This window comes from Dreissena polymorpha, chromosome 3, assembly GCF_020536995.1.
Source record: "Dreissena polymorpha isolate Duluth1 chromosome 3, UMN_Dpol_1.0, whole genome shotgun sequence".
In the NCBI taxonomy this organism is placed as follows: domain Eukaryota; kingdom Metazoa; phylum Mollusca; class Bivalvia; order Myida; family Dreissenidae; genus Dreissena; species Dreissena polymorpha.
In genome coordinates this window covers 24491892-24636070 of record NC_068357.1, presented here as the reverse complement: position 1 = coordinate 24636070, position 144179 = coordinate 24491892, and the positions used below count along the sequence as shown (strand labels likewise).

Sequence of the window (144179 nt, the reverse complement as noted above, 5' to 3'; positions counted from 1 at the left end):
ACTCATTGTTGTAAGAAGTAATTCGCAATTTTTACCGTTAAGTGATGTGGACATATCGTGAGTTACTCATCAACAAATTATCGTATAAAAGTATTTGCTTTCAAATACGATTCATACCTACGATGTATCTATTTTTTTCAATACTATTGAACTGGAACTTCATAACTGCTGTCTTTCTTAGATTATATTCACACGATTGTTTTATTTGACGTTAATTGTGTAAGAAAATACGGCGTTAACCTTTTTTTAAAAATATATGATATTGTTTATTAAAACAATATGAACTTTCAAATATAATAAACATAGATGCATTAAAAAATAAGAACATTGTTTCAAAAACATTTTTTCGAAAGAATAAATCAGTGAAATTTAAGGGGCATGTTCACAGTTTGGTTAAATGACAATTAATTTTATGTTTTTTAATTCACTTTATTACACTTAAGCTCGATTGGGATACATTGGTTGTAAAATAGCTTGACCTAACAGAGGTCCAGGGATCGAAATCCCGGGGACGGCAATATGTATTATTCAACTTTTCTTACTTTGTGTTTTAAGAAGTTAAGATCATCCGAATATTAATAGTTGGTACTGAATACAATAATTGACATTTTTTAAACAAGAAAATCTGGGAATGAGACCTTCGCATGGCTTGTTACTAAAAAAATTTAATTAAATACATTTTGCTCAAAACTATAAATAAAAACCATTCATTAGATTCATTTGTTTTAAGTTGGGGAAAGGCACGCGTTTCTACTGTGCGGAACTATTTTTAAAACATGACGCTCTTTCGTCATGTACATTTAATCACATGTATTCCAAACAGAGGTTATGTAAAATTTTACAATTCAGAATAAAAACATACAACGTGTTTTATGTTAATTGCATACAGAACGCCTTAGGCCATATACATTATATAAAATATAACACAAAAGGTAACTTAATATAATATTTTATTCGGAAATAGACCTTATTCGAAACTCATTTTATCTCTAGGTACAAACACATATTGGGATTTTATGCAGTTGTGCCACATACAATGCGATGATATTTATTTTTACAAAATGTAATTGAGCTGAAATCCAACGTGTTTTGAAACGCCGTTAGTCATAGTATGAAAGTCAATTCATTTTCTCAAAGAAACTATATTCCGTCAACCATCACGACGAGGGGATCCTGCTATCGGTTTTCTTCAGCTGTACGCATTGTTCTCACCACGTCCTTTCATTAACGCGGTGACGATCGGCGACGTCATAGCGCCTCAACTACTTTCTTTGCATAACTTACATGAATCTTGTTAGATAGAGGATATTTGTTGGATTCGGTGGAATATCGATTTTAATTTACTCGTGATCATAGACAAAAATATATTTTCTATACTCACTCGTGAATTAAAATCGATATTCCATTGAATCTAACAAATTTTCTTTTAATTTTATGTTTTTTTTTTCACAGTTTATATACATTGTTAAAGAGTTTAACGAAATAATTTCGTTGGGATAATGACTTCATTTCGTAAAAAAATTACGTCATTTCACAGTGAACATTATCGATAATGCTCACTGTTAATTTTCACTTTTTAAAACAGTGAAATTATCAGTTTTTATTCACTGATATTTCTCTATAAACCACTAGAAAGCATAAAATAAACCTTAGAAATTGCACCGCAACTTCACTAAGACCAAACAGCGTCTTCGTTGATTGCCTACAACTTTTATTCAGATTATATTCAAACAGTTTCAGTAATGTCTGTGCTTCAATATAAATACGTAATTAAATTTTAATTAAATTAACTAGGTCAACGTTATGTCAATTCTCTGGATCGTGATCGTGAAAGTCAAGACACCGAAGCCATGTCCTATAGGAGGCTTTGAAACGTACTCACAGTCTACTAACAGTGTCAGACATTTATTTAGCTCAACCAAGGAAGAGAATAATAAATAAACTACCTATTTCAAAATAAATCCAGATATGATTTGTCCTACCAAATCCAATTTTCTTTGAACAAATGTCGAATTCTAATGATTTGAACGATTAAAAGCTAACCGCATAGAAAACTTTACTATTTTGTCACATAACGATCCCACTTTTACAAACTAAGTTTAATTAAATCCCATTATAGGTTACAATTCATGGTCAGAGGTAAAAATGTTCAATTTCAGTTAAATAATATTACGTCGTCTGGAATAAAAGTTAGATTATTTCAACTCATAAAACAATTTGTTGAGTTCAAACTTTAAAATCGTGTAAGGTCAAGGTCAGATCATACGGACATTGTTGAGATTTGTTTTTAATTGAAGTAATTAGGTTGGCATGATAATCCATGTTAGGAAGACGACGAACAAGTTTGTGTTTAAAAGCTTCAGATATAAGTTCAGGACGTATGCTGTACTCTGTCTTACACTGCTTTTGCATCGATATATGCCCCGTGCTCACACATGCCCCTTGCTCACACGTGACGTCATGTACCAAACCTTAAAAAAACGGTTTTCCTTGAACAGTAGCAGCTCTCTTCATCAGGCTATTTTATATTAATTCTTCAGGCTGAAATTGTTATTACCTCAATATTGTTAACGAGAAATTAAGATAAACCATCAAATAGATGTTTGCGACTGCGAAGTTCGTTGTGACGTAGTTTTTGAACCATAACAAAAGTACACAACTCCATTTCAGTGTTCATAGCGATTTATTTCTATTGATTTAATTCTTACACAACGTTCTCCAATGTTCGTAAAATAGTCTGAACCACACGCTAAAGGAAGAGGCCTATCGGCCCCATAACAAATTGTGTGACCGCAATATCCGGCCGTGTGTCTGATACTGTCCTTTCTTAAGAAAACATACCAATTTATATTGACAGTTACATAAACATAAAACAACAGTAATTCTTTTCAATTCTATGATATGTTTGATTTGTCAATATAGCTTTGCCTTGGTACTTGTTAATTGTTGATTGGCCGACCGCTAATGTATTCACCCAATGACATGCCAGGAAATGTACTTTGACAAAATCATTCATGCTAAACCATTACAGTGGATGTTAATGATGGCTGAGCCAGATTACAATAAAAGGCAATACTCGAGGCAAAAAAACTGCAATTATTCCGACTTCTATTACATATTTTATGTGTTTGAACATGTGTTAAGTATACAGCCTTGAGGAACAAATTGGCCATTCAATAGTATCTACATCTCTGACCCTTCAAGTTACTGGTCTAAAACACTTTGCGATATATCTTAAACAAAATTATTTTATTTTATTTATACTTTAATATTCTTCATAATTAAACACTTATTAATAATTTTCACTGTCCGTGTATTCCATTTCTATTATTATGGCTAATATAATAAAAGATTTCTAATTAAATTTCCAAATTTCACTTATTTTATTACAATAAAATTATATGTATAACTTTCAAAATTCAAATATTTTCTTTATATATTCATATTAATTGTGATATAAAAATTAACTAAAATTTCTTAAATTTCGATTATTATATTTATTCAATAATGCCCCTAGTATTCGTTACCTTACATTCGTAAAAAAAATAATTATCAAAATTCTAACATTTTACTCGCTGATAGTTTCATGGACAAATTATAATATTAGAATTTTTCATTATTCATGAATAAAGCAATACTATAAGTCCAGAACATGAGCACAGAATAACATAAAGTAATTCCTAATTAAAATCACAAATATATACAATAGTGCCCCAGTCGAATTATTGTTTGCAGTATCGTTATTTATCGGACTTGTCAATGTGTGCTAGCGCAATCGCGGTTTGTTGCTAAAGATCAGAACTGCGAATCATTTTGTAATTGCCGATAAACAACGACAAGTTCAATACGTATTTTTAATTGAATAAAACATATAGTCAATGGTCTCCAAAAAACGGTTTGTCTGTTTAATCCAACAACTCTTTATAGATTGCTGTCATATTCGTAAAACAAAATAATATGACAATCCAAAGGCATCAACGGAATAATAAGTATGATTAATATCCTATAAGCTTTCACCATGTTTTATGTTTCAAAAACATCAATTCCTTAATTGAACAGCGAAATATCGGAAACGAACATATTTAAAAGATTGTTACTGATATTAGGTAAGTCATTATCAAAGCAACGTTACATCTCCACGTCTCTTATCAAGAGTATGCTACTGCACAATCCTGTTTTATCAACACTATTATTCGATGTTTGAACAAAGTGATATGGACTAAAATAAATTATAAATAAACAAACACATTAATCGTCGATGATTCAGCATGTGTTACGATTGTGTCGACGATAGATAACCACGCAAAATAAAAATTGTTTTTAGATAATTTATATTGCCCCCACAGGACTTAATTATGTTTATCTAAACATAAATATAAGCCTTTGAGGTTGCTTTGGGATTAATTAAAATCGAAATAGGATGATAAGCTTTATTTCTAAATATCGTCGGATTGGGAGGCTTTAAAAGCAAAATGTACTTAAAAGCATCTAAACCGTCGTAAAATAATTTCTATTTTCTGTACCGCGGAAAGAAATATTCACCATACAGAAACCATAAGTGCAAGCACACTTCAGTTAGTTATATTTCATACGAAAGGCTGCGACATAACCAAGCCCCACTTTTAAATGTGATACGAACAATAGCCTGAAAATACACAGAATAAGCTATTTTTTTAAGAATTTAAGCGTGTACATTGTGTCATATCGCCGTATTTTAAACAAATCCATCAACCCGAACGATGTTTGAATATGTAAGTTAAACGACAATAATTTGGAAATATCAAACCAAGAAAGGAGATCTAATATACAAGAAAACTAATAAATTGACTCTTTGGTGAAAAGATAACACGAACGTTTTATGGCACAGTTTGCACCTGGTGCTTACGATGTCGCGTATATCATACGAGGGACACCTGCAGAAAAAGTTTAATGTGTTTAAATAAGATTTAATAAATATGAAGTACGTTATTTAAACAAATAAACGAGTTTAAAATGCGTTAGAATAAAATAAGATTTATACATTAATATTTCTGGCACGGATATGATTGGTTGACGGAAGTCTTGTTTCTCTCCCAACATAATTGTTAAAGTCGTTCGAACATCTGAATGTTAAAGTTAAAGAATCTTAAGTCGGGAAACTTTTACACACAGGATACCTTATCGTTTAAGTCCTACATGGTGGCTATGGTTTGACTTAATTTCTTTACAGATAAGATTATCATGTAAAATTATTTGTGCTACAGTTTAAGAATCAAGTCCGTCTTCGTTTAGTATTAATACCAGTGTTCATGGAATTGAATGAGTGCCTTCGTTCGCCCAGCAACAACCAATTGTAAAACAACCACAGCAACCACTCCAACGATGTATTTATCAGTCATGATGATTTTGATATTGATGACAATTATGTACTGTGAACATTTTGATGACCCAAAACACATGTAGTTTATGCAAGAATTTTTAAAAACGACAAATCGTTTCTCTCTGCCTGCCTGCCTGCCTGCCTGTCCGCCCGCCCGCCCGCCCCCCCCCCTCTCTCTCTCTCTCTGTCTCTGTCTCTCTATCGCTGTCTCTGTCTCCTGTCTCTGGTCTCTCTGTCTGTCTGTGTCTGTCTGTCTGTCTGTCTGTCTGTCTGTCTGTCTGTCTGTTTCTCTCTCTGTCTCGCTGCAGATAGCATCGCGAGAAACGAGAGGAGAGAGATAGAGAGAGAGAGGAGAGGCGAAAGAGAGAGAGAGAGAGAGAGAGAGAGAGAGGGAGAGAGGGAGAGAGAGAGAGAGGAGAGAGAGAGAGAGAGGGAGAGAGAGAGAGAGAGAGAGAGCTAGAGAGAGAGAGAGAGAGAAGAGAAAGAGAGCGAGAAAGAAAGAGAGGAAAGAGAGCGAGAGAGAGAGAGAGGAGAGAAGATTTCTCTTTCTCTCTCTCTCTCTATCTCTCTCTCTCTCTCTCTCTCTCTCTCTCTCTCTCTCTCTCTCTCTCTCTCTCTCTCTCTCTCTCTCTCTCTATATATATATATATATATATATATATATATATATATATATAATTTGTTTATTGTGTTGTTTAATAAAAACAAAAGCAATACGCCATAATATACTGAATAATATTGCTTAACTGTTAATCTTTTTTTTTTTTGCAATCTTATAAAGTTCCTTTATATATTTGTCCGAAAGTTAAAGTTTAAAACGAAAGTACAAACATATTTTATACGAAGAAAACAATTGAAGTTTAATTAACTTGTGAAATAGTGTGTATGTAAGCACTTAGAAAGATACTTTACTAGGGATAGCCAACCTTTTATTTTAGTGTTGGAGATCGAATCGTTTGGATGTGTTATTTCCGTTATGATATAAGTTGCAAAAATGCATTACATGTAAAAATCCGCTTTAGAGTGTAATAATGATTAGCGGATGTGTCTTCGCCATTTGTAAAATGAACGATATCACAGTAACGATTGTGTTTCGTAAATTTATGTTTTCTCAGATGCTTCCGATTACGAAGGAACAGCGAGTATTGAGCATTATGGTTCTTTGTCATAGAGGTTATGAAGCCGTACATGCTGTCATTTTGATAAAATATAAAGAAGTGAAACTCCAGCTGCTGGAGCAGTATTGAATTTTCATTAAAAACAATTAGTAGGTCCTTTATTAAAGGCAAGTGACCGATTGCCCAAACAGTACAAAACAGCACAATACAGCACAATACAAACCAACATAAACACAAAATATGAATAAAGCTGGGGTCACAGCACTAATTGCATTAAAAGTGATGTATACACTTTTATAATATAGTTTCAATGGTATGTTTTTGAATTAACTGCAATAAGCAAAGGGAGATGTCTTCGCATTTAAGTACTTTCTAGCCATTAATCTTTTTGCCCATTTTTAGGCTAAAAATGTCAGCCCGATGCCGATAAACATCGGTCTGTTATCTCTAACGTATTTTTATAGTAACAACATATACATTTTTTTAATGGGGGTCTTTGAAATGGATATGGCCTTATCTTGCCAACCATATACGGTGATATATATGAACAGAACATTTTCAGAACACTCAAGCAAACATTGCAAACTTAATATGTAACGATTAAAGAATTTATTTGCGCATGTGTAGCCTCAATTTCAGCAAGTTTCCTTCCTGATTATGTTCCTGGAATTTGGTGTTTGTTTTACATAAATTTTCTTAACAGTTCAATATATTCACGATTTGATATGTAAAAAACAACAAATATAAACATTGAAGCTAGTAATGAAATTGATATTATTACAGTTGTATATAATCGGTAATCAGGCAATAATTTAACTGACTTATACTGACCTACATTGGCGTTACTTAACACACTTAATATTTGTGCTTATTTTTACAAATCTTCAGAACTACATTTTTATCTGTTATACTCAGTGTTTGGGCTAAAATAATTGATAATTTCAAGATATTCAAAAGTAATTTACAATGCACAGCCGACGCAAAGAAAATAACTTGTTATTGAGTATTTATAACATATCCCAAAGAACAAGGCCAACTTATCTCTGTAAATCGCCATGCATATAATTTTTACGCACTAGCTTTACGTCGGTCTGTTATTGCCAGCGGAAAAGCTCATTATGATTCAGGGTCGATAAGTTGGCTTACCTTTATTTTATTAAGTTATAAAGTTCGGTGCGGTGATCGAACAACATTGTTGATATAAATGGGATTTTAGAGACCGAGGTTCACATGTTATGCCTGATGCAGATGATCATACTTATATATTTTCAATTATAATAATAATGCGATTTTGATGAAGCTCATTTTATAGCATATCTTAAACACGATAGGTCGGACTATAACTAGTTTAAACGTGTTTTGGACTGCATTTTCAAAGACGCTTAACAACCATGACTATCAGGAATTTGCTGGATCTAAGTTATCCAATCAGAAAGCAGAAGTGTTGCATGCACACATCAACCTCGTGAAGTTGTTTTCTTACGCTGCTGGTTTTATTCGTTTTATCAATTAACGTGTTTTCGCAGAAACATTTAATGATCTTAACTCATTTTTGTAAACTCCTCCTTCGCAAATTTATTGTCTAATGTGACGATTCAATTTTGTGTTTCTATAAATCAAGAAATAAAATATACTTCTTAAGTATGCCTAAACTTAGAAGGTTGAAGATAAATATAAATATTAACGATTCGATTGTTTGTGTAATATTTATTATTGATTGTCAATCGTGTTTGTTTCTCACGCGGGAAAATCTGAGGGAATGCAAACGTTTGTTTATGTGTACCAAATATATGACATCTTAAACTTTAAGTTATACGTCATGAACGTTGTTTTAAATATTTTTTCCTGTGGAAAATATATAATGTTAATTGTAAATATTAACGATTCGATTGTTTGTGTAATATGTGTTATTGATTGTCAATCGTGTTTGTCTCATGCGGGAAAATCTGAGGGAATGCAAACGTTTGTTTATGTGTACCAACTATATGACATCTTAAACTTTAAGTTATATGTCATGAACGTTGTTTTAAATATTTATTTCCTGTGGAAAATATATAATGTTAATTGTAAATATTAACGATTCGATTGTTTGTGTAATATATGTTATTGATTGTCAATCGTGTTTGTCTCTGGTGGAAAAATCTGAGGGAATGCAAACGTTTGTTTATGTGTACCAACTATATGACATCTTAAACTTAAATTTATATGTCATGAACGTTGTTTTAGATATTTTTTCCTTTGAAATATATATAATTTTAATTGTAAATATTAACGATTCGATTGTTTGTGTAATATGTGTTATTGATTGTCAATCGAGTTTGTCTCACGCGGGAAAATATGAGGGAATGCAAACGTTTGTTTATGTGTACTAACTATATGACATCTTAAACTTTAAAGCGGGTATATACGATTTTTTATATGTGTTTAATTGTAATATATTGATAAAATATGTTACAATAACACAAAATAGGCAAGAAAAAATATACGTTAAAGCCGAATTTCATAAAATGCAGCAAAGACAAATTAGCGCCCCGAGCCGATAGTGACGTACATATTTTCCTACAATAACCGAAGCATTCGTCTTTGTATTAGGATCGGAGATAGTGTTCGTGTGTCGTATGAATAGATATCGTTGCAGGAATTCAAATAAACCGTTAAACTAAGTTTAGATGCACATCGTACATGTATGGTATACATGCTGGCGAATTCGGCTGTACAGCCGTTTTCAATTTCAGAATTAAATATCTGGCTTATTTCGCATTTTTCGGCACGTGTTCTTCTTAACTTTTATTTTAATTTATATTGAAATATATATATTATAAGTTTTTTATATAGTTTATATAAATTCATAAATATTTGACAAAATCGTATATACCCGCTTTAAGTTATATGTTATGAACGTTGTTTTAAATATGTATTCGTGTGGAATATATATATATAATGTTAATTGTGAAAGAAAATTAAATCTAAGTGAAACCAAGTATTTTTACTTTTTTACTTCAGATATAAAACAATCCCATTACTTTTCAAGAAATAGATTTTCGCCGCAAATTTTTTTTTTCATGTTTTCGTGAATCAAATCCGATTGTGAAACGGAAACATCAAATAATCGAACGTTAACTTGTTTTTTATTTTACAGCGAAATCGGTTGATTAAAGCCCCGTTTATTAAATTTCATCTATAATCAACGGCAAGGCTATAATCAATGGCACGAAATGACGTCATCAACTGCCGAACCGGGACTACTTTTTCCCACGCACCTCGTCACCTGTATTTGCCAAGTGCATCAATAATAAAGACAATCTCAAATGTTTGTCAATCTTAATGACCTTAAAACAAAGGAAAGTAGCAAAAAAACGTTTTTTTTTGTCATTTATTGTCATTTAAACCTAGTATTAGGTAAATTTAACACTATGCAAATAGGTTCTGTTGTTGTTGCTCCCCTTTGAAGAAGTCTGTTCGAGTTGCTCCCCTTTGACCGTAGAAAACAATCGTCTGGACCAAGAAATCCTGTGTTAATTTACAAGCTGTACTCGGATATGCGTCCATCTGATTTTTCTTCAAAGCATATTTTCTACCTGGCAATACGCACAAATGACACTGCATCCCGTTGATTCTTGCGTCAACAATTGGGTGTCAACAAGTTAGGTCAGATGGTGAAGGCCATGGCAAAAGACGCCGGCTTTCTCAAGCACAAGAGAATAACGAACCACTCAGTTCGCAAATTCCTGGTCCAAAAACTTCGAAATGCAAACATTCCACCCACTGAAACCATGGCCATAACAGGGCACAAAAAAGTCCAGTCCATAACCAATTATTCCACCATATCTGTTGAACAGCATCTAAAGTGTTCATTCTTGCTCAGTCCAGTAAATGTAACAATCCAACAGATTCCTCTTGTTCACCTTCACGCACCGAAACTATGGCCGAAATGCAGCCTAGACAACCACTGTCTACCGTCGAACAAGTTGATCTTGATGTTCGCCCCACCCAGTCACTTCACCAGCAAATGTCTTTCTCTAGTTCGAACAACTTTGCCTCACAATTCTTTGGTTTCACTTTCAACATTCAAAATGTTGATGTATATAATTAGCTTAAATCCAAGTAATCTTTGTTATTTCGTCACGAAATAACCACATATTATAACAAAGAAGCAAATATTGTGCACCTCGTGATCGACTCGATAGTTTGATATCGAAAGTGAATTGTGTGTGGTGTTAGGCTACGTTGTAAACAAATGTAGTTCCTTGAATATAACAACTTAATGTCATATTGATATCATAAAACTTAAAGATTTGCAATTCAATATGATTAAAATTGTAATTAATAACGCTCGACACTTTGTTACAGAACGATATTCTGATTTAAAAAAATTATTATTTGATCAGCGGTTATTTTTGGAACGCGGAGTAATACACTGACCTTGGTTACACTACAGTCATTATCAAAGTACGACAAACACTCATGAAAACTTATTTTGTTTAAATAAAAAAAGTTTACTTAATAAAAAGTGGGATAAATAGAATAATAGGTCAGTGTTGATTATAGATCAGGTTTATCATGCTCGGCACGAAAACGAAAAAGCACTCGCCAAGGCTCGTGCTTTTTGTTTTCTAAGCCTCGCATGATAAACCTGATCTATAATCAACACTAACCTATTATTCTCTATATAATATTTTTGCGAAAACGTGCATGTTAAACACTTTACGTAAATGGTTCAGGAGATAATGTATACGTTGTCATCGTAAAACAGCGTTTTTATCATCACTGTCACACATTATTAAATGGTTTATAGTAATAAACTAAACGTAGATGCAATGATATAGAACATATTGGCATATTTTCGAATAGTTTTTATAAAAGAATTGGATTTTAAAACTATGTGCAAATAAACAACATGACAATAAGTTTCTTGTTTTATCAATCGCCATAGAAATATAATTAGTTACACAGTGTAAAACATTGCTGTGTTTATGCCATCCGGTGACGTTATTCATCGATAAAAAGCACAAGCGTCAATATTAATCACGCATGATCCATGTAAGAAATAAGTTAGCGGTTCATATACTAATGATTTCCGGTACCGTAGTTAACTGAACTTCACCGGTCACACAGATACACATGAAATATCAAGAAATAAGTGTACTTGTAAATCCAGCACTCGTTTGGCTTTCATTTTGTTATTTCAAGTGTAACAATATTATGCATTGTATAGAGAAATTATCATATGCAATTATTACATATCTTACAGGCGTAGTAAATTATTTATTGCAAATAAAAGCTTAGAATATTGTGTTAATATATTTTAGAATGAATACGTACATGTACATTATATCATATTATATTTTGTCCTGTTCTTGTCGGCACTAGTTTTTTTTCGTTTTCGCGACATGTTCAACTCAGCTCGATTAACGAAATTTGTTCTCTCTATTCAAACATATTAAACATATTTTGATAAAATTAAAAGCACTATTATGAGGTTGGACAATCCTAATAATAAAACAGTGTTGTTATGAAACATGATTGAATTTTGTAATGTGCAAGTGATTGCAATATTTCTATATAACAGCATACAACTGTTGATGATGGAAGTTTATACTCAATTATGATTTGTTGAAAGTCGGATCAAGCTTCAAGCTCCATCATCCGGAGCTGTAATAATGCAATATAGCAGATATTGTAACCCTTAGGTACCTTAGGTACAATGCATTTAAATAGACATATAATTTATTCAGCTGCGTCTGTCTCGCGCCTAAAATGAGTTCAACGCATATGTAAAACGAGAATAAATATGTTCTATAAACCGTTAGCTCGTCCTTTGTTCGTGGTCAACAAATACGAATCCCTCTTGAATAATAATTCTTAAAGAGGTCAAGTCGACAAAAGGACAGCAAAGTGAGTGCTTAAAATGTGCATGTATAAACTATATTAACCTAGAAATAATAAGGAATTTCATCAGTTCCTTCGAAGATTTACGTGTACAGTATTACATTTCTCACACCTCTTAACTTTAAAAAGAACTCAAATTTAAAAGAATTAAATATATATCAGGAAATGCTGTAAGTACCGTTACTACTTACATATATTTTATTATTATACCTCACTTTTATTTACAATGCTAAACTCCCATAGGCCATCGTGACATAGAAATACTGTCAGACCCAGCGGGAATAAATTTACTGTCCAAAATATACTGTATCCCGCTGCCATAGCAATCACGTGCCACCAGCGGGAAAACATTTACTGACAAAAAAATACTGTATCCCGCTGCCTTAGCAATCACGTGCGGAATGTTCGAAAATTATACTGTCCCATTCGCGCATGCGCAGTACGCAGTTTTGCGTGTCCGTTGTATTTGGATAATTAAAATATCGATTGCAGCTGAAACTGTGCTGTAGAATAGATTAATGCCATTATTTTAGCTTCGACAGGAGTCAAAAAGAAAATCAATTTAGTATACTGTAAACGACACGCTTACCTCAAAGGCAACTTTAATCCAATGCTAATAACAATAAAGTAACAACGATATACACTTCCAGTGTCTGTTCTTAAGGTGTTATGCATGACAAACACACAATCCGAAATACGTTTTGGATTCGTTCGATGCTTTTAACAAATATTTTACTGTAATAAAAAAAACACCACGCCCATATTGTTGTCCCAAAATGTTTCGTCACCGAAATGACGTCACACAAGTACGTCATAAATTGCGTAATCAAGTGATGAAAATAAAATACGGAAAGCTGGTTCTGTAATAGATCTATATTGTTAAAGAAATAATTGACGACTAAGAAAATTGATTACTAGGTCGGTGCCGAATAAAGCGAAGTTCATTTTGCTCTGCCCGTAAATCTGAACCACTCAACATATTAATGGTTGTTCATTGCTGAAATTAAATTCAATTATTGAATATTAAAATTGTTCATGGTTCATATAAATTATTCATGTTTGAATACTTTATTCGGTATAATAAAATAAATATTACATGTCTGACAGGGTGACAGTAAATTTGTCAACTTTCGGAATAATACTGTCAACCTTGGCTTCGCCTCGGTTGACAGTATTTCCTCAAGTTGACAAATTTACTGTCACCCTGTCAGCCATGTAATATTTATATACTATCTAAGCATAGTTTGAAGACAGTACATTTAAAAAAGGCCTCCCCTCTTCAAGACTTCGGGCCTGCGTCAATGTGAGTATAACTGTTTGACTATGTCTCAAGGGTACATATTTAACCCACCAGGCATTGTAGGGTGTTTATTAACTATAATTGAAGACAATGTGCATGGTTTTGTTTTTCTTTCGCTTTGTATTTCACTTTAGGAACTTTACACTTTTCGTTTAACAGCATTATAAAACCGTTATACTGAAAAAAGTGAGTGAGAAACAGTTCTGTACTGCTAGTACCACCAATATCCTCATGTAAGAACCGCCTATCAACAAGTGTTTCGGCCCTTTAATCACAGGACACTCTCCAGGCGGCGGGCCCGCAGTGTTGATCAGACACTACGTGTTGGTGGTAGGCTTCCAGCTCCTCACCTCTCTCTTCATCCACAACCAACTGGATGCCCTTTCTGCTGCTATGCTCAGTTTGCCCACTGCTCTCTTCCTGTCTGCTCCTTTGATACCCAAGGCACTGAACATTCTTTACAGCGACTGTGCTGGGAATCATCTAGTGCCGATTCCCACAGGGTTGAGCCACACTCGCCATCCTTCCTCTCTGCACTGTTCTTGCAGATATGTATACTTAGCCCTTTTCCGTTCAAAGGCCTCTTCACAACGAGATTCCAAAGGAACTGTCAGTTCAACCATGATCAGACACTTATCTTTAGTAGACCAAAACACAATATCAGGCCTAAATGTTGTCTGGATAATGTTCGGGGAAACTAGCTCTTTCTTCAGGTCAACAGACAGTAACGACTGATCAGATTCATCTAATTCAGAACTGGTAGGCTGCAGTTTTTTAGGCGCCTTTTGTCCTTCCTTCACGAACTGAATCATTTGGGGTTTCTGTCTGGGCCTCTTCTTGGTCCTCTCACGTTCCAACTTGTCCGCGAGTTCCTGAAGAACACTGTCGTGTCTCCACCTGTAGCGTCATTGGGTGAGGGATGTGGTACACGATGACAGAATGTGTTCCATGGTTCTTGTCCTGTCACACAATTGGCACTTAGGGTGTCCCTGTAGGTTTGAGGGTGACGGTAGCAGGTCATAGACTGATCTGAGCAGGAATGCTATCCTCAGTGGTTCGTAGCTTCAAATATCAGCCCATGTCAGTTTTCTTTTTGTCGTTGTCCACTTCGTCCACGCACATGGGCACCCATAGCCACAGCTTTCGCTCTTCTGTCTTCTTCTTCTGCTGCTCTGACTTTATCTTGCACCATTCTCCTCCTTTCTATGTTTACAGCAGAGCTCAATAATGTAATCTTGGAACTGCCTAGCCCCTGTCTTCCTACAGCGGTGATGCCGATAATGTCTTTTTCCTGGAGTCTTTTTCCTGCTTGTTCGACTGCTTAGCTTGCTTACCACTTTCTTCCTGTCCTAGTTTCAATTCCAGCGTTGCGGTTTGAACTGTCCTGCGATTGCTTTAGCGTCACTACCAGTCGTGTCTTCGCAACTTTGAACTCCTCCACTAGTGATGATAGCGGAAAATGTAGCTGATTGGATCGCCCATACAATCCGATGCTGGTAAAGCTTAGTGGTACTCCCAGCCATCGGCGCAGGTGTCTGATGATCGTTCTCTCCAAGCTTTCCACAGAGGAAGTAGGTATTTCATATAGCATAAGGGGCCACATCAGTTTTGGGAGAAGCGCATTCTGGAAGTGCAATGCCTTGAACTTACCTGGTTTAGCGGACTTGTCGATTTGTTTCAGACCTTCCTGGAGCTGTGCTCTGATGCGCGCTACATTTCCTTTGTCACTAAGGCTCGAATCAAACCACTTGCCCAGGCACTTTATGGGACTGTCAATAATTGATGGTATGTCTTCGCCTTGGACTTGTAGGGTGAACCGTTTTGTGACTGATCCGCGCTTGATAACCAGACTTCTGGACCTCTTGGGTTTGAAATTTATTCTAGCCAATGTGCCTGCCTCTTCCAATGCCTTCAGTACCCATCTTGCTTGTATGTGTGTCTGTGTTGTCACTGTCAGATCGTCCATGAAGCCTCTGTTTGTTGGCAGGTTAAACCCTGTAGATGTCTTTGGCCCACTCGTTTCTTTGTTTGCAAGGTTGATTATGAGGTTCATGCCCATCACAAACAAGACAACTGAGATGGTACACCCGGTCACTATTCCCTTCGCCAGTCTCTGCCATGCTGTCATCGTTTCGCCAACCATGAAGCGCAGTTTCTTTCCGCTGAAGTGCGCATTGATCATCCCTTGTATGTGGTCAGGGATATGGTAGTACTGGCAGAGAAGTGCAGATGAATTTAATCAATTTTTAAGTGGCTATACATGTTACTCAAATATGAGGTTTTGTGGAAATAACGAGGCTCAGGGGGCGTCACAGTTTTTGTGCGGGATACGTTTAGTCAGCATTTTAAGCAAATATAGGATAAATTGATGATTGTGTAATATTAAATGTATCGAACGAGTTTCTATGCCTAATGCAGGATGTAATCTTGTACTTTACATACATTGCCCCAGAAAGATCACCAATTTACGAAGACATTACCACAAATGGCATTGGAAGTCTGCAGGATAAACTTCTTGTCATAGTATCAGACTTCCCATCAGCACACTTAGTAGTAGCCGGGGACCTAAACGCAAGGATTAGTGGCAAACTAGACTATATACCAAACGATGACGTCAATTATATATTCGGTGAAACTGCATATCCAAGTGACACGTTCTGTACGCCACGGAGAAATAAAGACGTTACGCTTAATAGGTTTGGTGTTGCTCTCTGTGAACTTTGCTCCGTTTTTTACATTCATGCATTAAACGGACGATCAGATGGTGACAAATTAGGCGAATTCACGTGTACTGCAAACGGCGGGAAAAGTGTAGTTGACTATATATTGTTCCCAACATCGCTTTTTGAGCATGTTAGTCACTTCGAGGTTGGAAGCGCAGACTTTTCGGATCACTTTCCGTTAAAACTGCATTTTAAGTGTAACAGCAAAAATACGCACCCAGTTGATCATTCAAACCTAAAAACTGCACACCATTTTAAATGGAATGAAGGCTGTCGTGAAACGTTTATGGAACTTATCGAAACGCATTATACCGCCTTTGAACGGCTGCCACCAAACGGAAACGCTTTTGACAAATTAAATGCATTCATGAATGTTTTTTAACAGGCAGGCGCATGTATGAAGAAGAAACGTTGCGGCCCGCATAACAGATCAAATAATGTTACTCAACCTGAATGGTGGGACACAGAATGTTCAAATCTTAAATACGAGAAGTATCGAGCTTTAAGGAAGTTCCGTACGACAAACACAAGTGGTGACTTCGAACAATATAAATTAAACAGAAATAAGTTTAAGCAAACGTGTAACACAAAAAGTCAGAGTTACAGCGATCGAAACGTGAACAGTTATGTAACAATAGCGCCAATCCAACGACATTCTGGGATCAATTAAAAAAGGCTAATATAAGTAGAAATGATTCGAGTGATTTGATTTCTGGTGATGATTGGTATAATTATTTCCGTAAATTATTTGACGATGCGGAAATGGATGATGGTGACCATATCGACGCACTTCCTGAACTAGCAAGGGAGATAAATGCCGATTATTTAAACCTAGATATAACGGATGAAGAGATTTGCAAGAGCTTAAAAGATCTAAAAAGCAATGCTGCAGCAGGTTACGATGGTCTCTGTATAGAAATGTTTAAGGTCACTGCTGAACGAATTGTGCCATTTTTGAAAAGAACTTTCAATCATATATTTGAAACGGGTGTATTTCCAGAAAACTGGAGTGACAGTATCAATACTCCCCTTCACAAAAAAGGATCAACCTTAGAGCCAAACAATTATAGGGCAATTTCGCTATCGAATAGTATAAGCAAACTGTTTGTCAATATTTTAACAAAAAGACTTATGTCATGGTGTGACGACAACATGGTTCTTGATGAATCACAGGCTGGTTTTAGGTCGGGATACTCAACTGTTGATAACATATTCAATTTACAAGCTATCACTCAAAAGTATATTACAAAACAAGGAGGCCGTTTCTACGTATTATATGTGGACTACCTTAAGGCTTTTGACAATTGTAATCATATGAAGATTTGGCAATGTCTATCGAGAAATGGTGTTAATGGTCGTTTTTTAAATATAGAGATAGATAGATTTATTTCAACATAAAATGCATAGATTTACATGGCAGCATGTTATATACACACAATAAGTAATAAAAAAACAACCTGCATGTATAAACAAAGCCATGTCAATCAACATTATACGTTAAGGATTGCACAATAAAGGGTTTGCAATTAAACCCTTATTTCCATTGTGGTCCTTTAGTTATAATATTGTATGACATAGGAGACAACGTTTTATAACACAGTATATAGTAATATCACAGTGAATAATAATGAAAGACATGTGACATATTTAAGTTACACTAGCCTAAATGCATAGAATATATTCTGATAAGTTCTAGACTAGACAATTATTAAGAAGTTATCACAATTTAAGTGTTTAAAAATTAACATAAAATTATTTGCCAAGCTAAAGAATAATCATACAGCAACTAGATAAGACACAATAAATCTATCTATATTGACATTCAAGTTAAATCAACAGTAAGAAATCTTAAAGAGATGCGCATTAAAAATCTATCTGGCTTAAAAAATGCTCCCTAACACTGTGTTTAAAAGATGGAATACTTTTGGCATCTCTGATATGCTGAGGAAGAGAGTTCCAGAGAGTACACCCATTGAAAGCAAATGACTTTTTGCCAGAACCCTTGACCCTTGGAATGGCAAACCTATTGCAATCATGCATGTTTAGATCAGTATTAGGAGAGTCTGACTGTGTTCTAACTCTGAACCTAGTATTCTTATTGTGAATATTACTGACTGGAGTAAAATTATCTTCCATATATAGCGGAGCCAACTTAGAGCTTATTTTAAAAACATGACAAAGTGTGATCTGGTTTACTCGACTTTCAATAGGCAACCAGTTAAGTCTAGTAAAATGTTCTTTACCAATGTGAGACCTAGGATGTAAATTTAATATGAACCTGATAAGTTTATTTTGGGTGACCTGTTACTTGTTTTTTAACATTTGAGTTAAACCAGTGTACCAAACAGAGCAACTGAAATCAAAGTGGCACTGAATTAAAGACATGACTAGAAGCCTTCTAGTATCTGTGGATAAAAATTCCTTTTTTCGATATAAAAACTTTAACCTTGCATTGGCCTTCTTGATGACTGACTCTGCCATAGAAGTAAAAGACAAATTTTGATCAATTGTAACCCCTAAATACTTGACTTATGATGTAGATGAAATGGGTGTTCCATCAGATGAAATATTTAGAAAGGATTGTGACCTGAGTTTCTGCCGTGAACCAAACAGAATTGATTCGGTCTTACCTAGGTGCAATGACAGTTTGTTGTCAATTAACCATTCACTGACTTGCTTTAGATCATCACTAAGCATCTTCTCAACCGTAGATATACTTTTATCCGAAACTAAAATGGCAGAATCATCAGCATACAAGAGTAATTTATGTTTAACAACAGCTGACATATCATTTACGTAGATTAAAAATAACAAGGGACCAAGAATGGAGCCCTGTGGGACACCACAGGAAATGTTTTCTGACGACGAAAAGGTGCCAGACACATCAACAAGCTGTTTCCTTTCAGACAAATATGACTGTAACCACATTGTTATATCATCTCCCAGACCAGAAGCACGGAGTTTCATTAAAAGTATCGAGTGGTCCACGGTATCAAAAGCCTTCTGTAAGTCTAAAAGAACCATGCCTACAACATTACCTTTATCATTTTCACCTCTAATGAAGTCAGATACAAACACAAAGCTTATCATTCTTCTTAAAAAGAGGGACAACTCTTGCAGACTTAAGATCATCAGGGACGACCCCTTGTATAAGTGACAAGTTAATGACATGAGCAAGGGGGGCAGCAATGATAGAAGACCCATCCTTTACAAACCTAGAAGGTATACCATCCAACCCAGTGGCCTTTTTAATACTAAGTGAATTTAAGTATTTCAAGACTATACTCTCAGTCACAAGTGAAAAGGAATAACTATTAGGATGAACCCCTTTACTACTGTAAAATGAAAAAATAAAACTACAACCATATGTGTATACCTTTTCTGGAAGTTTCTTAACAAGTTCAGAAGCAACTGTTGTGTAGTAGCTGTTAAATGTCTCAGCATTACATTTCTTTTCAAAACAAATACTGTCATTTATTTTTAAGCATATATTTGAATTAGGAGTAGAAGAACCTTTCTTTGAAGGCAAGCCAAGGGATTTAAGTATTTTCCATAGAGAATTAGAATTATTTTTGTTTTCTTCTAGGGTACTTTTGTAATAATTTTTCTTAGCACTAAGAATAAGACTTTGAACAGAATTTCTCAATTTCTTAAAAGTGTTATAACTTATTTCAGACTTATCAACTTTATATTTGTGAAAAGCTCTATCTCTTTCAGTTATAGCCTGCAAAATATCTGAGTCCATCCAAGGTTCAGTCTTTTGCTTTAATCTGACTTGTTTCACAGGAGCTATGTGAAAGGAAACAGGAAATATGTTAAAATCTATGTAAAGTCAAATGAAAGCATGTGTAAAAGTTAAAAATGGCTTGACAGACTTCTTTGACTGTAAAATAGGTACAAAACAAGGCTGTTTGTCGTCGCCGATTATTTTTGCCATGTTCATGAATGATCTGGTTAACTTTTTGAGATCAAAAGAAGGCGATGGAATATATGTCTGTCCTGAAATCGATAGATTATTTGTATTAATGTATGCTGATGATGTTTCGGGACTAGCAGATACAGCTGTGCAATTGCAGCGACTTATCAACAATATCGAAGTTTTCTGTGATAAAGTTGAAATGAAAGTTAATCTGGACAAGTCCAAGATCATGGTTTTTAGAAATGGTGGTCCTCTACGCCGATATGAACACTGGACATACACAAGAGCAAATGTAGAAGTCGTGTCTTTTTATAAGTATTTAGGTGCGTACTTTACACCGAAGTTATCATGGACAATGACGATGGAGACGCGAGCAAAACAAGCCATGAAAGATTTAGGAAGCATTTATAGGTACCAGAAACATTTTGGATATTTTAGCCCAAAACAAGCGTTCAAACTTTTAGACGCTATGATCACGCCGATTCTGTGCTACTCAGCCGAAATATGGGGCTTCCAATACGCAGATTGTATTGAACGTGTGCACATCAACTACTGTAAACGGCTTTGTGGTTTGAACAAACATGTGCCAAATTTCTTTGCTTTGTCTGAATGTGGACGGCTGCCTTTGTATGTGACATACACGGGTAAACTCATAGCATACTGGGTCAGGATTCTTCAGATGCCAACAAACAGATACCCGAGACAAATGTACATGCTTCTTCGAAACCTCGACTTATCAGGCAAAACCAATTGGGCTACACATATGGAAAGAGTACTTTTCGAGAATGGCTTTGGCTATATTTGGTTAGCAAACGAAGTCGGAAATGCTAAAATGTTCATGTTTTTATTCAAAAAAAGGCTTAAAGATTGTGCTATGCAAAATCTCCAAGCTCAAATGGATAGTTCTCATAAGGCGAAATGTTATCGGGAATACAAAACATTACTTAATGTTGAACGATATCTGTCAATTGAGTTGCCTTACGCATTAAAAAGATGTCTTTCAAATTTCCGATGTTCCGGACACGATCTCATGATTGAGAAAGGCCGACACTTGAACTTACCGCATAATCATAGATATTGTAAATTTTGTCTAATGCGAAATGTCTATTGTAGAGGATGAGTACCATATGTTTATGCAGTGCCCATTGTATAACACACTTAGACACGATTTGTTTATTCCGCAGTGGCTGAATCAAATGGAAACTGTTCGTTTATTCAATATGCTTATGGCCGATGAAAATGACAAGCACATATTTTTGATAGCCAAAATTGTGTCTGAATGTAATAAAGTACGAAGACAATTCAATATCACACAGCAGTTATAACGTTTGGATTAGATGTCCAAAATGTAAATCCCATGTATTTAGACTGCCATAAAATATACACATATATATTTATGTGCCTGGTAATATGTAATCATTACGTAATTATCATGCAAACTAGCTTTCATTTTAATACTGCATGCTGGTATTAAATTGTTTATTCATATTTGATAATGAATAATGATTCTTAGATTACTTTATACGTATGTTACTATTGTGCATGCTAACATGTCATAGGTATTTCATTATTAGGTAAACCATGTTTTGGTTAAAAAAATTGCATAATTACTATATATATATCCGTTTTGCCTGGGTTTATATGTTGTGATCGTGACCTTTTGCTCTAAACATATGTCTTAGCATAAAAGAAACGCTACTGTAAAGGTTAATTTATCAATTGTTTCTGCTCGGACCAAGACGACATAAACATATGACAGCCCTGCATATTTTGTCTATCGGTAAGGGCAGAATCAATCCCAACAAAGGAAGATATATAGGTGAAAATACTAGACTATTGTATGATATCCTAAAGTATACAAAAGATAACAAAATCCCGGGACTCTTATTAACGTTAGACTTTGAAAAGGCGTTCGACTCATTGGCATTCAATTTCATTGAAAAAACTCTTATTCATTTTAATTTTGGTCCAATGTTCAGAAAATGGATCTCTCTTTTTTTATACAACACTATGTCAGCCATTCAAATCAATGGATTCCTGTCTGAATCATTCAAAATTGAAAAAGGCTGCCGTCAAGGCGATCCGATCAGTTCTTACATTTTTATAATATGTGCAGAAACATTGGCAATCCTAATAAGAAACTGAAAACAAATTAAAGGAATAACTATTGAAAACATTAAATACAAAATTTCCCAATTTGCTGACGACACATCACTTTTATTAGACGGTTCTGAAAGTTCTCTTAACACAGCACTTGACCTACTGCATACCTTTGCCCTGGAATCTGGACTAAAAATTAACTATGACAAAACAAAACTCATATGGATAGGCTCCAAGAAATATAGTACACACTCAATAAAAACTAAATACAAACTTGTATGGGGTTCAGCCAATTTCAAAGTACTAGGTATCATATTTGATGTCAACCTAGAGAAAATGATTGATTATAATTATTCTAGCATATTGACAATGTTACAAAATATCATAAAATTTTGGAAAAGGAGAAATATCTCACCTTTAGGAAAGATAACTGTAGTTAAATCCATGTTACTCCCCCTTTTCACTCATTTATTTATTGCTCTTCCCAGTCCAGGAGTACATACATTAAATCAAATACACACCTTTTTTTACAACTTCATATGTTATGCTTCTTTAAAAATCAAACACACTGTTCTTATCAAACCTTATGAAGAGGGTGGGCTGAATATGATAGATATATACTCATTTGAAAAAAGTATGAAGCTAACATGGATAAAGAAACTTGCACTATGTACAGGTAAATGCTTTGTATTAGTATATTCACTGTTTGATGTTAAAAAATGTTAAATATGGGTAATGCATATGTGCAAAAAATGTTAAAAGATTAACTAACACAGTTTGGAAAGATGTTCTTAATTACCTTAGCATATATGTTAACACATTTAAGCTTTGTACATTTGATGATGTATTAAATATGCCATTATTTTACAATGACAACTTTAAAATTGGTATGAATTGCATTTATGATAAGAACATGTATGAGAGAGGAATTAGACTTCTTAGAGACATATTATGTACCTCTGGAGGGTTTAAGACCAAGAATAATATTGAGAATTATACTGGAAAAGTGCTACATTTTTTATTCTATGGAGGAGTTAAAAGAACTGTATCGGATTTTATTAAAAAATCAAGTTTTGCTACTGTTAACAAGCCAAACACCACTGGAGTATTTATCTCTTCCTATCTGAATGTTATTGTTTTTAAAGCAAAACCAAATAAATCAATATATAGCACATATACATTTAATAAAGAAAAACCGACATGTCAAAATAAGTGGAATGAAATATTTAATAACATTGACTGGAAGTTTGTACATAACTTTGTTTTTGAAAACTCCAGAGATACATATAAACAATGGCTTCAAACTAGAATTGTACACAGAATCTTGGGTACAAAATCTCTGTTTTATAAAATGAAAATTGTTAACGACAATCTATGTTCTTTTTGTAAAAAACATAAGGAAACCTTAACTCATCTTTTCTGGGAATGTGAACACATTCAACCCATTATCAACTTTATAAAATATTCAATGAATCTAAACAACATCAACTTTCCCAACATCTCTTGCAAAGATGTTCTACTTGGGATTTGTTCTGAAAAAATGACCCCCATTAATATTTTATTTCTTGAAATGAAAAGGTATGTTTTTATCTGTAAAACACATAGTAAAATCCCAACAGTACCAGGGCTAAAAAATAGTTTTCAACAAGCATCGGAAATTCAAAAGCACACCATTTGCCAAGGATCGGAATTTCCAAATTGGTCACTTAAAATTTACTTGCTTTACATTGATGTGCACTGAAATGAATGATTTCAACTATACACTGTGGTTTTGTTTCCACATATTTTTTGTTGTTGTTCAAATCTACACTTTCTTTACCTTTTACAACAGAAAACAATGATATGTGTAGTACAAATCTCCATATTAAGTATAAAGATCCCTGTGTTATATAGAAAGAATAGTTGATACTTGTATTTTTTGTGCTTTCATAAAGTTTTTCATCTACTATGTATCTATGTATACATGCATACATTGTACATTTCTAAATATAAACTTGCATCCGCTGTTTATAAACGTGCAAATCATTTAGTTGTATACTAACACAGGCTGTATTTAATTGCTACTAACACATAATGTTTGTAAGATATGGAGTAGAATGGCCTCGACCTACAAATACCTATTGACGAGGTAAATAAAGTTTTCTTATTAAAAAAAAAAAAAAAAAAAAAGAATCAATCCCAACAAGTTAAGTTTGAAATTCAAGGCGCATTTATTGTCACCAAAAATAGAGCTGGAATGCTAATTTTATCAAGGAGAAAATAGCTCGATTATGAAACGTCGAAAAAAAAACGAATATGAAACAAATACTCAAAATCATAAAATAGAAAGATAACATGTTTGGTTTCGGTGTATTACCTGATAATAATTAAAAGTACCGTAAACTTATTACAAATTTCACTCCCTTAAGCGCTCTTGAAATTATAGCATACACGGCATTACTGAAAAAGCAAATATATTTCCTCTTTATATTAGATGTATTCATAAAAATGTTAATGCGTGTATGTGAATCACATATTGTTGTATTTAAGCCGACATAATAGTGTCATGCAATTATAACGCATGCATCTTATTACACCTTCTATGTGTATGAACATTTAAAATCATGTTGAAATAAATTGATACAAATCACAAACAAACTGCGTCCTGTATCACTGTTTGCATCTTTGGGCCAAGCTGTAATAGATGGAGTTTGACTAAAAGATAAGTATATGCAAAGGGAACAGAATTGCGCAGTGTTTCATGTCTGAGGGAATGCAAACTTACAAAGGTTCGTTAAGAAATTCTAAAGACAGCTTACTTTTTTTGCAGTTTACAATGAAGAAATAATAAAGTTAATGTCATGTTAATACTAATGATTATGCTAACGATGATATTATTCAACATTCAATGCTGAGCAGGTTGGTCATTATAAAGTGTAGGCTGATAATGTATAAAATGGTGTTTATTCTGTTACACTCTTTCTTAAGTTTATTCTTCGTATTATCTGATCTTAACTTAATATCATAGTATTAACAAGACAAAGTAAAGATGTTGTCTGCACATGAAAGCAGAGACGAAACCCAAAATATTGCTAATAAATATCACTCCTTTACGCCAGTTATTGCCCTTTCTTGTTATATTATGTGGTTAAATAAAACTTATAAATGTCGGGAAGCTGTCTGGACGTTGTAACCATACTGTCGAGTCCAATTAGGGAGAACACGAATATTATAGGGACTAAATGGAGAACGTCTAGGGACTAAATAGCTTTTTTTTTCTTCAAATCCCTCATAATATAATCTCTAAAACAATCAAATAAAAAAACACTGCGACTTAAGATCAGCGATTACAAGTATATAAACCCAACAATATAAACATATTTACGCAGTTGTATGATAGTTGTGTAGATGTGGACGAGATTATAGCAAAATATGTTTAAAGTTTCTTACCTTTGCATCATTAACATAATCTGGCTAAAAGGATAAACTGCCTCTGTAATGCACATATTGAACCACCTTGTCATATATGTCTTTATTAACAGTTAACTCACTTTTGATAAAAAAAACATTCCATACATGAACATGCAATACGCATTGTATACACGCCATCAATGGCACTTTTAACGCGAAAAGTTTATAATTTGTATTTTTTTCAAGAACCTGTCGTAATATCAACTTGAAATGTCTTATTGTGTTGTTTGCGAAAATTTTCTACGCAGTGTAATGGATATAACTTATAAATGTCAAAACTAACAATTCGGACAACGTGCGGCTGTGGTCTGCTCGTGCTGCACGTGTAGATGGAAGAATGTTTATTGTGATCATGCTTTGAAGCATGATATTCTTTTCTTTAAACTTTCTGATCGAAAATGTGTTTATGTATTTTAAATACAACTGCTTGTGAAGTCAGACGAATGAAGGCTAGTCGATCGTGAACACAGAAATGTATTTGAACTCCAGCTCGTATCGCATGTGCACAAGTATCACACCACATGTAAACGTTTGCTCAAAGGCACCCCATCCACAAATTATTTCCCTCCTTTAGACAAAATGCTTATGGGTGGATAAAAGACGATCAGCAACTGAGTAGTCTTCTGGAATTAAAACAATTAGTATCTAGGTGAACCGGAACCATTATTCATCAGATCATCATGGGTTCTCGATACGATATATTTGTCAACCAGTCATCATTGCAATTACTGGACAATACAGGATACTGAGCAACCAGGAATAACAACTCACTAAATGCATGAAATACATGATACTAAGCAACCAGGAATAACAACTCACTAAGTGCATGCAAACAGGATACTGAGCAACCAGGAATACACACTAAATAAGTGCATGCATAATTGTTATAAATGTTGTTATTTTGTTTTTACATGTGTTATTTTGTGACTTCTTATTTGATATTGAGATTGCACGTTAAATGATAATTTATTAAATTCATCGAATAGTTGATACGTTCGAATAATATTTCCAGGAGATATTTACAATGATAATTGGGACATTAATTGCAAAAATACAAGTGTTTAGTTAAAGTCCAATAAAGTGTATATATTGGCTCGATAATAAACAAATATGCGGCGTCACGTTTTACGAAGTGATAATACATCGCACATTGGTAATACAATTAGACTATGTGCGATTTGCTTCGTAAAATATTTTAATGGCTTGTTTTTTATTTTGTTACGATTTTATCATTCGACACTTCAGCACTGTTTTAATATATGCGGTTGAATGTACTTATGTCGTTGTGAATTTCTTTCGGCAAGTAATTTAGGATCTTTAAAGTATTTGCTTTCTGAAAGTTTAAATATTAATGATCATAACCGCCTTGATCAAACTAAAACACAGATAACCGAAAGCACAATGGATTAAATGTCTTAATGAGTGTTTATTGCGGATATTGGGTTATAGTTTTGTTCAATATTGGTCGATAAATTAAGACAATTTTGAATCCCCTGCTTGAGGGGATTGTTTAATGATATTTGCTTTAATCTGTAAAATTCCAGATTTTCTGATTGTTGTCAATAATAAGCCTATTTAGGCGTCTCTATTAAATAGTGAACAGGCACTGATAGCAAAGGGGCTAGTTTAACATGGAATCAATTAGTGCCTGCCTGGTTTATCTGAGTTTATTGCATCTCACGGGGGGGGGGGGGAGGGACTTCTGTAATAAAATGTTAGAGCTGGGAAACGTTTTTATCAGCGGGAATATTTTTCTTATGTAAACATTCAATTTCATTTTAGTAAGTATTCACGATGTGGTAATTGATTTAATTTATTTTTCATTTTCGGATCGGTCTGAAATGTTTAATTCGCAGCGGACAGATGTTTAGTTTTATTAAGATAAGTTATTTTTGCGAAATCAAAATGATTTGTCTTTTTTATGTTACATTATACTTATTTATTGAGATATGCAATGGTATAACTTCTAAACAAAATAAAAAATTATTGACTTGAAGGCATGCTTTCGGTTAAGGACACTCGTTATGATATTCTTTTTCGACTTGTGTGCAGAGACATAATTGGTTTTAACTAAAACAATCATGCGTTAAGTTAATTTCGAATAATACTGTGGGAAACTATGCGCGAAGTAACATCCGTTGAAGGGTAGAAAAACCGAAAAAAAAAAATGAATTTTGATACGTGTCGAGTTCATTTTAAATAAAAAAATGACATACTTTTTATATGACTTTTAAACACATTCTGTTCAGAATGCTCATTAAGACAATTTATAGTTATTTTGGTCTAAACATGTTGACTTTAGTTTTTACCATAATTTAAAGTTTAACATTATTTATTTAATGCTTGGAATAAATATATTTTGGCCTGAATTCAGCCGCTATTACATGTTTTTTACAATATAATTATGATATTGTGGCCATGAGTCACTAAGTCGAAGACATGACTGTCTAATTGATAAACTGAGTTTGTGTCTGCTTATGATTCACAGTAAAATTATTCAAAACATGTCCAGAGTAACTAACATCACATTGGTTACGGCAAGTTTAGTCAAATCAACGATATTTCTTTTTATAATTCTGTGCATTGTGCATATAAATGTCAATGGGTCTTAATATTGATTTTTAAAATAGGAACTTAAGAAGTATTGACTATTTGGTATGAAACTTTATGTAATTTTCCCCTACAATTTGTTCAAAACATGCCCCTGCAGTCTAAAATAGCCGAGCACTAATTATTTATTTTTTTTATATACACGGTGCCTATACCACGTGCCTTTTTCGGATCTGTGTTGGGAGAATAAAGCGTGACCCAGTTAACATTTTTAAGGATCTCTTTTTGAATATTTCACCATTTTTAATGGGATATAGTGGAGAGCCCGCTAATTCGTAAGAGTTTTCTATAGGTATTGTAGTATCGTATCATGTTATGAGTATTCAATGGTCTAAGGGAAGTAATTCTGTTATACATATTACAAGGATTATTGTTAGAGTAGCATCCCCTGAGATGCACATGTTATAGAGGGCGCTGATTAGATTCTGGAACCTTCAATGGTGTCTCATGTTGTTTGTTATCTATCGTTATTTAAATCCAAGAAATCGGCCTCGAGCCGGGTTTGACAATACATAATTTTGGCGACGAGTGAAAAAACGGATCTTTCGGATACAAAATGGCAGCATCCAGTGTTTCTGACATTGCGGGTATTACGTATTTCGACGTGGGAACAGATCGCTCTACACTGGGATTTCGGTGGACAAGATGGCTGCGATCGTTCGAACTGTATGCAGATGGAAAAGGGATTACCAATAATGCACAACGGAAAGCCTTGTTACTTCACAGTGCAGGACTCGAAGTGCAGGACATATTTTATACGTTAAATTGTCCTGATCCAGGAGAACACGAGACTGTTTATTCGGTTTGTAAACAAGTTTTGAATGACTATTTTACACCAAAAGTGAACGTTGCATTTGAGCGATCTAAGTTTCGTGGACTTACTCAAACATCTGATGAGTCAGTAGAAGGATATATAACGCGGCTTAGACAGAGAGCTGTGTACTGTAACTTTAATGATGTTGATGAAAGTATTCGTGATCAGTTGATTGAAAAGTGTTCATCACAGAGATTGAGACGAAAACTTTTGGAAATGGATAATCCATCGCTTGCACAGTGCGTTAAAGTAGCATTATCGTTAGAGAGTTCAGTTAGCCAAGCTAACATAATGTCGGGAACTGTCAACAAAATACAGCATGAGTCGCGAAAACGTGTGACAAATGGGCAATCTATGAACAATCAACCTAGTAATCAAAAGGTGAATGTCATGTGCTATGCATGTGGTCGGTACGGACACGTGAAAACTTACATAAATTGTCCGGCAAAAGGAAGGAAATGCCGGAAGTGCAAAAAGGAAGGACATTTTGAAAAATGCTGTAAGTCAAAATCGAAGTTTGAGAAGCCTAAACACAAATTTGGAAAAGTGAGGACTGTTGAATGTGAAGAATCCCCATCAGATTCAGAGGACAGTTATGTGTTCACGGTAACGAGAAGGAAGAAAGCTCCAGGCGATATTTATATCAACATAGGAGGTATTGAGACACCTGTTATTGTCGATTCGGGGGCGTCGTGCAACGTCATTGACCGGGAACTCTGGGAAGATTTTAAGAACCAGAAAATGAAATGTAAATCATATTTAACAACAAAGAGAGTTTATGCATATGGTAGTGCAACACCGCTTACAGTTGCGGGTGGATTTTTAACGCAAGTGTCGGTTGGGAATAAATGCGTGGATACAGAGTTTGTTGTTGTTGAGGAGCATGGACAAGCCTTGCTAGGTAGACAGACTTCAATTGATTTGGGGATGTTGGTAATAAATGACCCTAGTTGTGTAAACAGTGTAAACGTGAGCATTGATAAGTCGTCCATACAAACTAAATTTCCAAAGTGTTTTGATGGATTGGGAAAACTGAAGGATTATCAATTACACATTGATATTGATAAACATATTCAACCAGTTGTGCAAGGATTACGACGTGTTCCGTATAACTTACGTGAAAAACTTGAGAAGAAGATTGAAGAATTAGTTTCCATGGACATTATTGAAAAGGTGGAAGGTACAAGTAAATGGGTGAGCCCTATTGTGGTTGTACCAAAATCAAACGGAGATGTAAGATTGTGTGTGGACATGAGACGAGCCAACGAAGCAGTGATAAGGGAAAGATACCCTATTCCGACAACAGAGGAAATTCTTCAGGACTTAAATAAGTCAACAGTGTTTTCAAAGCTGGACATTTTCATGGCGTACCATCAAATTGAGTTAGATGATTCGTCCAGAGAGATAACTACATTCATGACACACAAAGGCATGTACAGATATAAGAGACTGCTATTTGGAATAAGTTGTGCACCGGAAATGTATAATAAGGTGATGGCACAGGTTCTGAGTGGACTCGATGGTGTGAGCAACATCTTTGATGATATTGTAGTTCATGGACATACGGAAGCGGAACATAATGTCCGTTTAGAAGCTTTGCTGAAGAGATTGCAAGATAAGGGTCTTACACTCAACTTTGATAAATGTCAGTTCAATTTACCAAACATTGACTTCATGGGACTGAAATTATCTAAAACTGGAGTTGAAATAACTGAATCTAAGATAAAAGCAGTACAGAATGCTCGTCAGCCGCAGAACAGTTCTGAAATCAAAAGTTTTCTTGGACTTGTGAACTTCAGTGCTCGATTCATTCCGAACATGGCTACTGTTGCGGAACCACTTAAGAAGTTAACAAGAAAAAATGAACCATTTGTCTGGGGAACAGAACAGTCGGAAGCATTCAATAAACTTAAAGATAGCTTGTCTAAAGCTAGTAGTTTGGGATATTTCGATAGGAACAGAAAAACAGACGTGATTTGTGATGCTGGTCCAGTTGGATTGGGTTGTGTTCTAGTACAAGAAGATGAACATGGAGAATCACATGTCATTATGTATGCGAGCAGAGGATTGAACAGAATTGAACGCAAATACTCGCAAACAGAAAAAGAGGCTCTTTCTATTGTATGGGCATGCGAACGACTACATATGTACTTAGTGGGAACAGAATTCACACTAGTGACTGATCACAAGCCTCTACAATTAATATTTTCACCTAGATCCAAGCCGTGTGCTAGAGTAGAAAGGTGGGTGTTACGCTTACAACCGTATCGCTATACAGTGAAACATATCCCGGGAACCAGTAATATCGCGGATTCACTGTCGAGACTAATTCCGGAAAGTTCTACTGGGGAGGGCCAGGATTTTCTTCAGACTGAGGAATATCTGAACAATATCGCAAGTGAAGCAACACCCGTTGCTTTGTCTACAGGGGAAATTGAGAACGTTTCTCAAAATGATCCAGAACTGAAACAAGTACGCGAAATTCTAGTGTCTGGTCGATGGCATGAACTCACTAATAAACATTATCTGCCCATCCGCCATGAATTTTCTTCGCTAGGTTTTCTAGTGTTACGTGGAACGAGAATTGTGGTACCAACGGAGCTACGAAGTCGTATTCTCGAACTAGGTCACGAAGGACATCCGGGAATGGTTGTTATGAAACAAAGATTGAGACCCAAAGTATGGTGGCCTGGAATGGACAAAGACATAGAAAACTGTTGTAAAGTGTGCTATGGTTGTCAACTTGTTTCTTCGGGTGAGAAACCGCAGCCCATGATAAGAAGAGAAATGCCAACAAAACCGTGGGAGCACCTATGTGCTGATTTTCTAGGACCTCTTCCGTCAGGAGAAAACTTATTTGTAGTTGTTGACTACTATTCCAGGTGGAAGGAAATATGCATTATCAAAACAGTGACTTCGGAGAAAGTTATTAAGTGTCTGAAAAGCATATTTGCGGTACACGGACTACCATTATCCATACAGACTGATAATGCCCAGTATTTCAATAGTGCCGAGTTCAATAACTTTTTGAACAATTTGAGTATTGAACATAGAAACACAACACCGTTATGGCCGCAAGCCAATGGCGAAGTAGAAGTGCAGAACAAGGGTATTATGAAGCGCATTCGAATTTCTAATGCTGAGAACAGCAACTGGAAAGAAGATCTGCAAACATATCTGATGATGTACAGATCAACACCACATTCTACAACAGGCGTTTCTCCAGCTGAACTATTGTTTAAAAGGAAAATGCGAACCAAATTACCGGAGATTTACGATTATTCATCCAACGAGTATGAAGTAAGAGATCGCGACAGCGAGCGAAAGGGGAAAGGAAAGCTGTATGGTGATCAACGACGACAGGCACGAGATTCAGAGATCAAGAACGGAGATGTTGTGTTAGTGAAACAGAAGAAGAAGAATAAATTATCCACAGTGTTTAATCCAAAACCAGTGTCAGTGGTTGAAAAAAGGGGAAATAGTGTTGTTCTTGAATCTAGTGATGGGGCCAGATATTCAAGAAATGTGTCTCATGTTAAGAAATTTAATCAATCTGAGTTTTGTGTACCCAAGTTTAGTGAAAATTCAAAGTTTAATGAAAATTCAAAGTTTAATGAAAATTCCAAGTTTAATGAAAATTCTCAGTTTTGCGAAAATTCTCAGATAAGTGAATATGATCAGATAAGTGAAAATGATCAGCTTAGTGAGAGTACAGAGTTGGATCCTACTGTTCCAGAAACTGCAGGTGGTCCGGAGGAGAGAGGATTTCCGGAGAGATTACCATCTCCTAGGCAGTCGACAAAACCACCTGATCCTGTGGTCAGGCCGAGACGCGAGATGAAACTTCCATCAAGATTCACAGACTTTGTTATGCATTAAATATGCAGTATCATGAACGTTATATACACTGTTATTTTGTATAAATGAGTTAATCAATCAGTATTATAGCTGTTTAGTCTGTATTAAAACTTTATGTTGTATTAACTTGTATACGGACAGACACACAGAATAGTATGTATTTTGTTTTAAAGTAGATAAGTTGGCTTAACTTTGTGCTATATTCAAGTATTAATAATCTGTACACAAATACAGCTAGTTAATAGTTGATATTGCATGGACCTGACTATTATGCATATTCCAATCACTCATGTGTAAATTTTAGTAAATTGTGAACAACAGTGATATTTAGACCTGTTTTATTTAGAACTTGATTCAACAATGCAGAGTTAAAAGTACAATATTGTCAGTATTTACTATGATTAAGTAGCAGAAAATGTTTTATAGCAAGTCAATGATATTTCTAAAAAATATTTGATACAAGCTTAGAATGACAGCATTGTTTCAATAAGAACAAAGGTTATTTGATTCATACTATGTAAGTATGTTGATGTACATATGTTTTAAATGTTGCAATTTTAAATTGATAAATTGAAGGATTTCCAAATCATATGTCGTGAAACATTAAGATTACCATTTGAAAAACAATACTATGTTTAAAATATTGTGTAAGTTTACATACTAGTGAACGGTTCTTGGAAATCTATAATTCACTTGGGGAGGAAATGTAGTATCGTATCATGTTATGAGTATTCAATGGTCTAAGGGAAGTAATTCTGTTATACATATTACAAGGATTATTGTTAGAGTAGCATCCCCTGAGATGCACATGTTATAGAGGGCGCTGATTAGATTCTGGAACCTTCAATGGTGTCTCATGTTGTTTGTTATCTATCGTTATTTAAATCCAAGAAATCGGCCTCGAGCCGGGTTTGACAATACAGGTATCATGATCTTTTTAAACTAATATGATTTTTTTCTGTAATGTGCAACCGCGCGTTTGAACGGTGAGAAAAATGTAGGATAAGTGTGGGGACTTCATAGTATAAACGCGCGGTGTTACTTTACTGTAAAAATACTTATTTGATTTAAAAGATTATGATACCTATAAAGTTTTCGTACCACCTGAAATATTGCCTATGTCCTTTGACATATTGCTTTCATATTTTGCATACTTCTTTACCAACATGACCCCAATGTATAAACAAGAGCAGACAACTGTATCAAGCATTTTGACATAATTATGGCCCCTTTTATACTTAGATTATTGAACATTTGGTTTAGTTTTGGTCCATTTTACTCCTAAAGTGTCATAGCTATTGCTTTATAGAGTTGGAAAACTCGCTAACTATCGTAAGGGGACGGTACAGGGCAAGTTGCGTAACTCTGTTTGGCTTTTTAACGGAATTATGGCCCTTTTTTGTCTTTGTAACTTAGAATAGTTTGTTACATTTTGGGTTTAGATCCACTTTACTTTTATAGAATCAATGCTATTGCTTTCAAACTTCAAATACTTTCTTACTATCAAGATGTTACTGTACTTAGCAAGTTGAATTTGACCTTGACCTTTAAATGACGTTGACTCTCAAGGTCAAATTAATAAATTTGCTTAAATTGCCATAACTTCTTTATTTATGATCAAATTTGAATCATACTTTGACAAAACAACACTTACCTGACATACCACAATGGACTCCACCCAAACCATCCCCCACGCCCCACCCAGAGCCCACCCCCACAAAAAAAATAAATCTTTTTTTTTCTTTTTTTTGAAATATCATCTATTAAATGACGACACAACCACATTATACCCCCCTCTCCATGATGGCTTACGTTATACTGTCAAGCACTCGAATAGTCGAGCGCGCTGTCCTCTGACAGCTCTTGTTTATTCTTCTACCTGTTCGAATCATTCCCAAGCGTTCAAAATAGGCTCCGCCCTCGAAGGTTATTTGTTCCTATGTACATTTATAAGGTTAAAATTCTAAAAAAAATAATATTTTTGTTCAAATCAATACTTTAATTAAAACTTTGCTCCTCACTAAGAGTAACATTTTCCCATTATATGTATACATCTTTATTGAAATCGTTTAAAATATAATATGATACCGGATGTTTTGGAAGTTGTTCAAATCATGTTACTAGGGTTAAATAGATTCCGCCTAGGGGGATAACTTGTTTCCATTATATGTATATAGTGAACTTTAAAAGGACTTCTCCACCAATGACAATTTTTCTGTATAAATGAGAATGTCGAAATGACAGGTTTCAATTATTCATTTTACAGATAAAAAAACAAAAACACTGCCCATTTGGGAGCGAAATTACATTTATGAGGTAGACTCATAGTGAAAAACATTTCCGTTTATAATCATTTTCAGAAATCGAATTCGTACAAACAAGCACCAATTGACTAATTGTGTGTGTTTTTATAATTTAATTACGTTGTAGTTTGATACAAAATGTGGATGGCTTATATAAAGAATGAAATGCATGATGAAGAAGTACAACCCGAAAATGCCGAGTAGTAAAGATAACTTACAATGTTTTATTCTCAAGTTAGTGGTTCGAGCCCATGTTAGGTACACTTTGTCTTGTGTTCGACTTTAGTGTTTTCTATACTAATGTAAACATTTATCAATTTAAAGCATTTAATGACGAACTTAAAACATGGCAAAAATAAATATAAATTCCCTTAAAAATATTCTCCAAGATGCATGACAGCTTGGATATTGCGTGTTTAAAATTATTTAGTTTTTCTGTCATTAGTTTGTTAAAATACAAGCACTGGGATCAAAACTGATCCGTACCCAAAGGAGTTATGTGATATATATATTTATAATCGGATATTTCTTAAGCCGCCGGCCAGCATGTGGTCAAACTGGTCATCATGTATCTGTGTTGTCTACGAGAACAATTTGTTTAAGAAATATCAAAACTATCAATCTAGCAAGCAGTTAACACAATTCTTTAACCGTCATTTTTTATGCAAAGTATGTATTTATTTGCGAGACAATGCCATAATTTTAAATGAATAGTTCTGCGTGCAGAGTCTGTGATAGAGATTGACATTGGTTCCGGACAGTACGGATGTACATGTTTACTCAATTTATTTCTCTGATCGATATAGGATGAAAATGTACATGACATTTATCGTATTTGTTGACGGGTACCAATGTCAGGTGTATGTAAAACATTACATACCCTGCTTGCCCGAGAACCCAAAGCTTATTTATTTTGTTCTGGATGAACAGATGATAAATAATTAATGGTTTACATAAAACATATATCATATGTTAATATGTTGACATTTGTTGATACTTTTTTAAAGTATACATATTTGGCATAGACGGTAAATTATTGCGAATTAAAAAAAAAGTAATTTACATGTTTAATGTTGTTAATATTTTTGTTATGCTGTTGAACGCAGCCGATGGCAAGTATTGTAAATTATTATTTTCATTGTTTGAAGAAGCTTTATAATCGATTATGCAAGAAAACAATGCATCTGATTTTGAATATTCATGATAATATTATAACAAGAATGTTACTGCTTTTTGCCAATGATATTGGAGTTGTTGGTAAACAGCCTGTAAAATTTGTTGCATGAATATAACAATTCATTATAGCCTAATGTTATAATAATTGATTAGTACACCGCGTTACATCATAGAGCGGAGTACTTTTGTACTGACGGAAAAAAACGGTTTTGCAAGCTTGTTTGTGTTTGGCTATTTTTAGAAATAAATAGCGTTCAAAATCAGTTCTAGCAAAGCCGTCAACGTGGCAACATTAAATTCAAATTCGTTTTGTTGTTGTTGTATACAATAGTATATGTATATTGCATTCATATGCTTGTTGGTTGTACGAACATGCTCGGATAATGCCGTAATTCTTATATTCTTTAGAATCAACAAAGTGCATTGCTACGCTTCACACGTAACTTCCTTTTTCGGGTGTTTCCACCAGAAAAGAAATGGGAGTTGTTCGTGGGCGGCTTCCATTCTTGTGATGAATATAAGGTTAAATATGTAGTTAATCGTAAAAGTTTATTGCTTCATCGTAATTCGGTTAAATTTTAAACATTTATATTAATGATTGACCCATTCAAAATGTGCGAAAAAATACTACACATTTTACCTGAGCGTGCATTTATACACAGAATGCAAATATGCGCATCCATTATACAAATCAATATAGAATCGAAATTTTGTATAAGTATACTTGCTTTATAAAATGCATGTTTGTCTTGAATCTTTGTGCACAGGTTGCCACAATATATGCGTATATCGCACATCGCACTTAGTTGTTGTTTATGTTTGTTTGAAGCAAAGTTAGGACATATTAAGGCAACTATCATGACACTTCAAAAGCTTAGTCGAGTTTTATCTTCTGGAAATTGTACGTATGAGTTACGTATGATGGTCAACCAATAGTAGTTTTAATTGATATAAATTAACTAAGAAAAGTTTTCAATTATACCGCTAACTTTAGTTTGAACCAAGAATATTTATCTTGTGAAGGAAATAAAGTCTTGAATACTTTTAACAGTTGTAAGGGATTATGTTTTAAACCAGATACGTTTGTCAGTTGTTTGACGTTTTCGTGGGATCAATTCTTAAGTATGCATGTGAAATGTGGGAAAACAAAAAGGCTGATGAAATCAACGAATTAACCTGAAGTTTCGCAACAGATGACCGAATGTTTAACTAAACTCGCGCACTGCAACATATTATGGCGACTAAGGTAGCTATCCACCTTTTATAAATCGCTATCTTAGATTGGTAAAATACTGGTTTAAAGTCTCTATAACGCTCAAAATCAACGAAAAATATTTCGTAAAATAAAATTAAACCCTAAACAATCAGTGTTCCGTATAGTAATAGCCACAATTTCAACGCTAGATGTGGTATAATTACATAGATTTGTGTAGATACAAAATGCTCGTTTTTATTTGTTTGTCGACAAAATAAATTCCATGCTCATTTCCTGCGTATATATCTATTCATACGACACACGAACACTAAAATGGTACTATAATAAAACCATAATAAAAACGAGCATTTTGTATCAACAAACATCTATTTTACCAGACCACATCTGGCGTTGAAATTTCGGCAATTGCCATAAGGTACAATGATGTTTAATTATTTAGCTTTTTTTACCAAATATTGTAAGAAACTTTCGTTGATTTTGAGTAGTAATGTTACTTTAAATTATAAACAAAACATACAACATTATTTAAAAAAGGTGTACTTAAGGGCCTTTAAGATAGTCATAATGGTCACATGAATGGGTTTCAAATGTAAAGACGCATGTACACAATGACAGATTTTCTTAAGTATTTGATAATGTCACTTCTGTCAAGTGTAATGTTTTTTTTTGCTTATTTCAAAGTATAATTATCTCTATGGGTTTCTGGACTCGGTACAGGTAACATAACAGCCATGTTAACATATATCAACCGATCATCAAATGATGATCTTATGATCTTTTCAATATATGTTGGCCATGAGTATCTTTCAAAACAAAATGCACTTTAAAGTTCTAAAATTGTAATTTATATCAAGTATCTTGTACGTGAATAACAAACTTAATACCATACGAAAAATGCCGTTATTGTTATCGATTTGTTTATCCATATTTGTCACATGTTTGATAAACTGGTATCGCATAAAATAATCATCTCGATATTATTGTTATTGATTGTTATCCATATGTTAATCTAGTCAACTTCTGCCAACAGAACGACTCGGTCATAGGAGGGACCCTGTTCGCGCACAAGGAGATCCACAAACTAACATGGACATCACCAGACGGCAGGACCCAGAACCAGATCGACCACTTCATCATCAACGGTCGGTGGAATCACTCTCTGCAGAACGTGCGTATGATGCGACATGCAGACATCGGCAGCGACCATGACCTTCTGGTTGCCAAGGTGACTTTGAAGCTCAGGAAAGCCAAGACGGGAGACATCTAGAACCAACGCTACGATGTGGTCAAGTTTAAAGACCCAAAAGTGAAAGAAGAGTTTCGGCTAACCCTCAGGAATAGATTTAGTATTTTGGAAGATGAGGCAGCACTGACCATCGAAGGCTTCAACAGATTAATGAAAGAGACAGGAGATGACGTTCTAGGCTTCAGAAAGAGCAAGAAGACAGAATGGATCTCAGAAAAAACGTGGTTTCGATTAGAAGAAAGAAGACAGATCAAAAAGAAACTGTTGGACTACAAATCCCTAAGACTTAAGGAAAGAATTTCAAAGGAATATAGTGAGAAAGACAAGGTGGTGAAGACATCAGTCAGAAGAGACAAGAGGAGGTACATATAGAGGCTGGCAGAGGAGGCGAAGACAGCAGCCGAGCACAATGACATGAAGACATTGTACCAGAATACCATGAAGCTTAAGGGCGACTACGGCCAGCACCATGACCTTCCAGTGAGAGCTGAAGACGGAACTCATATCACTGTGGAAAAGGTGAAGCTGAAAATATGGAAGCAATACTTCGAGTCCATCCTAAACCGCCCAGACCCACCAACCCTAGCCTACATTCATGAAGCTGAAGAGGACATTGAGATCAACCTCGGCAACATCACTGTAACGGAAGTCAATGAAGCCATCCAGCTGGAGAATGGGAAGGCGCCTGGCGACGATTTAGTGTGCCCTGCGATGCTGAAAGCAGAAGACACAGTGACGCCGCAGCTTCTTTGCCAATTCTTCAAAAGATTTGGGACAGTGAAGAAGCGCCAAGCGACTGTAAGACCGGCACCATCGTCAAACTGCCCAAGAAAGGAGACCTGGGGAACTGTAACAACTGGCAAGGGATCACTTTACTATCTGTCACCAGTAAGATCTTCAGCCGCATCATCCTCCAACGCATCACAACAGCTTTGGACGGTATCCTTTGCCAGGAACAGGCAGGCTTCAGGAAAGGAAAGTCCTGCATAGAACACATCTTCGTCCTGAGGCAGATCCTTGAGCAGTCCAATGAATGGCATGGATCCCTCCCTCTACGTGGTTTTTGTGGACTTTGAGAAGGCCTTCGACAGCCTACACCGAGACTCCCTTTGGAAGATTCTGCGACATTATGGCATCCCTCAGGAACTTGTCAACGTCATCATGTCCTTGTACGAAAACTTTGAGTGCAGAGTTGCGCACAACAACAAGCTCACTGAACCATTCAAGGTGGAAACTAGAGTGAATCAAGGATGTATCCTCTCGCCGCTCCTCTTTTCAATGGCAATTGACTGGATCATGCGCCGCACCACAGAGGAAAGGGGGCAAGGAATTCAGTGGACGCTGACCTCGCTGCTAGATGACATGGACTACGCCGACGATATCGGGCTAATTGCTAGCAGGAACCAGGACATCCAGCAGAAGACACAACAGTTGGCATTGTCAGCAAGCACCATATGCCTCAGGGTGAACATTGGAAAAACTCAGGTCATGAGGAAGAACACCAGAGTGGGCGACCCAATCAATGACCAGCCTCTGCAAGATGTGGACGACATAATGTTTTGTCCACTTATATACATTTCACTCTAATGTTAGTTTATCTTCCTAAAATAGTTTTTTTTTTATCTTTCTAATATAGTTTTTGTTTATATATTTTTTTTCAATCTAACAAGATCATTGTGAATATACAACTAAACACACAAATACAGTATGCTTTCTTCCGACTTTATACAACTCATCATTTTTCATAACTATTCCTCTGTTGTTCTTTTCTTTTCTCTCTAAAAAAAATAATATTTATATATATTAGCATATCTTGTATAACATGTGTGAACTTTATTGCTTTATACAATCACTGTGTTGTATGATCATATACATGTTTACATTATATGTATGATATTGAATTAAAAAAAAAAAAAAAAAAAAAAAAAAAAAAGATGTGGACGACTTCATTTACCTGGGCAGCAAGGGCACCACAGAAGGAGATTGTGCAAGGGAGGTCAACACAAGAATCAGTAAAGCCAACCAAGCCTTCGCAATGCTGAAGCCCATCTGGAGGACCACAAGTCTTAGCATGCACATCAACATTTGCATCTTCAAGAGCAACGTGCTGAGCGTCCTTCTATATGGTTCTGAGTGCTGGAAGACCACTACTACCATAGAGCGCAAACTGGAAGTCTTCCAGAACAAGTGCCTGCGACGGATCATGAAAGTCTTGTGGCCAAACATGATCACGAACATGGAACTGCGTGGAATAGCTCGCACAAACAGCATTGCTGAGACCATCGCTTTGAGGAGATGGAGATGGCTAGGCCACGTCTGCAGAATGCCACCCGACTCGCTACCCAGGGTGACACTGAGATGGACTCCACAGGGGAAAAGAAACCGTGGACGACTGAAAGAGACGTGGCGCCGAACCGTGGAGCGAGAGCTCAAGAACAGAGGCCTCACTCTGCAGATAGCACCCGCAACAGCAGCTGACAGACCGAAGTGGCGCTCCCTTGCCGTCGCATCAAGCACCAGACGGCGCAAAGAGGATTGATGATGATGATGATGTTAAGACTCGCGCCAGTTCGATGTACATGAAATCTTACATTTTTTGTCGTCTAACTCGATATAGATAAATATATTATTTATATTGTAAAAGTAACTTTTTATCAAAATTTTGCCAAAAAAAAGGGAAAAGCTCCACGATGCTAGCTACTGGACGAGTTCTCTGTTTCAGGTATTAACAAGGATGTTATGCCGATCTGGTTATCGAAGATAATGAACATTGTATAAGTCGCCGAGTGTTCAAAGAGAAAAATACCGAGCATAAAATCTAATTCCCGAGCTGTCAAAGAGCAATGGCGGAAACAACGACGTCCATCGACCAATCGGAATTTATTAAAAACAATATGCAAAGCAGGAGTTAGTAAGCGTTTACAAATTGATCGTACTACCCTCTTAGATTAGTGTTTGCCGAATATAGTTAAATCGTCCAATCAAATGTTGCCATTCTATCGATACCGAGCGAATTCGACTGATAAGGGCATAACATATACATTTATTGATAGGGAACTACAGAGATGAACGTCGATGTGTCAGTAGTAAGAACCTTGTAATTGAATTTAGGTTCGTGGATACTCAAACAGAACAAAAGTGAGTATATCAAGCGTGTATTCTATAGACACAAACATGAGTAAGATCTGTTTCAACTAATTTGCTTATTAGATTGCAAACATTAAGCACACTAAACATGATTGAAACCGGGACTTGTTCGAGGATTTTGCTGTATATGCCTACAACAAATTGATAACGTGTTCATCGGATTTGCCGCACCATAATATATCGAAACGAAATACAAATATATTTTTTTATTATTTTGCGCCCGCAGCAACAAATTTGCTGCGCACATATTCGTGTAATGATTTTTTTTAAATTTAGCCTACGTATTTTACAACAGAGACTGTTATAACGCTTTGCGTTATTAGATTTGTTTATGGTAAAATAATTGCGGTGTTCGTATGTTTAGTCGTGTCGTTCAAAAACACAAATGGGAATGTAATTTTTCCTCCGGTGCCATTGAGTATTCGCAACACAGATTACTTTAGTAATTTATTTTTCTCAGCCGTATCTACAACCGGATGTGAAATGTCGCCGGGATGCGTCCGTTTGGTAAAAATCTGTTATTAATTTGGTGGTATTGATAAGATTAAAATATCAAGCATTAGCATGCAACTGAGTGTCGCTGTTGAACTGGACACACAATTGTCGAGTATACTTTAAATTACTAACTCAAAGTGTGACTCAAATGCGTTCAAAGTGTTGATAGTCAACTTCATGGTATACATTATGCAAAAAACATAAAGTTAACATAAGTCCTGTAAGTGCGAAAGTAAAGAAACTTTCAGGACTTCAACAACTTGACTGGGATTTGATTGACCTTATTTCATATTAAAATGCGAAAAAATACTACACATTTCTAATTGTTCTTTCGTTAGGAAGTTTATTTTTACTTGACATAAATTAATCTTCTCATTTCTAATTTTAACATTGTCAAACTAACAAAAGTAATCTTTTCGAGTATTGTATAATACCATAACCTTTGTGTTTAGAACTATACAGATTCAAGATATTTCTTATGCTTAATGTTTATTGTATTATTTATTCATTTATGTTATTTTACTTTCATTGACAGAAGACTGGGCTTCTTATATAACTTTTATAGTGAAAACTACAATGTACCATGTTAACATTAAGTAGTCACTACCTGCTGTGAATAATCAGAACAACTACTGGAGAATATTTTGTTTCCTTTTAGAAACATTGGACTAGAGTTAACACACATTTAATACTACGTAATGATCTTGTGCTAGTATTTGGCAGATTTGGTGCATTTATTTGGCAAAAAATATCAATTTACATAGACAATATAGGTTGTGTTTTTTCGCTTTTTGCACGCCTGAAATTAATTAAGATTGATTTATTTTTATTTCGCTCGCTCGCTCCATTTTGAAGGGCTAAAAATCCGTAGAACAAATCTTTAATTGGTGTGGCCTAAGGGTATCTTAAAGATCTTTGCAGATTTTTGCCTGTGTTGTAACAGGTTTAGAAATAATCCTCTGACGACAACTAAAGAAATAAGAGTTGTTCCTCATGCAACGGACCCAAGGTAATCGCCTGAATGCACCATCTCACATATGCAAATCAAATGTTCACGCATTCTGGAGAACTGTTTTTTTTGCACGCAAATATCGACGTAATTATTAAGAAAAATGAGCTGACCTTCTAGAAACTGTTTGTATATAAAACTATGCGATTTATGCCATGTAAACGAATTGTATTTTGCAAGCGTACATTTACTAAATTAAAAATAAAAACTTCACTATTTTACGAGATGAAGCCACAACTGGTCGCAATATGGATACTTTTAATAACGTGTCCTGCGAAGAAGATGGAAGCCCAGCAAAACTTTCTTGGAGGTGCACTACATTACAGTCTAACTGATGCACCAAATGGGAAAATTCTGGTAAGTTACAGTAAATAATAATGTTTGATGAAATATGTTCATATTTTATTTAAACAATGTTTATAGCATGCGTTCATTTGCAGGCCAACATTGAACTTATAACAGGTTGGATTCTAGGGAAAGGCCCGTGTGGAACTAATTGTTCGAGAGCAAGTATTGGAAAATCTACTTTAGCTACCAGAGCATTGTTAGAAAGTCAAAACTATTGGTATTTTGGTGAATTTTCCACAGATTATACAGTGTCACCTTCACAAAATGTAGATATTTTTTGGACTGGAATCAGAAATATAACTCAAATAGTTCAAGCAAATATGACGGAAAATGTTATTGCTGTGAGCGAAAACGCTAAGTGGGAGCAGGAGATGGCAAAGTTTTCGTTTGAACTTACACCGGACACTCTAAATGAGGATCTAAAGTAAGTATATGCGGTTCAGTAATTCGTATGAAGTAAATATTTGTTGTTAAGTCATCAATTCGATGAAAGGTTTTATCCTTTATATACATATAACTTTTTAAATATACATTTTTACAATACAATGCAGGAGTTTTAGTTCTGCTTTTGCATTGGTACGCAATATCAAATTGTTGTGCAATTTTTGTTAATTTTTTTTTTGTTAAAACATATTTTACTTAACCTTTTGCATAGTAAGCATAAGTTTGAATTTAGTCGATGTATTATTAAACGCTGTCTCCTAAGAAAAAGATGGTCAATGGATAAGTCAGTCGTATACGCTTATGTGCTAGAATAGATGCAAAGAATGTCAAGATTTAAAGTTTACATTTACTATACATACCGGCTTAAAATGTATTAACAAGTTTTCCCTTATATAGTTGTCATATCCTTTAATTAAAGACGGTGGCGTCTTATATTGCTACCTCTCACGCAGGTTTGCAAACTTAAGGCACCGCCTATTCCAAATAAAATATGCAAAAGATTGATATTTTTACCACAAGTGTTGTACAAGGCTTTATCAATGTATTAGTAAAGTAAAGTACGTTTTGTATGTATGATTTCTTATATATTTTTAGTTTTGACGGTAACTACTGGCGGAACCTAAGTCTTCAATACACATATATGCGGGATTTAACGTCTGACTGGTTTTTACGTTGGCATTTGCAAACTCAAATCAACCACGAAATACGAAATGACACCAGAAAACGTAACAAATGTCCAATCACATTATTACGACCGATCTACAGGTCAGTAACTTATCCGAATCGTTTTTTTTATATCTGAATATTGTTAAGCGCGGTTTGTAATAATTGTAATGCTTAAGATTAAATTGACAACATAACAACGATATTACAATTCAAATGTATTTGTTGTGTGTATATAAAAGAGTAAAGCTAAATGAAATCTCGACAATACAACTACCATATATCGATACGGATGAAGATTTCGTGAAGTGTAGCCTATCGCAATTTATTGAGGCTGGAGATTTATTTTTTGCCTTCCCTGGAATAAAAGTATCTGAGGTATTTATTTAAGTATAACTAAATTATAATATACTATACAGCTATTTGAGTTCATTGAAAATTAAAATCAGCAATAAATATAAGGTGTAAATAATGATAGTTATATTTTCTGTTCGGCATGTTGATGTTTTATAGGATATTATTTCGTCCACAATTTAAAGTTTTTTAGAAAAACGTATGTGTAGCGTATTAATAAGCGTATTGTAGCGTGTTTATATATATTGTTAATTGTCCATGAGTTTGAATTTAAAGAAACTACTGTCCTTTTAGAAATGTTCCATCACAGTTGATGCTTCTTATTCGAATGGTTTCATCGATAGCACATGGATAGCGATTCCCATCACTATGAGAGATTACCCGACAAGTGTTATAATGTTTGGAAATAACACAATCACGCCTTATCAATCAATGTGTACTTTCAGTGTACAGGTTAGACATGTATAGTATTATTTGTGATACATGGAATTTAAATAAAGGTTAAACCAAATAAAATGTGTGAACAATAACCACACAAAAAACACATGACACATATAAGGTTCAATTAGTCCAGATATTGATGTGATTGCTTCAATATATACATTTAAAAGCATAAAATATGCAACGGACCGTAATTTCAGGTCTTATTCAAATGAACCATTTTTCGGAAATATAAACGAGTTTTGCTTTTAGTTTGTTGTCCAGATCCTTGAACATCTTGACATCCCGATGTTTGTTGCCCCAACAAAGGAAGATGGACACGAATTTTATTTGTTTTCGGGGGCAACATGGAGTACATCTGTATATGCACAAGCTGCTAAAAACACGTATGTATTTCTTGCATTTAGCTTAACTAGTTTATATTCATATATTGGTTGAAGATGGCTAAAAATAACATATTGACATTCCAATCTTATGTACCCGAATAGATTTAATTTAAACACATGTTATTTGGTTTTTAAAACCACAACGCCCGGAGATGCAATATTTTGAATACAACATCAGTAATTGGTCTTTTACAAAGTTCTTTCAACTATAGTGTCTGTATTCCTAAATGTTCGCTACCGATTTATTACACTTTTAATAAAGACTTCAAGCACACTAAATATAAAAAAAATTCTCTGAATCTACATGATTCAGCAGTGTATTTTACATCGTCTAGTGGTCATTTACAAAATGTGTTATAAGCATGTCCCTGATGTAAAAAAGTTTAAACCCGTGGAATCACATGTTTATATGCTTCATTAAAAAGTGAACTTTTTATTGACGAAGTTATCATACCATGAACAAATTCTTCACAATGGCCACCTATGTAAAAGAACGATTCAGTCCGATTGAGATAGCTCGATTTTTGTAATCGGCATACCTCGCTGATTATCATTGATAAATGTAAAGGGAGCTCAGCTATAAATAGGACAGCATATTCTGGGAAAAAGATTTAATAATAGTTTGAAAACGTTAATTTCAAATCAGTTATATTCAAACCATTATATGTTTATAGATCAATGAAACAATTTTGCATTTTCTGTATTGTATTTGACATCTGTCGTGATTCTGTAAATAAATTGCGTATGAAAACATGTATAATGAACGTTTAACGCGACCATGAGTGTAAAGAAATTATTTTGAACCTGCCATTTGTAAACGTTATAGCGAGTATGGTATATAAACAGCATAATAGCCACGTCATATATGAAACTCGCTCTTATGCGTGCTCTCTTATTTTGAACATTTAATAGACTTTTCAAACAGAAATTACAGAGCCACATCAGTGCACACCCTATGTTTGATAATTCATTCGTTTGTTGGATATTGTTTGCTGTTTTAAACACATATTAGGTCATATCGCGGAGATTTAGTAAACCTTACCATGTGTTCATGGGGGAACCCACGTATTCAAGTCGTATTCGAAAACGTGTATAATGATCGTTTAACGCGATCATGAGTGTAAAGAAAACTAATTATTTCGAACCTGCCATTTGTAAACGTTATAGCGAGTATGGTATATAAACAGCATAATAGCCACGACATATATGAAACTCGCTCTTATGCGTGCTCTCTCATTTTGAATATTTAATACACTTTTCAAACAGAAATTACAGAGCCACATCAGTGCACACACTATGTTTGATAATTCATTCGTGTGTTGGATATTGTTTGCTGTTTTAAACACATATTAGGTCATATCGCGGAGATTTAGTTAACCTTACCATGTGTTAATGGGCGAACTCACGTATTCAAGTTGTATTCGACTATGTGCTCATACCTACTTTCGTGAATCATCATGGAGTTATTGCCGTACTTAACGAACATACATGCCTAAGCTTATTGAATTAGAGAAAAAAAAATCATCAAAAGAGAAATACTATATGTTCATGCACATGGGCATGTCAAATCACGTCAAATCACGTCCGTTCAGATAACATCATTAACTTAGGAAAGGAAACAACGAAATATAAAGTTTGGTATGATATACATGTGAAATTTTACTGTAACAGAACTTTTTTTAAAGATAAGTGGTACAGGAAATATACGTTGAATATCTTTTTAAAGATATTTCTTGTTATATTTGATCGATAGTGTAATCCGCCTCCCAGTTTCGCTGAATGGGTCAAGTTCCCCACGGGAACTACATCCTCGTACCCCCCCTAAAAATATTTCGTACCCAAAATTTTTCGTATCCAATTTTTTTCGTATCCAATATGTTTTCGTACCCACATTTTTTTTACCCACATTTTTTTCGTACCCATTTTTTTTTCGTACCCTAATTTGTTTTCGTAACCAATTTCTTTCGTTCCCAATTTTTTTTTTGGCATATTTTTTTAACCAAAATTTTTGTAGCTATTTTATTTCGTACCAAAAATTTTCGTACTTACATACACAATTGTGGTGATGTATATACACTTTAATTGATGCTTTTATATCCATTCTCTTCAAAAGCATCGTCACGCCAGTACTGTCAGTACTTTGATCTCTGAAACTGCAAGGCCTAAATAAACATTTATGTTCGCGTTGTAAAGTGTGCATAAACTAAATTGGTTCCAGAATTTTACACGGAGTTACTGTAGAAATCGTCTTCTCGTAAACCACATTCCCTGATCTAAAATATTTGTACGTCACATAAAATAGTGCTGCTATAAAAAAATATCAAGGAAAAGCGTAGAGGTTTATATTTGCGAGTGTACAGTGTTAAGTGGTCCTTTGCAGGGTATGTTCAAATCATGCCTCTGAGGTAAAGAATCGCCAACGTTTGTAAAATTTTAAATTAAGCCTTTATTGAAACATAACTTAGGTGAGAAATATATGTTAGTTTTGGCTATGATGTAAAACTTTACGGTCATGAGCTCTAATACAATATTGTACAGTGATTATACAAATCGATGTAGGATAAAACTGATTTGGATTTGGATTATTCGCAACCACAACAAAATCAATACCACAAGTGTTTAACGGTCCATAAACATGTACTATTTAAAAAGAAATTAGGGTAGAAGGGACTTTGTTGTCTGCTGACTTTGAAAATTATTTTCAAATGCAATACTATTACACTTTATCAATCGATTATATGATATAATGATTAAACTAATAGATGTCGTTTTAAACATGAAGCATACAAACATGCATTAAATAATAACAAAAAATTGTCTTCGCAGTAAAATGATACAATAATGTAGAGAGAATTTGCATTTTATTCGGGCGAGGAGTAATCTCTCTAAAACGTATATTTAATCATTAAATCTTTTCCTGTTTTGTTTCTAGAACCATTGAGGAATTCATCATTACTGTCAGAAATATGGAAAACATCACGATACGGACATTACATGACTACGAAGGAGGCGACCCAAGAGTTAGATATGCAGAAATATCTTGGACCCCTTCGTCCCAAGAAGAAGCACATCATATTGTGTGCATAACTGCTGTGAACAATACTGGGTATTAAAAAGAATCAACCAGATAAGTGGCATGTTTGCTAAGCGATTCATTGTCTATAATGTAATTAAGACTGTTTTTTTGTTCGAATATGACTTTCGCTATGATTTGGATCAAGTATATAAAATGGAGTAGATAGTCAACATTCATTTTATTGGTTCAATTAAACAATGATTCCCTTAATTTACACAAAACAAGAAAGATCAGAGTTTCGAAGATTCTCTTGAATTTTATACTGAAGGTTTTGATGAATATTCGGGAAACAAACGCCGCTACCTTTATCAATAACATGTATGCTCTCATGCTAAGAAGTAAAACGTTTAAGATTAATCCGAATTCTGACACGTTGACAACATATGGTTTTTAAATCATCCTCATGGTATTAACGGATATAAGATATACATTCCAGTTAAAAGTTGTGTGTATTGAAATTAATTATTTACGTCTAACAATATATTTAAAGGTTCATATTGACGGGAAACGCTGTTGTTATTTTCAGAATGGAATCAGAGATAAGGTGTTTTACTCTGTACGTCAAATGTAAGTGCTAATAAGTGAGTCATTATTGAAAACTGTTTGCTTGCCCTGTATTAAAAGTTTATTTATCACTAAATAGCTAATATTAATAGAAATGTTTACGTAATCAGTACTTTTCCATGGAAATTTAATGAATGTGCATAATAAAAAAAACAAATAATGTCATATTTCTATTTCAACATATACTGATACTGATACTGTTTAATTTAATCCGAACGTGTGTTGTTCTTTGTTTAAGCTCAACAGTTTAATAAGTCGACTGAGACAGCGAATGTAAGTATTAAATTGGTTCAAGTAATAAGAGTTAGTTCAATAACTGTGTACGTCAGTTCCAAGTTAGTTTATTTCGTCTCGAGCAAAGACATACTTTAATAAAAAAATTTAATTAGGTATGTATGGAAAATATATATTGTAAGTGTATATTACAATCTTTATAGACGATTTGTTGTATAAGATTAAATGGTCTCTGAATTTTTAAGGTGAAGCCGTATTTTATTGACGTGCCTGGTGTAGATGATTTTCTTAGCTGCCCTGTAGACGCCACGTGTGTTATTCCTATCTTTGTTAAGTCTAACCGCACTGTTTCTCACCTCAACGTGATAGACAATTTTATCGACGAAATCGCACCTGGATCAATATCACAAACCACTCATCGCAACGAAAATGTTTTTAAAATAGATCTATCATTTCATCATTCTACGTCTGGAAAATGGAACGTCTGTATTCAAGCTGTAGATGATCTAAGGTGAATATGCATCGTTCTTCTCAATAACGATTCATAATCAGCAATATTTGACATGTTTACTTACCTTATCTTATATATGTTTTCCCACATGTGTAATATGTCCTTTTCAGTCAGATGAGTGAGCCTCTGTGTATCAATTTAATGTTTCAACCTGAAGGTTTGTTGCTGTTAACAATAATTGATTGAAAAAATATCATATAAAACATGTTTTTATTGGAACCAGGCGAAAATACCCTGAAGCAAAAATTATTAAATAATAACTGTGATGTTAAGAGGTAAATGTATTTTATACTGTATAATTATTGAAAAAACAAACCTTTACATGTATATACCTAAATTATTACTTATCTTTGTTGAACACAGATCCTTGCTTCAGTACACCATGCGAAAATTACGGCCTTTGCATCAAACAGGCTGATCTTTCCGGTTTTTATTACTGCGAATGCTTCCATGGATACACTGGGATGACTTGCGAAACTGGTATTAACGTATTCTTTTAAACGAAATCAAGATCATAATTATGTTTTGCAATTTGGTAAAACCTATTCAATTTACTTTTAATCATATTTATTGTTTTACTTATTCAAAAATTACATGGAGTAGAATGGTATTGTAGTTACTTTGGCAAAGTGTGTAGAAGATCTAAACACATACAGCGAAAAACTTACAATGTTTAACAATTTAGATACGAGTCTTTCTCATGGAACATGGTGTAGTGACTACACTACCAATACCATCAGCATTATTGAACTCAATTTTTATACATGTATTTATTCGAGGATAACATATACCCTCTATAAGTCAGACATTTTCAAGATATTCATTACACATGTACATCCATTTTTTTGGCGTGTTGAAACAACAATTTAATTAATTGTGTTTTGTACCTTGTTCTCTCAGACTCTTGATATCCTGGCTTGACTGCAAGGAGAATCTTTATTAAAATACGTCTTCAGTCAATTTAATTAATTATCGCGCGTTATGTGCTCACATTTACAAACTCCTACACCTAGCATTGTCGAATCGCATTCTTTTTGAACATATAGAGTTGTTTATTTTGCGAAGCTGTAATTCAAGTGTTTACCTTTCATAATAGGAATTCAACCCATAAGAAAATTCACGCCAGAAGACCCGACTGAATAATTTGTGTACAACTGATCGGCTATTTGGAACGTTACATTGATGCATTCCATTTTGAACCCGTGTATATCCATGGCCGAACCGGAAACTATATCTCATATTGAATCTTAAGTCTATAAAAGAGTTTCAAGTATTACTCTGAAAATCAATACCCCCTGTTTTACCTCTTTTAGTAAACACCTAGCAATTGTCAAAACAGACCAAATTCAACTGTAAGCATTTAACGTTTATCGTTATGATAATTTATTTTTTTTAACTTTTATTTTTTAAATTCTGTGATGCATGAAATGTTTGTTGTGCAGTGTTTGCAAACATATTTATTTTCATGTGTATTGTATGCATTGGAGAAAAGAGTTGTGGATATATATTATCATTTGCAATAAGTCAAGTATTTTGTGGCGATTAATATGTGTTTTTCTGATACATTAATATTTATTTCCAGCTCCCAATCCGTGTGATCCCGATCCATGCATACACGGGTCTTGTTTTGCCAATCAAAATCCATTCTACTGCTTTTGTTCTGATGATCCGGAAACCGGACAGGAAAATGCTTACACTGGAACCATATGTGATAGAAGTAAGGAATATGATCATGTGAACGTTATAAAGTTGTTTCAAGTTTAAGTAACGTTCTTATATGTTACTTAATTGACACCACAACTGTTCAGACAATTATATGTATCCTTGCCAGTTGTAGATGCTGTAACTGTCATTTTTAGAATAAAACATAACATTGCCAAATAATTTACTTCAAATGAATTTCCTTCTGGACCATTATAATCATCGTTTTTGAAACATTATGAACATGACTTCAACAGACTTAAATTGAAACATATTAAATAATGAATTTAATAATGTTTGTAGGGAAAGATTTTTGCACCGCGTCTTCTTGCAATAATAGAAGTATGTGCGTGAGTGGAATAAGCAACTATACGTGTGATTGTTTTTCAAGATACAGTGGATCAAACTGTGAAATAGGTAAATATGAAACACTTTTATCAACTTTAATGCTTAATCTAGCTTCATCATATTTTAAGGACTTCAAAGTTTCTGCAATTGGTTTGAACATGAAATTTACATGGAAATGAACACATAGAACTGCCTAAAAAATCACAAATAATTCAGCTGTGTCTCTTGAGCTTGTGTTGTTGTTATGACACAACTTGTAGCGCTCTTAAGCATACAAAGATTGTTAGTGCAATTTCTATGACGTAATACCAATTAACGTACCGTAGAGCCACTCCGATTTAAGGTATGGTCAGAGCTCTAGATAAGATGCGTATCTGCGTATTTACGCATTGAAAAAAATAAAAAACGCTTTAAAAATCGGCCCATGTACGTAACATTACGCAATGCAAATCTCGGTACGTATTTATAATCGATAAAAGTGCGTAACCGGCCAAGATTGAATGGGATGATAATGGCTTGCTACAAAGATCTTTCAACAAAAGCACTCTGCCATAGAGAGAATCTTGAAATGCTGATTGCCACGAACATTTACCAGGTCCCTGTGGGATCATAAGACCCATCTTATGCATTACTGGTCTAACTGAAAGATAAAAAGAGAAAAAAGAAAAGATTAAATCAGGGTTATAAGCCCCGGGCCAAGAAAGTGAAGACAAGTTCAGATGAGTGACTATGAAAAGAACAAGTTCAAGTTTTAACGTTTTAGATGTTTTAAGTTAACTTACATAGACCACAGGCAGTGTGACTTTATTTTCAATTGCACAAGCAGTGCCATAACTTAGTTTAATTGTACTACATGAACCAATCAAGACAGAGATACAACACATGTAAGTTGAATATATATCACCATTTAAAATTTATTTTGTTTGCAGTAATAAATAACAAATAATAAATATATTTCTAGATAAAACACGTCATGTACTATGTCAGTTCTCTATGTAAAAACAAAAATACCCCTCAATATTCCTAAATACCCTTTATGGCTGAAACTAAGGAGTAAAATACCCTTTAACAATAATATCAGGGTGTAAAATACCCTTTAGACTAAATCCTTATCTAGAGCTCTGGGTATGGTGTTGTGTTTGTTTCAGACTTTAGTCAAACTTTATGCGTAACACCTACTGTTGAATTGTGTACAAAGTCATAATCTTTTACAAATATAAAATGAATGTTATCAATTCTTGTTTTGAACTAATATTACTTTTAAAATAACAGTTTGAACATTTCATAATAAAGTGCTTATTATATGGATTGAGGAAAACAAATCATTTTACCTATACATGCTTTATTTATATTGTATGCTTAGATATGTGTTTTCACAGTGTTTCAAGGTTTTTTGTATGACAAGAAATGTCAGAACACTAGATATGACAATTAAATCTAAACAGCTTTAAAGTTTATCATGTGATGCTTTTGTTTTTCATTTTTTTCAACCACCAATTTATCCATACTTTAATGGCGATTTTGGTACAAAAATATTGCATTGAGAAATAGAACTTGATAATCCGCAAAAATATATAGTAATGGCATGTTTTTAAAATAAAATGCCTCAAAAAGATCGTACGTTAGTAAATGAAGGCAAAAAAAAACAAAAAGTGTACGAATCTTACACAGATGTACATGTATTTTTTCCCCTCATAATTGTAGATGTGCAGTATGTTTAGTTGAGTAGAATATTTAAATAGCAAACCGTCTGTTAGATTTGCATAACACGCCCATTACTTCAAGGTACGAAATGTTGATTTAAAAACTTTCATTTATTGAGGCAAATCCATATTTGCATTTTTATATAAATGCAAATTAACTTTGTATTGAAACATACTGTTGAATAAACAGTTACAGAAACTTTCAACTAACTGTCTCCAACGGAAATTTGAAAAAGAACAAGAAAAATACATTAAATAACTGTTAATATGAAGGGTAATTAAAAACATTGCTTTTACATTTTCTTTGTTTCCTGGCTTATATTCCTTTGATACAGAAGAAATGAAAGCAAAATAAATTTAACAATTAATTTTATACAAAAAATCTAATTAAATAGTTTTTAAAGAAAGTCCAAATGTCCTTAAATTCTGTAACACGCGCATATTTTTTGAATTCGCAATTGCTTTTTTATCAATCATTAACGGTTAACAACCACTAGCCAACTTTGTTTTCTTTTTTTCTTGTTTTGTTTACTGAAGATGTCACAAAGGATTTAAATGCACCATGTTTTGTAATGGTAAACAAGTTGGGTTATGAAAATGTCAACTTAGATTTAAGGCAACGGTTGTGTTTGGTCAAAGGTTTAACGTCTAGACATCTACTTCTTCCGCAATCTATGATGATGATATAGATGGCAGTCAGTTAAATGTTTACACCTCATGGTTTTTGTTTCGCAAGAGATAACTGTCTTTCTTTCACTACTATTAAGAACCACTATACATCTACATATTGCGTGCTTAGTATAGTCAAAGGCACACCCAAATATGTTTACAAAGTGTGACCTGTTTTATAACTGGATAAATTGTATTAAATTGATAAAATATCGATGTTTAGTGACCGTAAATCAATACAATCAGTTATAACATAATAAAAGTAATATAGAAAAAAGTAAGTTGAATAGTCACTGTCGTGAAATTCTAGATTAATTGATGGTAGAAATAAATAATCTTTTATTGTACATGATATTCTGGGACTCTTCCCAAGACATTATTATGCTTACTTATTTAGGCAAGAAATAGCATATTGATTAGTTTTTATAAGTTTCTATTTATTACAGACAAGTGCAATCAGTCAGTCAGCAACACCACATGCAAAGGTAATATTATTTTTTCCATAAATGGTTAGATTGCAATACCGATACGGTCCCATTATACAACTGCGAATTTTCGAAGCATTATTCTTGCCTTTCCTATAATCACATTTAGCAAGCCTGATATCATCTAAAAGATGAATGTGTTCTCTTCCAATAATTCTCTTCTAAGATAATCGTCTTAGAACATAAATCTCCACTGAATGCAGACACCTGAAGGAAACAACTTATTTCGAAATGTATAGTCCTTAGTAGAACATTCTATACAAATACAATGTATCATAGCCTTTCATACGCATAACATTCCAGTGTTTTCTAAGCAAACGCTTTACTTCGTTGTCTATCAATTACTTGTATAATTTTAACCTACCCTGTGTTTGCTATGGGCATTGTTAAGTTTAAAGCACACGTTTACACGTTAAGCCCTCAAAATTGCTAATCATATATGTTGAAATAAATAAATAAATATTTGATGATAGTGAAGCTTCTATAGTAATATAATTTAGCAATGTATTCTTTTGTCACCTTTTAGTTGTAAACAAACATAAAATATATCATTGTAATTGAATAAATTAAGTTAGAAGATTTAAGTTTCATACAATATTTTTATTTAAACAGCTGTGGTTCATATATTGCAAAATGTAAAAGGTTAATTAAATAGAACAGCTGACATAATTAAAATTGATTTCAATAAACATTTCAGTGTTTTAATTGCGAATGTTCACTTCAAAATGTTCGTTCAGTTACTGTTTTTGTTTTCAAAATAAATATTTTGTTCAACATTGTTTTCCTATTAAAGGCCTACGGCATTTGGATCTTTATATTTTATAATCTATTGACCATTTATCAAATTTGCATAGCCAATAAATTATATTCAATGCGAGCATGTGGTTTCTTTCTTTATGATTTTTAAAAAAAATGAAAATTGATATCAATTAGGTACTCCGCAAATGATTCGTATACAATTAATTATAGATACATTAAATTGCACCCGGTGGAGTTACGCAATTAAAATAATGTTATATGTGCAGTCTAAGTCTGGTGCAAATGCAAAAAGGCTTTCAAATAACCTGCATATGTGTGAATAAGGGTAAACTTAAAATCGTTGCATACAAAGTAATTATTTAATGTGTTATGTATGTTTCTGTTAAATGGGAATCGTTGTATTACATTTTCGATTGGTAGGATAAAAAGTCATGTTTTATCGTTGAATTGTAGTAAAGCCATTCACATGATTCCAACTTGTATAAGTTCCCCCTCCCCACCTCCCATAGCCGATAAATGTAGTTTAATTTAGTTTGTTCCTTTGTGGAGACTATTGATACATAAAATATGCCATCAAAGTCCACTTTCCGTTCCAGAAATGTGTTCCCCGAATTGTGAGAATTCCGGTGTGTGTCAAAATAATAGTTGCCAATGTACATTAGCATTTACTGGTCGTTCCTGTAATGAAAGTAAGTTGAACCAGGAAATGTCAAATATTTAAATGATGTAAATAGTAAATATTTTTTACTTAACTGCCTATGCAAAACCGTTTGAGACGTGTGTCTATATATGTTTTCATGAGTGCTTTATTTATGCTATATTAGATTATAAGCTGTTAACAGTATTCATTTGTATATATTTAACTCAATACATTAGATTGTTTTGAGGTATCAGCGTTTTGTTCATTGCAGGTGTCGGAGTAAACTTCGTAAGTAAAACAACTGTTAGGATCTGGTTATTATGAGTTATTTCCCAATAATATATATGTAGAATTTCTTCAGGAAAGTATTTGTAAAGTGATTTTTAATGTAATCAATGCGGATTATAAACAATATCCATGCCGATTTGTAATAAGTATCGGTCAGAATGTTCGATTTTGTAATATATATCGCTAAAATAGTCTTGTTCCAATAAGGTCGGAGGCAAATTCATTCCACCAACGCCAACAACGGGAAGTAACATTGAATGCAATAAAGTGAATCAGGTCGTCATGAATTGTTCATTCAGTGTATATTTAACATCGTCAAGTGGGTAAGTCGTATAATTATGTCATCGCAGATATGTTATACGGTTCCTTTTATTGCCTTGAAATTAAGAGATGAAAACCCCATTAGCTTTGTAAAGTAGTATGATTACGACATTTTATAGTAGATCTTTATGTCTCATTTCGATTACTTATACGTTATATCAAAATTAAATAAGCAAAGACCAATACACAAGTGAGTGATATGCTTTCTCATTCAGCTATGCCCCAGATATGTCGATTCAAACAACGTCAGCGTTGCAAGATAGGAGCACAGTTGGCACGACGACGACATGGCCGATCGCCATCGGTGCTAAAAATCTATATCATTGCATTGTTGAAATAAATGGTAAAATAAAGGATAGGCGCGGACACTTCGCGTGCATACACGCTACGGACAGGTTTCTTATTTTTAATACAAACGTCGCTCGTACTATTGTAGAGATTTTCAATGCATGGTTTTGAAGTAAATAAGGATTATGTTGCATCTGATGTGGAATAAAGTTGGTTTTGAATAAAGTTGGAAATAGTATATAGGAATTACTGATGCTACGAGTGAGTTACTAAACAAAACAATGCATATAATTACCTAGTTATTCTTTATTTTACACGTTTCTGAGTATTCATAAATATCGTTATAGGTTCGACATAAAGTTAAAAGATCAGGCGTGTTTTAAACTTCAGTTCATACCAACAAGTAAGAATATTTAACTTTTCGATGTGATGCTACTGTTAGGTTATTGGGAATTTTGAAACCAGCTCAGTGGACTATTGAAAAAGAAGTTCAATGTAATGATAACTCAATAAATGTTAGTGTGTTTACACGATACGTTGCCACCGGTCATTCTCATAAACGATTATTGTTAGTAACATCCCCCCATACGAGAGACAAGAAAATCTTACAGGAGGTCCGATAACTTTTAAAATGAACCAAACCTCACTCATTGTATCGTTAACAATCTATCAAAGAAAAATAAACATAAACTAGTCCATATTTTTTACCTATTCCTATTTTCGAGAATAATACCGGACCTCAACTCATTTTATCGGAAATGCCCGATATCCGACGTCTTTCGCATGGGTTGATAACATCAATTATTTCTATTTTAAAAACGTGCTTGCTTTAACATCAATTATGACGGCTTCTTAATGATATTGCATGAAGATTCTTTAAATATTTAACTATATGATGATATGTCCTTAAAGCCTTTTTATCAGATACGAAATGTAATTTAAACTTGAAACTAGTTTCATTTTATCGTGCCTAAAACAGTTTACTCTGATACTCCGGTTTATTGAAACCAATGAGTTTTTAAATGATTATCCGCCTCCCCTGTGATTTTCATTTATCGTTTCAAATCGATGTTCCCAGTTGAATTCAAATGTGTGTATTTGTTGTGTATTCGTGTGACTTTTCTGGAATTATTTTGCGACTCAATATTTCCTAATTGAGTTGAAGCGTCACTTTTTCTATTGTTTATCATACTACTTTTTACCGAGAGGGTAACCTTCATAGCTACTATAAAGATATGTTTAGTGAGCAAGACCCAGTGTTCTTCGCCACAATCGCTGTAGTGAATTCCCTTTGTTGAATTGTCTACTTTTTTGGTCCGAAAAATAATTATCTTGTTTTTGTTATGAGTTCTTTACAACGCATTAGCACGAATAACACGTACGCTACAACTGCAAAACATTCGATATGCAATAAAAATAGATTATTAAGTACTTGCAAATGACATTTAAACATTTTTTTTTTATTTTTCAGATACGACATTCAATAAACAGGTAAACATAAATAAAAGAGATGTTTTGTATTTATTCATATTATTATTTGTGTCATACCAATTAACCGCACTAAAGCTAGTTTAGAAATCATGCCTCTGCGTACAAATTTATGTAGGAACTTGTGCATTTCGTTCCACCAACACTTCTGGAAGACAGCACATTTGTTTGTCATCTTTCTGAGCGATGTGGGCTGGTTTTAGCATCAAACGAGAAAAACGGTGACTGGTAAGGCTTAAAAAAACATTGTGAACACAAAAAGAATAGGTAAAATATTGACCACAATCAAGACTTTATGATCCGGAACAAAGTTAAAGAGATAAATAGATAATAAATAAATCCAGCAAAATAGTGTTTTCAAATATATGTTTGATACTAAACAAGCTTTATTTGATATCAATTGCATTTTTTTATTCTGCAAATGAAAAATATTTGTTTCTTTGAAAACATGGACTGTGACATTGCTCTGCTTACTAGAAAAAATCGTAAAGCGACTTTTCATAGAATATTTGCAGACATACGCGTTATGTAGAGTGCGATGGTGCAAACAGTGCATATTTTTTCCACAAAGAAGTATTATATAGCTTTTGTAGTTTTAACATTAAAATTGTCAACATTGTTCATGTAAGTCATTATAGGGATTTGTTTACCACTTGTTATGTGCCATTTTTTATTAAAGCGAGACAGTTGTTAGTGCAGCAGATACATTAACAATTTTTGATCCGGTACATGACGGCAAAGGGACATGTTTTAGCCAAGTTGTTGTTTCTACAGCTACCGTAGATTCATACACGAGTTGTATCAGAGCAGGGTAAGTATTTTGTAGGCTCTATGGGAAAGATACTGTTATAGTATTTGAGCGTATAAAATGCGAAAATAGGTTTAAGAAACAGGATTAATCATTACGTAACACTATACATAATTATCCAAAGACCTAATCATACAAAATCAGGTTTTCGGAAATGGTCGTCATCTATGATAAATCCTTCGAAAAGAACCCCATAATTTATAATAATGATTACGAATGTTACATTTCTTCATAAACTAACGCTTGCAAAAATGTCCCATCTTAGCTCGTTTGTCATTTGCCGTATATATTACTTTTGCTGTCCTCACATAGGTCAATGTGCACGTGTAAGAACAATAGTCTAAACATTTTTAAATCATTAGTTGCTCATTTTCTATATTCAATTCGTATATCAAGGTATGTAACCCAAAAATAAACACGCGAAAATCTAAATTCCAAAATTTGAATTTCAGGCCACATGACTACGAAGAAAGATGTTATAAATTCATAGTGATCAATAAAACAACAGGTACGTATGTATATAAATATAGGTCATGAAATGTACGCTTACTTTTTACTATAGTTTCTCATGAAGTCGTATTAAAGAAAAATAAAGTTATTTAAATAACATGGCTTCGACTTGTGTATGATGTTCTTTTATTGAAAACGTCCGCACATGTTATAAACAAAACTTTGATGACTAATAAATACCGAATATTACGCTTGTCAATTGTTCCAAGAGTTTGTATCAGTTGAGTGACTTGTGTGATGACGTATTACTCGAGAGGCGGAGCCTCGAGTGTGATGCGAAATAGCACAAGCCACGAGACTGATACAAACTCTTGGAACAATGGACTAGCGTAAAATTTCTTTTATTATGTACAACAACTAACGAAAACAGTTAACAATTGTATTTTTGGCTTTAACAAAACTGACAAAATAATTACTAAAACGGTACGCCATACTTTATTTAAGACGCGTATGAATACAGTTTATGTAAATTACCGTCTAAACATTTGAACCGGGAAAACACAGGTTTACGACACGCTTACGTTAAAGGTTCAACAGATTTTGGCATGTATTGAAGCTTGTCATTAAATGCTTTATATTGATAAATTTAAACATTTGAACCAAAAATCTCCAGTAAAAATTCAAGAATACATTTTAAAAAAGGAAAACAAAAGTAACCCTCAACAGGGCTCGAACCACTGACCTCTGGAGTCCTGGAGTAATATATTTCGTAATATAAAATAGGAGTTTCCTATTTTCGGTGAGCGTAATGTGACGTCATTAAATAGGTCCAAGAAAGTAGTCCGGCTTGTATGGTAATACGGAATCGGAAACAGCGAGTAGCATAATACGGGATTTATTTCAACGATTGATACAACCTGTATTTTGTTAAAAGCATTAAACAGTTATATAATGATAGTTTTTACATCTGTTCTGTGTTTGGTATTTTGAGTGGTATTCTGACAAGTTCTAAGTGACAAATTGGAATCTTGACAACTGATATAGGTCGACAATAAAAACGTAGCGCTCGTGAACTACATATGCGTGCATTGTACGCTATACGCTTGGATATTTCTCCCTAGATTTTCATTTGCAAGCGTATAAATGAGGTCAGTTTACTTCCTGAGGTATGATTCTATTAAATTAAACTGCTTCCAGTACCGAAACAAATGAATTATTTGTAACAGTATTACAGTAAATTCATACAACAAAGGGTAAAAGTTAGATCAATATTGGCGAAAAAACTTAAAAAAAACAAACATTAGTTCTTTATCGTTTCGTATTCAGATCCATGTTGCAGTTCAGGGAACCCTTTAAATGGTTACTGTCAGAACGATGGAAAATGTTTCACCAAAGCTGGTCAAGACTACGAATGCTTCTGCTCTGGAAATGAATACTCTGGAAAGAACTGCTCCAAAGGTCCGAGAACCTCGTTCAATCGTTTTCCGCTTAATTAGTTTTTTTCTATCTATACCGAACAACAATTTTCATATTGGCTAGTGGAATGAAGAATAATAAGCTTCGACCCTTTTTTAAAAATTCTGTCAATTTTATTCGCTTATTAATTTTTAAGTATGTTTGAAACGTTTCATGATTGACAATTGTGTCAAACAATAACTTAAATTATGTTATATGATGCTTACATTACTTGATTGACTCACTGTAGTTAAAAGTGTTTATAACATTCACTTATGTTAGCTTTTCAGCATTTTACGTATACACTTGAGTGTTGTGACATGTTCACTTGACCGTCTTTACGTATGGACGTTTGCACTTGAGCGCGTTTTCCGCCAGCGCACATGAGCATCGTTCCTTTCGAAGTAAATAAATAAATAAATAAATAAATAAATAAATAAATAATAATGATAATAATTATTAAATGAATGTATCTTAATGGTGTTAACATTTTACAAGATATAGATGAATGTTCCTCGAATCCATGCATGCATGGAGGTTCATGTGTTGGCGGTGAAAATGGCTATACTTGCATATGCAACGACGATTTCTTTGGGAAAAGATGTGAGACAGGTAATCATTCTACGAGCATATGATCAGAACATACTGTAATCAGTCCAATAAGTCTGTTCTAAAAATTAAACCGATATTTAAAACTCAGATTTTCTTTTGAAGTAATATTTTTTAGAATCGACTCTGAAACAACAGTTCAGATATTTTACGAAATTCTTAGCACGTGACCAAATATTTATCACAATTATGCATGGTGACCCTATACAAATTCACATTAAAGAGGGTGGTACCGGTTTTTAATACAAATATAGTAATAACACGTATTTTGTAAACAACTTGTTGAATTGTATTTGTTGATTTTCATCGCCTTATAGGAAACACATAATCATCTGATTCTTAGTGATTTGTTTAGTGCTTACCCTAATCTATATGGCAGTGGTCATACGTGTGTAGCTTTTGCCTGGGTGCGTGTGTGTTAATATAGTAGACAGATATTGTTTTCACACATGAGCCATGTGTATTGTTATTTGAAGACCAATCTTTTTGAGAACGATTCGCATGGAATGAAAACTTTTAGACACTTGTCTGTATTTCATTTAGATGTTAGCTGGTGTACGATAGGCGTTTTATGTTGACTTTTATACAAAGAATATTTACTAACAAACCCCATCGCTGGTGCACCATTATTTAATCAGAGAGTGTATTATCCTATATTTATCTTATTTATAAAAGAATATATACATACTGGAGTAAGATTTGCTAACTTCAGTTCAATTCTTTAATTAACATAGACGCCAAGTGCAACTTTGAAAATAGATCACGATGCATATGGCAAAACGTTGTGGTTGGTGATGATTTCGACTGGATTATTCATCAGTCTGCAACCCCTACTGATGACACAGGTCCAAACGCAGATCACACGTTTAGAAATGCGACCGGTACGTATCTGCCTTAATAGATAATGACTTTGTGTAAAATCACGTGCATTGACGTTTCAAAGACCTAATACAACAAGAACAAGTTAATTTTGATTTGTATTAATTGCAGGACATTATAATTTTATTGAAACGAGTGCACCGAGAGCGACGGATAATATTGCATTGTTCCGAAGTCCACCGCTACAATCGTTGCATCAAGCGATTTGCTTGCAGTTCTGGTACAATATGTACGGAGAAAGTGTAGGAAAGCTCGCAGTTTCTGTTGCTTATAACGGGACATTACCAGGCAGTGAAATTTGGGCAAAGACAGGGAATCAGGGACCTGATTGGCAATTTGGACGGGTCACAATTATCTGTAGTTGGACTTTTCAGGTGATATACAATCCTATAAACTGCTGTGTAGTTGTTATTTGATTGTCATAGAAACGGAAACTACAATAATACTGTTTTAAAACAACCTTTAAATTTACACCTTGAATCAATCATTTATAATTACTCGAACCAAATTATATAGTGGTTTTCTTCGGTCTGCAAGCAAATAATTTGTTCGAGCTCTTTTTCATCTCATAATTCAACTAACAATTTCTGGCGATGGACATTTATTGCGTACTATAAAGGCGTAAATGTTAATATAAAAACTGTGTATTTATTGTTGATTTTCTTCGCATGCTTTGACCTTTGTATAAACCCGATTCCGTTGATGTAAAATGTTTCTTTTTGTATTGATTACTTGACCGCTAATTTTCAAGGTAATTATGAATTATAAAGTTATACGTTGTATGATTTACAACACATACATTCAACGAAATCACTAACTTGAAGTCCAAACTACTCGTATTGTCTTTCACATTAAGATAACGTTCCAAGGAGTCGTTGGTGACGGATATCTTGGAGATATCGCTATTGACGATATTTCGTTTGTGAATGGCCAGTGTTTTCCAACTACCAATACGGGTGCCCCTCGTTCAAGTGCAACTATTAGACCATTAACTTCAGCTTCAAACGTGGGAATCGGTAAGTACTACATTACTTATACTAACACCAATAGTTTGAAGTCAATTGTGGTTTAAAACGAATACATTAAACAAAAGCCTGCTTAGTAACACATATAGTTCTCATGACTATGTCGTTCTTCCGACGCTGTCCGAAGCCAGTCTCGCGTTCGCTCGTAAATGGTAGGATATCGTTGCGGGAAATTAACATGGAATATGTTGTCGCACACAAAGTAAAAACGAGCAAAATGCATTTCGTTCTCTCGTTTAATCTATGTTATTATACCACATCTAGCATTGAAATTGTGGCCATTGCTATAAGAAACACTGATTTGTTATGGGTTAACTTCATTTTACGAACTATTTTGCGAAATATTTGTGTTTTTTCTAAGTGTTTATGTTATTTTAACATAAGATATCGATAACAAAACTTATGTATACATGATTTATAATTGCAAATGTTCTCATATTAAAGGTTGTTATGGAAATCCGTGTGGAAGAGGGGTTTGCTACGTTCATCTGAACGAGTACTTATGTGACTGCCCTTCAGGTTTCGAAGGAAAAAACTGTAACATAGGTATTTGCATAGAATAAACACGATTTGTTTGTATTTTTATAAGTTTGTACAACTGAATAAATTATGTACATTTGCTTAGCTTTAATTAAATAGGGTAAATATAATTTTTAAGAATAGCTTTACTTTTTGATGATTTTTCTAGTATGTTCCGGTTCTATCTTAGCAGATATCGATGAATGCCGGTCACATCCGTGTAAAAATGGCGCGATCTGTTTAGATGGCGTCAACAACTATTCCTGTCATTGTACAACGGGTTTCACGGGGCAAAATTGCGACACTGGTATACTAATTGTATTTACCTCCATCAACACAATTCATAAATTTGGATAATTGTTTACATGTAAATGGTGTCCTTATGACACAATATTCGGTTACTGTATAACAAAACATATAAAAACTAAAATAAACTAAAATACTTTGTATGTGCGCGTGTCGGATAGATTAAGTTTCTGCTTAACGGTTTGATATCACTTCGAACCTGTGTCATACTAAGATTATACGGATTTATCTTAGCGTAGACAAATATTATTATGTGAAAAAGAAAGCAAACGTAATTACACTCATGTTAATTGAATATTCATCTTATTATTAATTACAATTTCGATGTATTGGAACATCTCGGTCATATTGTTATTATCAATTCACTACTTTGTGTAACTTGAATAAGTGTATTTAAGTAAAAAAATCATTGTACAGCCATCGACCACTGTGCAAGTATACCATGCAAAAATAACGGACATTGTACTAACACTGGTTCTACCTTCAAATGTGAATGTCGCCTTGGGTATTCTGGACAAGACTGTTCATATGGTAATTTTTAATGCATTTATTTCGTTCAAGAGTGCATAGTCCCTTTACATGAAAATTAAAACGTTGCTATATAGTTTATTTTATTATTTCCAGTAAATTTTATGCTCTTTACCAATTCACCCAGTTTATTTTTTACACATTTAAGATAACATAATATCTATCTTCTGTAAAAGCATAATTTGCTTTCGGCGCATAAATAAAACTAACGATATTTTAATTTTTGCGGATCAGAGCATGGCCTGAAATGTTTTGGATGTCTGAGTCAGTCAAGTAAAGAGGTGTGTACTGCGGTGACAACCTGTGGATCTGGTGAGGTACGATCTTATCGTGACAAATAATTGTATGACATATTATGGGATAGTATGTCTCATAGCTTCAGTAATGAAATATACAATTTTTTATCTACATCAGTCATACCAACATTTAAAACACAGCATTGTTTTAACATGATTTATTTAAAGGACACAATGTTATAAAATGATTTTCTACTGCTTACTTCTTTGTAACAGTCCTGCTTCATCGGAGCTTACCAAGATGTGAATGGCTCCACGAAATTCAATAGCGGCTGCACACAAACATTGGTAATGTGTTTCTAATTTTGTATTATAGAAATTTGAAATGTAAAATATCAAGCACTGACTTTCACATGCTAATATTTTCCATACAATATGTTGCACATTTGCAAAGGTGATATTGTTTAATATTCGTCCAAAAACTAATTTAAAAACTCATTTCTTTTGAAAGTAGATTTTTGTTCATTGCTGTGCGTTTATTTATAAGTATGTGTAATTATTTGTATTGCCAGGAGTGTCATTCCTCGACTGGTGAATATTGTAGACATTGCTGTAATACCGACTTCTGTAACGACCAGGGATGCGGAATCAAAGGTATTGTTTAGTTTGATTACACTTAAACTTTGTACAATTTGAAAAGTTTGTTTTTCATAGTTGGTATCATTTCCAATATGGCTTCTTATCTTCTTTGGTAGGGTATTCAGCACGAAGTCAAAGAGGACCACTATGTTTTGACTGCGATGATATGATGGACATATCTTTCTGCAAAAGAGTGACACAATGTCAAAGCGATGAGGTATTGGACATTTAATTAACACTTATAGTATTTCCATAAATATTGTTTTTGAATTAATACAAAGAGATGTAACTTGTAAATTGGCGGGCTAAAATATGTAAATACAATTAAATGCATTTTTGTTGAAACTACTACGCCACGGATTTGTAAAATGACAACAAAGGAAACATATAATGTCCAATCCATTACAAGGTAATATGCAATACAACTGTTTAAAAAAATAGATTTGTATTGGTACAGGTATTGTACTATAATGTGATGCTTAATAAACTGCATTTGATGATTTGTTTAATTCCCGTGATTGCTTATTTATATTGGTATAAACACCGTTACGTTGCAGCTTTATCTTATAATGTATATTTTAGATATGCACATCATACAGAGACCAGTACATGCATTTTGACAGCAAGTGTATTTCCAGTCAAAGTAGGGTATGCATTGCGTACATACTATTATTATTATATAAATCTTCTATTTTGTTTCGTTAATGTGTTTACACAAAGATGATAATGTTTTACTGTTATGACTAGCGGCTCAACAATTTATATCTCAATGATATTCAAATAAAAGTAAGAAAATGTAATTTTATTGATTGTATTTGCAATTTACTTGCTTAACGGATGTTATCGTTGCAATGACCTGCTGTCATATTGTTTTATTTATTATGTTAATACACGTATTAAGAACCAAGAATGCAGTTGCAATTATTGACACAACGACGCTTGCGTTTTCCAGTGCAGTGTTTCTGGGGATGAGTACTGTCAGAAGTGTTGCGCCGATGACTTCTGTAACGGGAATTGTGCCACAGCTGGAGTCGTTGGGTAACAAATGCGGATATTTGTCTCGTCAGCTTGTAGACAATTTATGGATTATATTTAATACTGTGTGATATTCAATAAATGTTTTGTTCTTGCATGTGTTGTTAAAAGCGTATGCACATTTTTTTTAAATTTCATCTTTTTTCATTGACATATAAAATTATGATGCTGCTGTTCCTGGAATCATTGTTAATGCTGTCATTAATTTTGTCCTCTTTAACTGAAACTTTTTATAACCAAGACTACGTATACAAGACTATATAGATAGTGTAGAAATAAAATGGCAAGTATTGGTATTGGTTTGGTCGTATTCTGCTCTTCAAAGAAGATGTTTTAAAAGATGTATGCATGCTTTGTAAACAAACGCACACTTCATATATGATTAAGGTATTGCACAAAAATGACGCTTATAATATTAAAACTGTCATATATTCTGATTACACGCATCATTATTACGCATAAGTGCATGTTATATAATTTCATGAACGCATTTGTGTTAGAAGTAATACAGTTTGATGTTACAACATCCATAGTAAGGAGATAAATATGAATTAATTAACTCTCGCAATTTGATAGCAGGCACTTGGACATCATATCGTGCGATCCTCAAAAACAACTTATCGTATAAAAAGTGTTTTCTTTCTCTTACGAACAATAGCTATCAAATTTATTGAACTATTGAATAAAGTCCAGACACCGCAGCCATGTCCTGGAGGAGGCTTTGAAACGTACTCACAGTTTACAAGCAGTGTAAGACATGTATTAAGCCCAAACAAGGAAGAGAACGTATAGCTGGTCAAGAGCGGTCTGCAAGACCAGAAAGAAGCAACTAGGGTGGCGTGACCCAAAAACTTCCAACAAAGCATTATAAAAAATTTATCATCATTCAAGGAAAATGAAAAGACAGATATTCGCTACGCCGAGCTGGCACGATTTCTTAACAAGGACATCTCTTCATGTTAGGTATCGGTCGATTTGCACAGGATAATATAGGTCAGCCATATTGCTACGGCGACGTCACGACGTCCACACAACGCTATAATTGTGACATTGGCGTCTGCGCTGCTTTGCTTATGCATATATGACGTCTACCATTCTAGACAGGGGCCGTAAAAACGCAGAGCTTCGGCGTTTACTTTCAACATGTACTTGACAAAATGTTGCCGACATAGACTTGCTGGCGTTTGAATATAAAGAAGTGAAACTCCAGCTGCTGGAGCAGTATTGAACTCTTATTATATACAATTAGTTGGTCCTTTATTTAAGGCAAGTGACCGATTGTCAAAACAGTACAAAACAGCACAAAACAGCACACTACAAAACAACATAAACACATATAAGAATAAAGCTGGGGTCGCCGCCTTAGAACGGTCAATGCAAAGCATTTGGGGTTTAAACCGGTTTTAAAGCGCTCAACCTCACACTTGGCCCAGCAATATTCATGATACATTTAAGTGTAAATAAAATTTAACCTCATAGCATTGTTACTCAAATTAAACAATAATAAAAGGAAATTAAAACGTATTCAATTTAATTACCATTTAATTACTCAATGGTAGGAAAGATACCAGAGCAAGAGAGTTACACCTTTTTGAGGAACGATAAAATGAAACTACGAACAAATGTCAACTACATTCCTTCTTTATAGAAAAAGATTTAAAAACATAGCGTCATGAAGTTAATATTTCAAATCATCATCGCGCAAATACAGGAAAAAGCAGCAATAATGGGTGTAAAAGATCAATATTACATAGCTTGGTTGTTTATATGACTGCTAAAAAATAAATCAAACAAGAAACGCCTGTCAGACAGAAAACACAATAAAAATTGAACGCTTTAAACTCAATAACCTTCGCAGGTAGATTAAAATAGTGAAAGTATGAAGCGATGACGTCACAAAAATCTATGTAGCCAGGAACAGAGAAACGTATGGCGTAATTGACAAGCGAAGACACGATGACGTGAACAAAATCCAGGGGCAGTGCTGTAACATAAAAATAAAAATATTAAAGCGGCGGTACTGTAAAATTGAATTACTAATAAAACCAGCTTAGGTAATTAAATATTTAAGAATCAAACGTTTAAAATGGTAACTCCATAAATGATTCCAAATTTTAAGAGAAGATAGATATAGTGAATCAAAAACCAACAAGCACGTGTTTTTAAGTACGTTAACATCATAACCTTTTGATAAAAATGAGTTTATTAAATTGAAAAGTTTAATATAAACATTTTCTTTAAGATATTTTAATTTGCGAACACGCTTCAAAACATCTCCATAAACTGATGGGTGGGAAATTCCATTAGTTAAATGCCATTTTAAAGAAACATTATATTAAGAAATTAAATCACCCTACTTTGAGTGAAATTTGGCGAATTTACTTCTAAAGTTTTTATACAAAAAACTTGTTTTAGCAATTTCTTCCTTAATATACGATTACGATGATTACAATCTTTAATACGTGAACATGCTTTGGCATAACGTACCAACTGCGAAATGTAAATACCATACGACGGACCTTTAGGGATGTTGCCATCTAGGAGCGGAAAATCACAATTTCAAAGTTACAGTTGTCCCGTTTGTCGTATAAACTAGTTTAAATCATATTATTAATAATAGTAAGATGTAAGTCTAAATACGCAGCGTCTGTATTGGATTGACACGATCTATTTAAGACTAGTTGGTTCGGGTATATTTTGTGAATATATTGTTCAAATATCTAAATAAAATATATCATCAATGTACCTACTAGTAAGGTTAAAACATTGAATTAAATCTAGGTGTTTAGTTTTAGATAATTCTAACATAAAATCGCTTTCATAACAATATAAAAAAGATCAGCTATAAGTGGCGCACAATTAGTACACATAGGAACGCCGATAATTTGTTTAAATACTTTTCCATTAAATTCAGCGAACAAGTTATTCAGAAGAAAAGTAAGTGCTGCACAAAAATCAAAAATCAAGTCCAAATGATGTAATTATCTAATATCTGATAAGTATAAAAAGCTGTTTTAGTGTTTAAAGCTACATATGAACACTTCTCTCTAGCAAATTTTTTTTCAATCAAAGAAACAAGTTTGGATTTTATTAAAGCGTGAGGAAGCGTTGTATATAGTGTAGAAAAATCATAAGTGCTTACTTATGACACCTTTTCTTTTTTCTTTTTAATTGTATCAATCACTTTTAAGGATTTTTTTATTGACCAAAATATGTTAATATATTACTATTTTCATAAACTTTATTTCAATATTTAGCTATATGATATCAAATAGCACTCAATGCAGATGTAAGATACACTGATGATTGCTTGGTGGAACAAGACACTGAATTAGCGATAAAGCGACTTTTATATGGCGTTTTAGGTAATTTAGGTATCCAGTAAAGTGATGGCAATTTCTTGTCAGTAGTATTAACTTTTACATTTAATATTTTGCATTCGGCAATATGGTCGGCAATAATTTCATTAGGTTGCTTATTTTAATCACAATATGAAGTAGTTTGTGAAAGTTCTTGTGAAATAGTTTGAACATAAAACACTCGTCATATTATTATAACATTATTAGCAGCCTGATCTGCAGGAACTATGACGAATTTAGATTTTAAGTCTTCAAGCAATTTACAGAGATTGTGTTTATTAAATTTAGGTGAATGTGGTAGGGCCAAAGGATTTGTATTATAAAAATATATTTTATTCAAGGCCATACTTAATACTTTTGTTTTCCATTCATTGAGTGCAGTAATTTCAGCATTAAATTTTTCCTTTCTGTACCATTTAGTGCAATAATCCTGTAAAGATGTTTCGATTTTCTTAATGCAGTCATCAAAATCAACACGAATAAGCAGTCTATACTTAGGGCCTCTGCGTAGTAAATTTCTTAGGTTTTTATTTGAAGCCGTCTGCGTTCTTGCGACAACCGCGAGACTTCGTTTGCGCCCTGAGTCGCTGGGCGAATGCAGTAATAATAACTGTGTGACGGGAGTTTCATAACGCACTATTTTAGATTTGCAAGGATGTCGGGATTGTAATTGTTGACAAAGTTCTTATTTAATTTGAATATTTTGCTTTTGGTTTTGTCTTTTTTTGTGTAACACAACCATACAACAACTATTGCACTAATGTATTTAAACATATTATCTAAAATATTACCCACTAATCCAAAGTATCTTACAAACAACAACTATCTGAAATAGAATTAGTCAATGTCAACAATAATAAATTAGTTAAAAACGTAAAAAATAACAGCGTGTAAATACTTGTACAATCTACATAAAACCTTAGACGACAAAAAAGAAAGGAAATGGAAACAGATAATGCCCTCTTAAGAACATAGTATTGACTGAAATCATGCTTATTTAACGCCATTTAAAGCCACCATTGATAATAATTTACGAAAATTTCAATACAAGATCATGCAATGCATATTTCCCGCAAATGCATATTTGTATAAACGTAATTTAACAGTTCAAGTCTCTGCATATTTTGTGCAAGTTTTAAGGAAACAATTATACATGTTTGATATGAATGTACGTCTGTAATGTTAAATGTTGCGCTCTAACAGTGTTTTTAAACAGTAAACAAATACATCTAGATATAAATGTAAATGGTATTGTATTTGGCACTCAAAAAGGCGGACCTAATAATAAAAAATAGACTATATAATTATTCTGATGAAGTCGTACATATTAAGGTTTAAATCAAAAGCCGAAAAGCAAAATAACGAGACTTTCAAAAAATGCTCTAAGAATGAAAATTATATTAGAAAAGCAAATTGCATTTGAAAAAGAAAAAATATTTGAAGTGATCATCATCATAAAACATGACACAATTTTGCAATAACTTCTTAAAAGAATCTTCCATATATAATATTTATCAAAATATGTTTTTTTCTTTTGTTTTTAAGCTCTCTTCTTCGTTCCTTTTTTACACCACTTTTAAATCTTATAACTACAAAAAACTAATGGAGAGTAAGTTGGTTCCTTTTTCCTAGTTCCTTATTCCATATTCGAATAAGGAAAAAGGAACAGTTCCGTATTCCATATCACGACTAAAATATTTGATATAGGGTTTTAAAGAAAAATAATGGAAGCAATTCTTAAGTAAATCAAAACAAAGTAACTGGAATACATTTACTATATGTATTACGTTACATATTATATATTTCTCCTTCGTGCTTGCATAGGACTTCTTGTTTAAACCGAACCGGCATTTTCTACTTCGAATTCAGATTTTACATCACCACAACCTGAAGAATATAAGATAATGTTCTATGTATGTGATGTAAAAGTACACTCTAGTACATTTGAACATGTTTGTTTTTATTAGTAGTCCAGTTCCTTGATTCATTGATGATAAAGTAAGAAAATGCCAGTTCCTTATTCAGTTTGAATAAGGAATAAGGAACTGGTTCCGAATAAGGAACTGGAATGCTTTTTTCTATAAATTATACATCAAAATGAACCAACTAGACAAATACATCAACGAAAATCATTGTAAATGTAGATTGGGTATACAAAATATAAATTACAGTATATTTTTAGTTTTTTTTTTAAAGAGACCGATAACCGCGATTGACGAAAAAAGAAAAGTTCTAAAATACCGTATTTTTACAATTATTAGTTTATATTGATTAAAATACCACGACTGGTATATTACATTACTTGAAAAAGTTGTAAAGTTTTCATATTTTCAGTATATTAGGTAATAAATTTTACTGGGTACAGGTACCAGGTAACTACCAGTTAACTAAAAATAACGCAAGTAGATTGGTCATCATCGTCACGTGGTAAACCCAGGAATTCAAATTGTGCATGCGTAGTGAATTGTATATATTTTATATATAAAATGATCAATCTACTTGCGTTATTTATAGTGTGTATATCGTTATGTCACCTATTTTCGCGATGTACTTTCGATTTCATATACTGTAAAAATGAAGTTTTTTCTAAGTAATGTAATATACCAGTCGTAATATTTAAATCAATATAAACTAATAATTGTAAAAAATATGGTATTTTAGGACGTTTCGTTTTTCGTCAATCGTGGTTGACGGTCCCTTTAATGATAACCTAGTTCATTATTCGGTTTGAATAAGGAATAAGGAACTGTAAATGTAGTTTGGGAAAACATAAAATATTTATTGCAGTACTTTGCTCTCTTTTGTAATGATAACCCAATGCCTTTTTCGCAGTGGGATAAGGAAAAAATAACCAGTTGCACTAACTAAAAGTAGGACTGATTACCACCTAGAACAGCGCATTTGTTGGTTTCCACGACCTTTAATCGCTAACCAATATTGAAGGTCGCCGGATGTACAGTTGGTATTTTAGAGCGAGGAAACGCGCTTTCGGAGATAGAAAACCTATTGAAATAAAACCACCCAATTACAGCAATGTAAGTGTTGGTTTTTAATTAAAAAACACACAACAACAACGAAATACATAGGCATTTCGATAAAACTGTTCAGTCTACTAGAGGCACATTGGCCGCTGCTTCCGGTTCAATATCGCCTTTATTGTTATTACACTGTCAGACAAATTGGCATTCGGTGCGAATACAAAACTGTTACGCTAAAAAAGGCAAAGGACTGTTTACCATCAAGACCGTTGGCGTTTTTTTAGATCCCATGGTCAATAATCGTGTGCATAGGTTGAAAGTCGCCGAATGTACCGTTGGTCTGCTTAAGCGAGAAAACGCGTATTCGCACTAAAAATATGAGAGAAAAAAACACTTTTACAGCTAGGATGAGCGCTTTAATTAAATTATAAAAGAAAATAAAGGATTGAGGCATTTCGATAAAACTTTTCAGTCTACTAGAGGCATCTAGACCGCTTCCTCCGGTGCAGTCTTGCTTTTATGGTTACGTGTTAAAATCCTTTTGCATTCTTAAACATATCCGTTTGTAACTGTTTTCGTATGAGAACGGAATGAGATATCTAAAACATATTTAGTATTCAGCTAGTATATTCTTCATATAGTCTTGACCAAAGTTCAGGGTCAGATTAGACTTCAAGAACTGTAGCAGAGATATACATTACAAATCTTACATTAAACATCGCCAATAATAACGAATATAAAGCTATACTATGCGAAAATGATCCAAATTTAATTATCCGAAACTATGGCCTCTGAATAAGGAACTGGTTCCTTATTCATTATTCAAATAAGGAACTGGCATGTTCATACTAATTTTGTGTTATTAAAACGAACCAAAGAGACCAATAAAAATCAATGAAAATCATTGTAAATTTATCACAAACATTAATTGTAGTACATCTCTGCTAAGTTTTATTTAATTAGTACCTAGTTCATTATTCGGATTGAAAAAGGAAGAAGGAACTGGTTCCTTATTCCTTATTCGAATCGAATAAGAAACTGCCATTTTATTTAACTCATAAAAATAAAATGAACCAAAGAGACAAATAAATCAATGAAAATCATTGAAAATGTAGGTTCGGTATCAACAAATATGAATTGTAGTACAATTCTAGATAGTTTTTTGCGTAACCACATGTTTTCGTGGAAAAAGAAACCAGTTGCAATTACTTAGGAAAAAAAAATAGACAAGATCAGCGCTATTTTGTCGGTTACACGACCTTTAATCGTGATGCAACGTTGAAGGTCACCGGATGTATCGTTGGCATCCAAGATTGAGAAAATGCGTTTTCGGAGATAGAAAAGTCCACTCTCGTTATCTCGACATCGGATATCTCGATATTCTCGATATGTCGAAGTAAGCTCAATGTCCCAACGTTTTTCCTTCTTTATCTATATAAATAGACATCGCATATCTCGATTTTCGTTATGTCGAATAATTCGATATGTCGATATAAAATTTTGTCCCGAGTCCCGATTTTACATGTATTTACTGTGGTTTATCTCGAAGTGCGAATAACTGTTCCAGTGTCGGCAAAAGGTGAGAAATTTTGTCTTTGATACTTCGCCGTACCGCTTCGCCTGGCTGCTCCCGATACTGTGCGGTAGGAAATTGATCCGTTAATTGCATCAATGATCACACGTGTGTTATTTCGTTAGCCATTAACACTTGAGTAAGGCCTGTCACTTTAACTGTCACTCTGGGGATATTGAGTAATAAAGATAATAAAGATAATAAAGACAAGACTCAAAATGGCTTTTAATTTTTATTTGATCATGGACTAATAATCGATTTAACTTTGCATTTCAAACTACAAACTGTGTATGTACAGTTCAGTATTCCGGAAAGTGATTTACGCATGTTCAGATGGAAAACCCTCGTCTTGATTGGAAGTCAAATGCATCAGAAGTTTAAATAGCAACATTACCGGATGTTTATTCGACAGTTTAAAAAAATTATAACCGCATGTGTCCATGCAATTCTGTAATACTTAAAACGTCATTTTAAGCATTTAAATAGCAAACTTAATCGTGCCTCGAAAAAACGCGTATATATCAGGTAGAGAGTATTATACTACACGGTGACGGCTTTAGTTAGACCACTTAGCAGGTATTTAGATGTTAAAAACAAGGAAAATGTTCGTCTCATTTTTTCTTTGTAAACGCCTTATCGGATATCTCGAACTCTCGTTATCTCGATATTTTTTCTTGTTCCCGCCGACTTCGAGATAACGAGAGTGTACATGTAAATATAAGCGCTTAAGTAAAGCTTGTATACGCATTTGTTTTTCATTTGAAAAAAAATTGATGCATCTCTATGAAACTTTCCAGACTTCTAGAGGCCCCCGAGTCGCTGCTTTGGTGCAGTCTCGTCTTAAGGGTGAAGTCGCACTGACGACAACGCTGTCTGAAATATTGGCATTCGGTACGTATACAGAGCGGAACTGTTACGCTAAGCTCGGCGAGGGACTGTTCACCATAGAAGCCATCGCCGTTTTGTAGATCCCACGGTCAACAGTCGTGCGCCGAGGTTAAAGGTCGCCGATTTTTTTGTCATATGGCTATATTTTTATTTATAGCATAATTAATACTTGTGTTAACGATTTTATCAACATCTATAGACCGACTTATTTAAATTATGCGATGTTAATACAAACAATGTCAATACAATTTTATCAATAACAACACAATAACGTAAAATATACAGAATTCCTATGGACAATTGGGACAAATGACCTAAACCATAATATATTTGATACAAATCTTTCTATAAACAGCTTAGTGACATACAGTATTATTTTAGAGAACAAATATCACTACAATATTAATATATGTAATTGAGTATTTTAAATATTAGAGTCATTTGAAACAGAACATTTGTTGTTAAGGCAAGACCAATGACATCTGATACTGAATGAAGTAGCCGACATTTATTTAAATTTGGTTTTAAGAAACAAAACTATAAGCTGCCCTTAACCCAAAATTATTCAATGGTTCAATATTTATATCTAGCATATATGTAATGTCATCTATCTATAATTCATCCTCTAAAAATTGCAAAAACCCTTTGTCAAACCATATTAATTCTTTAAATTCCAATTCGAACAATGAATTTTTTTACACTTGTTATAGTGCAGGACTAGGTCTGAAGTCCCGTTTGCACAATTGGGTTGAGAGATTTTCTCATTTGATGTGAGTTAATTAGTCCTTATACATGAAAGATCACCAAGGTGCTTGTCCGTCACACTGCCAGGAGCCTCAAAATATCAAAATCCTATATGGCCGCCGACGGCCATGTTAAAACCAGAGCACCGCCTTGCGGGTGCAGACCGCTCATCTATTTTCTTTTAAAAAGGTAAAGGGACTTTCATTTTCAATCACAAAGGAGGGAGGGGTGGAGTGAAGAGGTGTGTATAGTGTGGGGGTGTGGACAATTATTACATTCTTCCAAAAATGCGGAAATAAAAATGAAAAAAAAAAAATCGGGCGGGGGGGGGGGGTGGGTGGTTGGGGGTGGGATTCTTGGGCGCGATGGTTGGACGGTATTTCAAACATAAAATAATAAAAATAAATATTTGTATTTTTTAACCGTTTCAAAAAAAATAATTTGGGGTGGGTGTGGTGGGGGGGGGGGGTAAAGTGTGAGGGTGTGGTGGTCATTTGTGAGATGATCTTATAAAAAAAAAATATAAAAAAAATTAGGGGGGGGATTCGGGGGGGGAGCGGGGTGGGGTGGGGGGGGTATCTTGGGTGCGATGGTTGGACGGTATTTCAAACATAAAATAATAAAAATAAATATTTGTGCTTTTAACCGTTTCAAAAAAATAATGGGGGGGGGTTGGTCGGGAGTGGGGGGGGGGTATAGTGTGAGGGTGTGGTGGTCATTTGTGAGATGATCTTAAAAAAAAAATTAAGGGAGGGGTGGGGATTCGGAGGTGGGGGGAGGGGGGAGGGCACAGGGGATGGTTTGGGTGGAGTCTATTGTGGTATGTCAGGTAAGAGTAGTTTTGTCAAAGTATCAATCAAATCTAATCATAAATAAAGAAGTTATGGCAATTTTAGCAATATTAAATAATTTGACCTTGAGAGTCAAGGTCATTCAAAGGTCAAGGTAAAATTCAACTTGCCAGGTACAGTAACCTAATGATAGCATGAAAGTATTTGAAGTTTGAAAGCAATAGCCTTGATACTTTAGAAGTAAAGTGGATCGAAACACAAAATTTAACCATATATTCATAGTTACTAAGTCAAAAAAGGGCCATAATTCCGTAAAAATGACAACCAGAGTTAAGCAACTTGTCCTTTTACTATACCCTTATGATAGTTTGCGAGTGTTCCAAGTATGAAAGCAATATCTATGATACTTTAGGGGTAAAGTGGACCAAAACACAAAACTTAACCAAATTTTCAATTTTCTAAGTATAAACGGCCCATAATTCCGTCCAAATGCCAGTCAGAGTTACATAACTTTGCCTGCACAGTCCCCTTATGATAGTTAATAAGTGTTGCAAGTATGAAAGCAATAGCTTTGATACTGTAGGAATAAAGTGGACCTAAACAAAAAACTTAACCAAATTTTCAATTTTCTAAGTATAAAAAGGGCACATAATTCTGTCAAAATGTCAGTCAGAGTTACATTACTTTGCCTGCACAGTCCCCTAATGATAGTTAGTAAGTGTTGCAAGTATGAAAGCAAAAGCTTTGATACTTAAGGAATAAAATGGACCTAAACACAAAACTTAACCGAAATTTTCAATTTTCTAAGTATAAAAAGGGCACATAATTCTGTCAAAATGCACGCCAGAGTTATCTTACTTTGCCTGCCGAGTCCCCTCATGATAGTCAGTAAGTGTACCAAGTTTGAATGCAATATCATTGATACTTTCTGAGAAAAGTGGACCTAAACGCAAAACTTAACCGGACGCCGACGCCGACGCCAAGGTGATGACAAGAAAAAATAGATGAGCTAAAAAGAAAAAAATATTGCCTTTTTGAGTAACAAATAAAATGTTTTACCTCTTAATTATGTATTTTTAGGTAAGAACTCAGTTATGAAAGGTCTTGTTAAATATGGAGCGTAATTGATCCGGAAAGGTCAAGTACAGGGTTATATGATACATCAACGACCTTGAGTTGACCTTGGGCATTAAAAGCAAGTGTATAAACTTTTATGACTAATTTTGACGTAATTTATTCAATTACAATATTGTTGTGCACGTTTTACGTAATAATTGGCACATTTAGATAATTTACGCATGTTGTACTTACAGACAAAAGACTAGTAATTTGAAAATTTTCACATTCGGTGGAAAAATACTACAGTGAGCGGGGCTCAAACCCAAATGCAGATGGTATGAACATGTGATAATCGACCAAACATCTTACCAAGCAAACCCCTGATATTTGTTCAACGTTGGCTCGAAGTCAAACCGACGTAACATCTATTTGATATCGGGAAATTTTGAGCCAATGTCATGTGTTGGTTGGGTAATCACTGAGTGATCCTCAGTCCTAGGGACAGGCTAACGGGCTTACACCTTATTCCATATGGTATTATAGCAAAAACGCACACAACTTTTCAACATGAAATCATTCTCATTTAAATTGATTTAAAATACTTTGTTTCACATAAATTACATACAGTTCCAAAGTTACTCATTTCAAGTCAGGTTTCCACAACGATAATTGTCCACTTTACCATGACGTAATGTGATGCAAAGCACCCCAGCAGCACGGCACGGACAACGTGGAGTGTAGCACTTTCTTGTACACTTGCACAATATCAGCAAGCTCCGTGGTAAAGGCTTCAGGCACTTTGTTGGCAACAGCATGCCAAGATGTTCCTCCCATCCACCATGTATAACTGGTGCAAGCCATGTCTCGGGATTTATAAGCAGTTAACATACCCTATGTATTATAAAGGCTCCTCTACGAATATGTCCTTTGATAACACTGCTTGTAGGAGGTAGGCAATAAAGTCCAGCACTAGCACTGGTATAGTTCTCTAGTCGGAGATGGTCAAATGTTTCCGCAGTTGTCGTCGATCTGGCCCCTGCCTAGGCGCGTACCAGATACTTTTTTTCTAATGCTTCATCCTGCTCTGCCAAGGTATTTTTCTCTCCAGAATTCATTAAAACTGTACCGGTTCAGAGGTCACAGCTGTGTGCTTGGTTCCCACTTTACTCATGCAGTCGTCGCCTGTCAATATGTTTGCCTTTATCGTTGTCTTTGCCAGCGGTGTCCCAAGCCGAGAAATTGCCTGATGCAACGGAAGAATTCGACGCTTCTCACCAGTGCCATACTGCTGCCATATATCTTTCATACCGAGTGTCTGAAAATATGGAGTGAAGTAAAGCAATAATGCAAAGCTGTCGGTGTCGTTGAACATCACAACAACTCTTTAACACTGTTTGATACGAGCAGCCCACTCAACATGAGCCACTACCATGGCATCGGCCTTCTCTCTCTATCCAGTTTAACAGTTCAGGAATGACTGCATTACCAAACTTAATTGCTGGAAGAGCTTTATTGTCAGAGACAACTGAACTTGCAATGAGGGGGTTAGCATAGACGTCATTGCACACTATATCCGTTACCAATAGTTGAAGATTAGGCTTATTTTCCTCGGATGCCCAGAATTTATTAAGTTGTTGTGGGATTGGTGTCTCTCCTCATGTCAATAATTGCAATACCTGTTGCTTCGTCTCCGCGCCGCAACCGTTCACCTTCCTTTAAAGACATTTCAACGTATGAGTCTAGTACAAGATAAATTAACTATGGCGCCTATGTTTGACGCTGAGTTGATGACAGCATTGATTGCACCACCCAGATGGGAAAATTGTACAAGTGGCATCCGTCGCATCTTAGACATGAAGTCCACGATGACATGAGTGGGAAGAAGAGATTCCAGACTCCATTTATTGATGTACAGTCTTCAATCTCCCCAATAAAATTTGACGTATAAACATGGGCGGCTGTGAGGTCAGCATCAAATAATTGAGGTGAAGAAATCAAATCATGGGATAATATCTGCTTAAGGGACATGCCTCGTTCCTTTGCAATGTCTATGCTCCTCTGTGCATTTGCCATATCTTTGGATGACGGGGCTTTCCGTTCCTTAAGAATATATTTTGATGTCAATAATGACTGTATAAGATGGTCAGTGAACTAAGGAAGCTTTTTCTTTGAAATGGTGGAGCTGATGGTTTTGGCTTTCTCAACTATTCACTCCTGCCTGTATGCGTGGTAAACACGTTTACTATTTTCAATACATTTGAGAAACCGTACAGCAACCTCTTCGTCAACAGCCAGTTTTGTCAGTAAGTTGTGTAATGGAACGGGAATATTGACCGTCACTGTGTATGGGTTCTGACATTCGAGCAAATAGTCCAACATTGTGGTTGAACGAGTGACGACGAGTGGCGCTCAGCGGATGCTGAAGATGACATTCTGTGTGATCCATCGGCTTGTTAGGGTTAGAAGATTGAGGAGGCTGGTAATGGACCCTATCTCATGGAACAAAAGCTCAAATTCTGCTAATGCACCAGCATTGCGTGTCTCTCCTACAACATAGTGACCTCCTGGAGCCTTTGATACTCTCTGAATAGTCTGCTCAACCTTCATATCACCTGCAACACTGCAAAACCAGCCTGGGCGGTCAAAAAGAGATACTGCGTTGACATTTTCTCTGATAAACAGAGATCGTAGAAATGTTAACATTTAACACTAGAATCAAAGCAACAAAGCCAATTAATCAAACATCATTTTACTTGGGAACATACTAAATAAACCAAAGTTTATTAAAATAGCAGCAAGAATGTTGTGGTAAACAGACTCGCATTTCGCAAAAATATACCATGACTTTTCCGCTTTTGTAAATAAAATGATCGGATCAATGTTTGCAATCAAAATGCACTAATAAGCATTAAATTAAATGATTATCTATAAATAGGAATGGTTCTATTGCATATTTTTATAGATTTTAATACAAATACCATACGCAAAAAAAAACATTTGACAATTTAAAACTGCATAAATAAGCGTACAATTTAGTAAAATTGAAGCTGTTAATTCTGCAAATGAATCAAAGATCTGAGCGGTATTGATGCCAAATGACCTTGTACATGTTGTTTTAAGGTCATTCTGACTTTGAAAAAATACATTGATAAAATAATTTTATCCTACACACTATATTTAGTCAGTATATATATTAATTATAAATGTATATTGTTGTTACGGTAAATAAAAGTAAAAATTGTATTATGTCAATGACGGCCATCTTTGAATCGATAATTGCAAAACCGTGGCATGATGCCAGACAAGCACCTCGTTTTCCTGCATGTCTACAAACCCATAAACTCAATTCCACTGAGAAACGCCCTCAATTACATTTTACAAACGGGTCCACATACCAAGTACATGACTATTACATGCTAGTATAAATTAACTCCCTCTTTATTATAATGATAATTATTTTACTGCATATAAACAGTTGAATACAATTGAGTTCGATCCTCTGAAATATAATTGAAATCATGTTAGTGTATAGTACAAATACAAAATGGCGAAACTTCTATGATTTCACAAACTCTTTACTGAATATATGATCTGTTAACATACAGTTATTGAGTTAGTAATTATGTTCATAATAATAGGCAATCCTTTCTTAAAACTTACTTCTTCATTTGTGTTTAAACAGTTAAAATCGAGAACTGATATTATAAGATATTGAACAATTGTTGTTGTTTTAGAAAATTGTGTGTTATTGCGATAATCTGTTTAACCGTTTTTGGAGAAATAGGCTTATCTCATAAGTCAGTTGATGACGTATACGATACGTCTAGCATTGGGTATACTTGTTGACATCAGTGACTCGGTGTCAGGTCAATTGTGCCAGGGATATGGAAATACACGATGTACCAAAACGTTTGAGTTCAAGTGCACCATCAATTTTAAAAACATACACTCAGACTATCTATCAATGTATTTTAATTCAATAAATATGTTGTTTACATATGAATCTGTTTTCAAATTGATACTATACTAATTTGAAAAAATAGTATTCAAACATTAAGACATTCGGGAAGAATATATTATTGAATGTTTCAGGTACAACAAAGGTGGTGTAACCCAAACTGTATGCATTATGCTGCAAATCACGCTGGTCTCTCTTTGACACACTTCATAACATAAATGCATGGTTTGCGTTTTATTTTTCATTACATGCACCACTCATTATAAGCTTTAGAAAACCAATAAAAAAAATTCTTTTTAGGTAACACAGTTAATAACTTTACATCAAAAATGCTCGTCACAATATCGTCAACAACACAAGTCTATAAACAACAATGTATGTGACGGTAGATTACTTTCAGAGAGAACAAACTCATACTTGTTCTACATGGTACGGCCATTCCAGTACGAAAACACATGCCCAAATGATGTCATATTAGGTACATCATAATAGAATAATGTTAAAATAGTAAGAATTCGTACAAGCATCAATTAGTTTCTTGTTGATAGATTGTGAAAAGTATGCATATTGTAAAACGTATGCGATTGTTTCGGTTATGTGAATTCAATAAAAATTCTTGGCGTTCTTTGTAATAAAAAACTTAAACCATGGTTATGGTGTGCCATGGGCCTTCATCTTTGTCATGCATTCAGACGCATTGACCAGAACGTAAAACAAATGTATTATTTAATGTTGATTGCATTGTTTTCCATATAAATATTTTCAGTGCGTAAATAATATATTTAGTTTGATCCAAAAAGCTTATTCACCATTTCTTATATTAAAAAAGCAACAGTGTTATTCAAATGCCAAAATTGTTGAGGCTCTCATATACTTTATGTTGATATGTGATGATTTTATTTGCAACATGACATCCACGGCATTGTTTATTTTTGTTTTAATAGAGGCCATAGTTTTATTGTTTGTCCATGAAAAAATGGGTTTAAGTATTAAAATATCTGTCTGTTGAATTGAGGTGCTCTGTAACTTTTTGATGTAAATGAATAACTATTTCAAATTTTAGAGATGATTTATCCTGCTTAATCCCATGCTCTTTGAATCAAGGTCAAAGTCTCATGTTTTGTACTATTCAGATCTTACAGCAAAGAAAGCAGTTCCACATTACCATAGGTCCCATTAAAGATAAAAGTTCATGTCAAGAGGTAAAAATTTGCAATTTCAGTTTAATAATATTGTGTCGCCTAGAATAATAGTAAGATTATTTCAAATAACTAACTAACTAAATAACTAACGAAAATTATAAGTCCAGAAAATGACCGCAGAATAACATAAAGTAATTCTTACTTAAAATCACAAACATATATATATATACAATATTGCCACTGTCGAATTATTGTTAGCAGTATTGTTATTAATCGGACTCGTCAATGTGTGATAGCGCAATCACGGTTTGTATAGTAAGGCTCAGAACAGCAAATCATTTTGTAATTGCCGATAAACAACGACAAGTCCGATGCGTATTCTTAATTAAATAAAAAATAGTTAAAAAAACGGTTTGTCTGTTTAAACCAATAACTGTTTATGGAAAACTGTCATAATCATTAAACAAAATAATATGAAAATACAAAGACATCAATGGAATAATAATTAATAACATATTTTCACCATTTATCATGTAACAAAAAACAATAATTCCGTAATTAAAGACTGCAATATCGGAAACGCACATATTAAAAAGATTATTACTGATATTAGATAAGTCATAATCAAAGCAACGTTACATCTCCACGTCTGTTATCAAGAGTATGTTATTGCAAAATCTTTTTGATCTACACTAATATTTGATGTTTGAACAAATTGGTATGGGCAAAAATGAATTATACATAAACAAACAAATTATTCGTCGATGATTCAGCATGTGTAATGATTGTGTCGACAAAGTAAGCATGATAGATAACCACGCCAAACATTAATTGTTTTTAGATAATCAATATTGGCACCACACGACTTAATTATGTTTACTTAAAAGTTATCATAATCCTTTGATATTGCTTAAGGATTAATTAACATCGATATAGTATGATAAGCTTTATTTCTAAATATCGCTGGATTGGGAGGCTTTAAAAGAGATGTGTACTTCAAAGCATCTAAGTCATCGCAACATTATTGCTATTTATTTCTGCGGAAATACATATTAACAATTCCATTACAATACGTATAAGCACACTGCAGTGAGTTTATGTCATACGAATGGCTGTAACGTACCCGAGCCCAGATTTAAATGTGATACTATCAATAACCTGACAATACACATAATATGTATTTGTTAAAGGATATAATAGTGTAATTTGTGTAACAACGCCGTATGTCGCACACATCCATGACCCAAACGATCTTTGAATATGTAAGAAATGGGAGATCTTATATGCAAGAAAATTAATTTAATAAGTCTGTGATGTAAAGATAACAAGAACTTTTTACATCGAAAGGCCTCGGGTTCGATTGCCGCAAGAGTTAAACCTTTGTATGAACGTTTGATTTTTGTAACTACAAATTAAAACTATTCCAACTATGTGAATGTTGTTAAAGCTAAATGAGATTCTTTTTAATGTTTTAACATGATGGTTTGTTTCCAAAGTCATAATCAGTTAAGTATTTTAAAGTCAAATGTTTAGGTGAGTAATTCCTTCCTAATCTTAATGCGTACAATGTAAAATTATTGATAACTACGATAGAAGTAAATTGCGAGCTATCCATCTATTCCACATATTTAAACTTAAGTTTACAAAAATGAACTATTCTAAAAAAATGATATTCTTAGCGCAATGCTGCGTAAAGCATATGAACTGAGTAATATACATATCGTTTTTTTTACAAATACTACTCGCCCGTGCTCATGACGTCATTATTATCACGTCAAACGACTAAAGTCATATTCTTTCCCGCTAACACTGCAGTTTTATAGCCATGTTTTCATTATTTCTTTGGGGACGTCAAGGTATGATAAACATAACAACTGGTTACTGCCTTATCTTTTTGTAATATATCAGGCTCGGCACGAATAAAATACCGGCTCGGCAAGCCTCGCCATTATATTATTCTTAGTCTTGCCTGATATATTACATAAGGGTCAGGCATTAACCTGTTATTCTCTATATGTCTGGTACTGTTTGCACCTGGTGCTTAGGAAGTCGTGTACTTCATACAAGGTACACTTGCAGAAAAAACGCGAAAGTTACATGTGTTTCAATTAGATTAATTAAATGTGAAGTACGATATGATGTGTAAGTTCCGAGCTTGAATATATTAATACATTAAATATTGAAACAGTGTTAGAGTATGTAAACTATGAACGTATGCCTAGTACCGTTTGCACTTAATGCTAACGAGGACACACACAGTACAAGAGGAAATGTATATAAAATATGTATTATACTTGCAAAACAAAAACATGGGTGTAAAGCATTTACATAATACTGACCAAAAATAAACGACTTTTAAGAGTGTTTGAATAAAGTAAGGTGTATACGTAAATACTACAGGCATGAATAACATTTGTTGACGGACGTCTTGTTAAAAGCATATCTCCCAACGTAATTGTTAAACTCGCTTAAACATCTGAAAGCTAAAGTAAAAGTTTCTTTAAATAGTCGGGAAACACTTACAAACTCTTCGTATAAGTCCTACATGGTGGTTAACGCCTGACTTTATTTCTTTACCCTTTAAAGATTATCCTGTAAACTTATATTTTGTTGGACTTAAAGAATCAAGCAGTTACAAATTGAACAACAGCCACAGCAATCACTCCAGGGATGTATTTACCAGTCATGATAATTTTGACATAGATGATTAGTATATTATATTATGCGAACACTTTGAAGGCCCTGAAACACATATAGTTGTGCAAGGAAGTTAAAACGACAACATTGACATGTTTTATTGTTTGAAAGTTGTGTACAAGTAGGTTAATTATGCGCACTGAAACAAATACTTCTTTTACAAATTTCGTGTTTTAATATTTCAACTCAGTTGTTTCTTAAAAACAAATACTATACGGCATATTATACTAAATAATATTGGTAAGATGTTAGTCTTGATATTTTAATTGCCAACGTATAAAGTTCCTCTTTATATTAACTACACATAATATCCATTGGTTTTCTGTGTTTTAAAACTAGTTGTCAGAATCTGTAAGTTTAAAACGAAAGTTCAAACATCATTTGACACTTTTCTAAATCATAGTATAGTTAAGGGATGTTCCGGGTGCTTTAGAAACATATAATATAATAAACATTTGTGTATTTAAGCATTTGGAATGATACATTACTAGGAAAAGCCAACCTTTCATATTAGTATTGAAGATCGAATCGTTTGCAGTGTGTTCTTTTCGCTATGATAGAAGTTGCAAAAATGCATGACATGTAAAAACTCCGTTTAAGAGTGTAATACTGGTATGCGGACATGTGTAAAATGAACGATATTACAGTAACGATTGGTTTCGTGTATTAATGTTTTCTAAGATGCTTCCGATTACAAAGGAACAGCGAATATTGTGAATTATGGTTTTTGTCATAGAGGTTATGAAGACGTACATGTTGTCATTTTGAGATTATACACTAATTGTATGCTGAGTTATGTTTACACTTTTATTATACAGTGTAAATGGTATGCTTTCGAATAAACTGCAATAAGCGCAGGGGCATTCCTTCGCATTATAGTTCTTTCTAGCCATAATTCGTTTTGCACATTGTGAGAAAGAAATGATCATTACCTAAAATATTATTTTGACGGGTCATACTCTTAGTTCCTCAATTGCAATTTCAGTTCTGTTTAAAATGTATAAAATGCTTTAAAATGCGAGAAAAAGTCTTATATATGTAGGATAAATCAAATCTTTTTCACAAAGGCAATATGCTTACAATAATGTTATAGATTTTTGCAATTATTAAACTACATTTTTACATTATGTAATTACCGCATCCATGTGACATTCTCACTAAAACATGCTGTAATTCATTCCTTTTTTCAATTGATATTTCTTCGAAATGATGCATGTTTTATTATTTAATTGAAACGCATTCTGTTATTGCATATTTATGTTTATGACGCTGAGCTTTATATATGCTTAAGTCGAAATAAACTATTCTATTCTGTTCTGTTCTGTTATCACTTTATTATAGAATCGTTTGTTAAGTAGTTATTCGACTAAATTCTTCGCATACTTGTTTGCTAAAATTAATGTCTAAACTATTTATTATTTTATTTGTAAAAAAACATTGAAGCTATGAATGAAATTGATATAAGTTTAGTTGTATATCATACGTAATCAGACGATAATTAAATCGACTTGTAATAACCAATATAAGCGTTGCTAAACATTCTTAACATTTGCGGCTTAGTTTTACACATCTTCACATCTACATTTCTTATCTGTTAGACTCAGTATTTGGACTAAAGTACTTGATAATTTCAAGATGTCCAAAAGTAATTTACAATGCACTGCCGACGCACAGAAAAATAACTTTTTATAAATTACTAATAATATACACAAATAAACAAGGCCAACTTATCTCTGTTAATCGCCATGCACATAATTGTAACGCACAATCTTTACTTCTATTTGTTATTACCAACGGAAATTCTTATCGTGATTCAGGTTTGATGCGTGAGCTGACCTTTAATTTATTAAATTAACAGAGTTTGGTGCGGTGATCAACAAAATTGTTGATAGAAATAGGATTTTAGAGACCGAGGTTTACATGTTTAACATATATCTTATAATAATAATGTGATTTTGATGAAGCTCATTTTATAGCATATCTAAACACGATAGTTTGAACTATAACTAGTTTAAACGTGTTTTGGCCTGCATTTTCAAAGACGCATAACAGCCATGACGTTCAGGATTTTTGTGGATCTAAGTTATCCAATCAGAACACAGAAGTGTTGCTCGTGAAGTTGTATTCTAACGCTGCTGGATTTATCATTTTATGAGTTGTCGCAAAAACATTTAATGATCTTATACTAACACTTTTTTTATAAACTTCTCTTCGCAAATTCAATATCTAAAGTGACTACTCAATCTCGTGTTTCTGTTTGTCAAAAAAATAAATGATACCTCTTAATTAGGCTGAAAGTTAGAAGTTTGCAGATAAAATATCGTGTTTACTTATATACTGTAAGCGTTACTATTTAAGTTGAAACTAAAGGGCAAATTGTCTGACGAGGGAAATTCTAAGGGAATGCAAAAGTTTGTTCATTTGTACCATAAAATTTTGCATTATTGTGTATGTAGCAGGTATACAATCAAACAAACTATATGTAATCTTAAACTGTAAGTTTTATATCATGAACATTGTTTTAAATATTGTTTCCTGTGGAATATAAAATGTTAATGGTGAAAGAACATTAAATCAAAGTGAAACCAGTTTTTTTTTAATCCCAATATTTTTCAACAAATGAATTGACGCCGAAAAGAATTTTTTCTTCATATATTCGTGAATTCAATTTTTTCGTAAATGGTTTAGGAGATAATGTTTAAGATGTCATCGTAGAACAGTTGTACACTTCTTAAAAGTAGCTCGTAAGAAATAGAAAACCCCAATGATAATCCAATTACAAAGTAGTGGCCAGGCCAAAGGAAAAAGCCGAAGGGGCTACCTGTTTGTACCTTCAATGACATTGAGCCCGAAGTGGGATTTAATCTGTCTTATACCATACCGAACGGTTTCATCCTGTGAATAAACCAGTGTATAATACACGATTTTATCATCACGGTCACACATTATCAAATTGTATACGGCAATAAACTAAAGGTTGATGCAACGATATAAAACATAATGCCAAATTTTCTAATATTTTATATAAAAGAATTAAATTTTAAACTATTTGTAAATAAACAACATGACAAAAAGGTTTTTGTTTAATCAATCGCCAAAGAAATACAAAAAGTGGCCACAGAGTAAAACATATTTGTCTGTATGCCTGGATGTAAGGTTATTCGTCGATATTTTGCACAAGCATCAAATAGTAAATTTTTTTTTAATTTTTATTTTTTAATCTGACAAGATCATTGTGAATATAAAACAAAAAACACAAGTCCAGTATGCTTTCTTCCGACTTTATACAACTCATCATTTTTCATAACTATTACTCTGTTGTGCTTTTCTTTTCTCTCTAAAAAAAAAATATATATATATTAGCATATCTTGTAAAACATGTCTGAACTTTATTGCTTTGTATATCACTATATTGTATGATCATATACATGTTTACATTGTATGTATGATATTGAATAAAAAAAAAAAAAATCAATAGTAACCCCGCATGATCCATATAAGAAATAAGTGAGCGGTTCATAAACTATTGATTGCTGGTACGTAGCTAACTGACCTTCACCGGTCACACACACTTGAAATGTCATAAATAAGTTGTAATAATAAATCCAGCATTCGTTTGGCTTTCATTTTGTTTTTCAAGTGTAACAATGTAGGAATTGTTTAGACAAATTATCATATGCGAGTATTACATATCTTACAGATGAAGTTCATTATTTATAGCAAATAAAAGCTAAGAATCATAATATTTTTATTAATATATTTCAGAATGAATTCGCACACACACGTAGATTATTTCCTATAGTTGTTCTGTTCATTTCAGTACTAGTTTTTTTCGTATTCGCGACTTGTTTCAACCAAGCTCAATTACCGAAATTTATTCTCTCTATGCAAATATATTATATATTTGGATATAATAAAAAGCAGTACTATAAGGTTGGACAATCCTAATAATAGAACAGTGTTATTATGAAACATGATTGAATTATGTAATGTGGAAGTGATTGCTATATTTCTATATAACAGCAGACAACTCTTGATGGTGGAAGTATATACTCGATTATGAATGGTTAAAAGAGGGATCAAGCTTCATGAGCCATCATTCGAAGCTGAAATAATGCAATGAAACATATATTGTAGCACACCGATACCTAAAACAAGAAAGACGGTTAATTTCTGCAGTGCCGTCTGTCTAGCGCCAAAAATGTTTTAAAATCTTATGTTAAACGAGAATAAATATGTTCTATAAACCATTAGCTCGTCCTTTGTTTGTGGTCAACGATTACATGTCCCTCTTGAATAATAATCCTAAAAGAGGTAAAGTCGACAAAGGACAGCACACTGAGTGCGTACAATTCTCATGCATTTGCTAAAAACAGAAATAATAAGGAGTTACATCAGTGCCTTCGAAGATTTACGTATACAGTATTACAATGCTCACTCCTTAACTCAATTAAGAACTCAAATAAATAAATAAATATATATTGAAAGAAATTCTTAAAGTATCACTACTACTCACATATATTTAATGTTGAAATCATAGTAAGAAGACATACATTTTAAAATGCCTCCCCTCTTCATTAACCCTTTTTGTTTATCTTGTTTACAAACACACATCTGCGTTTCAATTTTGTGATTGTAACTTTTTCTAAGCCTATAAAAACTCTTTTATTTAATCCGTGCATCTGTTCGGGTCAAGATTGCTCATACACATGTTAGCCCTGGTCATTCTGAGAATTGATAGAGTAAGCAGTAATGCAGACGACTTACACATGAATTCAACAGCATATTTATTGTGATCAAACATTGCACTGAATGTTAGATTGATTAGAATAGTTGCGAATATTATTTGAAAAGGGAACAGAATCGCACATTTGTTTTCATATTAAAGGGAATGCAAACTTATAAAAGTTTATTGAGAAATACTACAGACAATTTTATTGTTCCAGTTTTCAATGAAGAAATAATAACATGTTTATGTTATGCCAATACTAATGATAATACTAACGATAACATAAGTTCACATTTATTACTCAGCAATTTGGTCCTTATAAATTGCAGATCGATTATGTTTTAAAGGTTGCCAATTATGTTACACTGTTTATTCTTCATAAGTTTATCCTTGTAGTACCAAATCTTATACGTAAGCCTAGTATGAAAACAAACGTAATGACGATGCTTCCTGCACATGACAGCAGTGACAAAATCCAAAATTTAGTTCATATAATTTCTCAAGCCTAGTATTGCCGCTAATTGGTGCAATATGTGGTGAATACAATCTATACATGTAGGAAAGCTGTGTGGGTGTTGTCATCATACTGTCGAGTCGATTTATATAACACCAACAATATAAATATAAATGCAATTGTATTATTGTTGTGTAGATTGGGGGAGGTTATATCAAAATAATATTATATATTTTATATACAAATGATAAATTTTGTGTCAGTAACATTATTAACATATTCTGGCTTAAATAGCAAGTACAAACTGCCTCTTTAACGCACATATGAAACACAAATTCCATGTATGTCGCAATATACAGTTAACTCACAATTGATAAAATATTCCGTACATGAGCATACAATATGACTTGCGTACACCCAGTCAATCTTACTTCTAACGCGAAAATTGTAGGATTTGGACTTTGTTAAGAAAGTGTCATGATTTCAACTTCAAATGTCATATTGTGTTGTTTTTGATATTCTTTCTACACAGTATCATTGATATTATTTATCCATGACAAAACTAAGAATTCTTGGCAACGTGCGGGTGTAGTTTGCTCGTGCTACACGTGAAGAATGCTAATTGCGTTTATGCTGTGAATAGAATATCCATTTCTTAGAACAGTATGATCAAAAAAGCCACCATGCGCATGTATTTGAAAATACGAAAGTTCGTTAATTCATACGATTTAAGCCATAATTTTGAACATAAGCACATATCGCGTGTGCATGAGTACCACGTCACACATTAGGAACGTTTGCCCTGCAACCAATCTCCCGATATATATTTCAGATTTTTATAGCAGTTGCCCACGGGCATGTCAAGAAACGATTAACAACCCTGAGTAGTCTCCAGGAACTTGCACATGCTACTTAAAGTATCTGGATGAACCGTTGTCAATATTAATCAAATCATCATTGGTTCTCGATGCGATATATTTGTCAATAGGGCATTATAACAATAACTGGGCATAATACAGGATACCGAGAAACCAGTAGTGGAAACTCACCAAATGAATGTTTTATTGTAATTGATGGTGTGGTTGCTCTTTTGTTTTGTTTTTCATGTAATTTGTTGAGACTTTTCATTTTATATTCAATTACACGTTCAATGATAATTGATGGAAATCATCAAATAGTGGATTAATTCAACTACAATTTCCAGGAGATATTAAAAAAAGAGTGTTGAGTTCAACATCCGATTGAGTGTATAAATTGGCTCGCATATAAACAAATATCCGGTGTCAATTCTCATGCAGCGATAAGACATAACAAACATTGTGAAATCGTTTAATAATGTTATGACTAGGCCGTCTGCTCCGTAAGAAAACATAAATGGCGCGTTTTTTTGTATTTTTTAACATTTTATCACTGGGCACTTCAATACTTTGTTTAATACACGCATTTAAATATGTCGATAGCGGCCTTATTTATTACATGTGGGAATACGTTTGTCGTCCTTGAGTTCTTATGACAAATAATTTAGGATCTCCAAATTATTTGTTTTCTGATAGTTTCGATGTTCATGACCATAATCGCCCTGATAAACGTCAAAACACAGATAGCCGAAAGCACATGCGATTACCTTTTCTTAATGAATGTTTATTGTGGGTTTTGGTTATGATTTTGTTTAATATCGGTCGATATATTGAGATATGTTTAAATCCAATGCTTGAGGGACTGGTTTAAGATATTTAATTTGATCTGTAATCTATAACATAGTGATTCGCAGTGAAATTCCTGATTTTGACATGTTATCAATAACGTATCGGAGACTGTTTGATCTTGAATATTGATTTCTAAAACGGAGACTTACAAAAACTGAAATATTTAGTACGAAACTTTGTGTAATTATCCACTTGTTTAAAGCATGCCCATACAGTCGAAAATGACAACACAAAAGAGACCAAATTATTCATATTAATATATCTAGCACATCCCATGCAAGAAATAATTGGCATGTAACATCATATGATCCTCCTCTACCAAGTTGTACTAAATTTGACACCGCTCTGGCGCAAACGTGTAACTTGTAATGTCAAGAGTGAAAACATTGACTTTATTCGGCCCTGAAACCGCAAGGCTCATATAGTGTTTTTTTGCATGCAACAGTGTACATTACTCCTCCAATTATATTCAAATAAATCTTCAGGGTTCAAAATTGGCACGGTCCTCGGAGTTTATTTGTTTCCCCATATTTTTATAAGTTTAAAATTCATAACAATTCTTATCTTCTGCAAGACTCAGATGATTTGTACTTGTTTTGTAAAATCTTATTTATTGTCGAAAGCAAAGTTATACATTCTATTGTCACTACATTATCTACCATGTAAAATATGGCTTACCAATTGTGTTTATCAATATGGCGTTGCATACTTAATCAACTTTACAATACTTTATAAATGAATTCTCAGTAACAAATATCATATACTGAATTATGACTAAAGCGAACGGATTACGTGAAATATGACAAAGAAATCTGCGACTGAATGCAACTGTTTAATATTGCATGTTTGGTTTGGTTGCATTTCCATGCAGAATTAGACACGAAACCAATGGCGTGTCTTCTGCCGAATTCGTGATAAACTAATCCAAAAACCGTGGAAAAAAACCATAGCGTACATGTATATGAGTGAACAAGAGTCAGGAACATCCAGCCCACTATGGACCTCCAGCCAGTATGTTCAAATCATCCTTCCTGATAAAAATATAGGTCTTATTTTCAAAGTTTGACTTAAACCTTTAAATTTTCTGATCTGATACCTCAATTTATTGGTATTTTTATGTAACACTGTATGATAGACTTCTACTTAGTTTGTTCAAATCGTGTACTTTGAGACAAAATCTGCCCCATGTGGGAGAAACTTGTTCCCATCTGTAAAGTATCTCCTGTGATACCATGAAGACCAGATATGTGTATGTTAATCGAATAACTTACTCCACCCTGGGGGTTGTATTGTTTCCCTTATTTGAATACAGTAAAATTTGTTAGAGTGATTGCTTCACCGATGGTCGAAATTACAATTATCAAGTTTTTTACATTTAATAAAGCACACTGGACATCAGGAAGCGAAATTAGATTAATAATTTAGAATCATATAGAAAATTAATTTTCGCTTTTAGTTAACATCATTAGAAATTGGCATTATAAAGCGATACAAATATTAATGTTTGAAAATAGCTAAAATTGTTCTGTTGTTTTCGTTATATGTTGTGAAAAAACGTGAATAGCTTATATAAAGTATAAAACGCATGACGACGTAACACAGCCCGGATAGCTTTCTAGCATGTTTTATTTAAAGACTGTCATGACAAATTTCAAAAAAGAAATGCCAAAATATGTCAATACGTCTCTTGAAAAATCTTCTCACAAACTATACAATACCATTTATGATAAATTGCTTTTATTGCGGGAACAAATGTTGAGTTAGTGCAAAAAATGACATTCAATGCTTGTCAGACCACCTGAACAAAATTGTTTGTTTTATATGGATAGACAATTGATCAACAATGTACTATTTGTATATATAAAATGACATTCAAAACATTCAATCGACAATTTGCGTTTCCTAGAACCATGTATTGCCTTGATTGAGAGTTTTACTGTGAACTTATTTTACTAGTTGAGTGATTGTGTTATTTTTTCAGCATCTTTATTTTTACAAAGAAACATGCCGTTGCTTATTTTTGGGAAATGTTTAAGAGATGGGCGGTCTACTTTTGATGCAATATCTTTTGTACAAACATTTGTTAATAAAAGTACATTTCTTGCATATTTCGATATTGAAATAGTGTCCTGATAATATCTGAATAAATCACTTAGATTAAAATTTAACAAATGGTGCATACAAGGAGAATATCTGAAACTTATAACAATTATGTATTAACATGTTAATTCTCGTCTTGAAATAACACACATTTTTCTGAGTATTTCAGTTTTGAAGAAATACTACGTCAGTTGAAAGCATTATCCCCTTCATTATTTTAAATGTTTGTAGAGGATTTAGGGTAGTTTTTGCAAAAAAATCATCTGCTTCCAATTTCAAACATAACATTTGTTGCGTTGCTTTTCGCCGATAATATGGCAATACTACGTTAAACACATGAAGAAGTTCAAACCACGTATATCTTTTGCTTGAACATATGAACATAGCTAAACTTATATACCTAAAGTTATCAAAAATAAAGCAATTATCATGTCATTTGAAAAGGCGTCTGTTACCTTCCGAAAATTGACGTATGAAGTGGGAAGCGGACAACGACAACGAGCGAGGCCTGGTATTGTTATGCGCATGGGGGTAAGAGGGTTAGGGTAAGGGTTAGGGTAAGGGTGAGGGGTCGGGTTTGGGTTAGGGTAAGCCTTAACCCTAACCTTAACCCTAACCCGACCCCTAGCCCTAACCCAAACCCTAACTATAACCCAGGGTTATATCCCCTATACCAGGCCTCGCCCGAACAGATTTTAATTATACAAATACCTTTCATTTAAACAAACAATATCTATCTGGCAAAGCAATTTGAGTTATGCTTATTGAAATTTTAATAGAATTAAAAAATTCAGTAAGTGGACGCTTTCGTTGGATCAATTTAAAATCATGCATTTTAAGTGTGGGGAGAAAAAGATCGAATTCACATCAATTGTGTGCAAAAGATTACAGAATGGTAAACAATAAATCAATAAAATAGACTGGTAAAATCCTGGTTAAATTGATCAAATACTTACAACATAATGAAAACACGGTGTAACACTAAGAGTTCACATTGGCCGAAATTCCATGCAAAATTTTCATTAAATGGATATTGTTTTTGATGTAAATAAATAAATATTGGAAACAAAGTGCATTTTGTCTGTTAATCTTAAAATAATGTGTCGATATTGGGAAAAAAAATACACATTTACTTAATTAGACCGTCTGACAGTTCACAAATTAAGCTATTTGTTAAAATGGAATGATGCACTTAAAGTGCTATCAAATTTTAATGAAGAAGCTGAAAAATGTACAATTGCCTGGACAATACTGTCTATTATACTAAGAGTTGTCATCCTTTTCATTAAAAAGATAAGCGAAAACGTTAGTAGGTGCTTTTACAAAAAAAAAATAACATTACCTTTATTTTCCAGTTATTCACAAAAACTGTCTTTGTCATTTTGTGTTTTCTGTATCCGTGGTTTAAAATATTAAAGTATAAGTTAATGTAGAATGATGAGGTGGGAGGGAATGCCATGCAAGATAATGTCGTGTTTAAATGAAGTGGTATGTCTTAATAAATTGTCTTGTCTCTTAAAATCATCACAGCAGTCTGATAAGGCGTTTCTTATATGGGCTTTGTGGAAGGCGGAAATATGTAATTGTATTTCATTAAGTCTTTTTAGGAAATTTATTCGAAACGTACCCTATTGTTACGGATTTAAAAACAACAATTTCATTTTCTATTAAATAAATAATGTTTTCTTCACGCAATACCAAAATTGCTGTATCGCTACATTAAATCGTATAAACGATTTTTTACCCAGGTATTATTACTTTGAAATCGTTTAACATTTCAGACAGAGGTGTGTTATGCTACACAGTCGTAAAGGTACTACGACCGATCTCCTGGAACAAACTAATTTGAAATAATTAAGTAGATTCTAAACAACGATACAGTTCCCCGGCTAAACAATATTTGATTATCAAAATTAAGTTGCATTCGCGACGAAGGTCCAGACTGTCTTTGAGATGGCAATCTTTGAAAATTATAGGATTGCAAACATTTTTCTTATAAATCTAATTTAATTATTGTTTTAACGCATGTTTTAACTAGTAAATACTTTAAAACTCTTAACTTAATAATCCAAACTATTACCATTTAATGTTCGGTATAATAATATTGATTTATATCAGGTATGTTATACGTGAATAACAAGCTATACTTAAGATTTTGTTACTGGGAGCGCTATGTTTATCCATTTTTGTCACATGATCGATAAATGGGTATCGCATTAAATCATCATTTCGATTACTTAAGGTACACCTGCGTGATTACGTTTCAACACGCACACCAGTTCAGATGTATATTTAGTCTTACGTTCCTTGTAATGTTACTGAATGTAGGAAAATATATTATTTATATTCTAAAAATTATTGGTATCCGAATTTTGCAATACAACATAAATAAAGAGGAAAGCAAGAGGGAGCTATACTGAAAGAGTTCTGTCTCAGGTATACACTGAGAAGTTATGCCGATCTGTACAAGAGACGAAATTCCCGAGCTGTTAAAGAGCAATGAATGATACGACGCCGTCTGTATACCAATACACATGTAGTTAAGTAATTGTCACAATCGGCATTAATTTAACATAATGCAGTTTGCTATTGTATCCATTATTAACGTGTTGAAACCAGAATTATAAACTCGAGTTCGGATATATTGTAAAAACATATCTGAGGGGCAATGATGGTGTAATGAATATATAAAAAATATATTTAATGCGCTAGCACAGGTAACTGAACATGTCGTAAAAATCAACAATATAAATCTATATTCAACATTATGCTGGTATGCACATTTCTAATAACCACAGTGGACAAATACCAACCGAAAATATATAGGTCTCGGTATCGTTTAAATAACCAGAGCCTGTGCTCGCTTACATTTCGACATTTTATGGTGTTTTATCCGAAGAAGTTTGGATCTGGATATCACCTATTGTATTACTGGGGAGTTTTAACAACTTTTGGGTTGCAATTTGCTATTTAGGTTATAAAAAACTGAATGTTTTGGCTATCGTATTCGTCGGAATAATGCTTCCTAATATTTTTTTCATTAATGAAATCATTAGAAATACACAGCACAGAATGTAACAATAATATTTATTAATCGTGCTGTCAAAAATAACTATTAAGAAATGTTCCTTTCATCATTAACTGTATAAAATACAGCATGCAAATAAAGAAGCATTTTTATTTCATAATTATTTCAGTAATATATGCGAGCAACAATTATTCGTTATGATTAAATAAAGAAACCCATGGTCTTAAAAGAGTGTGTGGCATTTGTGTATAAACAGGTTGATAAACTATTGTGAGACAAGCAAATTATGCTTTAGTTTCGAATATTTGTAAAAAAGTAAAAACAAGAGCTGTCACCATAGGATGACTTATGCCCCTATAAACGCTTGATAGAAGTTATGAGCTTTTTTCAAAACCTAAACGCAGATTTCGAAACCTAAACGCGGACCCTAGGTTCAAGGTCAATGTAACAGGGGTCAAAATGTGTATGCGTATGGAAAGGCCTTGTCCATATACACATGCATGCCAAATATGAAATTGCTATCTGAAGCGACATAGAAGTTATGAGTATTTTTCGACAAATAAACGCAAAGTGTGACGGACAGACGGTCGGATAGACGGACAGACGGACGGACAGTCCGATCACTATATGCCCTCCTTCGGGGGCATACAATGTTTAACAGAACTGAAACATGAATCCGAGCACACAGTCAGCAAAAAGAAACGACGCGTTCATAAATTGATCATATTTCGCTCTAAGACTAGTGTCTGTCGTATATAGCCAAATCGTCCAATTTAATGTTGCCATTATATCGATATCGAGCAACTACGATTGATAAGGGCATTAAATACAGAATCATTTATAGTGAACTGTAGAGATAAACGTCAGTGTGTCAGTATAAGGATCTTTTAACGTGAATTAGTTCTGTGGACACACGAAGCGACATAAAGTGAGTATATGAATAGTTTTATATACAATAAATATGAAAATAAATAAGATATTATAAAATGCACTTGTTAAATAGATCGCAAACATTTAGCACACTTAAATTAATTGGTATCGGGACTGGTCGGAAGATTTTGTTATACGTGTTTAAGGGTACATTAAAAATATTCCTACGATTTTTTGCATATGATATAAAGATTTAAGCAGATTACTGTGAAGAAAATAAAATGACAAGTTGTTTATGGAACGAACCCAGTGATATGTTGATATTGCCTCCTTATACATTTGAATCAATTTTTTACGCATTATGGTGAAGCGGGGTTATTTGCGAATTTCGACGCATTTCTACAGAGAGCTATCGTGAATCATTTCAAATTTGACGATTCGTTAACGTCCATAAAATATATGTAACGATAATTGTAAAAGTAACCTAGTGTACATACAGGTTACTGTTATACGTTGAGAAGTTTTCGGTCACGCAAACAATATTTGTTCTTTCCGTAATCGATGAATAGCGCAAAGATGAGAACTTAAACAAAATGTTGCGTATGTTACTGTAGCCGAAGCGACCCGCAATGGGTTTCCCGTCTCCAACAGGACGCCTTATACATGTATATAATGTATATGCACTTGTCAGTTAAGTCTTACGGATATAACAGTGGGTTATTCGACAATACACGTAACGGTAATATGTGTTCTTATACTTCATAATATAGTTGAAAGAAAGTATAATAGTTAATTGAACATATGTCTGAATATGCACAAAACAAATTTGTCGATCAAAGTGCCCCAACACGTGTCAGCACAAAACTTGTAAAAGTGCCCACATAATCGTATACTACAATAGCTGTGTTGTTCAATGTTTATTATACCACGTGCAGTACGTTGTCTTTACAAAAAGACTCCCTGTGGAAGGACTGTCGTTTTTTTGTTAGACATTTCTGCAATGGCGGAACGCGCAATAGTGCAAATCCAAAAAACTAAAAATGAGACAATATTGGTAATATGCTATTAAAACCAACTGCATTTTAAAACTAAAGTATATATCTTGAATCGGATAGCCGAAACCTCATTATTCTCAAACTTTCTAGGCCCATGACAATTTCTTCTTCTCTGGGCAGGGCTATGTGTCCATATAATTTGCGCGTACATGTATTCAAAATACAATTGCAATAAACATATTATTGCTTTCCAGATGAAGCTAAAACTAGTTCCAATATGGATAGCTTTAATATCGTTCCATACAATTAAGATGGAAGACCAACAGAACTTTCTTGGGGGTGCACTACACTACAGTCTAACCGACTCATCAAATGGCAAAACTATTGTAAGTGACTTTAAATGCTTATGTCGGATAAAGCAATGTTTATATTTATATTAACAACACACATGTAAACAATATTTATTCATTTGCAGGCCAACATTGAACTTATTACAGGTTGGATTCTGGGAAAAGGTCCATGTGGCTCTAATTGTTCAAGAAAAAGTGTTGGCAAATCAACTTTAGCTACGAGAGCGTTGTTGAAAAGTGTAAATCATTTTGATTTTGGACACTTTTCTACAGATTATAACAATGGAACTGATACTATAACTAGAGACGTAACTACAATAGTTAAAGAAAATTTGACAGAAAATGTTATTGCTGTGAGCGAAAGTGCTAAGTGGGAGCAGGAGATGGCGAAGTTTTCGATTGAACTTACTCCGGAAGCATGGAATGAGGATCTAAAGTAAGTATTACAGTTAAGTTTTTGAGTCATATACGCGTATATTGTTAAGTCATCATCTCGATTAAAAGTGGTTAGCTTTCAGTCCAACCTGACTTAGCGGACACCTGAGAACAACGGTAACCTGTCTAGTGCATGTGCTTAAATTTAGACCGGTTATACTCTCTACATTTTCTGAGTTAAACGGAATGTTTTTAGAAGCTATAGTATTAATAATTTGATAGATGATTTTTGAATTTATGTGCATTTTTTAACAGGGTTAGTATTGATAATTTGGTAGATATTTCTGCAGCGCTAATTGATTAAGCGACAAAAACGTATTTCTTCAAAAAGCCAAACGCTCAAGTTTCATTTTGAAAGAGCGGTAACAAAGACCGGTTCGATTCGGAATCCGCGAACGCAAGACATCATTATTGTGTTGCGTTCACCAGATCAAATAGAATAGAATGAGCGAAACTAAACATAGTTACAAGGTACTTGTACATAAAAAGAAAACGAATTGAATTAAACAATAAATACTTCGCGCGAGTTATGCGATCTTGATAAGTACCCAAACCACACGTTTATATGACGCCGAAGATTTTTACGATGCCAATGTTCTCAATGAAAATAACCAAACTTTCATATCATTAAATGTTCCTAATACGACGGACGAATTGTTGAAGGCAATAAAACGTTATAACGTAACAAATCTATATTTCCAGTTTATACTTTACATAATGAATGTACTATTTAAACGTTTGATATATTTATAGATCACTCAAGCAATTGCTTTAACACCATTATTCGATCATGTTCATTTTCCTTAAGTCATGGTCTTATGGCTATATCGTGTCATAACATAAGAGAGGGAAACAAGTAATCCTAAAAAATACAGAAGGATAACTCTACATAGCAATTTGGGTAAATTATTTAGTTTAAACATATTTATTTCAAACAATACACATTGTGTTACATTGAATTACATACAACATGTATAAAGACAACGTCTTATATAGTTCTTTTCCCTATACAAATACAATTACAAAAACGCTGTATTTATTTTTTGCCGAAGCTTTCGACCTCATGGTCTTCATCAGCGGCCATGTTTTATTTTCAGATGTATTATTATGAACGGAAATGACATCGAGCATTTCCGGCGTCAACGTTGTTTATGCGCCCTTTTATTAACGTTTATTTTTGTACGTTGATGCCATTTGGTCGGTATGTCCTTAGTTTTGACTTCCACAATTGCTCCATGGTTTTGCGGTACTCGTCCGACCCGCTGAGTTTTTCGAGTCCCATTATTTGGAAATCATCCATGGAATGTTCGTCTGTGTAGAAATGTTCAGCTACCGGGTCACTGTGCTGTGTGCGAATACGCGACAGATTCAATAAATGTCGCTGGTACAGAGTTCCGCCGGTCTCTCCCACATACACGAACCTGCGACAGCGACGACAGTTTACCGCGTACACAACATTGGATGATTTGCAATCAACATTGTTTCTGACGCTGTACTTCCTGCCGCTGGGATCTGTGAAATATTTCGCCTTTATCATGTACGGGCAAATGGCGCATCTTTGCGCCCCACAAGGCCCGCTCATATTGGGCTTTCGTATATATATATATACACGTGTCTGGGATTTTAAATATATATTGAGATAGCCTACGCGTTTATATATATATTCCAAATTACACAATTTGGATAACATATTTGTGTTCAGTAAATATCGCTATTTTAATAGCATGTTATACCTCACTAGAATTACAAGAGGGAGTATGCAAATCAAGGGCCTCGAGTGTGGCTTTACGGACGCATGGTTACATTTTTTATGGATGTTAATCTTGAGCCGATATTGACAAATGTTTTTGTTATATTTTTTCTGCCATTGAATGACACATATATAATTACTTTTTTAATTATTTTTATGCTAGAGCTTTGGAATCTGTTTATAGAAACGGTTCAATGTTGTTTAATAAGAATAATAATAATACATTAATGTTATATCCATTTTGTTACTGGAGTATGTAGACTCCAAATATTAAACTTACATCGAATATGTTCAGAACATTCTACGTTAGTATATTAAATTATGTTTATCACATAACCTTGACAAGCTAATCATCTGAAACATGTTTTATGTTTGCATGTACTGATTGTATTGGCCGATATAGTTATCAGCTGTTTAGGCAATATGTATCTAATAAATGGCATCTGTTCAGTATAGAATGAATGTATGATTAATCTAATATATGTTAAGTTTTTTCGGAAACTACTGGCGAAACCTAAGTCTTCAATACCTTATGAAGAAGGATAATTTAACGTTGGACTGGCTATTAGGATGGCATTTGCAAACTAAAATCAACAACAAAATACGAAATGACACTGGAAAACGGAACAACTGTCCAATTACATTATTACGACCGTTTTACAGGTCAGTTATTCTGCCGGATCGCCCTTTTGTATATTTAATATTGTGAAGTGCGTTTTGTATTTATTGTACTGCTTAAGATTAAAACAAAAACAAATTCTAAAAAAACGACGATATAATAATATGCATGTTTTTATTGGTTTATGTTAAAGAGCAAAGCTCCAAGAAATATCAACAATAAAATTACCATATATCGATACGGATGAAGATTTCGTGAAGTGTAAACTATCGAGATTTATTGAAGCGGGGGACTTGAATATGGCAAAAATCTCTGGAATAGAAGTATCTGAGGTATTTAGGTCAATATGATAAAAATAAATTTGAATACGATGCACATTTATTTTAGAAATTAAGAATTAAGATAGGCAATACATTGAAGGTGAAAATACTAACAGTTATGTTAAAATGTTAGTGTTCTTTTTATAGTTTATTCGTCCATAATTGAAAGTACTCAGTAAGATTAGTGTGTGGTGTATTATTTCGTTCAAATATATTCCATTGCCAGTGAGTTTGAAATAAAAGAAACTTCTTTCGTTGTAGACATGTTCCATCGAGGTTGATGCTTCGTATTCGAATGGTTTTATCGATAGCACATGGGTAGCGATTCCCATCACTATGAGAGATTACCCGAGAAGTGTTATAATGTTTGGAAATAAAACAACCACACCAGAATACCCAATGTGTAGTGTCGCTGTACAGGTAATACGTTTAAAGTTTTATTTCTGATAATAATAACTTTAAATAAATGTTAATATATTAGTTGTGTGAGCATTTAACAAAAAGCGCAACTCAAAATGGGTTCTATTTGTAGAGACCGTTTTGTGATTTATTAAATAATTATAATATTGGAGGTAGCCTTAAATATCCAGCGGTCCATAAATGCAGGTTTTTTATGCCCCCGGTAGGGTGGCATATAGCAGTCGCACTGTCCGTCCGTCCGTCTGTCTGTATGTCTGTGCGTCTGTCTGTCCGTCACACTTTTGCGTTTAGGTTTCGAAAAAATGCTCATAACTTCTATGTCCCTTCAGATGTAACCTTCATAGTTAGTATGCATGTGTATATGGACAAGGTCTTTCCATACGCACACAACTGTTGACCCCTTTGACCTTGACCTTGAACTTTGGGTCCGCGTTTAGGTTTCGAAATCTGCGTTTAGGTTTGAAAAAGCATTTTTCGGGGAAATATGTCTTCCGATGGAGACAGTTCTTGTTTTCAAATGATTAAATGTTTCAGAAGCAAATATACATTAGGTTTAACAAATTTTGCTTTCAGTTTGTTGTCCAGATCCTTGAACATCTTGACATACCGATGTTTGTTGTCCCAACAAAGCAAGATGGACACGAATTTAATTTGTTTGCGGGGTCAACCTGGAGTACATCTTTATATGCACAAGCGGCGGAAAACACGTATGTTTGTATTCCCTTTATGTCACCTTGGTACCACATGCTCAGTGTGAGCTATTATGGACGATGGCTGCCCGGTGTATGCCGGTGTATTTCGTGTGATAGGGGTATTCCACTACAACCCGATTCCCCACGATTTTTCCCGATTTCCAATATTTTGAGGTCGGAGACATTCGTAGCTCATTCGTAGCCAGTCGTGGGCCGGTTGTAAGTGATTCCTGCAACTCGTGAGCTCCCGTAAAATCGTGGCCAGATTTTAAACGTGTTTAAAATTTGTACAGGACCTCCAATACTGAATTTAATCGCAGTTGACTCGTCACAGCGTCGTAGTGCATTCTTGGGCGAAGTAATGGAATCGTACGTATTTCGTCACTCAGTCGGGAAATCGATGATCACGTGATCTGTCTACGAATCAGCTACGACTTTGTCAAGACTCTCATGAGTTCAACCCCGAGTGAGTTGCGAGCCCGCTACGATTCTCGCGATTTAGATCAATATCAATTAATATTGACCCTTATTCATGGGTGTGTTCGGTGAGTTCCTAGCTTAGTCGTGATCGATCTGCATCGTTCGTGGTACAGTCGCAGTAGATTCTTACACATCGTAGTGAAGTCGCGACCCTATTCGCAAGACTTCAACCGAACCCCACGATTCGTCGTTACTCAATCGTACCAGTGTCGCAACTGAATCGTAGACTGTCACGAATCTTCCCTATTCAATAAATGTGATAAATCGTAGCGAATCGTGGGCTTGTTTTCGTAGTGGAATAGGGCCATTACGTGTGATGTATGTCGTCCTTTGTCAACAATATCTTCTGAGCGACATCTGCTTTACCACTTGGAAAATTTTCACGAAATCACGGTTGTGACTCGCTTTATATATTCGTTTTCTTAGCTGAAAAAAGATTTTCAATTCTCTTCTCAACAAAAAAAACATAATCGCTAGGATGTGTAATATTTGTACATGTGACATAATATCGTGGCCCTTTTGACATTTTGTTCAAACCATGCCCATGCGGTCCATACTGGTCACACCCTATGGATAACATGATCTATTGAAAAAAAATAGCAAAATAACTAAACAAATTGTTGTCTCTAAAATAGTATGTGCCAAGCCTGTGCTATTTAGTATAAAGGATAAGATAGTATTATGGATACTATGTTTCTCGGTTTAAACACGAGCCACGCACCACGAGTATAATTCTATAAGCGATTATATACTAGTTTCGATCAAACAATCAATGTCAATAAAACGTTGATAAATAATACAGTTCAGAATTGAAGTATCCGCATGATCAACATAATAAGGGTTGTTTACAATTCCAAAGAAATTATGTTTTATAGTCAAAATCTTATTCAGGTTTCAAATATGAAATGAATATGTTAAACTTAACTACCGGTAGATCGTTTTCATTTATCATACCACCGCAATGATATCTGCCTGATATAACGTTGCCTGATATATTTTTTTATATCATGGTCAACAGGAAGTTCTTATATAAGTCAATGTTTGGAGTTACGTGGGATTTGCAATAAAGTCAACAATTTCTATCAACATTATTCAGGTTCAACAAAACAAACAATTTGATACCAAAAACGCATATATTTTATTCTAGTTTAAAGTCATAAATCACAAAAACGTTAATTTTTTTTAAATTACCACAGCCCGCACTACAAAGTTAAATGACGTCATCAATGGGACAATAAGTCTTAAATATCGATATAGTCATTGCACTCGCAAGTGTTGCACAGAAAGTCAAGGCAAATGATAACTGTATGCTAATCCTCAATGTTTTAACAAACGATTTAACACGCTTATGTCAATATTGACACCATCATCAAAATGTCAATTTCAATACACATCTCCAAAATGGCGTCTCCAAACTATTCGGTGAAGTGTGTTCTTCGATTAAATTTGTCGCTACAGTCCATTCCTGATCTCCAATTCAATACGTTTATAATTAAAACGGGTGTACTCTTCTCATTCGTAGTGCAAATAACTTTTTTTCTCTATACGATGTTTAAAATAAGCGATCAATATTGTCGTCTTTTCGACCGCCGTTGCTACATTTATGTCAACGTGTAAAAGCCGGATCAGCAAAATCAGCGGGGATCCGTACATTTTAAATATAAAAATGGATTGTTTTGCAGATTTTTAGAAACATGTGGTATGATAAACAGAAAAACAGGTTACTGTCCCATCGTTTTGTAATATATCAGGCTCGGTACGAAAAAAATAACGGTTCGGCAAGTCTCGCCGTTATATTATTCGAAGCCTTGTCTGATATATTATAAAACGATGGGACAGTAACCTGTTATTCTCTATATATTGGTCAAAGCTTGCTTCAATAGAATATTCTCGATTTAATGTAGATTTTATTAGTATTATCTCTGACACCACAACGCCTAGATGTGTAACATTTTGTATTTAACATCACACAATTCTCTTCAACAAAGTTCGTTCATCTCATGCCATTGGATTCCGAAATGGTCACTTCCGATTTAATTAACTTTAAATAAAGACTTTATAAGCAAAATAACTATCCATGGTTTCTTCTCTGAAACTACAAGGTCAGGTTTTGTGCTTTTGGTATGTAACATATATGGGATCATATATAAACATGAAGAATGTGAATTTCTTTTTTCAATGCGAAGAGATCTATTTCTGCTAAATTAGTTCAATAAAATTCCCATGAGTAACTGTACAAATCGTGTTCTTGGAAACCAAATGCAATGAGCTAAAATATTTGGTATTCTACATCAAATATTACTCATATAAAAAAGTTAAAGAATAGCATCGAAAAGAGCTGTAATATTTGCGAGGTAACAGTGTATAGTAGTCCGTTGTAATGTGTGTTCAAATCATGCCTCTGACTTAAAAACGTGTCACACGGTCGTAACATTGTAAATAACGTCTTTTATAAAACATTACTTAAGTTCGAATTATATGTCATTCTTTGGTTCCCAGGTTGAATTTGTACGGTTATGAGCTCTATAATATATTTTACATAAATTATACCGATTGCTAAAGGATCTTAATAATTTAGGTTATTTGCAAAGACAAAAAAGTAAATATAAAAAGCATTAACTAGGGGCCAAACGTATGTAACGTGACAAACAAATTATGGTGGAAATGAATTCTGTTATTTTTGCTTTGCCAATTGTCAAGTTTAATATTCTGAAACGTAATCAATCGACTATATTGTATAATGGTAAAATTTATAAATATTTTTTCAATTAATTTGTATAAGAACAAAAATGTTATAACAACAATCAAACAATAACAAAACATTGGAATAATACAGACTGCGTGTGGTGTAAAATCGATAAACTCTCCTAGCGTATATTTACTAATTAAACGTTGTGTTAATTGTTTCTAGAACAATTGAGGAATTCATCATTACTGCCAGAAATATGGAAAACATCACGACACGAAATTTACATGACTTCGAAGGAGGCGAGCCAAGAGTTAGATATGCAGAAATATCTTGGACCCCATCTTCCCAAGAAGAAGCACATCACATTGTGTGCTTAACTGCTGTGGACAATACTGGGTATTTATAAAACAACCAGAGGAGTGGCATGCTTGTTTAACATTTCATTATTTGAAATACACTGATTACAAATATTGTTTTCTCTCCAAAAAAGGGCCTATGCAGGATGTATTATTTCTCGAATATAAACGCTGTCGCTATGTTTATAATTAAGTATGTTAATTGGCGTATAGTTTCTTCATTCGAATAGTTGGTTCGATTAAAAAATAAATCCCTAAAGTTACATGAAAACAGAGAGATCATAGTTACAAATTTTGTCTTTCAAATCATACCTACGGTAGTGATGAATATTCTAGAAGCAAACGCCACTTTTATTATCAAATGAGAAAGCATTCAATACCGTATGTTGTGCTCTTATGTTTCAAAGTTAACAATTGAAGATTTATTCAAACAATTAGATAAAACGTTGCCAATATATAACAATTTTTGTAAAGGTACATATTTATAGACAAACGCTGATATTATTTTCAGAATCGAATCCGAGATAAGGTGTTTTACTCTGAACGTCAAACGTAAGTGCTAATAAGTGAATCATTATTGTTTAATCAACGTTTTGATTTCCCTGTTTTATAAGTTTCTTAATCACTTAAGCACGAACATTTATACAAACTTGTACGTGATCATTCCTTTTCTAAATAATATTAAGTGAATTTTCTTGGTTAAAAAAATATTTCAAAGTTCTTTTTCAACATATGCTGATATTGATACCGTGTACTTTTACCCAAACGTGTGTTTTTTTTTAAAGCTCAACAGTTTCATCTGTCGACTGAAATATCGACTGTAAGTATTAAAAAGGATTGCATTGTGCTGGCTGTTAATTTTCTGAGTTGTTTCGCCTCGATGAAATTAAAACTAAAATATAATTTTTAATTATGTATTAATGAAAAATATAAATTTTATGTGTATTATATAATTACTAGTTTAAGACGGTAGTTTTGCATATATTGAATGATCTCTTGATTTTTAAGGCGAGGCCGTATTTTATTGACGTGCCTGGTGTAGATGATTTTCTGAGCTGCCCTGTCGACGCCACGTGTGTAATCCCTATATTTGTTAAGTCAAACCGCACTGTTACTCATCTCAACGTTATTGATACTTTTGTCGACGAAATCACACCTGGATCAATTTCACAAACCACTCATCGCAACGAAACTGTTTTCAAAATCGATCTATCATTTCATCATTCTACTTCTGGAATTTGGAACATCTGTATCCAAGCCATAGATGATTTAAGGTAAACAAGCATCGCACTTAACAATTTATAATCAACACTATTTAACATGTTTACTTGCCTTATCTAAAATATATTTGCTCGCATGCCTGTTCACTTACGGAGCGACTTATTTTTACTCAATATAATTATACTCATTCACCCCTGTAACTCACTATTTGCTTTTCAGTCAGATGAGCGACCTTCTCTGCATCAGTTCCAAGTTTCAACCTGAAGGTAGGTTGATGTATATAAATACTGATTGAAGTTTTATAATATAAAACAAAATAATTTATAGATTGGAACAAGAAAAAAATACTCTAAAGTCTAAATCAATGAATGATGATGATAACATTAATGCGAATGCAATTTATTATGTATTATATAAAAACTAGAAATTGCGCGGCAGTGGCCGACGCGTATCCCCACGCCGCATGTTGTTAGTAATATGAGTGAAAATCTCTGACCTGGCCCCACCCCAACCCCCATTACTTTTGAGCCAGGGATCAGATCAAAATTCCAAATAATGCACTGTCGCACATATGCTTATAGCTACCATGTGTGTCAGTTTCAAGGTTCTAGTGCTAATAGTGTAGGAGGAGATAGTGGCCAGGACGGACGGACAGACGGCGGAGATAACCACATAACCCTCACGCATTTCAGAAAAGCGTGGGAATAAAAAAAGACTTTTCAGTTATATATTGTATTATTTATTTTTGTTTAACACAGATCCTTGCTTCAGTACACCGTGTCAAAATGATGGCCTTTGCATAAAAAGAGATGATCTTTCCGGGTTTTATGACTGCAGCTGCTCCCTTGGATACACAGGGATGAATTGCGAAAATGGTATTCACCAATTATTTGAATCAAGAGCATAATTATGTAATTTAATTAGGGTAAACGTATTTACTTAGTTTTAGACGTTTTAATTCTAATTAAATATTATATGGAAACGCATGGTGACGTAAAAGCTTTGACAAAATATGTTTAAGATCTGAGTCCATACAGGTAAAAAACAAACATTACAATGTGAGCAATTTAGATTCGATTCTTCCTAACGACACGTGGCGTAATGATAATATCAATACCATAATCAATTTTGAAATCAGACTTATTTACATGTATGTATTCAAGGATAAGAGATACTTTCACTCCAAGCAAGCCAAATAATTTCCAGATAGAGTAGTTCTTATACGGTTTCAAATGCTTGTGCATAATAACGTTTTACTTTTAATTTAATATCTATTAAAAATCTTTGACAACACTTCTTTCTTGTGTTTTGCGTGTTACAACAATAAGTCAATCACTCTTTCAAATTTATTGTGCACGTTTTCTGTCCTTTTTTGTCAGACTGTTGTCCTAAGTTGATTACAATACTTAATTACAGTTAATTTATACAATTATTACTCGTTAAATATGCTCGCAATTACGAACTCCTAAATCTAGGCTAGCACTCTGTTTTTAATTATACCGTTTGTTTTAATGTGGGTAGCTGTAGTCCAAATGCTTACTTGAATAACAAGGAATCAACTTCTCAAGCAACTTCACGCAAGTAGGCCAGAATAAATAACTTATTTAAATGCTGATCGGCTAATCGGAAAGCTGAACCGGAAACTAGTGTATCTAATGTACAATCTTGGGTCTATAGAACAGTTTCGATAATAACTCTGAAAATCAATACATTTGTATTTACCCATTTAAGTATACTCCCATCACTTTTCTGAAATACAAACAGTCTGAATTCGACCGTGAACATTCGATGTATATCATTATGATACATCTATTCAAATCTGGACAAATTAATTTATTAATAACAACCGCATAAAATATCTGTGCACATATTTACCTTATTTTCTTCGCATTACTAATTGTATACACCTATAAATGCTGGTTTAAGGATCAGATCATTCCATATTGCTCTTATAATTTTCATTTGACCAATCCAGCACAAGAATGTTTTATTTCGGGTATAGGGACGAGACTTTTTCATAACATTGAATGGTTAATTTGTGTCAAAACTTCGGTTAGACAGCTTCGGCGACAATCGATAATTCGCAATCATCACTGGCGTTGTCGGTATTCATATAAGTATCAGAGTATCTACTTTTTAATATAAATGCGAACCATTGGCCACCTTCGCAACCTATCTTCATTTAATATCCACTGTTAATTTTTATCAATATTGGGCATGATTGATAAAGGGAACAGCTTATTCTTTATGGAAACTAAACACTCATTTTAATTAATTTAAAAAAAGTTGGCGGATTCAGGATTTGATACAAGTTGGATGAAATATAACAATAAAATATAGTTCCACTTGTATGCCTCATCTATAAATGTGTAGCTCAATGCAGATGACCTGCATTTGAATAAAGCAACTGCATTATGTGGTATAACATTGTGTTGCCTGTGTTATGTATGCATTTGAGAAACGACTTGTGGATCAATTATCATCCACAATAAGTGAGTAATAGTGAGTACTAGTTATTTAATGACTATGATTATTTTCAGCTCCCAATCCTTGTGATCCCGATCCGTGCATTCACGGGTTCTGTTTTACTGATACAAAGCCTTTTTTCTGCTATTGTTCTGATGATCTACACTCTGGACAAAGCAATGCTTACAATGGAACCATATGTGATACAAGTAAGGAATTGTATCATGTATACCTTATAAAAATTGTTGCATTTGATATAACATGATATTAGCAGTACCTTACGTATAATTTACCGAAATGTCAACACAGCTATTCAGGCAAACCTTTGCAACCAATAATATATACTGCTACTGAAATTTGGCGTTTAAACATAACGTTGACACTACTCTTCACTTAAATTAAATTCGGAACCATTATCATAATCGTTTTGAAAACATTCTTAACATAACTTTAACAGATTTTAATTGAATAGCAATATTTGCAGGGAAAGATTTTTGCTCCGCGTCTCCCTGCAATGATAGAAGTATGTGCGTGAGTGGAATAAGCAATTATACGTGTGATTGTTTTTCAAGATACGGCGGATCTAACTGTGAAATAGGTAAATATGAAACTCGTTTATCAACTTAAATGGTTAATCTAGCTTCAACATATTTTAAGGACTTCAAAGTTTCTGTAATTTGTTCGAACATGTTGTATACATGGAAAAGAAACACATAGAACAACCTAATAAATCGCTAATAATTCAGCTGTGTCTCCTGAGCTTGTCTTGTTGTTATGACGCAACTTATAGCGCACTTACGCATACACAGATTGTTCGTGCAAATTTCTATGACGTAATACCAATTAACGTACTGTAGAGCCACTCCGATTTAAGGTATGGTGTTGTGTTTGTTTCAGACTCATAAGTCAAACTTTAGGCGTAACACCTATTGTTGCATTGTGTACAAAGTGATAACCTTTTTTAAATATAAAATGAATGTTATCAATTCTTGTTTTAAACTAATATTACTTTTAAAATAAAAGTTTGAGCATTTCATAATAATGCTCTTATTATATGGATTGAGGAAAACAAATCATTTTACCTATACATGTTTTATTTGTATTGTAGATATGTGTTTTAACAGTGGTTCAAGGTTTTTTGTATGACAAGAAATGTCAGAACACAAGATATGACAATTAAATTTAAACAGCTTTAAAGTGTATCCTTTTCATTTTTTAAACCACCAATTTATTTATACTTAAATGGCGATTTTGGTACCAACATATTGCATTGAGAAATAAAACTTGATAATCGTATAATTATTTGAAGAAACCAACATTAATAGTTGCATAAATGTGAACGAAGTCAATCCGCAAAAAATATATAGTAATGACATTTTTTTTAATAAAATGCCTCAAAAAGATCGTACGTTAGTAAATGAAGGTAAAAAAGTGTACAAATCTTACACAAATGTAGATGCATTTTTTGCCCTCATAATTGTAAATGTGATGTATGTTTAGTTATGTAGAATATTTAAATAGCAAACCCTCTGTTAGATTTGCATGACACGCCCATTACTTCAAGGTACGAAATGTTGATTTTAAAACTTTCATATATTGAGGCAAATCCATTTTTGCATTGTTATATCAATGCAACTAACTTTGTATTGAAACATACTGTTGAATAAACAGTTACGGAATCTTTTAACCAACTGTCTCCAAAGGAAAATTGAAAAAGAACAAGAACCATACATTAAATAACTGTTAATATGAAGGGGAATTAAAAACATTGCTTTTACATTTTCTTTGTTTCCTGTCTTATATTCCTTTGATACAGAAGAAACGAAAGCAAAATAAATTTAACAATTAATTGTATACAAAAAAATCTAATTAAATAGTTTTTAAAGAAAGTCCAAATGTCCTTAAATTCTGTTACACGCGTATATTTTTAAATTCGCAATTGCCTTTTTTGTTAATGATTAACGGATAACAACCACTAGCCAACTTTGTTTTCTTTTTTTTTCTTGTTTTATTTACCGAAGATGTCCCAAATAAACAAGTTGGGTTATGAAAATGTCAACTAACATTTAAGGCAACGGTTGTGTTTAGTCAAACGTTTAACGTCTAGACATATGCTTCTGCCGCAATCTATGATGATTATATAGATGGTAGTTAGTTAAATGTTAACACCTCATGAATTTTGTATCGCGAGAGATAACTGTTTTTCTTTTACTAATGTTAAGAACCACTATGATAAATTCCATGTGAATCTATCTAAATATTGCGTGCTAAGTCTAGTCAAAGGCAGACCCGAATATTTTAATAAAGTGTGACCTGTTTAAGGACATTCATAATCGCAATAAAAAAGCATATAAACTAGTTATGTTTATTTCTTAAAGGTATTTTCAGGTATTATGTCTTATAACTGGATAAATTGTATAAAATTGATAATATATCGATGGTTTAGTGACCGTAAATTAATAAAATCAGTTATAACATTATACAAGTAATAGAGAAAAAAGTAACTTGAATAGTCACTGTCATGAAATTCTAGATTAATTGAGGGTAGAAAAATATAATCTGGTAATTGTACATGATATTCTGGGACTCTTCCCGAGATATTATATGCTTACTTATGTAGGCAAAAATATAGCATATTGATTTTTTTAAATCTATTTATTACAGACAAGTGTCCAGGATCAGGCAGCAACACCACATGTAAAGGTAATATTATTTTTTCCATGAATGGTTAGATTATACTAATTTCAATACCGGTACGGTCCAATTATACAACTGCGAACTTTCGAAGCATTCTTCTTGCCTTTACTATAATCACATTTTGCAAGCCTGATATCATCTCAAAGATGAAAGTGTCCTCTTCCAATAATTTTACAAACATACATTCGTTCATCTTCTAAGAACATAAATCTTCACTGAATGCAGACAGTAGGAAACAGTTTTTCGGAAAACTTATTTCGAAAAACATATCTCAGATTGTATGTGTGTGGGGGGGGGGAGATGAGAACAGGAAATCTTTAGAAATATGCAATATTTTGGACCAAGAAATGATATAAAATAATTTGGTGGAATGTTAATATGGCAGAAAATCTAGTCACTAGTGAATAAATACATTTATAGTCCTTAGTAGAACGTTCTATACAAATACAATGTATCATAGCCTTTCATACGCCTAATATTTCAGTGTTTTCTAAGTAAACGCTTTACTTCATTGTCTATCAATTACTTATATAAATACTATTTCAACCATTTTAACATACCCTGTGTTTGTTATGGGCATAGTTTAGTTTAAAGCACACGTTTACACAGTAAGATCTCAAAATTGCTAATCATTTATGTTGAAATAAATGAATAAATATTTGATGATAGTTAAGCTTCTTTAGTAAACCTTTTAGGTTGTAAACGAACATAAAATATATCATTTTAATTGAATAAATTAAGTAAGCAGATTTAAGTTTCACACAATAGTTTTTATTTAAACCGTGTGGTTCATATATTGCAAAATATAAAAGGCAAATTAAGGCAAATTAAATAGAACAGCTGACACAGTTAAAATTGATTTCCATTAACATTTCAGTGTTTTAATTGCGAATGTTAACTTCAAAATGTTCGTTCAGTTACTTTTTTGTTTTCAAAATAATTATTGTGTTAAACATTGTTTTCCTATTAAAGGCCTACGACAGTTGGATTTATATATTTTATAATCTATTGACCATTTATCGAATTTGTATATCCAATAAATTGTATTCAATCTCAAAGCGAGCATGTGTTTTCTTTCTTTATGATTTGTTTTAAATCAAAATTGATATAAATTAGGCACTCCACGAATGATTCGTATACAATCAATTATAGATACATTAAATTGCACTAGGTGGAGTAATGCAATTAAAATAATGTTATATGTGCAGTCTGGTGTAAAGGCAAAAAGGGTTTCAAATAACCTGCATGTGTGTGAATAAGGGTAAACTTGCACTCGTTGCATAAAAAGTAATTATTTAAGGTGTTACAGTATGTTTCTGTTAAATGGGAATCGTCGAATTACATTTACGATGGGTAAGATAAAAAATAATGTTTTATCGTTGGATTGTAGTTAAACCATTCACATGATTCCAACTTGTATAAGTCACCCCCCCCCCCCGAATGTAGTATAATTAAGTTTGTTCCTTTGTAGAGATATTGATACATAAAATATACCATCAAAGTCCACTTTCCGTTCCAGAAATGTGTTCCTCGAATTGTCAGAATTCCGGTGTGTGTAAAAATAATAATTGCCAATGCACATTAGCATTTACTGGTCGTTCCTGTGATGAAAGTAAGTTGAACCAGGAAATGTCAAATATTTAAATGAAGTAATTAGTAAATATTTTTTTACTTAACTGCCTATGCAAATACGTTTGAGACGTGTTCCCATATATGTCTTCATGAGTGCTTTATTTATGCTGTATGAGATTATAATCTGTGAAAGTATTCATTTGTATATATTTCAATCAATACTTAAGATACATTGTTTTAAGGTATCAGCGTTTTGTTCATTGCAGGTATCGGAGTAAACTTCGTGAGTAAAACAACTGTTAGCATCTGGTTATTACGTGTTATTTTCCAATACAAAATATATAGAAAATAAAATATAATCTTCTTCAGGGAAGTATTTGTAAAGCGATTTTTAATGTAATCAATGTGGATACGAAAAGATATTATTGTAGATTTTTAATAAGTATCGGTCAGAATGTTCGTTCTCTAAACAATATATATATAGCATAAATAGTCTTGTTTCAATAAGGTCGGAGTCAAATTCATTCCACCAACGCCAACAACGGGAAGTGACATCGAATGCTATATAGTGAATCAGGTCGTCATGAATTGTTCATTCAGTGTATATTTAACATCGTCAAAGGGGTAAGTCGTATATTACATCGCAGATAGGTAATACGGTTCCTTTTAATGCTTTGAAATTAACAGATGAAAACACTATGAGCTTTGTAATTTAGTATGATTACGATATGGTATAGTAGATCTGTATGATTAATTTCAATTACTTATAAGTTATATCATAATTAAATAAGTAAAGACCAATACACATGCTTTATCATTCAGGTATGCACCAAATATGTCGATTCAAACAACGTCAGCGTTGCAAGATAGGAGCACAGTTGGCACGGCGACGACATGGCCAATCACCATCGGTGCTAACAATCTATATTATTGTATTGTTGAAATAAATGGTAAAATAAAGGATAGACGCGGACACTTCGCGTGCATACACGCTACGGACAGGTTTCTTATTTTTAATACAAACGTCGCTCGTACTATTGTAGAGATTTTAAAGGCATTGTTTTGAAGTAAATGAATATTATGTTGCATCTTATGTGCTACTAGTTTTGAATAAAGTTGGAAACAATATATAGCAATTACTGATGCTTCGAGTGAGTTACTAAACAAAACAATGCGTATACTTACATTGTTATTCTTTGTTACACACGTTTCTGAGTATTGATACATATCGTTATAGGTTGGACATAAATTTGAAGGATCAGGCGTGTTTTAAACTTCAGTTCATACCAACAAGTAAGAATTTTACATAACTTGTCGATGTGATGTTACCGTTAGGTTTTTGAGAATTTTAAAACCACCTCAGTGGACTTTTGAACAAGAATTTCAATATAATGATAATTTTATACATGTAAGTGTGTGTACACGGTACGTTTCAACATGTCGTAATCATGAACGATGATTGTAAGTATTTACATCAATTATTTCTATTTTTAAAATGTGCCTGTTTTTACATCAATAATGACGGCATCTTAATGATATTGCATGACGATCATGTAAATATTCAACTGTATGATGATATGTCCCTAAAGCCTCTTTATCAAATAAGAAATGTAATTTATACTTGATACTAATTTCATTTTATCGTGCCTAAAACAGTTTACTCTGATGCATTGGTTTATTAAAACCAATGAGTTTTTAAATGATTATCCGCCTACGCCTGTGATTTGCAATTCAAATGTGTGTGTTTGTTGTATATTCGTGTGACTTTTCTTGAATTCTTTGCGACTCAATATTTTTAGCAAGCGGTTCCTTGCCATACATACAAATTGTCCTTGTGGAGTTGAAGCGTCACCTTTTTTTTTTTTTGCAAACTTATTTTTACGCAGATGCTTACCTTCATAGCTACTATAAAGATATGTTTAGTTAGCAAGACCCGGTGTTCTTCGCAACATTCTTTGTAGTGAATTCCCTTTGTAAAGTTGTCTACCTGTTTTGGTCCGAACAATAATTTTCTTGTTTGTGTAATGAGTTCTTTCTTAACGACGGATTAGCACGAATAATACGTACGCTATAACTGCAAAACATTCGATACGCAATAAAAATAAATTATTAAGTATGTGCAAATGAAATTTAAACATTCCTTTTTTTTCAGATACGACATTCAATATACAGGTAAATATAAATCAATGGAAAGTTTTGTATTTAATTTATATTAATATTTGTGTCATACCAATTTACCGCACTAAAGCTAGTTAAGATATCATGCTTGTGCATACAAATTTATGTAGGAACTCGTGCATTTCGTTCCACCAACACTTCTGGAAGACAGCACATTTGTTTGTCATCTTTCTGAGCGATGTGGGCTGGTTCTAGCTACAAACAAGAAGAATGGTCACTGGTAAGACTTAAAAATTACATTGTAAAGACAAAATGAATAGGAAAAAATCTTGAGCGGAATCAAGACTTTATGATCCGGAACAAAGTTAATCCAGCAAAATAGTGTGTTCAAAAATGTGTTTGATACTAAACAAGCTTTATTTGATATCAATTGCATGTTTTTATTTTGCAAATGAAAAATAATTTATTTTTTTTAAACATTGACTTTGACATTGCTTTGCTTACTAGAAAAAATCGTAAAGCGACTTTTCATAGAATAAATGTATACATACGTGTTATGTAGAGTGCGATTGTGCGAACAATGCATATTTCTTCCACAAAGAAGTATTAAATAGCAATTGCAGTTTTAGCATTAAAATTGTCAACATTGTTTATGTAGGTACTTATAGTGATTTGTTTGTCACGTGTAATGTGCCAATTTTTATTAAAGTGAGGCAGTTGTAAGTGCAGCAGATACATTAACAATTTTTGACCCAGTACCGGACGGCCAAGGGAGATGCTTGACCCAAGTTGTTGTTTCTACAGCTACCGTAGATTCATACACGAGTTGTATCAGAGCAGGGTTAGTATTGTATAGTCTCTATGTGAAAGAATCTGTTATTGTATTTTAGCGTATACAAATGCGAAAATAGTGTTTAGACACAGAATTAATCTTTACGTAACACTATAGATAATTACCCAAAGACCTGATCATCAAACATCAGGTTTTCGGAAATGGTCGTCATCTATGATAAATCCTGCGCAAAAAAAAACATAATTTAATAATGATTACGAATGTAAGATTTCTTCATAAACTAACGTTTTTGCAAAGATTTCCCATCTTGACCCGTTTGTCATTTTCCGTGTATATTACTTATACTGTCTTCACATAGGTCAATGAAAGTTCGCCGGGGTAATCAAGAATTAATGGGTGCACGTGTATAAACAATAGTCTTAACTTTTGTTTACCCATTATTTGCTCATTTACTATATGCAACACGCGAAAATATAAATTTCATAATTTGAATTTCAGGCCATATGACTATGAAGAAAGATGTTATAAATTCATAGTGAAGAACTTAACAACAGGTATGTATGCATGGAGAGTGAAAAAGAGAGAGGGGGAGAGAGGGACAGGCAGGCAGATAGACAGACAGACAGACATACAGACAGACAGACAGACAGAAAGACAGACAGAAAGACAGACAGACAGACAGACAGACAGACAGACAGACAGACAGACAGACAGACAGACAGACAGACAGACAGACAGGCAGGCAGGCAGGCAGGCAGGCAGGCAGACAGACGGACGGACGGACGGACAGACGGACGGACGGACAGGGGGAGAGAGGGAGGGAGAGGGAGAGAGATGTACGCTTACTTTTTATTATAGGTTCTCATGATATAATTCGTATTTAACAAAAATAAAGTTATTTTGAAAAAATGGCTTCGACTTGTGTATCGTGTTCTTTTATTGAAAACGTCCGCACATGTTATAAACAAAACTTTAATGACTTCTAATAGTTTTCACATCTGTTCTGTGTTTGGTATTCTAAGTGGTATTCTGACAAGTTCTAAGTGACAAAATGGAAACTTGACAACTTATATAGCTCGACAATAATAACGTAGCGCTCGTGAACTCCATGCATTGTACGCCATACGCTTGGATATTTCTCCCTAGATTTTCATTTGGTTTTGAAGCTGCATATTTTGAACGCGTCTAATGAGGTCAGTATACTCTCTGAGGCACGCTTCTATTAAATTAAACTGCTTCCAGTAAGGAAACAAATGAATTATTTCTAACAGTATTAAAGTAAATTTATGCAAAAAGGGTAAGAGTTTGGTCAACATTGGCGAAAAATAACTTAACACTATAAGTGCTCGTTTCGTTTCCAGATCCATGTGGCAGTTCAGGAAACCCTGTCAACGGTTACTGTCAGAACGATGGCAAATGTTTCACTGAAGGTGACCAGGACTACCAATGCTTCTGCTCTGGAGATGAATACTCTGGAAAGAACTGCTCAAAAGGTCCGAGTACATCGTTCAATCGTTTTCCTCTTAATTAGTTCTTTCTATCTATACCGAACAACACTTTTCACATTTGCTACTCTTTTTCAGATTAAAGAAAAATTATAAGCTTCGCCCCTTTTTATACATTCTGTCAAATTTATCCGCTTATTAAATTATAAGTATGTTTGAGACGTTTCATGATTTACAATTGTGTCAATCAATAACTTAAATTATGTTCAATGGTGCTTACATTTCTTGATTGACTAACTGAAAAGTTAAGAGTGTTTATACCATCATTTATATGCTTTTTTAGGGCCATGTTTGCCAGAAAACAGCAATTGTTCACAAAATGGATTTTGTCTGACTGATGGTAAAACGAACACATGTATGTGTCAAACTGGATTTAATGGCACGCTCTGTTCGACTGGTATGTTAATTGCTCAATATTTATAAGTGCAGTGGTTTATAAAGCTTTAAACAATGCATCGTAAACATTGCATTGATTGCAATTCAAAGTCCACATAATTGTGACAAAGAAAATATAATTTAACTGTATTATTTTTTGCAGACATAGCAAGTACATATCAAAATTCAGCAACAAATGGGGTAAGTGTCAATTGAATGTATATTGTAATAAAATAACCTGTCAAACCGGAAAACGGCATAAACGATAGCGCTAATAATCTTTTTAAACACAACATTGTGTTATACTGCTTGAATGATAAATATCAGTAAACCAAGACTTTGGTAAAAACATTTTAATTTTATAGCATTAAATATAAATGTTTACGTATACAAAAGCTTTTTACATTTTTTACATTTTGACGAACACGTTATGTTAAATTGTATTAGACAGCATGACTAACTACAATTGTCTTTTGTGCTTGTTTTTTTTTTAATGAAAAAGCATATTCTGTTTATTGTGTAATTTTAATATTGTTTAAATAGTTATTCTATGTTGAACCGAATGTTTTAAGCTTTACAACTTAAAAGCTTCTAGGGTAAGCTATAAAAGGTAAGATTAAAAAATGATTTTTTCAGGCAAGATTTGTCACATTTGGCAAACCAAACCAAGTTAATTGCAACAAAAACAGAGAGTGCGGAACGTACACATATGTTTTCGGAACATTCCAAAACAATGAAAGGTAACAATGCAATTGTTATTTCATGTGACCTACAGTTAAACGAAATTATTATTGCAAGTTTTGTATTTCAAATCATTTTTATGTATGAAGACAATTATCATTATGTTTTCAAAAAAAAATGAGCAAATATTTATGTTGTTTTAGTCTTAGTTTCAATTGTCAATTTGCCAGATTTCGTGTCATCTCATATTAATATGCGGTATAAATTTATTGGGTTTTCTACATTTGTATTTAAGTCCTATTGTTGAGCTGGGTTTTGTGAGCGAACAACTGCAAGACATTAAACTAGAAACAAGAAAACACACATCAACAAACAATCAGTTTCTAACCAGCGTCACGTTCATCCCGAAGGATATTGGCCAATATTATTTATGTTTGCAAACCAAGAACATATTAAGGTAAAATATATCACAATTCAATGTATGCATTTATGCTTTCCGTAGAAAAAGCTTTATAGAGAAATGTCAGTTACTTAAAACTGATGAATCATTTTTTTCAAGCAGTGAAAATAAACAGTGAATACTATCGATATTTTTCACTGTTATACTGTGACATGACGTGGTTTTGATGACGTTACGACGTCATTATTTCAGCAAAAATACAAAATTATTAATTTGTAAGCATAACATAAAAAGAACGTTTGTTGTATTTGGTTGAATATCGATTTTATTCCACTAGTGATCATAGAAAATTTATGTGATATGATCACTCGTGAACAAAATCGATATTGAACCAAATCCAACAAATATCCTCTATGGTTTATGGTACCTATGCAAAGACATATGAAAAGAGCGTCTTTAACTATGTTCGCATGTAAGCAGTATTAAATTGTATGGCCCAACAAGAAACACCGACAGAGTTGTTTTAAGTTTATAGTTGTATTTTCCTTTTCAGTGTGAACAAAGATGAAGTGTGTTTTGTGGTCAATGTCACAGCAGGTCTGAGTATTTTATTTTGTCTGAACTATTATATACCTATTGCACTTGGAAAAAGTAGTTTTGTTATTTTCTTGTATTAAGAATTGAAATCAATTAGGGGGTCATGCACACAATAGTTAAACTGGTATTTCCATGACGATTAACGGTTGTTTTCAATAGCATTTGTTTAAATTTGCTTCGATGAACATGCAGAATAATCTAGTGTCAGACTAAGAGAAATTACACGCCGCACAGCAGTGTTCTTAAATGGCCAGTTAACTGCCGTCACTTGTAATCAAATCACACAGAATACACACAGGAGTCACCCTATGGTTTTAATAATTTGTCACATAATGTTCTCTTCTTATTGACCTGTGGCGCAACAAATAAGTGTATGTGAACTTAAGTCAAACATGTTCATTATGATTGTACCGCAACAACAAAACAATGTTTGACTAAACAGATGAAAATTTAAAGTAAATAAACGGTAATCACTAAAAACGAATGCCAAGAAGCATTATCGATAATTAAAGATTGAGTGTGGTAAGCATTACAAAAGTTAATATACATAACTTATTATGTACTTCCATACTAAAGATAGAGACGAGTTTATTCAAAATAAATTGCTAAATTCTTAGACTTCTTAAACACAATATTGCCAAAAAACCTTTTAAATTATGTATAGAACAACCGGATTTTGATTCAAATACTTTAATGACCCTGTTAAACCAAACGAAACGTTTGATTAGTCAGATTTAATCAGTTCATGTGATAAAATGTGCATGTTTTGACCAGACAAAAAAAATAGTTTTTCCAAAAAACATTTAAATATCGAGAACGCTTGGTGCGAATCAACAACTTACTCGTGGTACACACGTATTGACGTATTTATAGACTGTGGTAAAAATCTGTTTTAAATCCACATTATTCAAGGAATTTGTTTGTGCGTTATAGACATATTTTCAAACACAAAGGAAAATGTGAATAATAAAAAATAATATGATAATGTTGTTTTAGAAAAGAGATTGATCAATTAAGGCACTGTTCCGATCTTAAGTCAGTAATATTGTTTTTGTCGCTTTGCCATTGATTACCATAGCGTATGCAAAATATTTTATACTTATAATTAAATATATCGGTTATTTTGCTCTTGAATTAACTACGTATTGTGTAGAAAATGTCGATATGATAATTTGAAGAAGAAAAACAGACGCAATGTTCATGTGAATCTTAATGTTGGTATTACCTTCTTTTTTTAAAGGTGTTGGGCTGTTGTATGGGAAATTGGTAAAAATCTTATGTCTATTTTATTTTGTATTTATTGTTTAGCTATTTCATGATAAGATTTTCACTCATTACTAAGAACGTGTGTTATACAGGGTATTGGTAAACATATTTTCCTATGTTATTCCATTAAACGAAAAAGCTTTTTTAATTTAAGCTATTTTTATAAACTGCAAGTTCATATAACCATATATTTATTATGATGTAAACAGTTTTCCGATGAGTTAAGTTCATCGAGAATGTGGCTGTTAAATTTAAAGTATTTCAAACCTTTAACTGTCTCTCAATATTGACTCGAAATCTGTTATGTCCATGTGTTCCATTTCATGACAGGATCTGCCTCATTTTATCAACCCAAGTCTTCAGCCTGATTCCATCTTTGAATGCAGTACTGATGATGAATGCCATGTTCTATACACGGTTACTTTGGGCGAAGGAAACGATCAGGAATGGCATGTGTTATTTTATGCGGTTTGCCAAAAATGAGATTGTGCTTAATGTATCGTTTGTGCTTTATAGGAGTTCATGTACAACTAATATTTATTGTACAATATGTATACAACGCTTATTTGTCATTTAACTGTCTTTTTAAGACATTTTTACATAAATTCAGTCGGTTAATATTATTTTCGTTCAAATTGAAATTAGCTTCTGTAGTATTTTCACTTAAATTGGAAACATTGTTCTAACAAATTATTTTAATATTATTTCAGTATCGAATATAACGTCGCACGAGCAGAAGACATTAAAATGCATGTTTTTTCAACATGTCAGTCGTGCATTTCCCCGTCAAATACTAATTGCACGATAGATTTGGCGTTCCGCATCCCAGTATTTGTGAATTTAAACGAAAGGAAAGTGTGTGTTTCACTTCTCTTGAAAAGGTTTGTAAATTATAATCGTTCATCTTTTAAATGTGGTGTTCTTAACAGTTTTATTAGGAAAGGGATTCTATAAATGCGATAAAATGAAATTAAATGTTCCATAACTGTGTGTAATGGTAATTTGTATGATATGACAGAGATCCCATGTGGGCATGAACATTCAAGCACACATCAGCTTATAATTACATGCAGAATAATAATTAATATATTGTGGGATATTAGAAAATACAAAATTAATGACAGCTTATCAAAAATGTAATATGTAAAATGTTTTCTTCAGTTCGGGAGAACGAGGTGAAATGAGATGTTTCCATATTTCAACAAACAACACTAGACAAGCATACGGTATTTTTTTAAATTCAGTTATGAATAAAATTGTTTTGATTACATCAAGAAGGTATAAACTATATGTATTTTAATACAGAAAATCGCGTAGTACTTTATAATAGTTATATTACATTAAAGTTAGTGATTGTTTTTGTAAGCCGGCCAGAAAAATCCCCGACCATACTGGGGATCGAACCTTTCCCGGTTCCAAATTAGGCAGACACTCTACCGCGTCGCTATAAAAGCTAGCTCTTATAGCAAGGTTCTCCTTATTCTGAACCCTACTACATTATTCCAAGTGAATGGGTTCATGCTAGCCAAATCTGTTTACGCATTTTAGCTCCGCCCGGCTACGTTTGTTTCTAAACGGTTGTAACTGTAACACCCGGAATTTTACGTTGTTCTTTAATAATTTAAATGAACACATATTTTATTATGATTAGTATGCTAAAGTTACAAGATAGTTTCATGAAAAAAGAACACATTACTTCACAATACATAAGTCAGCAATATGCCAAGAGTATGCGATTTAGACATGGCAATTAAAATGTGATTTACTGTTTGTAATTGACATTTGTATACAAAATAGGCTGTCAGGTTCTTGAATGTTTGAATGGCGGATTCTGTGATGGACATGTGCAGGACAGTCCGGTGTGTTACTGCCAGATAGGATTCACTGGAAAAACATGTGAAACTAGTAGGAATACAGATTTACATTTTTCGTTTGCACTGATTTATCATCATGCATCTCACTTGTTTAATTAAAAGCAAACATTACTAACATAAAGTAAATGCATTTAGGTTTGAATCTTTAAATATAGAAAGAAGCTTTGGCTTTGATTGAAGCATTGGTAAATTAATTACACCGTCGTATTTACCACATGTTAAACTGTGTGGGTATTATTCATATTCATATTATTATTATTATTATTATTATTATTATTATTATTATTATAATTATCATTATTATTATTATTATTATTATTATTATTATTATTATTATTATTATTATTATTATTATTATTGGTATTATTATTATCATTGCAAGTTAAGCATTTGACGATAGACTTAGTTAAAATAAACTAACGGGTATATGTTCGCTACAAACGCTTCAAACAATGAATATTTTCATTATTTGTAGATGTAACTAATGATGAAAACGGGAGCTGCCTAAATGTGAGTTATTTTATCAAAAGTTACATAGCGAAATTTGTATTTCCTTTTTAAATTCAAATTTCGTTAATATGCAAATGGCTTATTTAGCAAACTACAGTGTATTTTAAAGGATTTTGTTTCTTGACATGTTCTTTGTAGACGTTCAACAAGATGTCTGGAAGTATCTCAACAGAGTTCCGATGTCCAGAGAGTAATTGCTCCTATCCGTTTACCGTCTGTCAGGCAAACAAGTATGTATGATAATATGTTGTTATTATTTATTTTAGATTTTAAGTAATCGTGTCATGACATAACGAGTCTTAACCATATATTAAACAAAAAATACATTGGATCTGAAGCCAAAAAAGCTAGGAGTAAAATATTTTAAGGCACAAAACCGTATTCAGCTGTATTCTATTAAATGTACTATGTATTACAGTACCACGTTAGAAACTGGATACGTGGCTTCACAACTGGATATCAATATATCACCATCAAGAAATTACAAACAAAACCAGTGTGGTTGCACAACTTGGGTAGCTGACTTGTCATCCGTGTTCAACGGTTCATTTGCGTTTTGTCTTCAAATTAAGGACAATGCGACTGGGTATATTTAGACAATTTATCTGTCAGTTGGAAATATATTTTCGTGTTTAGATTATGCGTAATTCTTATTATTTATTCAGATACAATATATAATTATTGATTTTTTATTATTATTATTACACAGAATTGTACTGGATGAAATATGTCCAAGGGCAAGTTTTACAGGTAAGTTGATTTATGTACATAGTTTCGTTTAATGAGTCTACAACTAACAAGAATTTGTTATAAAAGTGAAATAATGAAGTAAATAAAATTGCACATGTGTCTAATGTTTAGTTTTATTTTATTTGCAGGCTCCGAGGCCTCGACACCAATTACTTACAGGGTATGTGTTATGTCTTAGTTTTAGTTGTGTATGATGTATGGTTTATTTGTTTATTTAAAAGCAATCTCTATCATTTCTAAATGTGTTTCGCGAAATTGTAGGACAAGCCATATTTTCTGGTTCCAACACTACCTGCGGATTCTGTTGTGCTATGTGTTCAAAATGAAACGTGTAACTTGAATGTCTACTACACAGATGGATCGACGTTAGGAGTACCACAACAATGGTTGGTTTTATAAGTCACCTATTTTAAAACGTAATGAGTGGTACGTTTGTAAATCATCGTAAATTTGAAGTAGCGAATTTTCAATTTTTTTATTTTCTGATTATTTTAAGATATTGTGTGAATTTAAACGTCATTGAGACATAAACATCTAGGAATGTTATGATGACAAATGAGTACCGTAGATTTAATTACTTTCCAGCCCAACCCTTAAAGATACGAGCATTACCAAATTGGTTGGATTATACGTTTTCCCATCGCAACATATGTCCACCCAATGTAGCAGCTACTTGTCATACAAGCCGGCATCTACAATTTTTCCTGGAGAAGTGCGAACGCTCTGTTTAAAAGTTTCAATTCAAGGGTAATACAGTAGGCTTTTAAATCAAATTTTTAAAAGGGTTTGAACAAGACTGCCTTATATAAAAAGGTTCTTTCAATTTTTAAGTATATGAAGACTTTACAGAGCATGTAATTGTGCTAAATGTTAACGCTTTTTAATACTTTAATATTCGACGTTGGTAATCGTCTTTGTGTTTCAAACGTCTTGTTCGACAGTTCCTTATACGCAAATATTACCGATCTTCAATATAAGTTGTTGGTTACGTGTTTTTAAGTTCTGGAAGTATCAGTTGTGTGATGTCAATTTTTCTGTTTATATTTTTCTTTATTAGAAAACAAGGAGAGGAAAGATGTTTCCGTTTAAAGATTGTTGCAAATGTGCCTTCTGAACGTACGTCAGATATAAAATTATATCGGATATTATTCAAATATATTTTTGATATATTAATATAATAAACATTTCTGAACAATTGTTCGACCAAACTTATAAATAAAACCAGCAATACATAATAAGTAATCTAATTGCGTGTAAACCATTTTGTATATAATTCAAAAATATAGTGTTTTATAAATATAAGGTTGTCCAGCTATATGTATTGCTGTTTATTAAAAGTAAACTATCTTTACAGTGGTACATCAATAAAACGTATAACAACTATTGCTTGCAAAGAAGCTTTTATTACTAACGTTATTATGAAAACTTTTTGTATCGCAATTTTTTCAGTTTTGTTCTGAATCCGAAAGTTAACTGTATCGTTTCAAAGTATCATAGACAGTGATATTATTTTAAGTCGATCGAACGAATTCAAGTTATTTAGTTTTAAATAAAATGAGTTTTGTTTTAGTTGTCCGCCCTTGTCGAGGAGTCACCTGCTTTGGCGATGCTGTTTGTACAACCGGAACAGAAATGCAATCAGGAACATGTGTGTGTCCGCCTGGATTTGTTGGCGTCAACTGTTTTGAAAGTATGTGAAAGTTTAACTGCATTGAGTTTTTATAAATGTTATATCATATCTGTTTTGATTAGTAAAAAACACATAAGTTTTGCATCATGGCAGCTATAAATATATAATAAAAATTTACTGTACATACTTGCAATCTCATCACGTGTTATAATTATTTGATATGACCTAATGTCAATGGCAGTTAGATGTGTATGCATTATGTGTTATTTTATCTTGGAATAGGATTTCTTAACTATACTTATCTGGTATTTTAACTTGATAGGCTTCATGTAGCTGCATATTTGTTAATGTTCGTCAGCCAGCAAAGTGTATTGTCTTTTTTACGGCTAAACTCTCACTCCTATATTGTGTGTCATTCCAGAGGTCAACACAACCAAAGACCTGCCAGGCGTCACGGGTGTTAATCTTACATTTAGCGGCCCGGAAACTCCCCATTTCGATCTAACACACGGTATCACAAAAACGCTGTCATGCTTCGAGGGTAGAGAATGCGTTACATCTATCTCGTATAATGGCCAACAGTCTAGACCGTGAGTATACTTCTATAATTTTGGCTAAGCTAAAAACATGTTTTTAATTTACATAAATAGTGGTAAATACATGAACAATTGTAGTTAACAACTTGTTTTGAATACTTAAAATGACACGATGTGATGCTTCGAGGGTAGAGAATGCGTTACATCTATCTCGTATAATGGCCAACAATCTAGACCGTGAGTATACTTCTATAATTTTGGCTAAGCTAAAAACATTTTTTAATTTACATAAATAGTGGTAAATACATGAACAATTGTAGTTTACAACTTGTTTTGAATACTTAAAATAACACGAACATTTTGCATGTGTGTGATAAACTCTCATCAATATTTCTTGTAAGGAAACTTAAAAAAAACTATAAAAATTTCCAATCCAAGGAGGAAGTGTCATAAAAAAAGCAAGTTCATTATATAACTACATTTTCGTTTAAATTGTAAATGTACATTTCCTTTATCGTATGTTATTTATACAACAGACCCATCAAGGGGTTTTGCAACTCTACGCTTTGGGTTACGGAAAGTGTACAGTCTTCTGGCATTAGCAATTCGAACTCCCATGAACTGTTGGTGAACGTAAGTGGAACAGCTGGAATATATAAATGTTGTTATCAAACAACAATTAACGGACTTAAGGAAAGGTAGGTGTCAGTTTCATTGCCCTTGTTAACACTTTAAGTGAGCAGCAAGAAACAAATGGATGAATAAACTATTTGTTGTTTAGTTGACATCGTATTATAATTCCTTAATAATCATATGACTCGAAAAAAAAGCTTAATACAGTATTCGTTTCACTTCCAGTCCTAACATAGACGAAATATGCATTGAGGTCAACATTTTACATCAATGTATGTATGCACAATTATTTCTTTCCAATACTTTTCCTATGAGACGTTAACAAATGAAATAACATCGACAACTTAAAAAATGTATGTTGTACAGTGCTGTTTTTTTTTCTATTTTAGATAATGGTGTATCTGGATTCATGGTATGAACCAACGAGATAAGCTATGCATCCTCATATAATTTTTAATCTCTATATAAGTCACAAAGTAACTACTTTAATAGTTTAATTTTATATCAAGTGCGTGTATTGGTATTGTTGTAAAAGGAATTATTTAGTTTTTATTAAATATTATATTGCAACCGTATTATAGAAAGAAGTGCAGCTTACCCGACCTCCAGCAAATTCCACATTCATTTGTCAAGCAAATTCAACTTGTCATTTGTCGATATCGACAGCACAAAAGAATGGAAAATGGTAAAGAAAGAGCATAATTGCGGCGCATTAATTACAACGTCTTTTTTTTATATTGGTACCTTAAAAGATCATAATTATACTGCTTTTACTTGATGTGTGCGTTAACAGAATGATATGGGTACAACACATTCTGTTTATAATTATACCAAAACAGACGAGTGCAATCCCGTTTCAGTGATCCTATTAAAGAATGCAAGAATGGTCTTGCGGGTACCCATATTTTCGACCCAGAAATCGGTCCAGATGGAATGTGTTTAACAGATATAGGATATACAACAGAAGGACAACAGTCCGTAAAAGATCTGTGTATAAAGTCGGGGTAAAGTACGCTTTTCATGAACAGCAATCTTTGTTAAATAAATGCGCCTACTATAAAAAAAAAAGTAGAACATAAAGCAATCAGGATCCTGCATATTATTAATCGAGTTCAGCCATTACGCATTATAAATTTTGAGCATACAAGTGAGTGGTGAATTTCCAATACGAAATTATTATGAATATCAAATCATTATGTTATAAAGGAGAACATTTCTGTATTTTTTAATTGCAGTCATAACGGTGAAGAACAACATTTTGTGCTTGAAATAAACAACTCACAAGGTATTTAGTTTGTGTACATCCTTTATGTGTAAGTGACGTTTAAAAGTAGTATAAATGAAACGAAAAAAATGCATTTAGTGGACTTCACCTCATATTTGCTATTTGTAATTACTTGTTATGCATGTCTGCCATTAATATCATTCAAAATCTTGACTTTCAGGTTTCGGTCCATGTCAAAAGAAACACTGTCTGAATGGGGGTCGATGTTCATCAGAGTCTAGTACGCCAGTATGCATCTGTAAGGCAGGATTTACTGACTACAACTGTGGGACAGGTTGTTTGACCCTGAACAAATCTTTATTAAAAAGCGTGATATGCTTATATGTGAAATCCGAACTATCTCTTAACATATTCAAATGTCAAATGTAATTGCTGTTACAAAGACCCTTTTCACAACGAAATATATAATATCATGATGTTTTTTCTATGATGCATTTTAAATAGTTTAACCATGTTCGCTTAAATTGCCCCTGAAGAGAAGCGCCATGCACTTATCATTCTTAATAAGTCACTCAGTAATTGAAGTGTGCGACTATGTATATATTAAACTGGCAAAAACGCACAATACAATGCGTTTTTCAAAGTTGCTCGATAGCTTCTTTTTCTTTGAAACTCCCGTTTACAAGAAAAAAAACATTAAATGTCTTCACAGTTTATGCTATGCAAATGTTTGAGTGCGATCGTCAACACAAACGCGCACCAAGTAATTAAAAAGAATTGTATTTTAGTATACGCAGATTATAATTTGATGACTACGTTTCAATCTTGTTTGAAAATAAAAAATTCTCAGTACAACAATAGGAAAGAAACGTGCATAACCTTAATTTATTAATACATATATTTAAGAAATTATGATATCGAAATTTCAGAGGAAGAATGCAAGATTGGCTCCATTCCAAGCAGTATCACTTGCGGAAGCTCCTCCTGCTTCCTAGACTTCCTGGTCACTGGAAGGTAAATTCGTTGACATTGAAACTCTCGTGGAATTTTACATAATTTGGAAATGTATAGCACCATATACTAATAAATTATTAGTATGCATTTATGTACATATATGGCATTGAGAAATTATTAAGTACATATTGTGCATAAATGGCATTGAGAGTTTAGAAAGTACATATTAATAAGAAGAATATATGAGAGAGTTGAATATTGGAAGGTAAATTCGAAACAATAAAAAAATTGGTGTACTTGTAAATGTACAAAGGTGGTCAAGAGTTATTGTTTACATCAATCATTCCTCTACCTGTGAATTGGTAAGGCAATTAACCATTCTCGAACATTCAAATTAATCTTAACTTTAGTACCCGAATGCCATCTATTGTGGAGCGTTCTTCTGGTCATCTGTCACACACAGTCAAACAAGATGGTGCTGCGTACACATTTGCCATTGATATAAACGCTCACAACACCACGGAAGTATGCTTGAATATATCCACAGGTGGACATACAAGGTTGAAATATGTTTGTTATTTGTTCGATTCTTATGTTATTCAAAAAGAAATAATTTATTGTAAGCTTTTTCAAGTAGTTTAATAAATAACTGAAGAGACTGTACATCAGTTTATATGTATTGTTTGCAATTTGTTTGATGGTGATAATTAAAAATAAATATATAAAAAAAACACATCTAGTAAGGCTTCTTTCTACGGAATCATAACTTAAGTGTATTTATTGGTATGTTCATGTTGATATGTGTCAATATTACAACAAGGCAGTCCCACAGACAACTTTATATTCCACTGAGATTAATTTTAACTTGAAGTGGTCCCTTGGCTTTGAGTCGGCGTAATTATTCATGACTTCTGAAAATCGTCTAAATGACATTAAACTCTTCCAATGGGGAAATTGAGAGGACATGACAGGCTCAAACTTTTAACAATGAAGAACGACCTTGGCCTTGAGCCGGCATAACTGATTCCTTCTATCTTCACATCGTTTCAATGCCCAAAACGTTTGATGCAAGTTTTTAAAACTCGTCATAAAGTGTAGGATATATGAAAGGAATACAGAGGTGTTGCGGACTTACGCAAGGACAGACGGACAAGGGCATTCCTATTATTCGACTGTCCTTTCGAGTGGGGGTTAATTATATATAAAATAACACAATGTAATTAAGTGTTTCAATTGCATATTTTATTTGTTCCTTTCTGTATTTTCAGCGAGTGTAACATGTCGACATGTATAGCAGTAAAATACACAGATACCTCGGTTTGTTGTTATGACAATATCAATATTAAGCATTTCATGTACATCGCTAAAAGCCTAAAATAGATGTTCATTGTGTAGCATATACTGTATTCATTTTAAACTTGTTTTGTTTGTTGATGACGATTTAATACTGTAGATTGTGTGAGAACGGTTGCAACGGCGAATGCGTATTATTACCAATTTGTGAAATTTCAGTCGATCGGAACGCCGGTCCTAAATTGCACGACGAAAGACGGCAAACCGGGTGAATGTGATATTGTACTGATTACCACAAAACCACTTTCCAACGGAGAATGGTCAGTATGAAATATATGTTCGTGTTTGAAGTATTTGCCAATGCATATAATCGATTTGGATTGCATGGCCTACCTCTTCGATTACTATCTGATAGAATAATCACAACACGGGTACCTGGTTACGCACATGTTATGTGTATATACATTTTGCGTCATTCCAAATATTGAAAATTCAATAGCTACGCAGGTTTCACATGTGTTGAGCAAATTTTTGTTTTCACAGTCCGCAACTGTTCGTCCATCCTGACACTACATTGGAACGTGTTCACATATTCGAGAACATGCTCATCAATTCTACTAACATCATGCCACACTGCGTTTCCCAAGTTTCCGCACACACCCCAAACGAGTCAACCCAAAAACTCTGCATAATGGATAGTGCACAGTAAGTATTCGTGCTTCTCTTGATGCATAATTGTAAAGCATTTTATCTTAGTGTTGAGATGCGTTTATTTAGCGAGGCTTAGAGAACCTCAACCACGAGAAAATAAACTTATCTGTATTCTAAACTTGTATGTGTTTAAATTTTTCTAAATTGTATTATTCTTGTTAGTGTTAAGTTTGCAAAAACAACAACGAATGAACAAAAAAAAAAAACAACTTGCAATAAATGCGTTTTAAATGGTCTACAAATAATGTTGACATGTGTCCGAAAGTGTAATATATTGATGCGAGTATTTGTTCAATATAAATGATATCATATTTATTAAGTCTACATACAATCACAAACGCAAAAGTGTTTCGTGAACAAAACGTTATATTGGTCGTATTGTCTGATTAAGTATAGTTCAATATCGGTTTAGAGATTTTTTTTATTGTCAACTATTCCGTTAAAACATTAGATATAAATTCTTTATGAAGTGACACATATATGTACATTATTCTGCGTTCATTCTTTTTCAATTTCAAAGTTGTTCTGTTTCGTGGGAAAAAGTGAACAGAACCAAAATGACCATAAAGTTATGTATTAACATCGTTTAAAACTGTCACAATTCCATTGCAGAATTTTGATGTGTCTAAACACCACGGTCACACAGCCAGGTATGGATTTCGGTTTAATATCTTCACTTTTTGTGTTTGAATTTGTTATTTGAGCAGCCGAAAGTATTTGACAATGTTTGCACATGGATATGGTTCACACCGCGCAGCAAAAAATAATAAACGACGCATCTGGCTGTTCTGCCCAACGCACCAACTTGTTCTTGAAATGGAAATAAATCTTCTTTTTTTCGTTAACATATCCTCTTTTAAACAGACGCTGACAGTGAAAACGTAACGTGTAATTGCGTCCTGCTTATTTCTTTCGATTTGGCATAAAAGTAAATCAGTGCTAGTTTGCAGCGGAGGAATTACAAAGATACAGAGCAGACAAATTACATTGTATCGACGAGTGGATCTGTGTATAGTTAATAATATCGTTAACGAAAAAATAAATATAATACTGTTAAGTTCTAATATTAAGTATGCACATCTTAAAATTAATCAATATTTTTCAGCATGCAAAGCCAGTACGGAAGGTTAGTATATTTCTTGGTGAATTTGGTCTACATGCTATGGCGTAAGTCAAGTAAACCAGTGATCTGTTTGCATTGTAATTTTCTTGTTTTTCTTCTTCAATTCAAACCTTTAAGCTGTTGTATGAAGTATTTTAGTTGTGCGGGTTGAAAACATGTTCATAATTATATACGCTTTATTTTACAGCAACGACCCAAGCGGTAAGCAAGTTTGGATTTCAATATTGAATAGTGGTCTTGATTATATAAATGTATATAATAATAATAGCAGTCTACCTTTTTCAAATGTTATTTTGGCAATTAAACAGCTTCGCATGACTGTTATTTCATCATTCATATTATTCATTGCAAGTATAAAGTAATTAACCAACTATGTAAACCATACGGACGGAATGTGTCACACATTTGTCGCAAAAGATCAAACATAAGCATGGTTCAACTTGATAAAATTTAAAATTACTACAAGCATAATTGACGATGGGCTCGACATGTTGCCGGAAGCCGTCTAGTATAACTAAAAACATAAAACTAGTGTATATTAATCATAACATACAATTTTTTATGAACAGAAGCAGCTGGTGATGACAGGCATGGTAAGTTGCGTCTGTAAGCTTGAGAGTAGCGAACCAATCAACGTCATCAAACGGAATCCTCGCCCGTCGACGAAAGCGCTCACCAAGGTAGCCGGGTTTGGTGCCAGCGGCATGGCCGGCGCAATGGCCGTCGGTGTTCTCATCTATCTTGTGATCAAGAAGATCAAAGCCAAACCCTCCACCGTGAAATGCATGAATGCGAAGCCTCAGCCTGCCATGAAACCAAAAGCAGAAGTAGCCCCGGCATCACCGGAAGTGCCGAGTTTTCTGAAGCGTCGACAGGTTCGGCCAGAAATGGCGTGGGAACAGGGATTTTAAGCAGAGCAAAACTGATGTATTTATTTACACAAATTTAAAGAAAACATTGACACTGTAATAGATAGTTGGTGATGGGTTAATTCACAATATTTTAGTTAATTTGAATTGATAGAAATGACATGACGGTCTTTGACATATCAAATGAGTTAATTTATACAGAAATAGTGTACGGTGTTGGTGTGAACTTTTGTGGATTTTTACGTGAAAAATATAGGAAAAAGTTTGGGCAAATCGTGTTTCAAGTTGACAGATTTTGATGTTGTTTTTGTTCTGTGTTTACAGATTAATTTGTATGCTTTTCTTTCGTTTTAACTTATTTTTTCTTCACATGTAGTGTTGTTGTACTTTTCTATTTTATCTGTTATAGACATTCAAATTTATGTTTATAGTGTACCTACTGTACTTCTGAATATAGTTTGGGAAATGGAATTTAGTTCTCGAATAAATAGTGAGCAATTGATGTTTACTTTTTGTCTTCCGTCAGTTTTAATTCTTACAACTAGATTTGTAAAGCGTACCAGTATGTTTAAATGATGGGTGGTGAAAAAGAATGTACACTAACCGAAGTTCGACCGGGAATTATCACATTTCAATATGGGTGGAGGCGTTCCTAATGTTTCGACTGTTAAACGTCACTATATAATATATAATACAATAATTTATTGGTCACTGATATCAAAGATCTAAATATCTTTGCTGATGTTGCTTGTACTTAATCCATTTCGAAATATTTTCACATAAATGTTCCATGGTGCTTGTATCAAAGCTTCTGAAATGCCCCCCTTCCCCTTAAACAAACATTGCTTCCCTTTCAACGCACATTTATTTATTGAAGACATAATTTGCATCCGTATGGTACATCTTTCTGCATAGTTAACTAATATTATTATATTATATCGGTCACCGCAGTGTTATGGATATGGTGTCCGCCTAGCGACCGGAAGGTCATGGGTTCGATGCCCACTGTGGGGGCGTTCTTTAAATCTCCCAGTAAGACACCAAGTACTGGTTCTAGGCCCAGGAAACGGGCTCGAGAGCATTTCAATAAGCCTTCGTTGCTTTCGATTCAATCGAGCTAAAATAAATAGGTTTAAACTAATATTTGATCAGCAGAACACGTCCTGTTTGTGACACACTCTCCTAATGACTACTTCCTACACAATTATGATACCCTCATTTGTTTAAAGCAGGAAATTAATGCTTCAAATGTTTGCCAACATGCACAGACTTTGACACAACAGTATACATGCATGACATGTATGGCCATGTATTTTATGTATATATATTTGTTCATAACAATAATAATCCGCAGATCTGTTATATAATTCATCATATGTTATGGATGTAATTGAGTAATTAAAGACAATTCAATGCCAAACAATTAACAATTAGCAGCAACACTTAATTTTAAAGAATCATCCACTAGCATATTCACATTATATGCTATGCCACCCATTTATAATCAGTATCTGCAGTATATCTGTTCGCAAAACACGACATGTGTACGCATTTTGAAACTAATGTTTTAAACTTAAAGCTAATCAAACGTTGGATCTCCATTTAAAAATTCTTGGGAAATATGTATGGATATGCAAAATAACAGACACTGTTTACCTCAAACAATCAATTGTATTTGCATAAATTATCTTAAAGGGGCCTTTTCACAGATTTTGGCATTTTTTAACTTATTCATTAAATGCTTTATATCGATAAATGTAAACATTGGATCGTAAAAGCTCCAGTAAAAAATCAAGAATAAAATTTAAAAAAGGAAAAGAACATTGCCCGGACCAGGTTTCGAACCAGTGACCCCTAGAGTCCTGCCAGAGTCCTGAAGTAAAAACGCTTTAGCCTACTGAGCTATTCCGCCAAGTACACATGCATGACGTATTTTATACCTTATATAAGCAATCTTCGTAGTTTCACAAAATTTAACGACAAAAACAGAACTCTCCAAATTATTCAATCGTTTCGCGTTGCAACGCTTTATAATTTTTAGGTTTTAAAATCGTCAAAAGATGCATATAATGGCTATATATGACCATGGTAAATGTTCAGTATTACTGTTTCCTCACAAATATCATAACTAAAACGAAAATTTGCGAATCTGAAACAACTTTTTTCAATTTTGTCAATTTACCAAAGCGTGAAAAGATCCCTTTAACATAGCAAAGGTATCAGAAATAACTACTACAAAAATAATTGTGCATTCACACAACCTTCCTGTATATATAAAACTGCTTAAAACCGTTTTCAACATCAGGCCAATCTTTATTTGATTTTCATTCAAATTAGTTAAATTATGAATACAGTTAATGTTATAGCTATACAGAAATTGTAAACAGACTGTGGACTACAAATCAGATCAAAATAAAAGTGATAAATATAAATAATATATTTTGACTTAAAACACCTTATAAACAACATGCCCTTAGCATTAATTAGCACATGCAGTACACATGCTAACAGCTACTTACATAAAAAGATTATGTGCTATATTGAAACTACTTTTGGTGATCTTTTTCTTAGTTGTCTGACAATGATAAAATAACTTCCAGTTCCAGTGAAAGCAATTTATTATCCGCTTGACTTTGGACTTTATAACTTTTGACTCTTTACTGTATAACCTTTATAGGTTTATTGCGTTTTCAAGCTCTATAATCGACTTAAGCTCAGTCTCAATCTTTTTCCAATGTTTTCTGTTTTTAAGAACGACGGCACTAATTAGGCGATTTTTTTAAATGCACAGCATCTCTAGCTGACAATTTCTGCAGGCAGCTCGATGCAGATGACATCCGTGCTAGATGGATCTTGGATCTCCCACCTTACAACAAGTCGAAGCTGCAAATAAAACCATACCATACATGTATCAACATAGATAATGGACAGGACTTCAATCAGCTTCTATGAAAGATCCTAAGTTACACATTATTGACAATTCACAAGTTTTACCAGAAACGTTAATACCTGCTCGCTTCGATAAGAAGTGGATAGAAAATTGAAACCAGGAAATCTACCAAAACACAAACTAATTTACTTTTTGTTTCAGGCTTTCTAACTCTTTTTTTACATTCTGCAAGGTAAAATGGCATCAAATAAAAATGAGAATCTTGTGGTTAAAATAACATCATAACAAAATTATGTCAAAATAGCAGTAATATCAAAGTTTTCGTAAATGATTGACGTACTATATGAATTTGGAAACAAAACAATCATCAAAACATTGTTCAAATGAAGCAGTGAAAACAATTTATACATGTATTTGTTAACAAATTTTACTCTAGCATATTATGGTACACATTTTGGTTGATATTTCCCTATAAATTACACGTAACAGACAAGCAAATATAAAATAGTCATATTAGCCATATTAAGTTGTAGTTTGAAACAGGAAGCAGATACTTTCAGAATACTAGTACAATGATTTTATGTATAAGTTTTCCTCTAGTATACATGCCCTAGTATTTGGTTTAAATTTAAATATGCATAATTCTAAAATTGTGCCATACATGTATATGACCACAAATATTAATGGAATCGTAAATGTGTTTACCTGACACCTGTTTGTATCTGAACAATACAATAACATTTGGATAATTTAGTGTAAAACTGTTGCTTTTAATATCAGATAGAAAAGTCTTAGGTTCAACTTTCATTTTTATGAACCAGTAAACAGAAACTTAAAGTGAGTATTTCTTACCGAAGGATAGATACTCTTTACCGGTAAGCTGGTCTTAAAGGAGTAGTTGTTATTTGGTGCTATGGGACATTTCTCCACAATGCCGTTGCAAGCGTTTGTATCAGTGGGAGAAAAGGGAACTGGAACTCCACTCAAAATACCGTGAACAACGCTGGTTAGTTGTGATTGGCTTGTTTCTGCAAATATATGGAGAGATTATATACTATTCGAATAAATTCTCTGTCTACTTAATTACCCCAAAACGCTTATTTATTTATGCCATTGTAAAACATTTATACAAACCGGTAACAGTCGCTGTTAATTATCAGTTAAAACTGGATAACATTTTCATAACATGTTTCCCAAAATGAAATCACAAATCTCTGACAACAGACATAATTCTGACAAGAAAAAAATCCAGAAAAAAGCTTATTTGAACAAAATTAACATTGTGAAAACTCTGCTGGATGTAAAATGAACATCATCAGAATACACATTCACTTAAAAATGATATGTTTCTTAAAAAAAGTGAGATAGCAGGAGAAAACATTAAAAAATTGTGTACTAGTGAGTAATGAAAAAGAACCACTGACTGGTTCAAGTTTACAAATTATATTAACTATTATCTGAACTGATATAGATTGGTACTGACCCATTGCTTATTACATTTGAAGAGCATTTACTTGTAAAAGGTACTTTTAAAGGGTCAGTAGATGCACGTTCCCTAACTGTGCAATGGAACAACAGCTGAGATATATACTACAAGTGCATACCATTTGTGCAACTTTGTCAGAAAGTCAGTGAATAGAAAAATACATCATTTTAACTCACTTGAAGTAAAATCTATCTCCAGCGAAGCGTCTGTCCCCTTTTTCAACTGACATGGTCCCGAGTCCTGTCCATTGCAAAGCACCTTAGTTACAGTAGCTTCTTTACTTCCACCTGAATGGAAAGAAAATGGTCAATTTATTTTTTGCTTCTTAAATGTATATAATAAACTTACAATTAACTGTACCAGAGTTCCTATGAACCGCTAGCTGGCTAGCAACATGGAATATCACACACTTATTTGCCCATATGGTTCTCTTTCATTAGGTTCAATGCACCTAGGGAGCCTTTGCCCACTATGATCCAAGTTACTCCTTCACTAGCATTGACCCTAGCTGCACGGACCTACCTATGCCAGGTATTTATACCATGGAAAGTTCAAGATGCACTATACAGAACTGCTCAAACGTTTTATGTGACCATAACCAGCTGACACTTCTATCCAATTGGACGAGGTCTAGCTTATCAAGTTAATCTGCACCAGAAATGAGAAGCTCATTATGTTTGACCATCTCCTAGAATAACTTTTCGTACTAGGTTAATACTCGGCAAATTTCCAAAGGGACTGGAGCACACTACTTTGAAAGACCATTTAACTGAGTCAGGAAACTATCCGAGCATAATTCTGCTTGATATTATTATTACTGTATAAGCATTTGAACACAGTCTTGAATATTTCTGTTGTACTTATCACAACATGTTTACCATACTTATCACAATTAGCATATTGTTGTTTTTTTTACTGAATTAAGCTTTTTTACCTAATACTGAATCATTTAAATCACACAGAAACAAACTAAGATAATGATACCTTTGAACTGTGAATGAGTTACTTTTAAAAGACAATTAACAACCAATTAAATATATGGTTCAAAAAGATAATTTTCATTAATGATGTTTGGAAATCCATTCACTTTGAAATGACTCTGGAGTATAAACAAGCTTATGCAAGCAAACAAAAAGGTAGTCGCAATAATTCAACTCTCAGCTTTCAGGGCCCTCAATCTATCAAATCTGCCGCCGAATTTCGGTGGCAGTCCCCCACCTGAAAAGTATACTTTTTTCCCCTTTTGGGGGGAAAAATTCCCCCTAAAAAAAAAAATAGAAAGATGTGTCTCATGATTATTATATCTCAATTCTATTTCAATTTAATCTTTTCAAACATACTAAATTGTGAAAAAATGCAATGAATAAAGTGCAAACATGTACAAATGAAATAATGAGAGAGTAAGTAAAAAAATCGCCCAAAAAGGGAAACGCCGTGAAAATTTTCCCTCCTAAGGGCTGCGGACCCCTTCCCCCAAAGTAGTGTGAGGGCCCTGGCTTTATAACCCAAAGGTTTGCTGAGAGTTGCAATGCGCCGTCTATTGTCCAAAGGTGCAAAATTTCATCACCACTGAAAAGGCTTAAGAACACTGATACTGCAAAAACTTATCAATGTTTTCCTGTCTAAAGCACACACTTATGCAAATGGTACCATTTAACCAAGAAATAGTTGCTTTTTATTTACATTGTTATTCTTTCGTACGCTCTATCGACCATATTGGGAACTGTTGTAATGTTGCGGACAAAACGTGTCTCTATCGGTTATGTCACATTACACCAATATTTTCCACATTGTGATATTTGATGTACCCGTTAAGTCGATAACGATGTTTTGAGTCGTCGAATATTTACACTGTTCGAAATTTCAAAATGAAAGTGACAGCAAGAATAGTGTGTTGAAATATCGTTGTGTTTTTAAGGTTGCATGCAATGGACAATGTCCGTAGGCTGCCATTCAGGTAAACATAATGTGTTTATGAAGTTTATTCAAGGCTTTCCTTACTTGGTAACGAACGACGTCTGTTTATTGATGCGCACGAAATCTGTGCGCAGATTTGCTCTTGAGTTTATTAAGGGGTGCATATGGACTCCCAGAGCCGCCAAAGCAAAAATCATCAAAGGCGCTGGGAGAACGTTTATATGGACTAACCAAAAGGGAACCATTAACGCTCTTACATTGTACATGTACATGATTCGTAAAGCTTTAATCTCAAATAAAAACAATATGATCGTAAAATAATATCATTTTTCCAACACATCCCTCTTCAATAAGACATTTCTATGTAAACTTAAACTGGGCTATGAGAATGATTAGAAGTTAATTCTTCTTGCATGCTTTGAGTAGTACATAACAACAGCTCAAATCAGAAGGGGCAATGGCTGGCAGTTGGATTATTGAAACCAGATTAGAAGTGTATTAGGCGGCGATATTTTTCTTCAGTGTGAACTAAAGTACTGGTAAACATAACATTCCCAAAGAAAAAATACGCAAATCCCTATTTCCAAAGCGAAAAAATCACAATTATTTTAAAAACGTCCGGAAAATACTACTGTCCGGAAAATACTCGCCCAGTAAATTAATAGATACTGCTAAAAGTTCTTCTTTACAAGCGTTTGGATGACACAAATCCTTAGGATTGATTAAATTATTAAATAATGAAACTAGCATACTTGTGTATTCCACCCTGCCCATAGCCTATAGACCAGCAACAGGGCTACTCCTAGATTTTTCCTAAAAATTAAAATAAAACTGAACAATCAAAAAAGTAGAAAATCTACATAATACTCACAGTCTTTAAACACAGCTAAAGTTGTTGTCGCAAAACCAATTAAAATCAATCCAAATAAACCATTTGATGTAGACATATTTGTTAAAATTCCTTAAGTTTGTT

General features: G+C 33.5%; 4 protein-coding genes across 9 annotated transcripts in view; 3 read left to right on the top strand and 1 right to left on the bottom strand.

Annotated features, from left to right (window-relative positions):
* The first annotated feature begins 29573 nt into the window (after nucleotides 1–29573).
* LOC127872093 (uncharacterized protein K02A2.6-like) lies at nucleotides 29574–39102 on the top strand. Its single transcript, XM_052415422.1, has 3 exons — nucleotides 29574–32816; nucleotides 33019–33101; nucleotides 38943–39102. The coding sequence occupies exons 1-3, from the start codon at nucleotides 29574–29576 to the stop codon at nucleotides 39100–39102; spliced, it is 3486 nt and encodes a 1161-aa protein (XP_052271382.1).
* A 2972-nt stretch (nucleotides 39103–42074) lies between these two features.
* LOC127873320 (uncharacterized) lies at nucleotides 42075–137415 on the top strand. Of its 6 annotated transcripts, none has more exons than XM_052417131.1 (62): nucleotides 42075–42219; nucleotides 43958–44089; nucleotides 44173–44504; nucleotides 45119–45289; nucleotides 45430–45565; nucleotides 45836–45994; nucleotides 46235–46368; nucleotides 49301–49474; nucleotides 49971–50011; nucleotides 50247–50281; nucleotides 50488–50753; nucleotides 50864–50910; nucleotides 51117–51233; nucleotides 52336–52470; nucleotides 52758–52871; nucleotides 55621–55659; nucleotides 57015–57107; nucleotides 57330–57346; nucleotides 117579–117694; nucleotides 117893–118072; nucleotides 118308–118363; nucleotides 119223–119242; nucleotides 119359–119468; nucleotides 119898–120029; nucleotides 120480–120535; nucleotides 121343–121474; nucleotides 121770–121883; nucleotides 122025–122062; nucleotides 122498–122601; nucleotides 122838–122999; nucleotides 123496–123539; nucleotides 124780–124805; nucleotides 125136–125254; nucleotides 125516–125686; nucleotides 125967–126031; nucleotides 126603–126710; nucleotides 127155–127189; nucleotides 127328–127419; nucleotides 127608–127775; nucleotides 127899–127939; nucleotides 128068–128099; nucleotides 128201–128325; nucleotides 128525–128686; nucleotides 128997–129055; nucleotides 129510–129629; nucleotides 129991–130159; nucleotides 130642–130803; nucleotides 130964–131010; nucleotides 131128–131150; nucleotides 131320–131423; nucleotides 131599–131742; nucleotides 131974–132023; nucleotides 132184–132297; nucleotides 132893–132977; nucleotides 133328–133477; nucleotides 134186–134234; nucleotides 134430–134530; nucleotides 134754–134915; nucleotides 135534–135571; nucleotides 136027–136047; nucleotides 136232–136245; nucleotides 136614–137415. In XM_052417131.1, the coding sequence occupies exons 2-62, from the start codon at nucleotides 43958–43960 to the stop codon at nucleotides 136953–136955; spliced, it is 6504 nt and encodes a 2167-aa protein (XP_052273091.1). In that variant the 5' UTR covers nucleotides 42075–42219; the 3' UTR covers nucleotides 136956–137415. The 6 variants fall into 6 exon arrangements, with proteins under 6 accessions (XP_052273091.1, XP_052273090.1, XP_052273089.1 ...); XM_052417130.1 differs by lacking the exons at nucleotides 117579–117694; nucleotides 117893–118072; nucleotides 118308–118363; nucleotides 119223–119242 and adding exons at nucleotides 57554–57669; nucleotides 57883–58062; nucleotides 58303–58358; nucleotides 59427–59446; XM_052417129.1 differs by lacking the exons at nucleotides 117579–117694; nucleotides 117893–118072; nucleotides 118308–118363; ... (1 more) ...; nucleotides 119359–119468; nucleotides 119898–120029 and adding exons at nucleotides 57554–57669; nucleotides 57883–58062; nucleotides 58303–58358; ... (1 more) ...; nucleotides 59562–59671; nucleotides 60123–60254.
* On the top strand, nucleotides 62585–68224 carry LOC127873325 (fibropellin-1-like). The gene is made up of 13 exons (XM_052417150.1): nucleotides 62585–62768; nucleotides 63500–63646; nucleotides 63756–64018; nucleotides 64501–64660; nucleotides 65114–65215; nucleotides 65379–65495; nucleotides 65912–66025; nucleotides 66257–66339; nucleotides 66535–66606; nucleotides 66831–66912; nucleotides 67014–67114; nucleotides 67480–67545; nucleotides 67850–68224. The coding sequence occupies exons 1-13, from the start codon at nucleotides 62624–62626 to the stop codon at nucleotides 67937–67939; spliced, it is 1542 nt and encodes a 513-aa protein (XP_052273110.1). The 5' UTR covers nucleotides 62585–62623; the 3' UTR covers nucleotides 67940–68224.
* A 1149-nt stretch (nucleotides 137416–138564) lies between the features above and the next one.
* The window catches only part of LOC127873316 (NPC intracellular cholesterol transporter 2-like), a 5698-nt gene continuing 83 nt past the window's right edge, over nucleotides 138565–144179 (bottom strand). The window contains exons 1-4 of the mRNA XM_052417124.1: nucleotides 144078–144179; nucleotides 141466–141576; nucleotides 140656–140831; nucleotides 138565–139796 (exon numbers count right to left, since the gene is read on the bottom strand). The exon at nucleotides 144078–144179 is cut by the window's right edge and continues 83 nt beyond it. Coding sequence (XP_052273084.1) covers nucleotides 139710–139796; nucleotides 140656–140831; nucleotides 141466–141576; nucleotides 144078–144153 — 450 coding nt within the window. The 5' untranslated portion in view covers nucleotides 144154–144179 and the 3' untranslated portion in view covers nucleotides 138565–139709. The remainder of the gene's footprint in view (nucleotides 139797–140655; nucleotides 140832–141465; nucleotides 141577–144077) is intronic.

Coding starts and splice junctions, on each gene's coding strand:
- LOC127873325 (XM_052417150.1), top strand. CDS start 62,624: ATGTATCTTAATGGTGTTAACATTTTACAAGATATAGATGAATGTTCC. Junction 65,216..65,378: donor AGGAAAAAACTGTAACATAG/GTATTTGCATAG, acceptor GTTCTATCTTAG/CAGATATCGATGAATGCCGG. Junction 66,913..67,013: donor CCAGGGATGCGGAATCAAAG/GTATTGTTTAGT, acceptor CTTCTTTGGTAG/GGTATTCAGCACGAAGTCAA.
- LOC127872093 (XM_052415422.1), top strand. CDS start 29,574: ATGTCGGGAACTGTCAACAAAATACAGCATGAGTCGCGAAAACGTGTG. Junction 32,817..33,018: donor ATTCAAGAAATGTGTCTCAT/GTTAAGAAATTT, acceptor CTACTGTTCCAG/AAACTGCAGGTGGTCCGGAG. Junction 33,102..38,942: donor CAAAACCACCTGATCCTGTG/GTCAGGCCGAGA, acceptor ACCAGACGGCAG/GACCCAGAACCAGATCGACC.
- LOC127873320 (XM_052417131.1), top strand. CDS start 43,958: ATGAAGCCACAACTGGTCGCAATATGGATACTTTTAATAACGTGTCCT. Junction 50,012..50,246: donor TTTTACTCTGTACGTCAAAT/GTAAGTGCTAAT, acceptor TCTTTGTTTAAG/CTCAACAGTTTAATAAGTCG. Junction 131,424..131,598: donor GCACAAAAGAATGGAAAATG/GTAAAGAAAGAG, acceptor ATCCCGTTTCAG/TGATCCTATTAAAGAATGCA.